This window comes from Amblyomma maculatum, chromosome 1, assembly GCF_055883805.1.
Source record: "Amblyomma maculatum isolate TAMU_Amacu chromosome 1, ASM5588380v1, whole genome shotgun sequence".
In the NCBI taxonomy this organism is placed as follows: domain Eukaryota; kingdom Metazoa; phylum Arthropoda; class Arachnida; order Ixodida; family Ixodidae; genus Amblyomma; species Amblyomma maculatum.
The window spans coordinates 351,625,957-351,770,135 of record NC_139344.1 but is presented as its reverse complement, the minus strand read 5'-3'; the positions used below and the strand labels follow the sequence as shown (position 1 = coordinate 351,770,135).

Below are 144,179 nucleotides of genomic sequence, written 5' to 3'. Positions count from 1 at the left end.
ATCTGTTTGTCTGGATAACAAGGGCTATATATACGCTAAAGCGACCTCATCGAAAACACTTGAGTCGGACTATTTTCGTAGTGCTGGACCATTTTATTTTTTGCAGTTGAGCGTTTTCAGCGATATTTAAAATGCTAATTACTTAGAGTCCACTAATTATTCTAGTGGACCGAAGGAAAAATAACGGGGTATTTTACATGACTCATAAGCATTCATGCATCTGTTTTCAGCTGGGAAGGGCTCATCGGGTTATTTTTTAACCTTGGTTCATCTTAGCTGAGAAGCCTGTCTGTGCACGGCCATATCCTTATAGATCTTCCCCCATCATAACAATAGGCTTACTCTACTCTACGGCCGGACTTTCACCTCCCAAAACTATATGCGAATACCGTGTGTGGAGGACTGCAGAATTTTCTATCACCTGGGATTTAGTCTCGGTTAAGGCAAGTATTTATATTCTAAAGTGGCCTCAGGTGATTCCTGAGCATTTAAAGAACCGCCCCTTCAGCAATGCCCATGATAGAGCTTGGCAATGCTGCTGGTTCCGGGATAAGCGCCTGGGGCTGCTTTTACTGCCGCTGCAGCAGCAACACGCTTCTCCATGTACAGCACAGATGGGACTAACCAGGCCGCACTTTATACCAAGCCACGAATGAGAGCAGTGCAATCACGAAGCATGCGGACGCACCTCGCGCTGTCACGTGGTACACTTAACGTTTATCAGGCATTCTACCCCTACAACTAGAATGTCGCTCTAACCCATTAAGGACCAATGTGACCATTTGTGGTCACGATCGATGGCAGGAAGCATTGCGGGTGATAGAGAACTCAGAAACCTAAGTCGTCATTTACTGGCTGCTTGAGAGCTTAATATTTTTTTCAATAAATCCAGGCGACAAAACCCGTCAATTGTTTTCTGGAACCTCATATAGGAAAGGCGGGAAATGGTATTAATATGAGAGGTGCGTCACCATGCAACGCTCGCGCGGCAATGTATGCCTTTTTGCCGATGTATTTTAACCCTTCGACTGTCGAATATTCCAGAAAAAAATCACCCCCCCCCCCCCCCCTGACAATTGTTTTGTTTAAACGCTATGCGTTTAGCGCAGTACTCGAACGTCAAAAAACGCCGCGGGACGGAATGCGGCCGCAGTACCCGTACGGCAAAAACGGTCAAAGGGTTACGCATTAAGAGGAGGAATTTAGTAAGGTGCACTTTTGTGAGTGATCAATATATATATATATATATATATATATATATATATATATATATATATATATATATATATATATATATATATATATATATAATTCTTTGAACGAGTGCAATATTTTCAGCGTTGCGATATGGTGACGTAGGGCTTCAGGGATCCTTTCTTTTTTTCATACCTGTTCGTTTGCCTCATTGCGCGGTTTGGATGTCCCCGCCGGGCGCATTGATTACTTTTGTTACTAAATGGGTTGACATTGGAAGAAATAGGGGGTGTAATTCATTGTGCCTAAATGTTAAGAATGAATACCCTGTAATCTTTGATGTTTATCAAGGCAAGCTGGGGAACAGGAATAGCTGCTGAATACTGAAAACGACTTTGGCAAGCTGCGACGGCCATTTAAAATAGAGGGCAAACTTCCAGCAAAAGTCGATACTCTTCCATTTTTATTGCATTTTGACCATTCATGCACAAGCATGCCACTACGCTGGCATGCTGGCGGGCCAATGTTTGCATGCTTTGGTGATGTGTCCATAAGCGACGTATAGGCGCTTTTTCGCTCCACAGTGAGCAGCATCACTCATCTTTATTTCGCAGGCAAAGTACACACAGCTATCGAACGCGTTGCGACAATAAACCATATATACCTTGTCGACGAACGACCCGGAAGATTAAAGTAAAATCATGAATGGTGCACGGTACGACGAGGCACCCAATAGGACAAAGCAAGAACAGAAGGTGCATTGGGGACAATTGGCGGCAGCATTGATGGCACACAATGAACAAAGTGTGACATCGTCATGCGCATGTCATGCTTTAGAGCTGACCACTCCAAATGAGCTCCTGACTCTTCATTAGATATGCATTTCATCGTGCTTCATTGCTTGCCATGTAAGTATGTCACCTCCTGTAGTTTGCAGTAGCCTAGGGGCCCAGCGTGACCATATGGTCACGGGATGTACTTCGAAACTAATAGTGTAACAGAAATTGTACTTTGCAAATAAATAATGTGTCTGGATGTAAGTTAAATTAAGTCATTTACATTAAGAGAAGCAGGCAAGAACAGAAATCGGTCCTTAATGGGCTAAGTCTACCACATCGAAAGCACCCTAGTAGGACATTTTTCATTACGCTCGGCATTTTTGCTACTCACGTAAATGTTTCGTCATATTTTCAAAGCAAAAACGTTTCGTCTGATTGTTCAAATAGGTGAAACAAAACATGCTAGTCCTTTGCCTGCTTTATACATGATCAAACATTACTCATTTTATTTCAAACAAAAAGAGAGCTAGTTTATTTTTATTTATTTTTTTAAGCGATAGCTTCACTCTGCTAAGTATCGCTGTGTGTGCAACAATCACAAGCATGGCGCTGGCAGGTGGTATAGCTGGCATTTGGCGTGGCCGAGCACTATAGCTGGACGTGTACGGTTGCCTGAAATAACATTTGGCAGGAGCTGCCAACTTGGGTCTTTCATTTCAGACGGGAGGATGATATCAGACTCAGCCTGCTAGGACCCTTGCATCCACGTTACTCCTAGGCCACGCACGCGCGTCCATACAGCTTGGTTAAAGTGGGGCTTTATATGATGGGTGGTGGCCTACGCTATCGCGTCATACTCTTAAAGGCAGAGTTTAAGTGTTCGCAATTTTTTAATCTTCGCCCGTTTGACGTGGTATAACGATCAGTGGTGAATAGCATCGGCTCTGCATTCTGCTAAAAAAAAGTAATTATACGCTGTAGTTAAGTTTAGTTAAGCGCTGGTGATGGTATCAATAAACAATCAACACTTAGAAATCGTTTAGCTAAACTGTTCTTCGATTTTTTTTTTTTCCAAGTCGATTCCAGAAATATTTAACTCAAAGAAGATCGCGAAATAGTTCGATATATCGATAATTCGATGTATAGAACATTCCTAGCCACTGTAATACCGTGCACCCAAGCTAGCGCCGCACATCCGGCGCCGACGTGTTGCCGGCAACAAAAAACCGCTTGCCGAGGATACGGAGATGCGCGGAGCGCGAAGTGCAGGCCGCAAATAAAGCCCCTGTAGCCACAGGTAGAGTTACTATATATAGGTAGGCTTTTCCAGAGTTACGCGTCTGTTTTCTTTCGCCGCCAAACGACTATGTACAACCGTGGAGCCAACCCGACGGGCACCCGGGCTGCATTGTATCATAGCCTCCTTTAAAGGAGGCTATGATGCACATCATAGCCCTCGTGGGGAGGGCGTGCCGTGCTGTGCGCGAGCATGCCGAAGGCCACTTTTAGGCGGTATAAAGTTAACCTGACCACAGCTTATCTCGAGGGAGAGCGAAGCTAACCTGACCACGGCTTATCTCGAGGGAGAGCGCGCGCTCTCCATCGAGACCGGCCGTGACCTTGCCAAGCAGCGCAGCTAGGTGCCAAGGGACGCGCAAAATGTGATCGTCAGCCTCCCATTAGGAAAAACGCTACTTGCAGGAACACAATGAGTAGTTCGATATATCGAATGTTCACTGAATTAGAGTTCAAGAAAAGCTTACAACATTGATTTGCTTTGGAATGGAAATATTCACGTATACACCGATGGATCTGTGTCAGCACAGGCATCCGCTGCAGCTGTGGTCATACCAGCTCAGAAAACGACTCTGCATTTCCTTTTGGGACATACCTCTACATCAACCGCTGCTGAACTTGTAGCCATTCGGGATTCTATTCGCTACATATGTGGGGAACCACCTCAAAAATGGTGTATATTCACGGACTCGAAGACTGCATTACAAATTTTGGAAAACTTCTTACGCCACACTGCCTATCAGTCCCTGGCACTAAACATTATGGAGCTCATCACATCTGCCAGCTGCAAGGCTCCATGATAATGTTTCAATGGATCCCTGCCCACTGCGGGTTCCATGGGGATGAGCAGGCCGATGTTGAATCGAAAAGCCCACTCATCAATGGCTTCCAAACAGATGTGCCTTTTTCAAGAGCGGATACGACGTGTCTTCTAAAGAGTTGTATGAATATTGCTACAGCAGCTTACTGGGCCCAGCCAGACGCCCGACACATTCGTCTAAGAAGGCTCGATCGAACATATAAATTTAATGTTCCGCGTGATATTCCGCATCAGGCATGCTTGATATATAGACTTCGTTTAAACGTGGCTTTCACGCGCAAGAACTTACATTTAATTGGACAGATGGACTCGCCGGAATGTTCAACTTGTGGCATCCCAGAGACTGTGGACCATGTATTATTGGTGTGCCCAGCGTATGCGAACGAAAGAAGTGTGCTAGCCGCTTCCTTGAAGCGTTTGGACAAGAGGCCTCTGTCGGAGGAACTTCTGCTGGGTGCTTGGCAGGACAAGGGGAAGGGTGTCCAGGCAGTGCGTGCTCTTTGCCGTTATTTGAGCGCCAGCGGACTTGATTCGCGCTTGTAAAGCAAGCTGCTGTGTCTGTATATATATATTTCATATGCCTTCTCCCCCATCGTCACCCATCATGACCTTCTTTCTTCTCTCCTTCCCCTTCCTAAGTGCAGAGTAGCAGGCCAGATTTGAATTATTCGGGCCAACCTCTCTGCCGTTTCCTTTCAATAAATCTATCTATCTATCTTAGAATGGAAATTTCAAGGGAAGGTTTAGTAGCTCGATGGAAGCATTAATTGCATATATACGAGCTTGATATATCTGAAATCGACTTCACTTTTCTAGCATCACCGCCGTCATAACAGCCACTAGTAGTGCCAGCGTCACAGCAAAGACGAGGTGACTGGCTAGGCGGGAATCAAAGCTCGTATTATGAGCACGATTGCACCAAAAACGCAGCATGAAGGCCTGGCAACTCAGCGAGGGAAATAACTAGTTATCGAGGTGGGATTCAAACCCAGAAAGAAGCAAAGAGATAGCCTTACTGGCCACTGCGTTAGACTGCTGCGCCATCTGGCTTTTTGTTTTGCTTCTTTTATCGAGAAAATAAACCAGAAATGGCGCAGCCGGAAAAAAAGAAAATAAGCCCAGACGATAAGTATAGTAGCCAGCGTAGCTGATGTCTTCGCCTGTGTCTGGGTTCTAAACCCACTGGCAACTTCACAGCCGCCTTGGTAAAATCCTAGAATGCGGGTAGTAATGCTTCTGCATTTAAAGCTATACACCGCATGGAAGCATATATTTCGCTATTTCACTGGCGAGCTCCTATATGGCGCCGGTGTCTGTTGGCATCTCTTGAGCCTTTCAAATTTTCGGGGCGTGTGCATCGTTCTTGAAGCTTTACTTCTTTATTTTTTAATTCTGTCTTCTCACAACGATTCAGTGAGTGCGCACAAAGCAAACCCGCATTTTTCTCGCTAGATTCTTATTTCTTTTTCAGTGATTTTGAGTGCTTGATTCTCCTTGAACGAAATTGGAGACTTTTTCTAGACTGCCATGACTGCCTTCTATTTTGTTTCAGCGTTCACCTCAGCCATTCAGTTTTTTTTTTCTTATTTTTTTTTCATCTACTGATACATTCGTTTTTCTTTTTTTCGTCCCTTTTCTTCCTTGACTGTTGTCATTCTTTCCGAGCGCAGATGCGTGTATTCGATTTCAATTATTGCTGCTGCTTGCAAAGCACAGTCATGGGGGCCGACGGGCAAGATCAAAAAGCTTTGTGAAGCTTTGTCGCTCCATGCCTGTGACTCTCGATATTTTGCCTTTCTCACAAGCCCTGACGACTCTTTTAAGGCTTCCTTTGATCATATATGCGAAAAGCCGCTCCTTAGTTGCATATACAAATTCTGCCTCTAAGTTGGTCAGACGCATCTGTGTGCACCGACGGGAAGCTCACTGGTGAGTCGGTCGCAAGAGAGGATGAAAGGGGGGAGGGGGGACGGCTTCATTTTCTCTGAGTGCCCGTATAATACTGCAAGGATGTGGGGTACATTATCAATCCTCTGTAGGACAGCGTGTTGTTCACATTCTGGGAAAGATTGACGCGCCCGGTCTGCACACAGGCGGGCACGAGTCGCGTACCGCCTAAATTAGGACGGCGCGCAGTCTGGTGATATAGATGCCCATATGGACATGTGCGGACGAGCATGAATCACTTTCGCTTCTATGCCGCGACGACACTGAATTGAAAACCGCGGTCAGGCGTGCTTTGATTGACCGATGTTCATCAGCAAACCTTCCCGTATAATCTTCGGCCGCGTATTGCAGACGTTTATCCAAACTCATGCGTCTAATAATGGGCCCTGATAGGGTAGGAAGTTTGATTCATTTCTCGGGCGAATAGTTTGCATTGAAGCAATGATACCGGTTCTGTAATTTGAAGATATATTACAGAACTATATCGCAAATGTGAAATTACCTTCGGTAACGGGGAGCACATGCCGCTGTCAGCTGAAAAAGACTGGAGGCTTTGAGCGTATAATTGAGCCTTGGTTATAACCGTTTACCGAATGCTCATCCGATAATAAGCTACAGAACCTATAGACATATCTGAGAGAGCTGCGCAGTAAACTACACATATCTTAATTGAGTTCTGTCTGTGTCGCTCTACTGGCCAGAATTTCATCACGTTCGTTGACATAATGAAGAATTTTTACTCCCAGTATAAATTGCTTCAATTATGGTGTCCTCGTTTCTTTGGCAAAATGACACCACGCGTATCATTACAATTGGCTACCCATACTATTCATACAAAAGGTTTACTTGTCTTAGGAATTGCAATAACAATTTTAAAGTATACATGTTACTTTCAACATCTTTTGAAAAGTTTTGCTTCCCGCCAGCTAAGTAGCCAAATATTATTTTCTGTGATTATCACCGAACCTTTCTTCCAATTGCCATGGCTCCTTGGCTGAAGTAGCGAGGAAAGTAAACGTAGAGCTTATTTGCACATAATGGCGCTCTTTACTGCTCATAGAGGGAAGGGATTATTTAATTTTATCCGGCTGCTCACTCCAAAATAAATAAAATCAGGAATGTGTTTAAAACCCCTATAGACACTTCTCAGGTATGCCTAAGTTCTGAGAGCTTTAGGTATCAAAGTTCTGATTAGCTTATTTAAAATGCACAATTTTTATTTGGGCGAAAGCTCTTAAACAAAGGCTATAGAGTCAAAACTCGATTTAATGAAACCCGATTTAACGAAAGTCCCGATTTAACGAAGATATTGTAATTCCCCCTCATACATCCATATGATCCAATGCTTCGACTAACTCGAAATTCAATTCTATTCAATTTATTTGTGCCCCGCCGGGGTGGTGCAGTGGTAAGACGCCCGAGTACTGTGCCGGAGTTCCCGGGTTCGAATCCGACCTCGGCGGCTGCGTATCGATGGAGGCGAAACGAAGTGGCGTCCGTGTGCTGTGCGATGTCAGCGCACGTTAAAGATCCCCAGGTGGTAGAAATTACTCCGTAGCCCTCCACTACGGCTCCCCTTTCTCTTTTTCCACTTTCACTCCTACCTTCGTCCCTTCACTTACGGCGCGGTTCAGGTGTACACATAGCAAGTGTGACAGATACTGCGCCTTTCCCTTCCTGTGAACTAATTATATATTATTATAATTATTATAATTTATTTGTCATCCTGGTACAAATGATGGCGGGAGCACTGCGTAAAAGCTGCCGTTTGACAGCTTGACAAAGCCACAAGCCTCCACTATGGCAGCACTGCAGTTGTCTGGCATATGGATAATAAAAAAAAAAAGTGCATGTCATGTGCATTCAAACGCAAGATAAGGAAACAGTGAGATAATAAAGCTCTTCTTAGTATATAGTTATTAACGTAAAGTACACAATGAAAATAAGCAGATATAGAAGCCCACACATACGGCGAGTTGCAAAAAAGCAGGTTAAAGCAGTCACGAACAAACAAAACCGTTATATTAAATGCAAAAAATAGTCAAATTCCGACGTGCAGCACTGTGAAGAAAAATGTTGGATTGTGCTAAGTTGTTAAGAAGTCGGGGTAGTCTATTTGCTAACGTCTGCTCAGTGCTCACCATACGAAGTTCTGTAAATTTTTACACTCCACTGCTCAATACTCCTTCAATGTGTGATGATTCTCGTTTTTCTAGCAGAACTAATTTAAAAAGGAAATGAGTGTTGCTTGAGACCTCGTATTTTATAATCTTGCTTAAGCGGTAATCATAAAACTTAGTTAATGGAAGTATACTTTGTTTTAAGAAAAGAGGTGTCGTGTGGTAAGTTATTAGAACAATACAGAAATCAATTCCGTGATCTGCCTCGATTTAACAAACCTTTTTTTTTTTTCGAAAAGTGAAGGTCGCAAGGGGCTTTTTTTTGTCCTTTTTGTAGAGAGCACCCCCAAAACTTATTGATTGCGAGCCCACGGTAACAGCGCAGGGCACCTCCGTTTCGCTTTTTTTATTTTATTTTTTTAGACTGCGCGGCGCAAAGCAAGGATTACAGTGTTCAGTTGAATTCACCAGATGGTGACAGCGGTAAAAAATAAGTCTCGTGTCGTATTTCAAGGGGCGGTGTTGCTGTTCGGTGTTTTTTTTTTTTTTTTTTTTTTGGGGGGGGGGGGGGGGACGTGCATCGTGAGGTTCGTTCGCCATTGTGCTTCTGCGGATATTTCCCCGTGCCTTTGAGTGCATGCTTCTCTCAAGCTCAGCTTGTTAGGCCTACATTGCTATATGTATCACTTCAGACCTACGATGAATTGTTGCGGTCATTGCTCACAAAGCACGCACACACAAATATCACCAACTTTATTGCTGGGAAATAGATTTGTAGTCCTCTCGGGCTCTTGATGAGCAACAAGTTTTGTTTTTGTGCTCTAACGATGCCATTCATTTTTTCCGGCTGCATTTCATTTTGTGACCATTAAAGATTCGCAAGTATGATGCCGCGGTAGCTTTTTGGGTGCCACCGCACCTTATATACGAATGTACCAAATTATAGGATCGAGAAATACCGCACTCAATTTAACGAAATTCCCGATTTAACGAAATAGTTCTCGGCTCCCTTCAACTTCGTTTCATCGAGTTTCAACTGTGTACCCCAAGCAAAATCTGATCCGGCTTGCTCGAGGGCAGCAACGCTATAAATGTTAGCCAAGCATAGTCATGACGCTGTGACGTGGTAATCATGACCGATCATGACTTGACATTTGACCTTGACCATGCCCCTTTGACCTCAGCCTTTGACCTCAACCTTGGAGCTTGTTCTTAACAGGGCGAGATCGCCTATAGTCTGGCTATAAGCATCGAGGCAAAGGCAAGTCCTGCAATAGTGTGCTGCAGTCGCATAGCCAATCAATAAAGCCAGATATTTAACTGGTGGCAAAGGTGTGTCTCATTTCACCTAACTACACAAAGCTAGCCGACAAAAGTTTAAAACCTGTTCACGTTTCAACGTAATTTACATGCTGTATTAGAATTTTACTGAACGTTCTTTTTTTTTTTTATTCAGCCTGCTTGTTGCAAATATATGTCTACAGAGTTAACATTACTGCCAAAAGAAGCAATGATTTCTTAATCCTTGTAAGGTGCGGAATGTATGTTTATAGATTTGACAGTCATTTGAGAGGTCGAATCCTCAAATAGAATTTAAGAAAATCAAAATATTGTGGAGCCTGTGGCATTCTTTCGTCAATAGTAAATTGTAAATATCTCATTAAAATTGTGTTGTGACGAATGGAGTTTACTCCTTTAAAGAGTATAAGTACTGGCGTTTCTTAAAAGGTCTATCGCGCCGTTCTTCTCAAACTGTATACAGACACATTGCAAATTTTACCTGACATTGAGAATTCGTATTTTTTGCAGGCTGTACAATTCCTTGGAATTCATAATGCTATAGAGAACTGCGACGTGTTTGAAACTCGAAGCATGAGAACTTCTCCCAAATATGCAAATTTTCTCAAACAACCTTACACACACACACAAAAAAAAGACATTTTCAGCCAAACAAGAGCGCTCAAATTACAATTTAAACATTTATTGACAATGAGGAGAGCGACCTATTTTCTCAATTAAACACACTGATATCCAGCTCTGTCAGCATATAAATACGACGTGCTATGTACAGTATATCTTAAGCAATTGTCCTTAAGTGTCAGCAGTGCTCTGGAAGGTTCAGTCGCTTTCGAACATATAAATTGAAATAAATAAATTGAGTGATGCAATTTAAGCTCAATTGAATTACCATAAACTCTTACGCAGTGCAAATCAAAGGAAATAGAATATTAGCTTAAATAACTATAACACTTCTTCGCGGTGCCCTTTCAATGCCGCTGCAGAAAGAGTCATGCGGCAGCTGTTTTTAGGTGAAAGCCTTGGTTGCCTTAACAGTGGCGTGACAACAATCTATCACCATAAAATGTACACCGAACTGATTATAAAATAAGAACAAAAACACGGAGTCTCTGGGAATTGAACTCGGACCAACAGCCTGCGGGACGGGAACGCTGCCACTCCGCTACGACGCTTCATGCCTTTTTAGCTTTTTTAACAGTCGTGTATACCTGAGTTTGTCAATGTACTTGAAAAAATAAATTTGAACTTTTTATGCTTATATGTATTACATTTAAATTGGCTGACGTTTTAAAAATCGGCCGACCTGTAGCTTTGTTGTTATGTTTTGTGAAAGGGGCGGGAGGGGGGGGGGGGGGGGGTTTATAAAGGCACTCCGCCACGGTGCTCCGACTTTTGAAGCTGGGTAAAGGCGGGTCTATAGTGAATGCGCAGTTGTCTTAAAAACGCCATTGGTGGTTAAAAACGCATGACGGAGTTGAATCAGAGGTGGCGCTAAGCCCCGCGTACAAACGTAAGCATGGAGAGTATTAAGCTACAGGCTATTGAACAACCAGACGTATAGGCACAAATGCTTTCTTTCGCATTATCGCACGTAAGTATACTTAAGTATCCTCGAGAATTTTAATTATTGATTTTGATACTTTAGTCAACTTTCGCATTTAAATAGATGTTCTGTACATAGCAAGACTGGTGCGATGCAAGACATTTTCGTTCTGATGGAGTGGCTTGAGCGAAATGCCTCATTCCGAAAACGATGTTTCTTCCTGAGTATGTGCATTTATCTGATATTCGCGCGAGCAGCGCATGTATATAAGCTGCTCTTGAGCAATTCCTGAGGATGTCCACGGCTGACGCCGCTCGGGGTGCACTCGTGCGCAGCACGCGTTCGGCTGGCCGTCACTGGTGCAGTGCCGTGCGTTCAGCTGGGACAAGCACGACATGAGTGCGGGAGACCGGCGGATGGAGCTTGGTGCAATCCGTGTTTTTAAGGCGTTGCCTCATCGTTGTCGTGGACAAAATGTGTCCCGCTTTTACGATGGTTCTGATTGGTCGAGACGGGATGAAGTAGGTCTCGACCAATCACAGAGCACCACCACAGTATGCGCGAATGCATGCCTTATATGGCCATATTCCAATCAATAGTCAATTACAAATTAATTAGTAATAATGAGCAATTATTGAGAGTAGGCAATGACTAATTAATACCTTAATTAATGATTTCAGCTTAGACGTTTCTAGACGTTGTGTAGACAATGCTTTCGCCTTTCACTAATTTAGTCGCTAAAGTTCCTCGTAATATATATATATATTTATATATATATATATATATATATATATATATATATATATATATATATATATATATATATATATATATATATATATATATATATATATATATATATATATACGGTGAACACGGTGGCTGAGGGTGGCGCTGGTGAACACTCTCAAGGTTCGTATACAGACAACATAAATACCCAAGAAAGTAGCAGGGGGGACAGCGGCCGATGTAGCTCAGTTGGAAGAGCACCGGACGCGTTATTCGGAGGTCGTGGGTTCGGTTCCCACCATCGGCACGTTGTTTTTTCTTCTACTTTGTGTTTAATTATCTTTCAACTAAACAGATCACATTACTAATCACTGTGATTATCCAATTAAACATTAAAAAAAAAAAAGACAAAGTACCATCCCCAACGCTTTCCTTGGCCTCGCCGATTGTTTGCTTCTTTCCTTCATGTATTATAACGAGCACCCTCATTTCCCCTTAATTGATCTGCTTGTAGCTTACGGGGGTCTCGGTTCTGGCAGTCTTCAAGCCATAGGTAGCGTAAGAGGGTTCTAGCACAGCTTTCGCCCTCGCTCTTGATCACGTTCTACGTGACGCTGGCGGTAACAAAGGACGTTCCACGTCCGCCGCCTTGGCTGAGGGTGGCGCTGGTGAACACTCTCAAGGTTCGTATACAGACAACATAAATACCCAAGAAAGTAGCAGGGGGGACAGCGGCCGATGTAGCTCAGTTGGAAGAGCACCGGACGCGTTATTCGGAGGTCGTGGGTTCGGTTCCCACCATCGGCACGTTGTTTTTTCTTCTACTTTGTATTTAATTATCTTTCAACTAAACTAAACAAATCACATTACTAATCTCTGTGATTATCCAATTAAACATTAAAAAAAAAAGACAAAGTACCATCCCCAACGCTTTCCTTGGCCTCGCCGACTGTTTGCTTCTTTCCTTCATATATATATATATATATATATATATATATTGTCGTGACGCTGGGGCTACGTCGACCCGGCCTTCACTTGGTAGCGTGCAGAGACTCGGGGTTGAAGTAGGATTGAATCTTCGAAGTTGGTGAAATATGTACAAGCAGGTTTAATGGCACTTTGAGAAACTTATTTACAAGATTATTTACACGAAAAAGAAGGGTACATCAGCAAAATGGCAAGCGTTAAGAGTTCATAGCGAGAAGCGTCTGGATGAGCCGTTTACCCAGGGCTCAGAGCGACATTTCGTGCTCTGCAGCGTCCTTAAAAACCCCCTATGTCCAGCCCCTCTCTGAAGATGCTGACCAACCAAATCCAGGGCACGCCCCTCAGGTATCGGCATCCAATCGAACACATCACTGCACTGATGGTCTGAAGCACTGACTGGTCCGGCATTCATTCGTTGGGCGTGATCACTTGTTGGCGGGAAAAGCTTGGGAACGGCGAGGAGAGGAGGTACATTTCTATTCTTCAGCAAAGAAACCACAGGCTGGTTCTGGGGGTTTTACTTCTCAGAAACCCGAGTGCACGTGGCGCCGCATAGGGCTCCCAACATGGTCCCTTTTCGACAATTGCAAATCTTTCCTGCATTCCCGGGAAATCACTTAATGGCCGTATGAGTCATGCTCTTCTCTTGTCCTGCACGTCAGCGGACATGTCACTCTGTCGTCTCCTTTGGATAGGAGGCATTCATCACTGGAGGATAGCACTTCTCGACTGGAAGGGTGAACAAAAGAAAGCACTTCCTGCTATTTCCCGCAGGGGGACGTTTCTTTGTGTTTTTCCAGACGTTCTCTTGACAGGGCCAATTTGGCATTTGCAGGTTGTCCACAAAGCAAAACATGCTTACAAAACAGGATTCCTGGAAACAGGCTCACTTAGAGCCAATGGACCATCACCACATATTCACAAAACTTATCCATGCCCACAGGCGAACAATAGAGCGCGCAAATGCGGATGCTTGGTCGTAACAGCCTCCTCCCCCGCCAGAAGAGACTCGGAGGGCAGCAGTCCCAGCTGCTGCATGAAGAGACGACTTAATGGCCTGCACGTGAACGCTTGAAGCTCGCTGTTGCTTGTCGCGTTGTCTTGATTGTTGTAGGCCAAATCGAGCTGTCTGAAACTCAACCACATGTCGAAGCAAGCACTCGGCTCCCGTCTGAAGAGACCAGGTTAAAAGAAAACTGCCATTGTTGTTCGAGAAAAGCCCACTCTCAAGACGTTCAGGACCCACGTATTCCTAGAAAACCAAACGTGCTGCTTTACATAGCCACACATATACAAGCGCACGAAAAAAAAAAAAAACCTGATTATCAATTTGGATACATGGTGAGGAACATCTCGGACCGCTTAGAAAGAGCGGCTAAGCGCGTCCGCATTCCCATTTTACTTCCCCTTTTTGTATCTTATTTCAAAATTGTACTGCTGTAAAATCAAGCTCCACCTAAGAAGGCGACTGTTCTTCGATGTCGCAGTTTGCAGCCAAGCCAGGGGACAATGGTCCGTCTCTACGGTGAATTTGGCCCCTCCAAGATAGCACTGCAATTTTTGAATGGCCCATACAATGCAAGCGCATTCTTTCTCTGACGCGCAATAAGCCCTCTCTCTAGAACTCAGTTTTCTGCTCAAGTAGAGCACGGGGTGCTCATTACCGTCGTCATCTCTCTGGCAGAGAACAGCACCTAACCCTCGATCACTGGCATCACACTGGACCGTGAATTCTCGGTCATAGTCTGGAGCTCGCAATACCGGACGGCTAATCAGCACAGCCTTCAGGTTTACGAAGGAGGCTTCCTTTTGTTCGTCCCAGACTACATTTGTCGGTTCTGTCTTGCGGAGAGCGTCGGTCAGAGGGCTAGCCAAAGCTGAATAGTTAGGGATGTAGTGATTGTAGTACCCAGTCAGACCTAGGAATGCTCGAATTTCCGTCTTCGTGCTCGGCCGCGGATAGTCTGCTACCGCAGAAATCTTAGTCTCGCTGGGTTTCCTGAAACCCTGACCTACATGGTGACCCAAGTAGTCCACGGTCGCCCTTGCCAGGCAACATTTCTCGGCCTTTACGGTTAGTCCAGCTTGACGCAAAAGGCTCAGTACAGCTCTTAGATGTACCATATGGTCCGCCCATGAGTCGGAAAAAACCGCAATGTCGTCTAAATAAGGCACCGCGAATGTTTCACACCCCTTTAAAACCCTATCCATGAGTCGGGAAAAACAAAATGGAGCATTTTTGAGCCCGAAACTCATCATTGTTGGCTGGTAGCTGCCCGTCGGAGTGACGAAAGCCGCGTATCTGCTGGCGCGTTCAGTGAGCGGTACTTGCCAGTATCCTCGAGTAAGGTCCAGCGTAGTCACATATGCCGCTCTACTGACCTGTTCTACTCTCTCCTCAATATTCGGAATAGGATACACTTGATCCCTGGTGAGAGAATTTAGCTTTCGGTAGTCTACCACAGGCCTAGGGTCTTTACCTGGAGCTTCTACTAAGATCATAGGCGAAGCATAATCGCTTTCCGAGGGTTTTATTACTCCCAATTCCAGCATGCGAGTTACTTCCCTATCCAGAATTTCTCTTTGCCTTGGAGAGAATCGGTAGCACCTTGATCGCACTGGCACGTCTGAAGTCAGCTCAATATCGTGCTCAGTCAAATCAGTTCTGCCTGGCCTGTCCACGAAGCAGGCCTCAAACTCTGTTATTATCTCGCCCAGATCGGACAGCTGGGATTTCTTTAGTTCTCCTCTCTGCTCCGTCTTTTTGAGAAGCTCCTGAGCGTTGCTTCCCTTTCCGCTGAGGCAAATCAAGTTGTCCCCCATCTCCTCGGGAAGGTTTATCGTTAGATTTACCACGGCTTCCCTCTGCACATAAGGCTTCATAAGATTGCAATGATAAATGCGCACTTCTTTACGCCTACCGGGAATTTTCACTGCGTAGTTAGTGTTAGAAAGTTTTGCAACGACTTCAGCCGGTCCTTCCCACTGTACTTCGAGCTTATTCTGCCTTGAACTTCTCAGCAACATCACCTGGTCCCCGATACCAAACGTCCTTTGACGGGCTGTCTTATCATAGTACACCTTGGAACGAGCCTGGGCTGACTTCATGCTGGCCTCAACGAGTTCCTTAGTGTTATGTAAGCGATTCAAGAGGTTCAGAATGAATTCTACTACTGTTGGGTCTTCTCCGCGCCCCTCCCAGGCTTCGCGCACCATTCGCAAAGGTGAGCGCAGTGACCTTCCGTACACCAACTCGGCTGGGCTAAATCCAGTGGATTCGTGCGGCACTGACCGCAAAGCGAAAAGCGCTGCAGGCAGGCAGGTATCCCATTCGCGCTTGTTTTCATAGCACAGTCCCCTCAGGACTCGTTTGAGAACAGAGTGCCATCTTTCTACGCTGTTGCTCTGCGGATGATGGATCGAGCTATGCACTACCTTAATGCCGCATCGCTCGAGAAATGAGGTGGTGAGGACACTCGTGAAAACGCTACCCTGATCACTTTGGACCTCGGAAGGGAATCCAACTCGTGCAAACACTGACAGCAGCGAATCCACTACACTCTCGGACGTCACCTCGCGCAGCGGAACAGCCTCTGGAAATTTCGTGGCTGGGCATAACATAGTGAGGATATAACGGTACCCTGACTCTGTCACAGGAAGTGGCCCAACTACATCTATTACTAACCGGTGAAACGGCTCGGTAATGATTGGTACTAACACCATCGGAGCTTTCCACTTATCTTGTGCCTTTCCAACCCGCTGGCACGTGTCGCATGATCGTACAAAATTTTCCGTGTCCTTAAAACATCCAGGCCAATAGTATTCTTGCAACAGCCTCTGCTTTGTTTTCCTTATTCCAAGGTGACGTGACCACGAGCTGCCATGGGAAAGTCGCAGTAAGTCTCCGCGGTACTTTTGGGGAACGACTAATTGGTCCCGCTCTACTCCGCGCTTATCCTTGAATAAGCGATACAGCACTCCCTTTCTCATCTCAAAAGAAATATTGTTTGCCGTCTTAGTGGCGCGGTGGCGCTCCCTTATCTCCTGTATCTTGGGATCATTGGCTTGCTCTATAGCTAAGTCCTCTCGGGTTCCACTTAAAAGTCTCGTGAGATTACTAGACACTGGCGGCAAGAGGTTACTCTCAAGAACGTCCTCATTCCGCGTCTCATCAAGCTCCCTTTCAAGTTGACATATCTGAGATGCCTCGCTCTCAAAGTTTTCTGACCTGCTATCTTCCGCATTTACCACTGTTTTAACTGCCGTTTCCTCCGCTGTGGATTTTTCTGGAATGAGCAGTGTAGCTAGTTCTCGCGCCTTTGAACGTGTTAAGGCTTGCACAACTCTGTCTCCGAAAAGGATGCCCCTCTTTCGCAGCAGCATGTCCGATTTGTTGGAGAACAAATACGGATAGCACTTAGGAAGCTTTCCTGAAACGGCAGCCTCGGTTGTTAATTCGCCGAAAGGGCCCTCGATGACCACGTTCGCGATCGGCAAGCACACACTCTGTTCCTCAACTACCTGTCGGATCCATGCACACTGTCCTGTATAGTCGGAAGGCGATACATACGCCGGATGGACAACATCCATCGTTGCGGCCGAATCGCGCAGTACCTTGCAAGGCTTCCCGTTGACTACTAGGTCATGCAGGTAGGGTTCTAAAAGCTGCATATTTTCATCGCAGTCCCTGACATACGAGAAAGCAATCTTTTCTTTCCGGCAGTTGACGGCAATGTGACCCTGCTCATTACACCTAAAGCATGTGAGCGGCTTCCTAGCCTCAAGCTTATTCTTTGTGTTCTGCACGTTGGTCACTTCCCCACTTTTCTCACTGCCGTCCTTTCTAGGGAATTTGCCTGAAGAAACCTTCATTTCTTCGTTTCCAACTCTAGCAAAGTGCCTTTCCTGACGGTTTTTCATACTGAACTTGGGATTGCGGGGCCTATCCACTGCTGGGTTGCTGAATTGTCGGCGCGAAGCATACTCCTCAATAAGTTCGGCAGCTTCAGTTGCCGACTTAATTTCGCCTCGGTCCTGTAACCAATTTCTTTCTTTTTCTGGGAGGCAGTTATAAAACTGCTCCAAAAGAATTTGCTCGACTACAGCGTCCCTATCACTGTAGGAATCTGTGCTCTTTAGCCACTCGCCCAAATTAACTCTTAAATTGTACAGGAATTCAGGGTAACTCTCGTCCCTGGACTTAGTAGCTTTCCGAAAACGTTGTCTGAACGCCTCGGCGCTAAGCCTATACTTTCTCAGAAGGCAAGCTTTGACCTTCTCGTAGTTGTCCGCGTCCTCCTTGCTTAGCCGCGCGACAACCTCCGCTGCCTCGCAGGGCAGAACCGTCAATAATCTCTGAGACCAAGTGTCTCGCTGGAAGGACAGTTTTTCGCAGGTTCGCTCAAAGTTAGCCAGATACAGACCGATATCCCCTGATATCACATATGGCTGCATGTACTTTGACATCTTGAAATCTGCCTCCTTGTTGAGAAGAGGTACCGCTAGCTGGGGACAATTGCCCGACCTCTTGCTCAACTCTAGTTCTAATTTCCGGAGCTCAATTTCTTGGTCCAGCTTTTTTTCTTCTCTTTCAAGCTTCTCTTCCTCTTTTTCCCACTCACGTTCGCGCTCACGCCTCTTTTCCTCTTTTTCCCGCTCTTTCTGCTGTCTGAGCTGCTCCTTTTTTTGACCGATGAGGTTCCATGCTTCACTGAGCTCCTCATCATCGGTTCCCAGATCAGTGATTGCCTTTATAATCAAGGGTTTTCGTGCCAAACCACTTGTATCAATTCCCAATTCCTCACACAATTGCAACAGTTCCGGTTTCTGCAGCTTTTGTAGGTCCATGATCGCTCCGAGTGTCGGCTACTTCCAAAACAACAGTGCAAACTACCAAACCTAAAGGCGTTTCAACACTTTTTACCAGTTCTAAAATCTAACCCTGTTCTAGAACCTGGTCCACATCAGAAGAAAAGCCAAGCACTCACCCACACATGCGATCGATGTTCCGAGCTGCCCTCTTGGCCGATTGTTGCTCCTGCTTGTTGCTTGAGATGCCACCTCCGATCACCAGATGTTGTGGCTTGCAGATTCTGATCCACCTCGAATCACCAGATGTTGTAGCTTGTAGATCCAGATCCCACCTCCAGTCATCAGATGTTGTGGCTTGTAGATTCAGATCCCACCGCTGCCACCAGTTGTCGTGACGCTGGGGCTACGTCGACCCGGCCTTCACTTGGTAGCGTGCAGAGACTCGGGGTTGAAGTAGGATTGAATCTTCGAAGTTGGTGAAATATGTACAAGCAGGTTTAATGGCACTTTGAGAAACTTATTTACAAGATTATTTACACGAAAAAGAAGGGTACATCAGCAAAATGGCAAGCGTTAAGAGTTCATAGCGAGAAGCGTCTGGATGAGCCGTTTACCCAGGGCTCAGAGCGACATTTCGTGCTCTGCAGCGTCCTTAAAAACCCCCTATGTCCAGCCCCTCTCTGAAGATGCTGACCAACCAAATCCAGGGCACGCCCCTCAGGTATCGGCATCCAATCGAACACATCACTGCACTGATGGTCTGAAGCACTGACTGGTCCGGCATTCATTCGTTGGGCGTGATCACTTGTTGGCGGGAAAAGCTTGGGAACGGCGAGGAGAGGAGGTACATTTCTATTCTTCAGCAAAGAAACCACAGGCTGGTTCTGGGGGTTTTACTTCTCAGAAACCCGAGTGCACGTGGCGCCGCATAGGGCTCCCAACATGGTCCCTTTTCGACAATTGCAAATCTTTCCTGCATTCCCGGGAAATCACTTAATGGCCGTATGAGTCATGCTCTTCTCTTGTCCTGCACGTCAGCGGACATGTCACTCTGTCGTCTCCTTTGGATAGGAGGCATTCATCACTGGAGGATAGCACTTCTCGACTGGAAGGGTGAACAAAAGAAAGCACTTCCTGCTATTTCCCGCAGGGGGACGTTTCTTTGTGTTTTTCCAGACGTTCTCTTGACAGGGCCAATTTGGCATTTGCAGGTTGTCCACAAAGCAAAACATGCTTACAAAACAGGATTCCTGGAAACAGGCTCACTTAGAGCCAATGGACCATCACCACATATTCACAAAACTTATCCATGCCCACAGGCGAACAATAGAGCGCGCAAATGCGGATGCTTGGTCGTAACAATATATATATATATATATATATATATATATATATATATATATATATATATATATATATATATATATATATATATATATATTATTTTTGATGCGCTAAGTATTTTGAGAAGAAACGTTTATATCTTACACGCGAACGTTGAAGTCAGGTGGCCTCGCATCGCATGCAAAGTATAAGCTTCATGGATTTATACACTAAATTAGCGCACCTTGCGCTTGTGAACATGGATATGACAGTCACTTGTCCTGTCGGAAACGTTTCCAATTTATGGTCCGGGCTGGATCAACAGCGCTGAGGGCCTGGTTGACAAATTGACAGGGCCCGGGCAACGCACTACAGCCATACTCTGACCCCTAATGCCATTTTTGAGACTTGATTATTACTCAAAAAATCTGCGGACTGTTTATGAGCGCATCGCATCGCCTGCTCATATATTTTGCCGCAGAGCACACCCAGAGGCTGGCATATTTAGATTCAGCTATTCTAGGAAATGACAGAACACACAACATCCTCCTTCAAAAATCCGAACGCGCATTTGTAAAAAAAAATAAATTTCTCGAGTCGTTATTTTCTAATTCGATAGCGCAGAACAACTGGCTGCGTGTGAGCACAGACGAAGTAAAGATGAGTCATGTTCGTAAGCAATTCGCAAATTCTTACCGTAAATACGCTATCACCTAACTGTTTTCTTAATTCATTCACAAAGACGAATTGAAGCTCACCTTAGGCAGTTTTCTATACAGATGATATATTATATGGAGCAATTAATGTTCATTACTCCAAAGGTTGTCATAATGCGGGGAGCAATCTCTTCACAATGGTGTCCTCTGTAGAAAAGAACATCGCTAGACATGCACAAATTTAAAGCTTTAACACGCTCAACCAATCAGTTATGCCACATTTATAGATATACTGTATACATTTACAAAGGCAGTATGTTTCTAAATTTTGTCCATAATTTCCACTTCTACAGAAGGAGGCACTTTTTCATCCATTACACACATTCTCGGCCATCAATTTACTTAACAAATAGGGTGGACACTGAAAATAGGGTGCAGTGTAGAACGAGAGAAAGAAGATGGCTCCACAGTATGAAAGAGCACTGAACACGGGTAGAGGAGGAGCCTCTGTTCGCATGCCGAGCCAAAGTTTCGACAAATGGACTTGCATTCGTCTGGGCGTTTCAACAAGTAGACTTGTTCAGTGCTCTTTCATATTGAAAATAGGGTGGACACTTAAGCTTCGCTTTTAGGATTATTATGGAACAACGCTAATGGCTACTTTTTGGCTATTCATGCGGCTACTCGTTCGCGTACATGCACTTTCCTTTAAAATAGGGCGAACACTTAAGCCTTGCTATCGCGTCTACGAGGTGAAGCTTAAGCGTCCTGTCGTGACGCTGGGGCTATGGCGACCCGGCTTTCACTTGGTAGCGTGCAGAGACTCCGGGTTGAAGAAGGACTGAATCTTCGAAGTTGGTAAAATATGTACAAGCAGGTTTACTGGCACTTTGAGAAAACGTATTTACAATATTTACACGAAAAAGAAGGGTACATCAGCAAAATGGCAAGCGTTAAGGGTTCATAGCGAGAAGCGACTGGATGAGCCGTTTACCCAGGGCTCAGAGCGACATTTCGTGCTCTGCAGCGTCCTTAAAAACCCCCTATGTCCAGCCCCTCTCTGAAGATGCTGACCAACCAAATCCAGGGCACGCCCCTCAGGTATCGGCATCCAATCGAACACATCACTGCACTGATGGTCTGAAGCACTGACTGGTCCGGCATTCATTCGTTGGGCGTGATCACTTGTTGGCGGGAAAAGCTTGGGAACGGCGAGGAGAGGAGGTACATTTCTATTCTTCAGCAAAGAAACCACAGGCTGGTTCTGGGGGTTTTACTTCTCAGAAACCCGAGTGCACGTGGCGCCGCATAGGGCTCCCAACATGGTCCCTTTTCGACAATTGCAAATCTTTCCTGCATTCCCGGGAAATCACTTAATGGCCGTATGAGTCATGCTCTTCTCTTGTCCTGCACGTCAGCGGACATGTCACTCTGTCGTCTCCTTTGGATAGGAGGCATTCATCACTGGAGGATAGCACTTCTCGACTGGAAGGGTGAACAAAAGAAAGCACTTCCTGCTATTTCCCGCAGGGGGACGTTTCTTTGTGTTTTTCCAGACGTTCTCTTGACAGGGCCAATTTGGCATTTGCAGGTTGTCCACAAAGCAAAACATGCTTACAAAACAGGATTCCTGGAAACAGGCTCACTTAGAGCCAATGGACCATCACCACATATTCACAAAACTTTTCCATGCCCACAGGCGAACAATAGAGCGCGCAAATGCGGATGCTTGGTCGTAACAGCCTCCTCCCCCGCCAGAAGAGACTCGGAGGGCAGCAGCCGCAGCTGCTGCATGAAGAGACGACTTAATGGTCTGCACGTGAACGCTTGAAGCTCGCTGTTGCTTGTCGCGTTGTCTTGATTGTTGTAGGCCAAATTGCTTGAGCTATCTGAAACTCAACCACATGTCGAAGCAAGCACTCGGCTCCCGTCTGAAGAGACCAGGTCAAAAGAAAACTGCCATTGTTGTTCGAGAAAAGCCCACTCTCAAGACGTTCAGGACCCACGTATGCCTCGAAAACCAAACGTGCTGCTTTACATAGTCATCTATATTCAAGCGCACGAAAAAAAAAAAACCTGATTATCAATTTGGATACATGGTGAGGAACATCTCGGACCGCTTAGAAAGAGCGGCTAAGCGCGTCCGCATTCCCATTTAACTTCCCCTTTTTGTATCTTATTTCAAAATTGTACTGCTGTAAAATCAAGCTCCACCTAAGAAGGCGACTGTTCTTCGATGTCGCAGTTTGCAGCCAAGCCAGGGGACAATGGTCCGTCTCTACGGTGAATTTGGCCCCTCCAAGATAGCACTGCAATTTTTGAATGGCCCATACAATGCAAGCGCATTCCTTCTCTGACGCGCAATAAGCCCTCTCTCTAGAACTCAGTTTTCTGCTCAAGTAGAGCACGGGGTGCTCATTACCGTCGTCATCTCTCTGGCAGAGAACAGCACCTAACCCTCGATCACTGGCATCACACTGGACCGTGAATTCTCGGCCATAGTCTGGAGCTCGCAATACCGGACGGCTAATCAGCACAGCCTTCAGGTTTACGAAGGAGGCTTCCTTTTGTTCGTCCCAGACTACATTTGTCGGTTCTGTCTTGCGGAGAGCGTCGGTCAGAGGGCTAGCCAAAGCTGAATAGTTAGGGATGTAGTGATTGTAGTACCCAGTCAGACCCAGGAATGCTCGAATTTCCGTCTTCGTGCTCGGCCGCGGGTAGTCTGCTACCGCAGAAATCTTAATCTCGCTGGGTTTCCTGAAACCTTGACCTACATTGTGACCCAAGTAGTCCACGGTCGCCCTTGCCAGGCAACATTTCTCGGCCTTTACGGTTAGTCCAGCTTGACGCAAAAGGCTCAGTACAGCTCTTAGATGTACCATATGGTCCGCCCATGAGTCGGAAAAAACCGCAATGTCGTCTAAATAAGGCACCGCGAATGTTTCACACCCCTTTAAAACCCTATCCATGAGTCGGGAAAAACAAAATGGAGCATTTTTGAGCCCGAAACTCATCATTGTTGGCTGGTAGCTGCCCGTCGGAGTGACGAAAGCCGCGTCTCTGCTGGCGCGTTCAGTGAGCGGTACTTGCCAGTATCCTCGAGTAAGGTCCAGCGTAGTCACATATGCCGCTCTACTGACCTGTTCTACTCTCTCCTCAATATTCGGAATAGGATACACTTGATCCCTGGTGAGAGAATTTAGCTTTCGGTAGTCTACCACAGGCCTAGGGTCTTTACCTGGAGCTTCTACTAAGATCATAGGCGAAGCATAATCGTTTTCCGAGGGTTTTATTACTCCCAATTCCAGCATGCGAGTTACTTCCCTATCCAGAATTTCTCTTTGCCTTGGAGAAAATCGGTAGCACCTTGATCGCACTGGCACGTCTGAAGTCAGCTCAATATCGTGCTCAGTCAAATCAGTTCTGCCTGGCCTGTCCACGAAGCAGGCCTCAAACTCTGTTATTATCTCGCCCAGATCGGACAGCTGGGATTTCTTTAGTTCTCCTCTCTGCTCCGTCTTTTTGAGAAGCTCCTGAGCGTTGCTTCCTTTTCCGCTGAGGCAAATCAAGTTGTCCCCCATCTCCTCGGGAAGGTTTAACGTTAGATTTACCACTGCTTGCTCCATAGCTAGGTCCCCTCGGGTTCCACTTAAAAGTCTCGTGAGATTACTAGACACTGGCGGCAAGAGGTTACTCCCAAGGACGTCCTCATTCCGCGTCTCATCAAGCTCACTTTCAAGTTGACTTATTTGAGATGCCTTGCTCTCAAAGTTTTCTGACCCACTGTCTTCCGCATCGACCACTGTTTTAGCTGTCGTTTCCTCCGCGGTGGATTTTTCTGGAATTAGCAGTGTAGCTAGTTCTCGCGCCTTTGAACGTGTTAAGGCTGGCACAACTCTGTCTCCGAAAAGGATGCCCCTCTTTCGCAGTAGCATATCCGATTTGTTGGAGAACAAATACGGATAGCACTTAGGAAGCTTTCCTGAAACGGCAGCCTCGGTTGTCAACTTGCCGAAAGGGCCCTCGATGACCACGTTCGCGATTGGCAAGCACACACTCTGTTCCTCCACTACCTGGCGGATCCACGCACACTGTCCTGTATAGTCGGAAGGCGACACATACACCGGATGGACAACATCCATCGTTGCGGCCGAATCGCGCAGTACCTTGCAAGGCTTCCCGTTGACTACTAGGTCATGCATGTAAGGTTCCAAAAGCTGCATATTTTCATCGCAGTCACTGACATACGAGAAAACAAACTTTTCTTTCCGGCAGTTGACGGCAATGTGACCCTGCTCATTACACCTAAAGCATGTGAGCGGCTTCCTAGCCCCAAGCTTGTTCTTTGTGTTCTGCGCGTTGGTCACTTCCCCACTTTTCTCACTGCCGTCCTTTCTAGGGCGTTTGCCTGAAGAAGCCTTCCTTTCTTCGTTTGCAAATCTAGCAAAGTGCCTTTTCTGACGGTTATTTACACTCAACTTGGGATTGCGGAGCCTATCCACTGCTGGGTTGCTGAATTGTCGGCGCGAAGCGTACTCCTCAATGACTTCGGCAGCTTCAGTTGCCGACTTAATGTCGCCTCGGTCCTGTAACCAATTTCTTTCTTTTTCTGGGAGGCAGCTATAAAACTGCTCCAAAAGAATTCGCTCGATTACAGCGTCCCTATCACTGTAGGAATCAGTGCTCTTTAGCCACTCGCCCAAATTTACTCTTAAATTGTACAGGAATTCAGGGTAACTCTCGTCCCTGGACTTAGTAGCTTTCCGAAAACGTTGTCTGAACGCCTCGGCGCTAAGCCTATACTTTCTCAGAAGGCAAGCTTTGACCTTCTCGTAGTTGTCCGCGTCCTCCTTGCTTAGCCGCGCGACAACCTCCGCTGCCTCGCAGGGCAGAACCGTCAATAATCTCTGAGACCAAGTGTCTCGCTGGAAGGACAGTTTTTCGCAGGTTCGCTCAAAGTTAGCCAGATACAGACCGATATCCCCTGATATCACATATGGCTGCATGTACTTTGACATCTTGAAATCTGCCTCCTTGTTGAGAAGAGGTACCGCTAGCTGGGGACAATTGCCCGACCTCTTGCTCAACTCTAGTTCTAATTTCCGGAGCTCAATTTCTTGGTCCAGCTTTTTTGCTTCTCTTTCACGCTTCTTTTCCTCTTTTTCCCACTCACGTTCGCGCTCCCTTTCCTCTTTTTCCCTCTCAAGTTCACGCTCACGCCTCTTTTCCTCTTTTTCCCGCTCTTTCTGCTCTTTTTCCCGCTCCTTTTCCTCTTTTTCCCGCTCTTTCTGCTGTCTGAGCTGTTCCTTTTTTTGACCGATGAGGTTCCATGCTTCACTGAGCTCCTCATCATCGGCTCCCAAATCTGTGATTGCCTTTATAATCAAAGGTTTTCGTGCCAAACCACTTGTATCAATTCCCAATTCCTCACACAATTGCAACAGTTCCGGTTTCTGCAGCTTTTGTAGGTCCATGATCGCTCCGAGTGTCGGCTACTTCCAAAACAACAGTGCAAACTACCAAACCTAAAGGCGTTTCCACACTCTCTTTACCAGTTCTAAAATCTAACCCTGTTCTAGAACCTGGTCCACATCAGAAGAAAAGCCAAGCACTCACCCACACATGCGATCGATGTTCCGAGCTGCCCTCTTGTTGGCCGATTGTTGCTCCTGCTTGTTGCTTGAGATGCCACCTCCGATCACAAGGTGTTGTGGCTTGTAGCTTCAGATCCACCTCCAATCACCAGATGTTGTGGCTTGTAGATTCAGATCCCAACGCTGGTCACCAGTCGTTGTGCTTGTAGATTCAGATCCTACCGCTGATCACCAGTTGTCGTGACGCTGGGGCTATGGCGACCCGGCTTTCACTTGGTAGCGTGCAGAGACTCCGGGTTGAAGAAGGACTGAATCTTCGAAGTTGGTAAAATATGTACAAGCAGGTTTACTGGCACTTTGAGAAAACGTATTTACAATATTTACACGAAAAAGAAGGGTACATCAGCAAAATGGCAAGCGTTAAGGGTTCATAGCGAGAAGCGACTGGATGAGCCGTTTACCCAGGGCTCAGAGCGACATTTCGTGCTCTGCAGCGTCCTTAAAAACCCCCTATGTCCAGCCCCTCTCTGAAGATGCTGACCAACCAAATCCAGGGCACGCCCCTCAGGTATCGGCATCCAATCGAACACATCACTGCACTGATGGTCTGAAGCACTGACTGGTCCGGCATTCATTCGTTGGGCGTGATCACTTGTTGGCGGGAAAAGCTTGGGAACGGCGAGGAGAGGAGGTACATTTCTATTCTTCAGCAAAGAAACCACAGGCTGGTTCTGGGGGTTTTACTTCTCAGAAACCCGAGTGCACGTGGCGCCGCATAGGGCTCCCAACATGGTCCCTTTTCGACAATTGCAAATCTTTCCTGCATTCCCGGGAAATCACTTAATGGCCGTATGAGTCATGCTCTTCTCTTGTCCTGCACGTCAGCGGACATGTCACTCTGTCGTCTCCTTTGGATAGGAGGCATTCATCACTGGAGGATAGCACTTCTCGACTGGAAGGGTGAACAAAAGAAAGCACTTCCTGCTATTTCCCGCAGGGGGACGTTTCTTTGTGTTTTTCCAGACGTTCTCTTGACAGGGCCAATTTGGCATTTGCAGGTTGTCCACAAAGCAAAACATGCTTACAAAACAGGATTCCTGGAAACAGGCTCACTTAGAGCCAATGGACCATCACCACATATTCACAAAACTTTTCCATGCCCACAGGCGAACAATAGAGCGCGCAAATGCGGATGCTTGGTCGTAACAGTCCTCGCAATTTTTTACAGAAACGTTACATATTTACACCGAGACCAAAATATGTTTCAATATTTCCGAGGTATTAAACTCCTAAATGGGGCGTGCATTTCTATAACATGTTTGCTTATTTAATTTCATTTTTGAGCAAGTGAAAAAAGGTATTACGTTTCTGTAGGAATTTTCAAGCCTTTTGCCGGGAGTTTCTTGATGAAATTTTCAACGTTTTCTGTAGAAATTTTCAAGTCTTTTGTCGGGCGTTTCTTGATGAAACTTTCAACGTTCACCCGCCTAAGAACCTTCGCATCCACTTTCAGTAGTAGCGAAAAATTGATGAGGTGGCTGTCAGATATGCGCAGTCATAGTCTCTAATAATTACTTTATTGCTTTTGTCACAGCTTTCACTGGTTACACTTGGTTTAATAAAATGCGTAGCTGATCTCAACCACAGTAATGACAGAGGTCAGCTGGTTTTCCAGCTGGTGCCGACTAAAAGCCAGCTAGACCCCGTTGAATCCACTTGGACACAAACTGGGACTCGCCGACTTCCAACGGCTAGGCATCGGAACCAGTAAAAAGGCTAGTTGAGTATCAGGGGGACGAGCTGAAACCAGTTAGAACCATCTAAAACATGTGGATTTTCAAAGTCTATTTGGGAAAGTACAAAATTTTGTACTTTGACTGGCGAACTATGAATATGAGGCTAGTTTAGAGATTAAGCGCCCGATGGGACAGTCAGCCTTTAAAGCATTCCACATTGCAATAGATTAACTCTATTTTTTTTTTTATATATGGGAAATCCGGAAGAAGGTATGACTGTGGGGGGGGGGGGGGGGGGGAGGCTTGGATTGGAGGACCCGGTTTATTTAAACCCTTTGAACCGTGGATAATCCGGCTCCCTTCATGGTTAATACTTTTGTTAGTAACATGAGTACGCGCTGCGCCAGGACGTGGTGAGAGCCGGCACTTTGCGAGCGCAGACCGTTTCATCGAGGCGCGAATAGCAGAGATGCTTTTTTTAACTTTATAACTGTTTGCAGGCATTTATTCTAAACCCTAGGAGAGATACGTTGGTGCGGTCTATGCAGGTGTTTTGTACTGCAAGGCGGACACTACATGTACAGCCTCGTCCACTTCTAGCTATAACACGGTCACTGTTTTCAAAGCGTCATTGCGTCCGACTCGGCCACGCAATTTAGCTTAGTGGCAGGCCATGTGAAGCAACACGTCCGGGTCGTTCTGTGCTTGCATCGCTTTGCATCGATATATGCCTACGTCGGGCGCAATGTTGCTTTGAAAGCAGTGACCGTGTTATAGCTAGAAGTGGACGACCCTGTACGTGATAGAGCACAGTGACTAAATTAATAAATAACTAAAATGAATTAATGAACTTTTCCACTTTTGATTTCAAAGGGAGATATTACATTAAGAATTTGAAGGCCGTGAATATAAAAGTTTAGTTTGGTTTGGTTTGTGGGGTTTAACGTCCCAAAGCGACCCAGGCTATGAGAGACGCCGTAGTGGAGGACTCCGGAAATTTCGACCACCTGGGGTTCTTTAACGTGCACTGACATCGCGCAGCACACTGGCACCTTGCTTTTCGCCTCCATCGAAAAGCGACCGCCGAGGCCGGGATTCGATCCCGCCTCCAGTTTTCAAAAATTTATTTATTTTCGGCGCAGTTCGAAATATTTAATGTCGAATATACGCATTTATTAGGTGGAAATATTGGTTTTCTGCAACGCACATTTTTTTATGTAGGATATAGTTGCTTGCATTTCTAATACAGCCAATACGCCAGTCGCTTGTTTATATTACGCTGTAGAAGCCATGTGTGAGTGTGTGTGTGTGGGGGGGGGGGGGGGGGGAGGGGGGGTTGGCCTACAGCTTAGGTGAGCAAGCTATCTGTAATTTTTGCCGAAATATTTTGCGTGTTTGCACCTTATGTGCTTTCCTCCGTGTTATCCGTGACCATTATAGCGTCTATGGTGGCTCAAGTTCTCTTTATGAGGATCCAATAAATGTGGCGCCGGCTTTCCTTCTATAAGTTCAGGCAGTAGGCCAAATAACAACTATACATGCTTCTCGAAAATTGGATCATTTTTATCGAAGCATTCATTGTGAACGCATGATCCCAAGAAAGTACAAATATCGTGTAATGTTTTTATTCCCTAAACCCTCACCAGAAGTACTTTGTGGCACACATAATCTTATACATGTGTACACTACAGCTGCCCCCCAGGACGGAAGAGATAATTAAAAACAAAGCAATTTAGGCTCCTTTTTCTTAGAGCGACCCTGTTCTCGGCCGCTTTCGGTATATCGAAAACAGTCTTCCCAGCTACGAAGTGCAGTTCAGAATAATAATTATCAAAATAAAAAGCCACCTTATAAACAACGTTCACTGTGGCAGGAAAGTTTTTCGGCAGTGGAACCGCACGGGCACGGCGACATCAAAAATAGTTGCGTGCTCAAACGTCTCATATATAGAGATGCGGCTATGTGAGGAAGCAATACTCCCCTAGACGTCACGGTTGAGGAGGGTGCCAGAAAAGTGTCACATACCCGTTCCCGGTGCACTTTTTCACGCCCACTTTCTTACTCGGCTCCAGTTCCTCTGTCGGTCTTTCTCCTGGCAAGGTCACGCTATCATTCTGACAGGGCCGGGACGCATGTATGCAATGGCAGAGTATCAAAAAAAAAAAAAAAAGAATCCGTTCTGGATAACTATATATTCCAGCGCCGAAGGCTGGACTGAAGACAGTAGAAACGCGAGAGCTTTCGCTCGGCGACGGGGAGTTCGATAAGCGCACACGTCTCCGCTATTTCCTTCACAGCAAACACAGTTCAATGTTACATGTGTGTTGGTTCGCTTTTTTTTCAACGTCGCTTAGAGTTCTTTCTTCGCTCTGCCATCAATCGGGCCCAGACAAAAGGAGCCAGTGTGTGTGCTTCCAGGGCGAAACGTGGCAGGCGGGCGCAGAAGCAGCGGACAAGATAACGTGAACCTGTCCAAATGTGCCGTTTGGCGCACGCCACGTCAGGAGACTAGACGGGTTCTCAGGAACGGCACCTTTGCCGAAAGAAGCGAGCGGTCGAACGCTCGGCACTGAGACACTGCCGATGCAACTCGCTTCCAGGAGAAGAGTCTGACACGAAGGGAAGGGAAGTGGGAGAAACGCTAAGGGGCGCGAGGCATCGGGTGGAGAAATCCATACTTACCGCCCCTCGCAACGAGTCGAGCCGAAGAGCCGACCCGAAGAAGAGCTCGCGTAACCCGTCACTTTCCCGCTCTCTTCAAACGCCAGTTCTCCCTCTGCCTCGCGCCAGGATACGCCATTTTCCTTCTCCTCTCCCTTCACTCGTCGAACCTTGCGACGCGACCACCGGCTGGCGCGAGGAGGACGTGGCATGGGTGGGATCGCTTTTCCGCACTGTCGAAGAACCTGCTCATTCGGTGGCGCCCAACGTGGGAGCCCGCTGTGCCTTGCGGCATTTTGCTTTTCGCGCGGAGCGCGCAAAGGCAAGGCCGAGCGCCGCCAGCGTCGGGAAGCGCCGCCAAAGGGCAGACGGGATGATCCCTCCTTCGCTGGCCTGCCGGCAGCCAATCAGGAGGCACTCACGGTGTGGCGCATGCGCGCAACCCCCATTGCTCCTCCAGGCTCTTGCGGAGGAGAAGGGACAGCGGTCGGCACACTGCTTTGAGTTTCTTTTTTTTTTTCCCGGGTTTTGAGAAGGGATGACGTCGAGCCAGGAGAGGAAGGTGATTCCTCGCGGCTGCTGGTCCGCCGGGCGAAGCAAAGGCTCGGTCGGCGGCGGCAGTCAGGAAACCGAAACCAGCGCAAACCTAAAAGCCTCGCCGCCATCGCCTCCCACCCACGTTCCCCCTTTCCGTCAACATACCACTTTCCAACCGCGTCGCAGGGAGCCCTTGCCCTCGTATTCCCGATCCGCAGGCAAAATGGCAGCGCCCGTTTGGGGAGAGGTAATGCTTAGCGCACTGAGGAGGTGGGGGCGCTGGCCAGCAGGCGAGGGTGGGAAGCCAGTTTTTCGGGAAGGCAGCGCGGTGGCTCGGCTTGGCTCGAGTCACTCGGGCGACCCAAGTCGGGAGCGTCGCCGGTCGACGAAAACACTGGCCCATGCTTCCCAATCAACTACGCTGGTGTCGTTCCTGTTGCTGCTGCCGGCGTGGATCGCACCACGAACGTGCACCGCGTCCGGCAACCAGTGTCATGCTCATCGCACTGACCCAAGCGTGACTGCGGAGCGTTGCTGGACCGACAACGAATGTGTCTGTGTACGTAGCCATTGCTGCGGAGGTCACTGCATTCGTTCCAGGAGCCGTCCGGCCCGATCGCCGTCACCACGGAGGATCTAAGGGTCACTTCGCCGCTGGAGAACGTAGGTCGATTGTTAATTTTCCTCACATTCTCCTTTTATTTCCTGTAATGTTCACCTTTATGTTTTATATCTGCACAAGGCACTGCAATGACAAAGTTCCGCCGCTCTCACCGAAATGCTATAGATGTTTTGTGATTTTGTGTCCTCCTCTGGCTATAGATGCTTACTTGCACAGGGAAGGATATACGTCACTCTAAGCCACGGCGGTTGATGGCTGGCACATGTGACTATGGAGAACACTAACTCAGACGTAGACTGCTGGTTCCATACGCCTTTTGTATAGTGTAATGCAACTTTAAAAGGTTACGGTAGTACGCAATGCTGATGGTATGAAGGGGGAATTTTTTCTGAGCCTCTTGCACATACCAAGTTATGTGAACCCATTCCTGCCTTCTCTCTGCTATATACACAACACTTTTTTATTCTGTCATGGCTTCAGTAATATGAATCTGTGCATTCAAAAGAGAAGTATATGGCTCCGCTGCATACACAGAGGAGGAGATCTAGTTCTGGTATGAATTGAGAACTTTGTATGATTTTAGTCAGTGTGTGCGCTGGCCTTTCTTCGCAGGCTACATGACAAAAGTCTTGCCGTATCTGCTGTCGTCATCGTTCCTTTGGTATAAAATAATTGTCGCAGTGCTGACCAGGCGCCCAGCAACAAAAAGTGTACATTAATAATACTTATAACCCTCATTGGCATTGGATTAGTAAGTTTAGTTATATAAACATAACAATATATGTGGCGAAGGGGTTGCTATGGCGCTGCATAATTTAATGCAAAATGCGCATAAAACTAGAAAAATGTATATTATTTTTATGTTCCTAATACATTGAACATAAGTTAGGACCACGGAGGCAACCCTAAATTAAGGTTTGTATATATGCAACATAAATAATCGCGCATTCCTAACAGTGCTTGCCAAGAAAAAGAGCGGAAGTTCCTCTGAAAATAAGCTTTGTGCCAATAACTGCCTGCAATTTTTCTAAATAGTTCGACAGTGTGCGCATACATACCCTCTGCACATTGACCACAAATTTGCTCTTTCACGTCTCCACGACTTGATGACTTGCCGGACATCCTAATAATGAGGTGTTTAAAGGATACAAGAAATACTGAAATTACTTCTCCTTCTTCACATCCAATTTCCCGTTTATTACATTTTGCCGCCAAGATTCTTACAGTTGTTAGGTGGATAATAAAAATTTGAAATTTGGCCTATTAGTACACGAACAGCGTAAGAGTAAAATGTCGGTAAAAATATCTTAAAAGTAGCGCGCGCATTCTTTTTTTTCTAATCTGTTCCGATATCTTACCGTCGCCCTCGACAAGCATCCACTGCACCTTGTTAAGCGCACGCATGTTAACAAATCTAAAACGGGACAGAACGCACACACGATCATCCTATATATGCTAATCACTCCGCGACAATTATACTGAGTCTCGTTCTATGAATATCCACACCTCAGTCGCCTCACGCTTTCTAGTTCTTGGTTCATCCGTGCTGCAATAGAGGGGGCTATAGTTGCCAAATTCCTAGGTTTCCTACTATGATGGTGCTATGCGCGCTCGCTGACCCTGAGCCTCTGCGTCGGTCTTGTTCCCTGCAGCTTTTCCGCTAAATGTACTACACAGATACAGGAATGTAAAATGTGCACTTATTGTAATATGCTTACGGAAGTTCTCATTAATTTCGTGCTGCCCCCCCCCCCCCCCCTAAAAAAAAAAAAAACATATAAAAAGTGACGTCCAAGCAGATATTTGTTTCAGATTCTTCCTATCTGCTCATTCTCGTAAGGATTTCACGTTTTCAGGATAGATCGTGGGAGCATAGGACCACAGAGAAGGAAGACATATGCAGCAAAGCGTTTGACGTAGGTTATTGTTACCCTTAATACATTAAAACAAAATAAGGTATGACACAGAAACATTTTGAAGATGTTTCTTCGACCAATCTTGAGTTTTGTTACACATGATTCCTAGATGGCAGCATATACAGCACTGCACCAAGTATAACGCATGCACGCAAGACATTCACCAAGCAGTGATAGAGCTGCGATTACGTGATGTACGGTGAGCGTAATAGACCATTTAGGTTGTTGGTGCATAACTTCTTTTAATCTATCATTTGTAAAAAAACAAAAACAAAAAAAAAGCAAAAAAACATTTGTGTACAGTTGTCATCAAGCACAAAACTGAATGAAAGAGAAGCAAGCTCTTAATTGGAGTCTCAAATTGTAGCCCTCTAAATTCCAGCGCTTTCTCTATAATAGATGAGAAGCAATGAAGAGAGCTTTCATTTTTCTTTTATAAGTATCATCATCATCAGCCTGACTGTACCCACTGCAGGGCCAAGGCCTCTCCCATATTTCTCCACTTAACCCGGTTCTGTGCTAGCTGCATCCACTTGACCCCTGCGAATTTCTTAACCTCATCCGCCCACCTAACTTTCTGCCGCCCCCTGCTACGCTTTCCTTCCCTTGGAATCCAGTTTGTTACCCTAAGCGAGCCCCGCCGGGGTGGTGCAGTGGTAAGACGCCCGACTACTGTGCCGGAGTTCCCGGGTTCGAACCCGACCGCGGCGGCTGCGTTTCGATGGAGGCGAAACGAAGTGGCGTCGTGTGCTGTGCGATGTCAGCGCACGTTAAAGATCCCCAGGTGGTCGAAATTACTCCGTAGCCCTCCACTACGGCTCCTCTTTCTCTCTTTCCACTTTCATTCCCACCTTCCTCCCTTCCCTTACGGCGCGGTTCGGGTGTCCACAGAGCAAGTGTGACAGTTACTGCGCCTTTCCCTTCCTGTGAACCAATTTATTTATTTATTATTTATTACCCTAAGCGACCATCGGTTATCCTCTCTTCGCCCTGCATGTCCTGCCCATGCCCATTTCTTCTTTTTCATTTCCACTAGAATGTCAGTAGCTTGAGTTATTTCTCTGACCCAATCTGCACGCTTCCTATCTCTTAATGTTACCCCTACAATTTATACAATTATAAGTATATCGATCAAGACGTTGTCAAAGCGTGAACTTCTCAGGGGTTCTTTTGGACGATAACAACATCTCAGGGACTCTCTTGGAAGATATTGTAACGTACTGGTGACAAGCCCGGTAGCCAGGAGTGAAGACGCTGGTGTTGAAACGCTGGTGGAAAGAAACTCTTTATTGGGCTGACTTGCGCCCGCAAAAGAACTAAGCGAATCGGCGTCGTCGATAAAATCAAATGCGCTCGTCGGTCGTCGAACCAAGAATGCCGGTTTTTCACGCGTCAGCGCTCGATTTAAAGGCTGCAAAGAAAGATCGAGATATAACCGCCAACGATGACTAGCACATAGAACATTGCAGAAATATACGCTAGTGGCCGGAATCTGCGAGAAACAACTCGAAGTATCTTGCGCGACAAAGAAACTGATAAAGCTACGTCTCGCGACAACGAGCATGTACAAAGAACACTGAATTGATGCGCGTGGAGGAATCAGAGTGATAAAGCCGCTTGCCGGAGGCTGTCGAAGAAAGAAAAAATACATATTTGAATGGTTTTTGGCAATATAGTATAGGCGCAAAATGTAACCTTAACGCCTGAATTGCCCAATTATTCCCGTTGCCCTATCTTAATGATTAACAGGTAATGGAAGAGGTGAATTTTATTATCGTTTCTATAGTAAAAAAATGCACTTCATTGTCATTTTCATTATATATACTCACAAAATATTTTAGCGCCGACTTTAATTAACGCAGAAAGGTTGTTATGATTTTATATAATGTAGGGGCCACTATAGCCAGGAGACAATAAATTTCAATCTATTTTATACAATGATGTGAGCTTCAGCGTTACGGTGCCGGCGATGAGAAAAAATATTCAAAATGCGCGCTATTGCCCCAATCGAACTCCAAAGTTTCCGTCAAATTTCACAAAAATCTATTAGGCAGCTAGATTGGCACACAGACAACGCGATATTATTATGCTTGGGATTTTGTTTCGAATTGAATAAACGAATGAGGGATCGCCAAGTACGTCGCTTTGCGTGGTTTGCATATAGATTTGCTTAAAGTATGGAGAAAATGCTTTCTACCAATTCTGCAACCTTATGGCGGTTGATAGCTGTTACTAACGGTGCACAGGTTTCAAGTGAACCGTACTTGTCTAAGGTTGAGCGTTTATAGAGCTGGTTCAGAAATTTAATAAGATAATTAAGTTAGCGAAGTACAACAAGCATATTGCATGAACACGTCATTGTTTCAAATGCTGAATTATGCGTCAGCTATACTCAAAGCGATGACTTGCGCAATGTATACAGTATCCGATAAATAAAGGTTTTCAGGGGTTTAGCACTCCTGTATGTTATCTCAGCATAGGTATACAAATACTTTAGGTTGTAGAAACACGGATGTGACCAGTGAGGATATTCTGCATTAATAACAAAAAACCATTTTCACCTGATTTTTAAGATAAGAATCTTCACAAATATACTCAAATCGTCTTATTTCTTCAGACATCCGTGAAATGCAGTTTGGAAGGAAACTGACTGTAAGCAGGATCGCTTTCGTTTCTTGTCCAGTTTTCACAAAACTTCGATATATTAAGACGATCCTTAAAACATTTAATCGATATTTCAGAAAAAAAAAAACATTCTTGCGATATATCTCGTTCATGCATGATTCTTGAGAAGTGCCTGCAGAGTTAACAAAATGCAGCAGAAGGCAGGGTATGTTGGTTGCATTTTTTTTTCTGAAAACGTAAACGTCAAACGTTTTTTTTTTTTTTTAAGAAAACTGGAGCGATATTAGAATTCTATGAGCTTCAAGAGGTAAAATGCTTCAAGCTTGTATTTAAGAATATAGAATACTTGGTACAAGCTTTTGAAACAGTGGCAGAACTGGCAATTAAAATCAAGGCGGCTTCTCTGCATCACAGCGCCGGGTGCGGAGCGCACGAGGATGTAATTAACAGCATTGGCTCAGTTCAAGCATAGAATCGCTTGCTTTGAACAAGCAAAAAACAATGCTACCAATAGCAAAGTTCTTAACGCGTTGTCGCCATCCGATGGTGCACCACAAGATGCTGTGAAATTAGTGGAAGTTAGAAATATTACCGTCCGTGACATCATTACCACACTTACTTTTTTTTTTTTTTCGAAGAGTTTGCCACAAGGCATAAGTTGAGAAAGGGGGAATGGGATGCTGGAGATAGAAAGTTAAAAGAAGGAGTGTAGTCCAGTTGTGCTTATGAATTCGAGAAGGTTGGCAGTATAGCGATTGTCCATTGTCCATTTGTCATAATCACTATCGCGATTCCACCGCAGGCCCACCTTCATGATTATCCGTTGCCTGATGTGCGTTGTTGATGGACACGTCCACAACAAGTGGCGCACATCGCAGACGTCAGGTGGAGTGTCACAGTGAGGGCACCTGTCAGTCACTGGTAGGTCTTTTTCCCGCCATCGATGTCGAACAGATGGGGTCAGAGCCGCCCCTGCCCGGATCCGGCGCACTGTCACCTCCTCCTGCCGAGTAAGACTACGGGGGAGAGGGTGCGAACACGGAGGAATGAGAGCGCGTGTTCGGTGGCGCAGAACTTGCGAATCGGAAACGTGGGACAGGAACGGATCTGGGGGAAGAGGGGAAGGTGGTGGATCGTCTGATGTGTTTATATGCGTCATAGCATCTGCTTGTATGTTATGGGGATCGCGAGCATGGCCGCGAATCCAGTGTATGCGAATAGGACATGGGTACTTTGAACATAGCAAATGTATGGACTGTGTTATTTGGAATGTGCGTCGAACGGCCTTAAGCTGTTTAAGGGCAGTGAGAGAGTCTGTGTAAAGATGAACTGCATTGAATGTAGGAACTGGTGGGAGGGAATGTATAGCATTGTAAATTGCTTGGAGTTCCAGTGCCAGAGGGGTGCACGTATCCGCGGTATATGTCACGTGAGTGTTGAGATGCGGATGAGAGGGACTATACACGGCAGTAACTCCTCGCTCTGCAGTATGTGATGCATCGGTATATAATATGCACCCTTCAGGCAGATGTGCGGATGATACCGACGGGGAAGCAGTGGGGCGATTGTCCGTGAGCTGGCAGTACGACCATGGAGGTAGTGTCTTTAAATTATGTAGTTGTAAAGACTGTTTGCGAGCTCTGTTTGCCGTCCGCTGATCAACGAGTTCAGTGAGCGTATTTAGCTGGGCATACTCCTGAAGTACTGGTATGGGTGTTAGGCGGGGGAGGTACGTTATTGCACGCATAGCCTCACGATTGATGGCCTCAAGGGAGTCCCACTGTCTGCGGGTGAGACGTTGAAACTGTGCCTGGTATATTATACGTGGCTGGAGGACAAAGCGAACAAGCTGGCGGGCCGTGTGAGCACGCGCGCCGCCAGAGCGCATAGCTATGCGACGAATGAGGCCTAAAGTAGCGTGAGCGGTCTTACGGATGGCTGTCAGCCACGGTGTGCCAGTCCCAGAGGAATGTAGAAGAAGACCAAGAATGCGAACGGTTTGTACCTGAGGAATTGGGGTATTATCTATCATAAAATTTATATTGGGAGCTTTCCGTAAGCCAGCTTTATTTCCAATTCGAATGAAACAGGATTTTGTATGCGAAAGAGTTAGGCCCAAAGGAGGGAGGCGAAATGTCAATATATCCAGCGCATGCTGGAGGGCCGCCTGATGGACAGACGTATCTGCGTGACAGCACCATAAGGTTATATCATCGGCATACGCAAGCACCCGTATAGAAGGGATGGCCTCTAGGGCTCGAATAAGTGGAATGAAGGCCACATTAAATAAAGTAGGGGCGAGAACGGAGCCCTGGGGCACTCCTCTGTTTGAGGGGAAGTGACCAAAGGGCTTTCCATGGACACGCACACTGAATGTTCTATTTGTTAGAAAGGCGTGAATGGCGAGGAGAAACCTGTGAGGAATACCAAGAGTTTCTAGGGAGGCAAGAATGGCTGAGTGAAGGATGTTATCATATGCCTTTGTTATATCTGTAGCGATCACAGTTCTAACAAGATGACTGTGCGGAGAGTGGTGAAGCACGTCAGCAGCCAAAGTAGCAAGACCGTCCTCCGTTCCTATTTGCAGGCGGAAGCCAATTTGGGATTCTGGATAACAATCATGGGATTCCAACCACCACGATAAGCGAGTGGCGAGAATGTTTTCGTAAAGCTTGCAGATTGTTGGCGTCAGGGAAATTGGACGAAGGGCCGAGAGAGAAACTGGAGGATGACCTGACTTCGGTATTGGAACAACAATAGAATGCTTCCACTCGTCCGGCATGACACCAGAATGCCACACGTCATTGAATGCATCAAGCAGGGCCTGCAAAGCAGTCCCTTCCAAGTTGCGGAATAAGGAGTTAGGTATGCCGTCGTGGCCGGGAGCAGAGTTAGATTTGAGGCGTTCAATGGAGGCCAGCAGCTCTGCCATGGTTAGGTCAGCATGAATAGATTTTTTTTTTTTTTGCGCCAGCGTTAAAATAAATGGCGTGATCAAAGAATGAAAGCCAGGCTAAGTTCTCACAACAACGAAGAAGTAAGTGTGAGATTACCACACTTACTTCTTCGTTGTTGTGAGAACTTAGCCTGGCTTTCATTCTTTGATCACGCCATTTATTTTAACGCTGGCGCAAAAAAAAAAATCTATTCATGCTTTGTTTCCAGCCTGTACAGATTTGAATTCTTGTATGTTGCACAATTCCAAATTTGTGATAAAGCTGCCCTTTAAAAACTTTTTCCTAAATAATACAATTTTAAGTTTGAATTTTTGTGACGTATATAGTTGTTGTAGAGATGTATAGCATTAGAAGAAAAATGAATACAAAAATTGAAAACTAAAAAAATTCAAACAAGGAATATCTTCAAGTGCATGTATGGCTTCTTGCGGGCAAACAAAAGAAAATTTGGCCTATTCCTTATATATACCTTGTACTTACGCTTTGAAGATTGCAAAGGAGTTCCAATTGTATGTATACGGAAACAGAGTTACTTTATAGTTGCTATATTGTTAAACGGCTATGTAGTAACTCTATATAGAGAGTCTATAAGGTAAAAAGTGGTTTTCACCTCATCACGCTGTGTGCAGTGGCAAAGCGTGCTTTCAAAAAAGAATAATTGCTATCGATTTCTGCACGAAGAGCGTCAGAGCTCACAGAGCACCGTTTTGAAAAGGCCGTGCGCCGCAATAACTCTTTTCAGTGTCACTGCTTTAGTTTCCAATGCACTGTAACTCGTGCTCATGACAGGTTATTGTGAGAGTCAGAGAAACATCGGCCAAAACCTTGCTTCTTTTCACTGCAGCCGCCACCGCGCAGAATTAACTTGCATTTTCCCTTTGAATATTTGCGTCAATATAGAGACATGGTCGTTTGAGTAGTATTATAGTACACATGGTCTGGCCGCAGTTGAATAAATACGCAATAAAAATATTAGGGTAACAAAATTAGTAAAAGCTTTGTACAACTGCAGTTTAAGGCACCGACAAGGGGTTTATAGGCCAGGTTCCCCTCCTATATGAGCTTATGCGTGAGTCACCTGAAAACAGGGCGCTTTAATTTTCTCCTTGGGAACTTTCAACCCCAGGTGTGCATTCAGCTAAGCTTCCTTCTTCTTGAGGTGAATAGATATCTAAGAGAACATGAAATATTTTTGGCCTCGAGGTAAAGCTGTCGAGTAATAGGAGCAATTTTCGCTGAGAATTCTTTATAGCGCGTGCGATACAGATGCTTGACCAAAAAACATTTAGCTGCTACATTTTTCATATAGTACGCACGAAAATATTAAGTCGGATATAATGGGGAATTCTCCGGTCCCTAAATATTTTGATATTAAATTTCCTTTCTGTGGTTGCATTTTTTTTATTCCAGTTTCCACGGTCGAAGGGCGGCTATACCATCTGTGCTCGTCACCGATTAATCAAGGCAATTTAAAATACTGCATAAAGTTTGCTGCTCCATTATTCGTGCGACAATCAATTACAAATGACTGCCAGCAAGTTCAGTTGATATACCGGATCTGCTGGATGCTGTATGAATGAAAAACAGTGCTACGCCCCCCCCCCCCCCTTCCCCCCCTCCCCCCATCGCTCCCTTCCCGCTCTGTTTTGTGTTCACGAATTAACCAAACTCCAAACTGCTGTCATGAGGAACGTGAACAAAATCAGCTACAAACAAGTGATTGGGAAGAAGGGTATTCCATGACGCGGTTATCTGTTTGGTAATGCATGTCCTAAACATCATTCGCAAAAGAGAACGAATTTTTGCTTTTTCTATATACTCATTTATGTACCGTAAAAACTACGCTCACCATAAGTAAGTTTCATTTTCTTACGATGTGTTGTCGATGTTCTCTACCACTGCGCAGAGAGTTCACTGGCCCTGGGCTCGGCTGGGCCCTCACCTGCCGACCAAATGTGACTCCACAATGGAAAAGCGTGAGCATCATTTCAACTTCGTTTTTCTGTCTATATAGAACGCACATTCACCCATGCTTTGTTCCATGCATGAGTTTCGGCTACATGAAAGGGAATGCTCAGCCCCTTGCCGGACGCCCGTATACGCCGCTCCATTAGCTGTATGCCAGCGCCCTTACCAGACCACACGTCTTATCATATCAAACATTTTAAGATTACTTCTGAAATTTGTTTGAATCACATTAGTAATTATTTGGCCACAAATCGCGTATTTGCAAATAAATTATGCTAGAACTGCTAGGCACGACAAGTAAAGATCTTGCATAATGATTATTAATTATGCATATAGGTCTCATCTTGCAAGCTTCTTTTTTCGTTTCCCTCCTAATTTTTTTGACTACCGGACGAGTGAGGAGTCATGCTGCAGGTGACGTCACTCGCCTATTCTATCTTAAAGGCTAGGACTGCATGACTAATGATAAAAGATCAAAGGACCGAAAAAGAAAGACGAAACTTACTGAATGCAGATCCTGAGAGCACTTCAGTTCAGATTTCTTTGCGCTAGTGGCAAAAATTTCCTTCAATGTGGGCGTCCTAAGCTGTGTCGCAAATTGTCGAAAGCATGTATTTCGCCCTACTGCACAGTTTTCCGCTGGTGTTGATGAGGGCAGCGCTGTAACGTATATGATAAAAACATTTTCAAATGCTCCATTTATTCACACCCTTGCATTAAAAAGGGCGTTCTTCCAAAAACCTTTTCTATGCCCTTTTCGTTATGAAAGTGTGTAGAAAAGGTGTTATTGTTGGTGCTAATAATTCGAGCACCCTTTTGACACCTATAAGGGTGTAAAAGGCTTCCAAATGTGGGTGTTAATATGAGGCACACCCTCTTTACACCTTTTAAGGCATAACAATTTTTAGAGCAAAATTCAGGTAACCTCGGAAATTAATTTGCAAATTTCAAAATCGCCCTGGCGAATAACTCTTCCCCGAGCAGCAGGATGTCCTTAAAGGGACCGCCGAATGGGCACATGCGCAAGACTGTCGGAGCCTAAAACTCACTCCTTGTTGCGTCGACCAAGGCACAGGGGTGCCTGGTTAGGCTCGTCACCGGAGAGCAGGGTTGGATAGAGCCTATATAGTAACTCTAGGCAAGCGGAATGGTTCATGACGTGAAAATTACTTGGCGCAAGGTGCTGAGGTCGATTCTTGAGACCACAGAAGAAATAAAGAACCTATAGCTTCTTCGGGGCCTTCAGACGGCAAAGACCGCTCCGGACCACCTATATCGTCGCTCAATTCACAAACATTCGAGCAAGCTTCTGCTTTTATCTTATTGCCTTTGTCTCAATGGCACGTGCTGTAGGAAAGGAGGGAATAGTTCTCCGGGACAGAATTTGACGGGAAGAAAGAATGCGTGAGTCGCGTCTGGGAAGTTGTTTTGTTTCCTAGCTTTACTTAATTTTTGCATGGATGAAAACTAGAAAGCAATTTAAAAATAATTGAATTATTCAACATAATTCTTTGTAAATAAATTTATTACCTTTATTAGGAGAAGTAATTAGTAATACTTTACTGCGTAGCAATGTAATTTACATTACTGCAAATTTCAGCAAAGTAATATGCAATGCAATTTAATTTCCTTTCAAAAGCAATTTTTTATGTAAGCCGCCGATTCGTTAATTTGTCTTAGACACGCCCCATCCCCTCCTCCACTATTTTGAACGCGTGACAGTCTCCCTCATTTCTCATAGCCGCGTTTGCTGTCCAATTTGAAAAGCAAGTCGTAAGGCACTCTTGCGATTACTCATTCCTTTAGGTTTTTGCGATAAAGACGCCGTTGTAAGAGAGAATATGATACTGCCAGAATTTATAAAAAGCATTTGTTTCGTTTGGAGGGATTTAACGTCCCAACTCCGGAAATTTCGACCGCTTGATTTGTTTTTCAATGCACGGCCTGAAATCGCACAGTGCATAGGCACTTGAAAGTGGGCACCATTACCCTGATAGAATCTACGTCTTCGAGATCGGTTAGATTCGGATAAAACTAGACTCGGACTTAAGACTGTACTTATAACGCGAGGGTACACTCTTAATCTGGTTCCACTTAGGTTCCAGTTATAATTAAAGCATTTTAAAAAGTTCCACTTATAACTGGAACATTTTTAAAAGTTCCACTTATTACAGGAGCGTATGTGGAAACGAGGTTCAGAGTCTATAAGCACCGCGGCGCTTACTAACCCGATTTGGTCGGCAATACGCGTTTTCCAGTTGTTTGAGCCATTTTTGCATTGCAAAAGAAATGCGATCCGTGTTACCACCCGCCCGCCAAAAATGACGGTATTTTTCTGCTTATACAGCTCTCTGCATTACTCACAAATATATCAAAGGGAAAGAAAAATGAGTCTACGCATAGGCGGCAGGAGTCGTACGGTGGGTTGGCCAGCCGCAGGCGTTGCCTACCGCTTGGACCTGCCCAAAGAATTCTTTGTTCACGGCGGGTCCCTGCCGCCTGCTTGCTGACTTCCCGCCCTCACCCCGACAGCAGCATCGGTCGCTGACGCGGCGGCCACTGGCGAAGGCGGGAAGTCAACGAGGGCGTGTCCTCGCGCGGCCAGCGGACACTCCCATTGAGGCGGCCGCTGCGGAGCCGTCAATTAGGGGAAGTGCTCAGTCTGGTTTGATGAAAGGAATGTTTCCCTCGCGGACGTCTTTTTTTGCATAATAGGGTAGCCTACGCGCCGAGAAATCAAATACGAAATTTGCAACAGCATTCATGTACAGTTTTTGCCAAAAGTTTGGAGCCACAGTAGTTTGCTTTTGGTCACACCGTGTGTCTGGTAATGCGTGCCCAGCATTACTAATCTTCTGAACGTAAAAAGAGCTTCAAAAATATATTCCCCGTTAAAAGATAAGAAATCGGAGTAAATTTCATTACGATTTTGCAAATGGTTATCTTGCAGAGGAAGGACTTTCATGTAATCGGGTGGAACTGTCATATTGCTGTTGAATACCGTAAACTCAAGTTAATTTGGCCTTCAAGGGACCAGATAAAAATGTCCGATTAACTGAAAGCTGGAAGTATCGAATGGGCCTGAGAGAACCTCTGCAAGTGTTTTCGTCACGCTAATTTGATCTGGGGAACCCTTGATGAACATCCGAGATGAAACCAATGTGAGAATGACCTCTTTTCACGGTTTTGTCAAATGCTTTAGTTTGCGCACTGTCGGGAGGTTCCCTTAATTCTCTTCACAAAAAGGCCCCGTCGAATTTTGAGGATGCTTCGCTGCAATGTCGTCGGGGTTGAGAATTGCGGTGAAGCGAGCATAGCGGTGAATTTGAAAATTTGTCGATGTATATTCGATAATTTTTGACCGAAAAATCTGGATATCAGTTAATTGAATATGAAATCAAACCAAATAGCACGCAGATTTGATTTGTATTTAAAATTTCGAATAGTCGCACGCCTCTTAGAAGTATCGAAAACTAGATGCGATCAGAATCGCAATTAAATCACAGTACTCATTAACTTTTCATACCTAGTAATCAATTCTGGCCAGTGATTTTGCAGCAAGCTTGATTACTTACGAAACTACGTCTATTAAACATGAACCGACGTTCTAGTCACAGGAAAAGGTTTAGCCTCCCTAAGTTTGATAGTTCGGGCGCCTTTTCAGTACGAGACGATGCGTGTGAGGCTGATTGCGCCAGAGCAGGTGACTGCAGTTAGTTCCGGTTTCAGTCTCTTCACCACACTTGATTACTCAGAACTTATGCTCAAAAATAAAAATCTTTGAGATCACTGCGGACACGGCATTAAGAGAATTCGAAAGCATTAGCCTTGGCGCAGCGTTGGTGGCTCTATACAATCGACGCCTTTCTACATCTACTTACCCACATGGCATCAGTCGGAACTTTTTGTCTCATTACTCACATGACTTGTGAACTAAATAACTCAAAAATTTCATGTCACATGACTAATGACACATGACTAGTTGATGACGCAGCACATTTTATACTATACTATATTATCATCCGGTCATCGACTGATGACGCCACTTGGTGACCACGTCAGGAGGGGACCAACTTACGGCGACGCAATTTGCAGACACTCCAGCGCCAAAGTAGCCTACTAATCCTTCCGCATTATAACCCCCAAGCACAGGGGTAGTGCGAGCGGAAGTAGCTGTATGTGGCCGCTGCTTGTCAAAGAGGTCTGAAGTAGATTACAGGTTGCAACTTATTCTGATGCAACCTCATCAAACCTTGACGTATACTTGTGAATACAATACATTCGATACAGCGGTGCTTACGATTTTGCAGTATTGCAGTGCCGCTCGGCAACCATTGCAGGAAATTGACTTTGCAAATGCCTATATTTACTCCATATACTTGGAGCCTTATAAGTGCTACAAAGATAAAAGCCATCACTGTCCTTCGTGTCATGCACAGCGAGACAAGTGGTTAGTGGAGACGTTTAGTCAGCGCTACCGCTACCGTCTACCGCTACCGCGCGAGCGTCATACACATGCGCAGCTCAACTCAAGGGCGCCAGATGGCGCCACGTTCCTGTCAAATTCCGGAGGACTGCGCACGAAGGGATCAACCAGTGCGTGCTGTGCTGACTGCGCGCGGTAGCGGTAGATGGCCGCGGTAAGCGGCAGAGGTAAACTAAAGGTCTCTATATATAGCTTATGTAGATGTCTCCACGTTTTTCTGCGCCGACAGGGTAAGAACCGATGATTTTATTGCTTAACGGAGGAGATTTGCGCAGTTTCAGGTGTTGGCGGGAATTGTTCTATGAGCGTTTGGTATTTAGAGATCGACAACAACTGAATACATTCGTGTGGCGTGTACATGTAGGCCACACACACGCCCCAGTTTCCACTTGAGTTGCTATAAACACAGCGCCGTCTTTGTCTCTTCTGTTCCTTGCCCTGCCGTCTGCGCTGTCTAGATTACTTCTCGTTATATAGTCCTCACTGCATGACAGGCAGGTGAAGTGCAGGCACCAATTACGCCATGCGTCCACTCGATGCATCCGCGCCTCTCCGCCACCCGTCGATGAGGTGAAGGCGGAGGGTCATGCACGGGGTTGTGTGTTGTCGCTGAAATGCGCAGAATCGTGTCCCCGTACGTTTTTTTTTTTCTTTTTTTTTTTACCTGTCTTTGCAGACGGAGACGTGCCAAGTGGGCTCCATTTCATCGCAAACTTCCCGATCCCAACGATGAACAAAGTGCAAAAACAATCTAAACTTGGCTCGCTGCGGGTGACATTCAGGGTTTCTAACCGAGAAACACGCAATTGAAAGGAAATAGTAAGAAATACCTAACAGAGTAGTGCTATAACGTTTCCCCTCCCGCCAGCATCGCAGGAAGAAAGCGGATTTTTTTTTTTTCGTATATATACAGGGTGTCCAAGCTAAATGTAACCAAGGTTGTAAAAAATATACGGTGGTCGCCAGCTCAGTGTAACCAATTCAGAGCTGTTCAGAGTCACATGCTAATCTGCAGTACTTTTGTTTTCGTCCACCAAGCTTAATCAATTACTAAAGAATCAGTAAATAATTAGTAAAGCTAATTCGTTCAATAATTGCCTTGAGAGAAAAAGTGTCAATGCAAAAGTTGTAGACTGCATCGAAAAACGACCAGCTATGTTGTTTCCATCACGCTACAACTTAAGCATCTCTATCTGTAGATCTTCAAAAAAATGCTGCCACGTGACCGGCTGTCATTTTGAATCATTCGCAAAGTGCGTACACCTAGCCTCATCGGAGAGAGCACTGCAGAAAAAAAATGAATTTTGTTATCTGGGATGCTTCTCTGGCTTTAGAGTGGCGCGCCGCTGTGACGAGGAAGTTCCGTTTTTTTTTTTATTCCTCGAGGTATTATTTTTGGCTAATAAAAAATACTCTACGTAATTTTTATCTTGATTAAAAGAATATAGCCTGGCATTTTTCCATCAGATCTACGACTTTTCTCTCATGACAATAATTAAAAACAGCTAATTATTCTTTGCTATAATTAACATTGGGAACCAAAATATACTGCAGATTAGCGTAGGTGGTACTGAAAAGCTCTGAAAGGGCAACTCCGAAGGTTTTTTGACATTTGAATATTCTGATAAAAATTTTACTACAGGTTATCCTCTCCACGACGCATTCTATCAAATTTGGGCGCGGTGCGATATTTCGTTCGCGCGCAGCACGATTTTAAAACGTGCAGTTTTCGCGGCTTCTTTTGAGGCGATTTCTGCTGGCAACCTGAGTTTGTGACGTCACAAACAGTACACACGCCGGAAAGAGGACGTCCATTTTCGATGGAATTAAAAGTTGTACAATCAACCAACCAACCCGCGTTACTGCCAATTCCCCGCATGATGATAAAATGTTGAGGCCTGTATCGGGCTACCTCAGACACCTAAGTACTCCCTCATGATTTCCATACTTTAATTCAGCCACCCAACGCGCTTGCGAGTGTTTTTCAAATACAGTATGTGACGTCACTGTTTCGTCAACTGAAACGCCGTCTCTGGCCATAAAAGCAGTTTCGGTTTCGGTTTGCTGTTTTTCCTTTTTAAGAATAGTTCTACTTGGAATTTCGAAAAACCGTTGCTTTTTGTGTAGGAGTCAGAACGCACTTAGGAAAGTAATGCAATCAAAAACTCAAAACGGCGAAAAAATCCCCGGAGTAGCCCTTTAATTGGTTTGACTGGGACAGTGAAAATCCTCGGACATACACGTAGGTAACGGCGAGGGAGCAGCCCAGTGAAATAAGTCGCGATCCAGGCGGTGCACCTTCATTCATTGCATTCTGAAATTTTTTTCCGGCCGCAGGTTCCGAAGACGAGGCCTCACAGTTACCTGGCTCGACAATGTTATCGAGTTCCATAGAATAGGGTTAACCTGTCGGTTTGGAAATATGGGAATAGCGAGGCACGAGAGCAGAATGAAAGCCGCACCCTTCGCCTTTTCTGCGCTGTATTCGGCGCAGAAATTCCCCTCCCCCTAACTATTGGGTCGCCTTATTCTAAGCCTCTCTGTTTTCGACCAAAGAGTGGTCAGCAGCCATTCAAAATTTATACGAAGAGGAAGGTCAAAGCCTTTTTTATTTTTAGTATTATTTAATTTTGTGTTTACATTCTATTTAAATTCCTTATCTTTTTGTTTTTTGAATGACTTTTGGCTATTGATTACCTAATGTTTAGATACTGTAGCCAATTTAGCCAACGTTGGCTTATTATGTGGCTATTTTTGGATTGGCTATGGATCTGTCTTGTCTGACACATTCTTGCGGACGCCACTCATAAGCGAAGAAAGGCTTTCGCCTTAAGAAGCTCTGCTTATGCATAGCCTGCTTTACTGTGATCGTTTTAACTCTAAGTATACCCTTTCGTACCCATTCTTTATTCACTTTCGCATCGCAGGGGATCGCCTTCTGGACATTCCTTGTAGAGTCTGTGGCGACAGGAGTTCAGGAAAGCACTACGGAATATACAGCTGCGACGGTAGGTATACTACTTCTTGTCTGTCGTTCGACGTAGCAGGCAATGTGTGTCGCCCGTTGGGAGGGTGTAGTTTTTAAAAGCGCAATATTCGTGACTTCAGAACCGCGCACCTAAAGGGCGTACCCGACAAATAAATAGACGGTTCCGCATTAGTAAAGCATATAAATCACTGCGGTGAGTGGTTCCATGAAAACATAGTCGAAATGAAGACTGATAAAACTAGTAGTTTGTAATTGCAATCAGAGCAGAGAACGTGCATTGATGTAAATTTTAACTCATCGCCAACAGTGACTCATTGGCTATGCTACTTGGGCCAGAACAAGCTCAATTTTGTTCGTGGCTACTGCACCTGGTTGGAGGTTAGATAAAAAAGTGGTCGTTTTTTCACCAGCCCCTTGAATTGTGTGGTAGAGGCTAACTCACGGCACACCTGCCTTAGAGCGCGTAGGACAACTAACCAGTTTAAGAGGTCCTTCGTATGCCATTAGGAATTTATTCCCTGCTGTAAATATAGCTAATCATTGCTATAATGTGCACCATGCGGATACGAGCGCGCTGTCTAAAATTATAAGAACTATAGATGTCTGGGACTGTAAACTGGCTGGATTATAAGCAAAACCGATAATTGATTTTGATAGGCACACAAATGTGGTGTTGAGGAGCCGTAACTCAAGCTAAACTAACCTTACAGCACAGAGAAACCTGTTCCTCTTTCCCATTCGAGCGGTCTGGTGTTTTTGGAGAGCGTGATTGGCAAAACGTTATACGTACCACTTAAATTGGCTTGTACGCAGAGCCGCACAATGATAGCAAATGGAATTTCGTCTAAGTTGGCTTCTCACGAGGAATACTGCGCGTAGAACGCGCATTCCAGATTGTAAGACATCGAGTCGCTACTTTTGCTGCTGGAGCAGTGGCGCGAAGTAAAAGGCACGAACCACGGCACCAACGCTTCTCTCATCAACACCGTGCTTTAGGGCAGTGCGGCAAAGCCTAATGTTGCCACAGTGGAGGAACAGTTTGAAGCGGTCGAGTTCCAACACAAACGTGTTATTTCGTGCACCAAATAATATTTGTGAGTCGTTGATAAACAGATGCTGCAAAATTTTAGTATGGGTAACGATTTGTAACATTAACGTCCAGTGTATTGTGGTTTGACTTTACACGATTCCGGTACTTGCGTGGCTTGTGGGAACCTTATTTTCTCAGTCAAAAGAGAGTGCAAATAAATGAGAATATCGACCTTCGCAATACCTGTGGGCGCAGGCTGCTCGGGCTTCTTCAAGCGCAGCATTCACCGCAACCGGGTGTACACGTGCAAGGCCCAGGGCGAGCTTAAGGGCAAGTGCCCCATCGACAAGACGCACCGGAACCAGTGCCGCGCCTGCCGCCTGCGGCGCTGCTTCGAGGCCAGCATGAACAAGGACGGTGAGCGGTTTGCACAGCTGTTTCGCTGCCCTTCTTGAGATAACCTCCTTTTCTGAAATGACTGCGGAGGGGCATTTCCACCCATTCCCGCTTGCTACCGTATTCTGTGTACCTTACAGCACTCCTTTCATCAAGCGGAGCTTCTTTTTATTGTCACGAAAAGACCATGTTAATCGAAGCTTGCACTTTTCCTTTCTTAAATTTCAATCGTGTACCTCCCCTTTGAAAAAGTCTGAAAGCACTGTAGAATCTACACTGCATAAATACGAAAGCCTAAGCGCTACTGGTGTGCATGGTGCATCCCGTTTGCTCTCATTATCATTATCAACTAAATGCACCGTCATTGCCATTGCTAATGTCATAATTGTCATTATCACTAACTGCTGCTTCAACGTTATCGTTACTATCATTCTCAAGGTAGACAGGAAGGATAATAACGTGGTTTCACGGTCGCGGGCATGGCGCAGTTGGTTAATGCGCTCGGCTGGGGTTACAAGGCATGGAGACTCGATTTCCGGTGAAGAGTTTTTTTTTTTAAATTAAACTATCCTCCTCACGGTAGACAAGGAGAATTATGATGTGCGTTTCACGATTCCGGGCCTGGCGCAGTTCGTTTAAGCGCTCAACTGGGAATTCACGTGATAGATGTTCGATTGCCGGGGGAGACAGGATTTATTTATTTTAACTATCTCTGTCAGGATAGACGAGGAGAATAATTATGATGTGTGTTTCGGTTGCTGAAGTCATTTGATTGACAGCTATAGTGGGACAGGGCGCCGGACGCCGTGAGTATGAGCCATTAAATGCTTTCGCCTTAAAACATGAAAATTCATGCCTGGCTATGTCAAACCCCGGTGCTGAAGCCCTAAAATGTAAATCTGGTCGGTGTTTATGTTGTCATAAGAAAAACCATCATCATTGTATGGCGATGCGTGTAGAGACACAACGCTAAAGCTTTCGGCACGCTACTAGCGCCTCTATAGTCGTCGCGCCACTCATTTAGTATATATATTTAGTAGCCGCAGTCGCCCTGCATATTATATATATATATATATATATATATATATATATATATATATATATATATATATATATATATATATATATATAATCAGGGCGACTGCGGCTGACACCTGACGGCATCGCGAAACCAAAGGCATGCTGCCGCGTTTGCAAGTGCTATAGGTTACTTTCACTATTCTAGTTCATTATCACCTGCGTTAAAATGTTGCCATGTGCGTACTACTCGTTTCTTTTTTGTTTTTTTTTTCATGGCCGTGCAAAGTAGAGCTGCGACAAAGCGGGATTCACGCGGTCGGACGAGTACGATATAGTTTGCTTAGCTTCTCATTTGTGGGCTGCTTTACATAATGCTGCTTTGCCCTTTTTACCGCACGTAAAATAATGTTTTATGTACATGCTGCTGCCATTTGCTCAAATTTAAGGTCAGAAAGCGGTGTTAAGGAGAGTGAGCTCTATACGCGCTCGACGATCGGGTTGTTGAGCTCAGAATATGCTGGAGCCACGCGAAATGAAAGCAAAGAAATCGTCGGAGGCAACAGCAGCCAGTATAGGTATACTCGATTTGCCATACACTTGTTCTGTACATAGGGCCTGACATTGCCAACATAGTACCATTATTAGGTCCATTATTTGTGCTGCCTGGGAGGAAAGTGACGTCGGATGTACTATACGCGGCATTCTGTGAGGATATGGCGACTTTCGATGCAGGTGCCAAACCGGGTCCTTCGATGGATGATGTAAGAAAACTCAATATTTTATCAGAAATGCAATAGGAAGCAGGTTAACCGGTTAGAATTTGGTAAGTTTTCCCGCAGTACGTTATCGCGAGTCGCCTCGTGACATATTAGGGCATCGGAGAGGCACAGTAAGTGAGCCTTGCCCGTAAGCAACTCCTTGGCCGTAGTAATTACGGCTGGTTCTCTTCGGAAATATATATAGGTTCATGAGTGCTAAAAGTGATATTTGCCCTTGTCACTTAGATATTGGTATACTCGGTTCTTTACGTGCACCTAAAACATTTGTGAAGTATTTGTTCCAGTGTACACACTACCGATCCTGCTGTGATTACGTAGGTTTTCCTCTTTTTGACTGAAGCAAGAACAACTTGCTTATCTTAAATGTAGCTCGTCGATTCGCTGACTTGGCTATTTTAAGGCACGTAGGGCTGCGGCGGTTGCATCGCTGCGTCTTATTCTTTATTTTACTGCAAAATTCAACGATTCATGGCCGCTGTGGGCGCACTATAAGAGGACTTGCGTCATAGAAGTACCCGCAGAACGTTACGCCATGAGGAGGAAGATAGCGGCAGGCTTCATCCCGTGCCATAAGGCAATCCACAGCAACTTTGTCAGGTGCGCATTGGTTTACTTTTGTTTTCAGCGACACTCAGTGGAACAGCCTCCATCGATGCTCATTTTTGGCTCTTGAAGATGAAAAGCCCGTGTTCAGGCTTAAGAGATCACAATATATTTTTTTGAACTGTTTAGCCTCCCAAAGTTACTCAGGCTCGGGACGCCGTATAATGCAGCGGACTGACACCGCGCTGTACTCCAGCACCTTCTGTTGCATCTGCATCGCTATACTATAGATCTAATAATAACAGTCACCTGGCTCATGCAGTATGGGTGGTTACAAATGGTGCAAGCTGTGTAGTCTCAACGCTATTACCGTGTAGGCCTCTGACGACGTGTACCCGTTATTTATGAGGACAATTTCGCCGGCATGCTTACAGTGGCCACGAAGGCGAGTCTTTTGAGGTTCGCTGTAGAACTCGCTGTTTTCCGCTTCGAAGAATAAACAGGATTGAATTAAATGGGCTGAACGCTTGTCATGAGGGTATAGTAAACATAGCAAGTGCTGAAACGCAAGGACAGGCACTTCTTTTTTTACAGAAATGTTCCGTTGATTCGCCCTCGCAAATAATGCCAGATGTATTGCGACATACAAAGTGTAACCTCATTGGGCAGACTAATGCCCCATGATAACAGTTACCTGTGGTCCTCAGTTTTACAGAAAATAAGTATTGCTTGCGTTCATCGCGCTTAACAGGTAGAGGACGCGGAAATCCATCTGAATGTTCACACCGCAGAAAGTCCGTTGCGCGGTCGTGTAATATTTAACCTCTAGCAGCGATTTTAAATCACAGCTGGGGATTATTGTTTCTTCCACACAACGTGCACACAGTTTTGTATGCACAGACATGACATTACATTGCGTAAGACATCAATATATATATATATATATATATATATATATATATATATATATATATATATATATATATATATATATATATATATATATATATATGACAATTCTATACCAATTTCTATCCTGCAGGATTACAATACCAAAGCTCACAGGTACAAGTGGCCAGTAGGCAAATATAGCGTGCAATTACCTTCGGAATAGCGAGACAATAAAAAGCGGCAAGAATACGAACACAAACACTCTTTTGGAAAAATTACAGTGCTGAGGGTTAGGTGGCTTTAATTTAGAACGTATAATAATCGGCAATTTCCATCATATGTAAACCACGAGAAACACGATGTTTCCCTTGTTTCTCATGGTGTTCACCAAATGCTTCAGTATATAGATGGTGAGAAAATGTAACAAGGACGCTTATTCTTTCCTATGCATATAATCCTGTTTTCTGAGCTAAACAGTTTTATGCCTGTCCGCTATACCACCCTACACCAACCAGCTAGATCAGCGTTGGACGGAGATGTGAATTAATTACAGTACATAAATAATATACAGAATATAAAAGTATAAGCAGCGAAATGTTGCAGCGGAATTCGACATCATGCATGATGCTTCCTTGTCACATTTGCACAGAGAGAGAAGCGATCACGTCAACTTGCGTGCGCTAATGCGGCATTCTATACAAAGGGGGGGGGGGGGGGGGGAGAGGGTGAAACAGCAGCAAAGGAGCAGCAACAAGAGAATAGGCCCATGCGGCAGGAAATTGGGTGTGCTGTTTAGTTATTCGGCTAATTCTCCGCGCCCGCGAATTCTACGCATCTTTGCGGAGGCGCCTATATATACCCGTGTTTACTCTTGAACTTGTCGCTTCGCTTGGTGGCGGTAAGAGTGAAAGCACAACTCGCACGCGAGCTCAAGCGCGTTCGTTGTTTGCTCAAAAGCGGTTCGTCCACCAGTGCTCAAATGCGGGCTCATCATATAGCGTAGTACAAGGGAAGTGACGCGTCGTGTTCTCGCTTTTCGATGAGCCACTGGTCTATATGCACGCCTCCTGCTTGTGCATGTTTTATTTTCAGTTGTATGAACTGAAGCCTGTAGTAAAAACTGCGATGTATACCTGCATGCATTTGCTTGGTTTGGCTCTTTTGAAGGGAAGCGTTATTTATTTTAGTACTATGGCAGACAGGTAATTTTCTCAAGACGGTCACTCACTGTGTTAACGATGTTATGTTTGGAATTGCAGATGCAGAAATAATGGATTCACTTATGTGTGGCGACTGGTTGCATAGTAGGTGAAACTTCCATTGTTATTAAACGTAGCAATTGTGCGGTCGCTATTTGTTGCTGAATAATTTAAAACATATCCGATATTTTATCCTGTCTGCGATTGTGTAGCAGCGTACAATCACAAAAATTGTAGAGTTGTCAGCTGCACTTCCTTGTAAGAGTTCGCCAGTTTCGTCCCTGCATTCTGTACGCATATATCAGGTCGAGGTAGGACCCCGAATTCTTCGTGTGGGTCATAGTGCAAATTTTGAATTTGAGTCCTGGGAATGTTGCTTCTTCGTAGGTTTATCGTCGTCACGTCACTTGTATGAAGGTATTAACGTGTCGACCAAAAAAGGAATTTCTTCTCCGACAGTGGCAGGTTTTTTTGTGTGTGAGAGTGCTACAGCGTTAAAGCCATTTATGTTTATCTGCAATATATATACGATAGGAACAACACTTGGTTACATGAATAACTCTCCGTACTTAATTCTGCACACTTACGTGATCGTATGTGGAAGAAACGCAACGAGCGGCTTCCCTGCTTACCGACCTCGTGCATTTTACATCCGCATCATCACGATTCTCCGCCCTCTGCGTCAAGGCAACCCATACTTATACCTCTCCCGACCTTTCGTAAGTTGTATTTTTTTGTTGTCCGCCACTTTACATTGATTTATTTCCAGAATATATTTCGCGATAGGTTGTATATATCTTCTCAGCAATTGCCACATCACGTAGGCAAGTATTCATTTCAAGCTTTCACAGTAGAAGAGACTCTAAACGGACATGCACCAAGTACACAAGATAAGCCAACGGCCGCGGGCAGGGCAACAAATGCCGACAATTTATGCTACTATACGTTAAGTTGTTTCACAAAGAAGAAATAAAAAGAAATCGGACAGAGGGTATCATATAGCACCGGTGCCTCTTGATTGATGATTTGCTCCAGCTTATATTTAGTGTGCAGCAGTATGAAGTCGATAATGATCTGCCTTTCCAATTTAAGGCCTTGAAAGCGTGTCTCCTGATGGAACCGCACGGTCGGTGTCAAATTGGGGCTTATAAAGCCCTATATCATTCTGGAAACAGTGGCCGATTCGTAGATTGGCGACAGCAAGTTCCAGCGTTGAAGTGCTCGCTATCGGTCGCATTGGCACGAGCAGCCAACCGGGCCAGACCTGCACATGTAAAAAAAGGTGTCGGACGTCATCGTATATAGTACCGCTTTAGCGCGCATATATTGATTGCTTCAAAGTATGTTTGCACTTCCTCTTACTTTACCATCGGAATGTGTAGTGTCAGGTCTACTGCATTCATTTGAGAGGTCATTGATTGATTGATTGATTGATTCATTCATTCATTCATTCATTCATTCATTCATTCATTCATTCATTCATTCATTCATTCATTCATTCATAAATTTTTATTCATAAGGATGACCTAAGGCCTAAAAAGAAAAAGAGAGGGGCGGGAGAGGGGGGAGGTAATCGTTATTCTGTTCTTTAGTACGCAATGATCTCCATAGATGGCGCCACGTACTTATGGACCGCATGTTTCATTTTGAGCTCCGCAGCAAAAATTATCTTCATATCGCGCTGTACTGCAAACGTGGTCGTCCTCAACGTCATGCTCACGAGAGCCCTGAGCACCCTATCGCCAGCAATGTTTTTATGTGTCTATTTAAAAGCATTGATCGCCGAAACCGACCACGCCTCATTTAAAAATTCAACGTTCGCAGTCTGAAGTGAACATCACCATCTCCCAAGTTCCAATTTCAAAATACTCTCGCGATGTGCATTAGGCATGAAGTTCGTTGGTTTGGTTTGGTTTTGGGGTTTAGAGTCCCAAAGCGACTCGGGCTACGAGTGATACTATAGTGGAGGGCTCCGGAAATTTCGACTACCTGAGGTTCTTTAACGTGCACTGATGTCACACAGCATACGGGCGCCTAGTTTTCCGCTGCCGCCGAGGCCGGAATTATGATTCCGCATCCTTGGGCACAGTAGTCGAGCGCCCTAACCACTGCGACACCTCGGCAGGGCTCGTCTGCGTCGCTTCTTCATTTAACCTAAACCGCCGCCATTCCAGATATGCTGTCGAAATCATTGAAGAACGAGAAGCCAGACTAGATCGTTATCGAAAAGCTTAGCAAACTCGAAAACAAGCCAAGATCGAAACGGCAACAGCAAGTGGATGTAGCCGATGACTGACGCTCTTGAAACTTGGTTGCATGATAGGTGAGCCTCTACATTTTTAAAAGTTCTCTGCACTACCGCCGTTATCATTATCGCCCATCAATGCGGCTTCCGTATATCTCTGTAAACTGCTTGCCTACTTCAACTATATGATCAATATTGGTAGTGCCATCTTTCTCCTTGTCTCTTAGCGGATATGTCATGTTTTTCGCTAGCCAATTCTGCTTCCCTATTCTAAAGGCTACCCTCTGTAGTATAGGATTTACCCTCTGCTTTATAGGATTTCAAAACGAGTGAGGAAAAACAAAGCAACATTTCATGGATTGACGCTGTATCTTCTCTTTTGTTGCAAATCGCGAACAAATAGTACAGAAGTTGAATTTGTCTCATTTTGCCCCAATTCCCGCGGGGTAAAAGGAGTAGGGAGGTGAGGCAGAACGAGACGTCCGGTCAAAACAAAAAAACTTTTAGTTTTGCACTAGGAGGACTGGAAGGGCATTCCATGGGCCTTGTGCGCTCTTCGTGAGCCACTCCTGCAGCACATCGAGCATTATCCGCACAGGGAGATATACGCTGTGTTGCTCCATAATTATAGGCACTCCCATGGTCACATGCGTTACATGGCGATGGTCTAGGGGAAGGTTTAGGGGAGGAAAAGGGCGGGCTCTACGTCGATGCGGAGGAATATTACTCCGGCCCTTACTATGCCCTTCCAGCCGTCGACTCGAACAGCCAGCCGCCTTCGAACGGCTGCCAGCATATACTCCTCCTCTTCAGAGGAGGCGGAAGAGGCATCCTTCGCTCTTGCTCTGACCACTCCCGATACTGTTACCACCATTGTTAGTGAATCTAAATCAGCCATCCACAATTTTGGCAAGAGTTAGATATCTTGTCCAGCCCTGTCTCTGCTCCTAAAATATCCTTTAACCCACTCTATCACCCTTCTCTAGAACCCCGCACATACGGGCCTAGATGGTTTCACCTGCACCCGAGGTTTCACTGTCCGGCCGTAGGCAATGGAGTCCACCTTCGGCCATGTATCCTTGCTTACTGCGTGGGCCGCCTCCTCTCCTTTCATGACATATGTCATCACCATTACTCCCTCAGTCGCCTTGTATAACCTCCGGCACACAGCAAAATCGCTCGTTATCGCGAGATTCCCTAGCGCCAGTTTCATACTGGTATCATTGCCCACTCCTGACTACCGCCACCTCATTCATCCAGCTATCTCTCCCCCCTCAGCTTGCCATTTCTGCCCAGCCAACGTTCACCATATCATCTTGGGCTGTGCTCGCCACCCCCCCCCCCCCCCCCACCCCCCAAAAAAGAAAAGTCATTCAATATTCATTCAAAGGAGAAGTGCGAGGCAGCCCTGCTCTACCCAGCGCCTGATATTTCGGATGAGATTCTGGATTGGGCTCAGAAGCTAGCGGAGGCCTATCCAGCGTAGAACCCCCCTCCTTCTCCCGCTTTCCCCTATTGGATAAATAAAGTCGTTATTCACTCACCCAAACTCGATGTATACAAAACCTAAATGTCTGCGGACAGAGCCACCGCAGCACGGCATGATTCAATCCGTAATAAGAAATCATTATTTAGAGTTACTTAGATCTCTCTTAGGTGCGGTAAGGCGCAAGCCTTTCCTGCGACTGTCTGCACTCATTAGCCGCTTTTTCACAGCTTTGTTATTTATTTATTTTTTTGTATCCTTTTCTCTTTTTCCCGCGCTTTTTGCACAATTTTGATGTATTTTGCACAATTTAGACTTCCGTGGCTGCTGGGAAGTCTGGACACTATATCGGCGTCCTCGGCTATCTTGACGGCTCAATCAAGTTATGGCTCTAATTAATCAGCTAATTACCCCCTGTTCAGAAAAGTTTGCACACATCTTTTCCCTAGCTTCACCTCATACAATTCTTCTTTTACTCATCAATCAATAAATTAATTTCTCGACAATCTGAGTGTGACACCCTCCGCAGACGCACAAATTCTGTCCACACTCATGAGCATACAAAGGCATACAAAGCATACACACTCATGAGCATACAGAGGCGTCAGGACTCAAACCACCATCTTTCCATGTCCCGGCCGAGCACGTTAACCACTACTCTACGCTATACTAGCGGCGAATCTGTCCTTATTTATTGTTTCTACCATAAGGACGCTGCAGAGCTTTGAGGGAAATCAAGAATAGAAGTAAACATGAAAAAAATAGAAAACATGTAAATAAAAATGATGACGCGTTTGGTGTCACAGTAGCAGCAGCGATGCTCAGGTTTTCGCATTACTCGATGTACTGCAGTACTCTATAATTTTTATACCCGCTAGCCTACAAAATACTCTGTCAAATCAAAAGCTATTGCGCATCGAAATCCACTTTTTTTTTTTTTTTTCAGCTGAATCCAAAACAATGGCGAGCAGCGCACTACAACCCACCTCTCCGCTTCGCAAGCACCAAATTCATGCCAGAGATATAACTCCCGAAAATCTGGTTAGGCGCTTCCGAGTTTCGACTCTCGAGTGGTTAGGCCAAGGACTAAGTGGTGGCGATCAGTCACTTAAAAATCATATCTTGAAATAATTTTCGATGCATCTATTTGATTTCCTACGGCTATCAGAAATAGTTGATGTGGACGCAGGAGGCATTTCAAAAGGTGAAATCTTTCTGCGAGGAGAAGGAGTCGGCCATATCAATGAGAATGATCGCACATTGTTTCTCAGGACTCTCTAGCCTTTAAATATTGTAAGTTCAAAATATCTTTATCGAGACACGCGCTGTTCACAGCTGGCGGCAAAGGCATGGCGCTGATTACTTAAATGTACAAGGAGACTCTCAGCTGGGAAGCCGAAATTGCAGCCGTGGAGCCTGATAAGGTTATAAGGGGGCATCGCAGATCCCACACTTTTTTCCTTTGCCCCAGACGTGCCTGGGCACGGGGGCTGAGAGAGCCAGTCGTTGATGGTAAATACAAGGCCGAGTTTAATCTCTAAGCCCTCCGACAGTGAGAGAGTATACTGTACACCCTGTATATTATTAACAGCTCTGTTGAAAATGAAGGTCAGAGTGTACAACCTGTGCGTATATTTCTCAGCATGAAGGCCAAGCAAAGTTAGGTTCCCCTAAATATTCGATCAACACCATTCCCACTTCGAGTTATTGATCAATTCGCTCTCGCTCTACAGTTTGATTTGCTGACCATCCTGGTTAGCTCACATGGTAGAGCGACTGCCCCGGAAAGGTGGTGGTCCCGGTTTCGATCCCCGGACCAGGACGAATTTTTCTTCAGCTACGGAGTTTCTTAGAAAGTTGCATAGTTTTCGTTTTTAGCCTTACGACTGCCCTCGGGTGGAGGTCAATTAGTAATTACTCCTTACTTAAACGTATACAGCGTAACCTGTACGCGATATCAGGCATATTGCATTTTGCAAACATATATAGATATAGTGCAGAAAAAATGAAAACCTGCAATTTATTAAGGGCTACATGACTAGAGCTTAGATATCTTCAAGCGCAGCATCGGACAAGGGTTGTATTTTAAAGTTTGCTACCAACATGTAAGTCTCAGAAGTTTAATTCAAACTGGCCAGTGAACGTTCAGCGAGTGAACTTAAGATGCATGTTATCGTTTGTAGGTGTGTACTGGCGTATTTTTCGCGTTTGAACTAAGAAATCTACCCTGTTTGCAACTCTTCTATAGTTTCGTATAGCACTCGCCTGATCTTGCTCGTTTTGAGTGCACGTCTATACCGTGCACAAGGACACTATTTTCTTACGGCCCTTTTACTCCCCCAAAGCAGGCTAGAACGCGCCACTGGCACACACTGCGCTCTTAGCATTCGAGTGCGACGCTCTCCTCTCATCTCGCCCGTCCAACCCCTGAATCTTCTCCCCACGGCCTTTTCGTGTCCCTTCTTGGCGTCACGATCGCGTGCTAAAGCCTTCCCAACTCCTCCCGGGTTTCCCTGTTGACACAAACCTCGTCGATGACGAGCGGCAAGGCATTCGCTCTCAGGGCCGCCGACGAAAGCGCGGCTTCGAGAGCTCTAAGTGCCGTTGCCATGGTTTCCTGGCCTCGCCGAGGCGAGAAGCCTTGTCACCGCCGGCGCTAGCGAGCGTCTCGCTTGAGTCCAAGTCAAACAACGTGCGGGCGGAAAGCTCGCTTTTTCACTCCGTCGTCATCACCGTCTTCACGCGCCCCGAATTCTGCCATCGCGTCCCGTCAGCTTGTCCTTATATATATGTATATATACTCTTCATCTCTGTATCCTTCGCTCTCTCACTCTTTCCCTTCCATACTCCACCTTCTTATCCATACCATCCGACACATGCGTTCCTATAGCGCATATCCCGCTCTCCCGCATCCCTATCCATGCCTTCACCTTCTTCCACGTTTTTCCGCAGCACTCTATCGACGCGGTTAGCTTCCCCCAGTATCCTTTCTTCCCGAATGGAAAATTGTTTTATATCTAGACACTTTGAGCGCAAGAGTATTGGCAGCTTTTTGCACATGTCGGGCTTTATCCATGCCATACTGCTCTTGAAAAGCGAAGAAGCAGCGTTTTACCGCTGACGCAGCTAGGGTCTGTTCCTCACTTTCGTGTTTCGTGAAATATTTTTCTCATTTTGAGCAGTTGATTTCTGCTCTGAAATAAAAGTTTTTTACTACTACTTCTAAGTATGCATGACTGTTTCCTTCAGTTCGCGCTGCACATGTGGCATCTCCTCATTCACCGGCGGTCTGCATAAAGACTCGCTTTTACCGCGTGTTTCTATTTATTTCAGGTTCGTCTTTCCGAAACCATGCAATATTCTCCAGTATAGTATTATCTGGTTGATTGCACATATAGGGCGGGCATTGGTTTTGTGACAGAATACAACAGAAACATAATTAAACTTGGTCTTAAACTTACCTAATCTATTATTTAATCAATATAATTTAATTACAATGTTAAGGCTGTAAAATCATTAGCGGGCCTAGTATTTACTATTTTGAAGAATCAGCATCATGGCTCGCGAAATCTGAAGCAATAAATACCAATTTGGAGGCTCATCATGTTGTCTTCACCAAGCTATAGAATAATAAAATGGTGCCGTTTAGACAGAACACACACACAAGTAGCTTATGTCATTTATCTCGCAGAAGACGCTTTTGTGATTCTAGTGACGATATCATGCTCATGACAGTCAGTTGACAATGTGCACTACGATGAAGCCCGTTTAGCGTGCTATCGAAAGAGCATTCCTTTAAAGTTCTATATTTCGAGCCACATTACCAACTCAAAATTCAATCAGACTGAACCTGCAGAGATGAAGGTCTTAAATTCCGCAGCAGGATGTTCAGCCTTGAATTAAAGATTGAAGTGTTTATTCGATATTTCTAAAAACTGATCGTCTATGGGACTCAACCACGCAAGTTAAACAAGCTTTCGCGTACAGTCTCCTTTAACAGACTGCACCTGCTTATCTTTCACGACTTCACAATTAAAAAAAAAAATGAATAATTTGCACATGCTGCATTTTAGGACGATTGGCTTTAAAGCCGAAAATTCTGCTTCCCTTCACCACTGCAATAGTGCATCATTTCTGAGTTCGTTGCAAGAGTAACATGCCCTGTTCGAGGTGTAAACATTTCCCCTTCAGTGCCAGGATACAAGTTAAACCTTTTGTCGATAGTTACTTGCTTACGCAAATTAAGCAGGAAGCCGGTCTCTAACCTAATGACATATACAAGCGACAACACCCGTACGTTCATTAGGAATCTTGAAACATGAACTAAGTAATTCAACTAATTCTTGAACGGTTGATACTAATTTAAACACTTGAAACACGTTGCGCCACTCGCCAGTGAATATTTACTAATAAATTTCACTCAGACAGTGGTTCCTACACGGTTGTGATTTAGTTTCCTAGCCATGTATATACGGCCCCATTTATTAAGTGAATAGGCCGCCGAAAGAAGGCTGATTTGCTTTTGTTAATATCAGAATGCCTAAGTCGCAACGCGAATATTAGTCGGCTTTGTGCTGTTTATTTGTAACTATTGCAGCTTTTGCAGTGTTCCTGCTAGGAGTGACGCATAAAGGTGGTGTGAGCACGCAGTACCTGTTCAAAGAAGAGTCTTCTGTGCATCGCTTGGGTTGAGTATCGGAGGATATATATATGCAATTAAGAAATATTATTTGGTTCTGCTTTAGGCCCACTTAATAAAATCGTATTACCCTAAAGGCGAGAGACTCCAGATTTTTTTTAGAAAGCACGGTTTGCAAATGTTCATGGACTGCATCAGCTTCATTGGTACATGTAGGAGGCGAAGACCAATTTAGGCGAGTGTAAATAAAAGAACAATTCGAAAGTGCTCGCAGTAATGTAGGGCACAATATAGAATGATGGTGATGATGACGAGGCAGTCATAATGGCACATACTGACTACAGGAGATTGGCCAGGGTGCATCGCCAAAAGACTAATGGAGAAGTGGAGTATTTGGATAATTTTGTGCCTTAGACTAAAATTTGAACAAAAATACAAAAAAGGAAACACGATGAAGTTTCATTCGAGGAACCTACCTGGTGTATAATTATACAGTCGTGAACAAAATCCCACGCTGGTTTCAAAGAATATTCATTGACGCTTACCCTGATGGATAGGATATAGGAGTATTTTGTTTCTCTTCGTTCTCTTCGTGGAGTGCTCTCAAGCGTTTTGTTTTTATTCACGTCGCTATATTAGAAGTCTAAATACAGTACAGGGTAATATACGCACTCCCGGTGCTTTGGCCTATCAAGGTGCAATAGGCCCACGCTCTAAGACTCCAGCGAGGATTTCTGAAGTGAAGACGTCCCAACTCCTCCAGAAAGCAGTGTTGCCATGGTTCCCATGTGCTCTCGTTGAGAGCTGAGTCAGCGCCGAGACCCGCGCGTCGCTCGATGGAGGACGGCGAGGACGCTTGTTAAGTCCAGGTCAAACAGACCGCGTTCGCTTCCCACCGTCGACCCGGGGCGCCTCGAGTGGAACGCGAGCCAAGAGCGTGCCCTGACATCACTCGCGCGGGCTTATGCGCTCGACGGCGAAAGGGCGGGATTCCGCGATCTTTCAAGTGGCGTGTACAGAAACGAACCTGCTTAGTCTGGGCTCTATTGCAAGAACTGAATGAAGGCTAACGCATGTTATCGCATCTTGCACTTGGTGAGTTTGGTTTTATAGAAGAAAAGAGCGAGAGATATGCTCTCCGTTTTAGCGGGACTGGAAACTATATATGCGCCAGCGAAAGCGACACACTTACCAAACGGACGTCAAATCTTGTCTTCGAGTCGGGGCCATCACAGCATATCAGCTCCCGACACTGAATGGGTGGTCAGTTAGGTGCATCTGAGACATAATTATTATTCTCGCTAATTTGATTCATAGAGGGCGCTAAGTAATAAAACATCTATGCTTGCATGTCTCGTAATTTACTCACTCTTCCCTAAGTCTTTATCCAATTTTGCCCGCTAGACTATTAGACTCCAGTCTAATCATTATGTACCTATGACGACGAAGAACAAGGAAATATACGTTAAACGGGCTCCTTGAAGAAATCTGAGCACGCCGCGGTGGCACAGTGGCTAAGTTGCCCAACTACTGTGCCTGAGTACCCTGGTTCGAAGCCGACCGCCTGTGGCTTAACTCTTATAAATGAAGGCGAAACGGAGATTCGTCCGTGTGCTGTGCAATGTCAGTGCAGGTTAAATGTCCCTAGGTGGTCGAGATTACTCCGGAGCCCTTCACTATGGCTCCAGTTTCTCTTTTCACTTTCATTCCCACCTTCTTCCTTTCCTTTACGGCGTGGGCCAGGAGTCCACAGAAAGTGTGAGTGACAGATCCAGCGCCTTTCCTTTCCTGTAAAGCGATAAAAAATTCCGAGAGGCCGTAATTGTCGATTTGTGTTTGACCCCGGAGCAGTAACACGAGGTTGAGATGATGAAGCGATTAAGAGGAAGCGAAGAAGGAGCGCTGTGCGAAAATGGGCTCTAAAATTATTTTTGCAACTGGATTTCTTCGCCGAAATTGCACATGGAGCCAGGTCTTTGTCTTTCGCCTTCTCCGAAACGCGACCGCCGAGGATAGGCTCCAACTCCGCTACTTCTATCTTAGTATACTTCACTCAGTAGCAATTCCGCCACCATGGCACGCATGCAAGCCTGACATAAGGCGACAAAACGTTCCATTATGTACAGGTAGCCTGGAACAAAATTATAGGGCAAAGCGAGAACGCAAGGATGAGCATTGTGCGAATTTAAGTGTCACAGTCTTGTTTCACAATGTTATACTATTAAAAGTTCTAGTGACTTTATACACAATGGGATGTCAGCGCCACCACGATGAGTGGAGGGCACTTGACTGTTTCTACCCAAGGAAGCGGGATCGAATCCTGGCTGCGGCGGTTGCTTTTTGATGGAGGCGAAAGTAAGGCCCCCGTGTGCTGTGCGATGTCAGTGGACGTTAAAGAACCCCGGGTGGTCGAAATTTCTGGAGCCCTCCACTACGGCGTCCCTCATAACCAGAGTCGCTTTGGGACGTTAAACCCGATAGACAAGTAAACCAAACAATGGAATACTAACAGCTTTTTTGCATTAATATATTTTTGAAGAGAGGTTACATTAAACCTCTTCAAAGTGAACAGTGGTATTCAGGCTGATGGACGAGGGTCGCAGTGAGGCCACCTGTCGGCTCACCGCTCGCGCGGCACCCTTCTCTCCAGCAGTGCAACACGAGCGTGGGCCCAGGAAGCCTAAGCTCAAGGAGGCGGGGGGCCCAGGCGACACGGGCGCGCACGGACCTAAGGCGCCGCACCCGGCAGCCGGGGGCCTCCTCCTGTCTGGACTGTCCTTCCCGCCGCCGGGCAAGCCGCCGCCGCAGCAGCAGCCCATGTCGGGTCACTTCGACCCCTCTGCGGCTGCCATGGCGGCCGCCCTGTCTTCTTCGCCTACCGACGGTGGGCCGCCTTCGTCGCCGCTCTTCCCCAAGGACGGACTCATTGGCTCTGCGGGCCTCCTGCAGATGTTGCTCAATGCGGAACGCTCTCAGGAGATAATATGGAACAGTGTGAGGTGGGTGCCTTCATTGATCTTTTTCTGTTGCTGTTGTGTGTCAGTGTATTCTCTTTGAAAGAAGCTTGTTATCCTTAAACAACGATGCTATCTAGACAGACCCATAGAGCTCTTTGCGTTTCTGGATAACCGGGAGTAGATGTCTTCGGTCTTTTTTTTTTTCAGTTTCAATGAAACGCCTTTATTTCTAAAGCAACGATAAGTTGAAGTTCTTGGTAGATTTTTGTCTCATATATTGGGCTGTGGTTCTTCGGTAACTCGAATGCCAGAGCAACAAAAGAAATACACCGGCACCAAGAAAGCTCATTCAAGACTGTCTCCAAAGTGAGAGGCTGTCATTATAGTCCCCCCCCCCCTCTCTCTTTCAATAAAATAAGTGTTTTGGCTGCATGGCTGAGATTGGATGTCGAACATGCAGCTTAGCTGTATGGTATACAATGCACGATAGGTCATACCTCTAATTACTTTGATCTTTTGGTTCAATCAAGCAGAGTTGGAGCCCGCAAGCAGTGCTAGAAATTCAATCTCCTCTTTACTGAGGTCTTCTTAGGACGGACCACTCCTGAAAACTGAAGTCTATATGTTAGCCTTGTACAGAATTTCGCGGAACTCTTGGTTTCATCAATTCGTCGCAGCGTCGTTGTCCGGCGTATGCTACCATGGATAAGAATGGCGAACGCGCCATGCTTATATATAGTTGTGTTTGTCTTCCCTTCAACACGGTTTCGATTGATATATATGTTTACGTACAGCCAGAGTCATAAAAGAGATTTTTGAAGGTGAAGTCAAGGTCACCGTGTGCTTCCGATGACCTTCAAACAGTGTCGAGGTCAAGTTGAAACTTAAGCCACAAACCACTTTGGGTATCGCAATGTTCCTACCAAAGGTAAAGGTCAAAGGTCAAAAATCAACTGACGTGGGAAGTAGCTTAGCGCATGAGCAGCTGCGTGGCGAGAGACATGATCGCTGACGTCGCCTCGAGTATATAAAGCGCGCCGCGCGCCTCGGCCGGAGACGGGCCATGAATTCAGAGGAAAAGTGACTGAGCAGCCGTGCTCATTACGATCGTCAGTTGGCTATATCGGATGATCCGGAGGACATTGCGTTGCGAGCGGAAGGTTTGTGCAGGGGAAGAGAAGGGGCTAAAGCCAAAAGAGCGGCAAAAAAGCAGGAAGAACGTAAACAGCGTGATGCAAAACGCCGCTGCGACGGTGCTGCAAAATGTGAGCGACTAGCAGCACAGATAGCCGTCGCCACCGATTCTGCGTCCCCATGCTTCAGCTATTCTTTCACAATATAGGTGTAACCGAAGCTAAACCAAAGCCAATTTTTTTTTTGTGATCTACTTTGAACTCATTTCTTGCACGCGTCACCGTAGCCACTAGCCGATATTAGCGCAGCTTTTGTCCTTATTTCTATACCCTTATTGTTGTATCAAAACACAGAAAAGTAACTATTACCGGAATAGGGAAAGGTTTTCATAGTGAATGTGGTTAAGAAGGATTGATGATGGAGCTGATATGTAAGCAGCATACATAACTCGCTGCCGGGGAGATGTAACTTTCATACTGAGCGAAAATAAGTCAGGAGGTAAGGGAAGCTTTAATGTTAACGTGTTGCGCGGGTGTAAATTGCGGAGCCTTAAGCTGCCAAAAAGAGACGCGCATCACTTTCAGGAAGCGGCGGAGAGTGCAATGACGGCATGCACAACAGATACGAAAACACTGGCGGTGAAGGAGCCACTTCTGTAAAGAGCGAAGGTCCATAGGTGCCTAGGTCCCTAAGTTCCCAGCCCCAAAAGATCGGGAGTATCCATCCCGTCTCCTCACTCTTTCTGCGGCGCTTTTGTATGTGCGTATATTTTCAAAGTTGTGCATTCCGCCATATTGCTCATCCGAGCATCTAGTCTCAAAGCAAAACATCGTTTGCATTCAGAAAATATGCTTAGTAAAGCTATTAAAGCAAATGCAAGCTCAATACGCTTATTTAGGGCTACCGAGTTTGCTTTACTCCAATCAAAAATACCGTTGCAGCGAATGGCCCCCTTTTTAGCAATGCATCGGCTACACCAACCCGCATCTCCAAGTGTTACTAACAAAATACACGCCGTATAGATGAGTGGCGCCACCTGTTATGTTTTGGCCTTAATAATAACACAAAATTTGTTTAAAAATTCCCATTAGAATAATCTTTTTCGATACAAATATATTTTCGCTAAGCAGTATTATATACTTAGTGAAAATAAAGGCAACAAAGGCGAGAAGTGTAGATGAAACCCTATACTTTTAATAACAGCTAAGCTCGAAATGACGTTGAGGCGTTAGATTCAGACCAGTGCACGGATGTTTTTGAGCCATGTAATGGAATTTGGCCATGGAGGCGGGAGAAGAGCTGAAGAGCGAAACGCGAAACTGCGAGAACCTATACAATAACTCTAAGCGGTGCGCCTATATTGTTCCACTCTGGCATCATGGGGTGTATCGGTGAATTTGTTACCTCACGCAAACAGCTGTCGCCATTGGGGTAGCCATAAATATTTTTCGGAGGGTGTTACACGCCGTCTGTCGAAAAACAGATAGCGAAAAAAAAAAAAAAAAGGCCAGAAGGAGGCGAGAAGAAAGATATGCGCAGCGCTCAGAAAATTTCGAGAAGTGTTCTACATCGAAACAAATCTCTGCTTACCACCTTGGCTGTCGCTATAGGAGTACGCTGAACCATGCACAACGGTGAATCTGCACAGGATGGGCTCTGGCAGTGGTGGAGGCGCCGGAGGAAACAACGCTTTCGGCCCACCGTCCGGCCTCTCGGCCAAGCTGGGAGCCGAGGGCGGTCTGTCGGCCTTCTCGCTGCTTTCGTCCAGCCCGCACCCGTTTGGGTCTCTGGAGGAGGCCACTCTCCGGCAGCGACTGCAGGCATCATCTGGGGGTGCGCAGTCGTGTCTCTGGGGAAGCAGTACCGGCGGAGGGTCCGTCCAGGAGGTGACGGCCAGGCTGCTCTTCATGGTCATCCGCTGGGTTAAGTGCTTGCCCACCTTCCAGACTCTTTCCAAGGGCGATCAGGTTGGTACCGTACTGAAATGCATGGCTCCCGCTCTGGTTTATCGATATGCTTTGCCTTGTATGATTCGATCATCTAGATATTCATGAATATTAAGCCTCGCTTCTCAGGTGTTGCGCAGGCTATATAATTGCGGGTGGGATAATAGAGTGCTGAAATCTAAATGACGACCAAAGTTTACGGGTTGGCTTACGAATCAAACTTGTTCTGAAGCGATAACACATACACTCGATATGGCTTCGTAAAAGTTCCTAATAAAAATTACCAGACTTCTCACTTCTTTTTTTTTTTTGGTACGAAGAAGCGATACTGAAGAAGAAATTTAAGAAATGGAATCAATCTGGGGGAATAAAGTTTATATTCTCTAAAACAGAATTAGGCAATTAACTGACGATTACATCTTGAAATGAAGAAATATTAAAGCACATGAGAGCATGTAGACATTTATTGCTCGAGGCCAATTCAAATATATCAGTGCCATGCATCAGGTCATGTAACCAATAGAGCATTTGCTTGCGTGCATGTGGCATGCTATACACTATGTCGACAATGCGCATTCATGGTTCTTACGATTGAAGCAGTGTCAACCTGAAGGAAAATAAAAGGCCATTCGAGAATATCTCTCGCTATTTTCAAATAGGATGTTAAAAACAGCAGGACAGCGACGCAGAAAAAGTGAACAGAACCCTACACTCGATCCAATTTCTATTCCTCTTGCTCTAAAAGCTATAGGTTATCTAGAGCGCGCAAGTGCCAGCTTTACATTTTTTGCTTACCAGCGCAGGTCGTGAAACACTTATAAATCCTGAGCTTATGCAACACGTTTTGGAAACGGCAGAAATATACCAAGCTTTCTTGGCGCAGCCAAACTAGAGCTGGAGGCTTTCGACAATTATATATACATTATACAGCTGGCGTATTTTTGTCTATGTGTATATGAAATAGCAGTTCTTTTTTCAGTGAATATTGTTTTCTAAAAGCAAATTAATTTTCTTCAGTGACCACAGCAATTACTGTGCTGCCAGTCGAAGACACCCATGGAACTCGCCACGGTGCTCACACACTTGCACTTGTGAAAAAGTTGCTATAGCGGCATAAAGAAAATTCAAGAAAATGAAACAGTGAACCGTGATATATTATCCTTTTGTTATTGCGTTGTGTAGCGCGAGAGTGCACGTGACCAGCGTACTATACCGATGCAATGGGTCTGCGTGTTAGCGGCACCGTTGTAAGCGAAGCCCAACCCTTTCAATAAACAGAATATGATCATTCTTCATGTTATTTATGCGTCATTTCATGTCAGTGTCCTTGCATACAGTGAACATTACTATCAAATAATTACCCTGAACGGCTAATAAGGGCGCGAGACACAAAACTCGATTTTCGCAATCTGCATGTCGCTGCTTTTTGTGCTTAGTACTTACGTTTATATCCTGCTGGTACTGTCAAATAAGTTACGAGCCAGCATTGTGGATATCCTCAGCTATGGCATATCTATCTTTTAATATGTGTCCAACCTCTAAGCCAGGTATTTATAGGCAGTTAGTTTTGTCATAATTCTTTTTATTAACAGCTTTTGTCGTTTTCCTTGCATCGGAAAGACCCGTGCACTTTTCCAACGCGTACCATTTCAAGCTAAATAAAATTTCCTGTTTTAAGCGGAAAACATTTAATGGCTCAGACTGTTGGCGTTTGTTCGTTCGGTCACACTATAGCTGTCAGTCAATGATGTCATCTCTGGAAACCGAAATTAACGTCATCAGAAAAAAAAAACAAAAAACACTGATCTCCAACGGAAAACGAACTACCGCCTCTCTCTCTTTTTTTTTCTTTATTGTCAACTTTAAAATCTGATTTCACACACAGAAAATATTACACGACAAACGCACATGGCTTAAAAACAACGTCAGCTCGGGCTGCGTGATTCATTAAAATTCGCGCATGTGTAGCAGCGCCTCCATTTTCGGAAGCCACTGAGGCCCTTGGTCTCGTATCTTGAAAGCATCAATGACGTTAGCAACGGATTCTCGAAGATACTGCCTTATTTTCCTCGCAACAATATCCGCGTGCCTGAAAGCCATTGGATCCCCAGCCGAGCACTTTAGTCATTTACGCCACGGCCACAGGGTCGTGAAATGCACATCATGATTCTCCTTGTCTACTATGAGGATAACAGTACCGATGACAGTGGCGCTGCAGTTAGTAATACTGATAGTGATGGCTTTAGCAATGATAATGACGGTGCATTTAGTTGATAATTACAAAGAGAGCAAACGTGATGCACCGTGTGCACCATCAACTGTCAGACTTTCGCATTTCTGTAGTGTATATAGATTCCACAGTGCTTTCGGAATATTTAGCTATTTAGTGCGCGAAATGCCGTCGTTATGGGCTACATTAATGCCTCACCAGGCACTTCTATTTAAAATATCTGGTCTCTTCTGACGATATTATCTCATTTTACTTCGAGAGCCATTATGTTTCGTTGCGTCATTTGTCGTTTTATAATCCTACTGTATAGCAGGCAGCTATTTTTCCAAAAATACGTAATCTAGTTTTTTTCTGAAAATACTCATGCAGATTTTTGTGTTATCTTCCATCCTATTTTGCAGAATGCACTATGCATGAAGTCATCAAAAGCTAATATTACAAAAATGATGGTTTAAACTCACCCATTGATCTCCACTCAGTCATTTCTCTCGCCAGCCATGTTAACCCTCTGCCATCCCCTCTCCAGAATCCGATTCCAGCACGTGGCTCTATTTATTGCTCTTCCTTATCTTGTGTTAGCATTATAAAACCCATTATAGCGAAGCAACTTATAGGGACGCTCAAGTAGCCTTCAGAATAGTATGCAGCAGCATTAGAAACAGCTTTGCTGCTGCAGGTTTCTGCCATTTAAACCAACGTTGTCGATCTTTCTTTTTTGTTGTTTTCTAATTTTTAGCATTTAGAGTTGGTTGTGGATCCTTCAGAGTGGTTTTATTTGTTCACTGCGATAGGCACAGGCGACGTAGGTTTCAGCTCTATTTTATCCTCCTGATACGTGGGGCTCTGCATACACTGCAGCTTGCAACCAAGCGGAGCCCGCCACTCATCTCGGTTATGTCACCTGATCAGATAATGTGCCAATAGTTCGCGAATATTCAGCCTCCTGAATTGCGCTCAACACATGTGAACTTTTCTTGAGATACACTTTTTAACTCAAACGAACCATCGTTGATGCTGATTATTAGGTACTCAAATAACACGACACAGCTTTTGGGAATTAACACCTTAGTAAATAAATGCAAGCGTAAAAAAAAAAAAAAAAAAAAAAACAATGGGTACCCTGTCACTTTTGCTTATTGATTCCCCTGTACACAACGGCGTATAGCGATCACGCTGGACGGGACATTCACTGAAAGACGAAGAATTCGGCATTGTATGTTCACTCGCTCTTTTCGTTTCATCAGTGTGCGTTCCTTGTCGCCTTGTACGCTTAGTGATGGCCCATAGCCAACCAGCCAAGCGGACCGCCCCTGCGCAGGTGACCCTCCTGGAGGAGTCTTGGAAGGACCTGTTCCTCCTCTACATGGCCCAATGGTCGGTGGCTGCGGACATTGTATCCTCTCTGCCAGGCCTCAAGGGCGCTCCGTCGCCCCCTACTGCGCTGCGCCTGCAGCAGCACCAGTCGCAGGCGGACGCTCTGGACGGAGGTCCATCTTCACAACACGCCGCCGAGATGCACTATATTCAAGACGTGATGCGCCGGTTGAGGCAGCTGTCTCCGGACGACACCGAATGCAGCTGCCTCAAGGCGGTCGTGCTTTTCAAACCAGGTGAATGTCACTGCTTCTTAATGTGACCTTCAAGGTTTTCACACTCTGTTTGATTGTGGTATAATGAAGATTTTGAAGTCAGTATAGGAAATCATGCCTAAGTAAAAAGAATGAAGGGGAACCGCATTGTACCACTGCACGTAAGTTGTAACCATTACAGATAGTAAGACTAAAGCATTACGTATATCTACCGAGACTAAGCACAGTCGAATAGCGACCCTGTACATAAGGCTATATACATACATAAGGCTACGATAAAGACAGCTATCAGTTGTTCATGCTCATGATGATGATGAAGTTGATAGTGAAAGGCGGTATTAGACTGGGCTTATACCTCATTTTTTGAGGTTTCAGAGCAGGTCCGCTGCTGCCTTCATTTTTAAGCACAGGATTTTCTTAGTGTGACTTTATTTATAGTAATAGAAAAAAAATGTAAGGAACGAACAAGCACAGTAAGTGAGGCGGAAGGAATTACATTTCCTGCCTATCAACACTTTAACTGTAAAATCTAAATGTTATCTTAGAGTCCTGAAATATGTAGGGTCTTCACAAGCGATTTGCCCCTGTCTGGCCCCATTTTTAAGGAGGCAGAATTCCTCATCAATATATTACCAAATTTTTAAAGATATCAATATTACACTAATATTTACTTATAAAGACGTATAAAATAAATGAATTAAATTATTAATTACTGCTTTCTGTCTATTTTATTTTTCTGTCTAGTTTTAATGCACAAAAATATCCTAAACACGGTACAGAAAACACCCAATTCTTGCTCCGCATAGTGCTAATTTAGTTGTTTTCAGATCGCTGCATTTATATGCATGATTTCAGTATAGGGCACGTCGCATGGTTTTAACATTAAGATCAGGCCGATTTAACAGATCCGTGGTGAAAGTTTACCGATGCGCTTAGAGCGTGTGAATGCGATAACAGCGTCCTCTTTGAAAGCCTTCGATTTGCGCTTAACTTGCACTGAAACGTTCTCTACAAGAGTAAACCTATTCAATTGTTTCTGTTTCGCCAGCCTCCCTGAATGTTAAGTTTTCCCTACTCTGCTGTACAGAGACCATCGGGCTGTGCGACGTCCACCCCGTGGAGATGCTACAGGACCAGGCCCAGTGCGTGCTTGGAGACTACATCCGCCACAAGCATCCACGCCAGCCGACCCGTTTCGGTCGCCTTTTGCTGCTGCTGCCCAGCCTCCGCGCCGTCTCCGCCGCCACTGTTGAGCGGCTGTTCTTCCGGGACACCATTGGCAACATCCCCATCGAGCGCATCCTAGGTGACATGTACAACATGGAGAAGGTTGACTGAAACCTGCCAAAAAAGGCGTGAAAGATGCCACAGACTGTGGCACTCACAGTATGGAGTATTCCTCCCTTCGGCGAAAATCAAAGGGCAAACGTGTTGCCACGTCCAACATATCTGCGCCTCGAGATCAAAAGTCTCGAACTCACAAGTCGTAGGCATCATGGCAAAGTGTTTTCTGCTGATAAGGAAACGCAGGTTATAAGGAGTGCCGAGAAGTCAGCTTGGAGAACCAATCTGCGGCCGTATGCTGTGCTCAAAGAGAACGGGAATGACTATAAAAGAACCGCATACGGCTGATGATATTAAACGCACGCAGAGTACAGAAGGCAGCGCTCACGTGGACGTAAGGGTGGCTTCTGCAGTGACGAAGATTCCATGTTTCATTATGTTCGCTTCACGTTTAGTGTTGTGCGTCCATCCTGACGGTGTGAAATTATAATGCAGGGCGAAGACGTGGAGCTGCCAGCGTTTGCGATCGGAAAAATGGCATGCGCGTTCAGATGTGCTGAAACAATCGCGCATGACCGGCGCCAGAATAAAGAATGATCGGTACGTGTCATGTCACTAATCTTGTTAGCGAAGACGTATTGAAAAAATTGTCATGCCTAATCTACGTGCTTCCAATGTATAACGGTACATCGAAAATTTCAAACCTTTCTGGTGTTTAAAATGAAGATGCTCATTGCTGATAAAGGTTGTTACAGGAACGACGCAACCAACGGGAATAGCAAATACATTCACGCGACAAGGCCGGGAAGCGTCTTCCCTGCTGTTGTTTCCCCTTCTTCCTATACCATGCATGGACAAAGTAGCCCAAAACAAGGGTACTAGTTCCTGACAAAATAACTAAGCAATTATACCCCAGTTCTTAATTTTGTACGCATATGCGAATAACTGACCTACGCTTTGTCGATGATGCACAAAGCTTCAAAAGCTCAACAGAAATGTGCTCGAATGCTAATGTAACCTACGTTAGGACTGCGCCTGACGGCGTAGGAGCCGTTATGAGAACTAGAGTTTTGTGCACAACTGATCTATGTGTCGTTGTGTTCCGTGTTAACCTGCAGTCTACAAACACTAGTCGTCCTATTAAGGAATACGTATCTCAAATAACATAAGAAGTATAAGAGAAGAGGGTTAAAGAAGGAAAGAAAATGGATCCAAGGGCAGCGCATGATTTTTCAGGAAGCATCTTACCTATTTAAAGGAAAAAATAGCAAAAGAAAAAAGAGCGCACCAGTATACTGGAGCACGACGAACGTATTCAAGTACGTAACAGCAAACTCAAAAGGTTATGGCTATTGCGTTTTCTTATTACCGCTTGTCGGCTGCGTCTTTCGAATTGTGAAATTTAGTTTTCAATGGAGTATAAACCAGTCGCTCTTTTTCAATACTCCAAAGTTACTCTATGTGCTCGGGCTGGAACAAAATTCAGTGCTCGAGCTGAAACAAAATGGAGTGCTCGAGAACCTGTAACCACACTGCCTCCAGCGCGTGAGTCGCTTGTTAGGTGTGAAAGATAGGCTACATCTATACACTGTCACATGTACCGCATGTGCGAGGTACTAAGGCGAAAGCCTTTAATGCCTCATCGTTTTCAGCAGAAGCTATCGGCAGAGGCTTTTGTCAGAAGGTGTCAAGTTTTCAAGGGAGATGGTTAAAAATAGATAAATAAACCTTGTCTCCACCGGGAATTGAACCTCCATGCCTTGCCCCAGCCGGGCGTTTAACCAGTTGCACCGCACCCCGGATCGTAAACCGCTCTTCACAATTCCCCTTGTCTACCGTGAGGATAGCGAGATTCCGCGAGTGGGAGATAGTGTGCCTGGATTATCCCGCAGGAAACTTTGCGCACGGAGCAGTGAATTGACACCTATAATATCTTCACTGAAATATATTTTAAGGCTGACACTTGCCGGGATCGTGCATAATAATTGAAAGAAAAATTAGCTTCAAGTACAGTAGGAGGAAGAAGCACCACGCCACCTCTGTATGTGGACGGTTACTTTGAAAGCAGCTGTCGCATTTTCATTGTACATTTTAGTAAGAGAAGCGAATACTATTTTTTATTTTTTAACTGCGAACGCAAACGGAACAGCATTTTCACAGAAATTGCTAAGGCTCACCCGACCAATAGTCTGCATGGGTCTTCGGTTGTAGCCTCATACGACGGCTGGCGCAGGTTACCAGATCAGCCATGATCGGCTTGGAAGAAATTGAACTAAAACCCTACAGCCGGCAGTATCTCATTAAATGGTGCATTGGCAAATTATGGTCCATTAGCATAGGTCTCAAAGAACGTATACAACAATTTGCTGCATTTGGTGCGATATTTGAACCCGAATATGACGGTAGCTTTCACGCAGTAATTTCTAATGTCCGGCTGGCAAATTGATGGGGCGATTGATGTCTTGGCTAGCGATAACAAATAAATAAATAAAGGTCATTATTATGTTTCACCCTAAACTGTGGTTTCCACGCACGCTCATTGGTCGCCGCCGCACCCATTTTAGATGTTTTACCTCACTTTGTTTTATCGTGGTAGCTTTGTAGGCAAATTGGCCTCAATAATGCTATCACGTCATACCCTTAGATGCGGAGCTTGAGTGCCTGTATGAGTGCCATAGAATAAGCGCATGCGGAGGAAATTGTAAAGGTGTCGGCAGAAGTACACAGCTTGCAGACTGTCGGAATGACTTCACGCTGGTGATAGCCTGCAGAGGTGGGCAACCCCATCAGGTCGACCTATAAACCTCAAAACAATCTCATCTTCACTGATCTAAGAGAGGTGAACGTGAGGTCGGTCATAGGTTAAAATCTTTTGAGTGAGGTCAGCAAATCGGACCTCAACCTTATGCGTGAGTTTGAGGTTGAGTGGGGTCGTCTTTAGGTGATGTCGGCCTTTGAGGTCGCGGCTTTTCGTAGTTGTCATAGCTTACGTGACAATTGTATGGTTACCCTCTCTGCCTTTCTATTCTATTTTCTCTCTCTCTCTTTCTCATGGCTTACTCTGAGGAGTACTCCTTTTGAACCAAAGCTGAAGTGCACCGTCTAGGACGGCTCTGCAGAGCTGCTTTTTGGGGATCGGCTGGCCACTTTAGGAAGACAGCGAATCCTGCAGCCCGCTCCAAACTTTTGCGATTCCAGCGCGTTCCGACAGCCAGAACTTACAGGACGGCATTCTTGGAAGGAGTGCTGTTACCCCTCTGCATTGTGTTCGTTGGCGATTATTCTTTTAGTCATATAATTAACGCGCATGACAGAAGTTAGACCAACGAGTTGCCTTGCGGACGACCAGCCATCTCTTTCTCCCTACGAGTGGGAAGTAGTGCTTTGCTTCTCTTTTCCCAAGCATGGCAGGTAGCGCGTGGCTTCTTCGTGCACCATGTCTTGACGGTGGTAAGTCTGTACACCATTAAGCTGTCTGACACCTTTTTGTAGACGATAGGGCGCAAAGTCATAATGCACTAAAAAAGAAATCAAAACGAAAATGCAATACTTTTTATTTTCCAGCAATATGTATACAGAAAGCTGTAATTCACGTTTTCTCGGGGAAGCTAATTAACATCATGAATGACAAAAATATATGCGGGACCCTCCAGAAACCACTGGCGTTGCAGGTTCTTCCACGTGCAAATCGTGCCAAGCCTACCAAATACCATGAAAAAGCAGTTCATCGCAGCTGAATGCAACAAACGACATATTGTTTATCGCAATATAGCGCTCTGAACACTATTTTTAATTCCGATTTATTAGATAATTGACTATAGAGCAGCTATGCATTTTTGCTATTCACATTGGGATCAAACATGTTGCGCTAACTAGTAAAGGGATTAAGAAAATGCAGACAGAATTTCTCCTAGAAACAAATCCCATGCGTGATATCAGATTTTCAGGAAAACCCGCGAACAAAGAACAACAAACATGACCGCTTTCTAGGCCTACTGTATACGGCAGCGCTGCTAAAGAGTGTTTTTAATCAACGAATTGCGCTCGGCCGCGTGCTATTTCTTTTGCATTTCACGATTTCTTTCAACTATTAGAAAAAAAGGTCACACAGATGGCGCGCTGATATAAAAAAATGATTGGATTGGCTCTTTCTTAACCATGTACAGCTAACTTTACAGAATGTATTGCGTCCTAGAGGGGATATTTAATGTGCGTGGTTATTCTTAGTTAATTATGTACATAAGTGGACTAATCAAAGACTCTAAGGAGCACCACATAATGACATTCAAAGTGCATTTAGCTTCACATATAAACTTTTCCTTGCTTTTGTAAACCCTTTGCTCAAGCTATTAGGATGAATACCGTTGTCATTTGTTTTTCGTAATTAGAAGTTATAATGGTATAGTCACCAGATTAGCATGGGAAAATTCTTGACAGATGGATCTTAGTTACGATTTTGAAGCCTAATTTACTGACCCCTTTTTTTCCTTGGATGCCTAGCATTCGACCTCAACCTCACATTGTGAGTTTGAGGGGAGGTTAAGTGAGATCGATAGTATACTGTTTTGAAAATTGAGGTGAGTTGGTGAGGTTTAGGGGAGGTCGAAGCTGTTGAGGTCAAATGCCATCCTCTGCCTATATATGCTACAAAACCGAGCACAAGACAACGTTTTCTTCGTGTATTTTTTCTTTCAATCTTGAAAACCAAAGACCCGCTGGGCGCTAATTCCGAAAGTGATCGATGTGTAGAGAGAGGCAGTCTGTGAGCTTCGTTTAGAAAAATTGTTTGGCCGGATATGTACGCAAACGGAGACCTTGGGGACCATACAACCGACTAGCTTGTGGACCTATACGTTAAGAACAGCTCATTTGTGACCTCAGATGCTCAGCACAAGCACGAGGACAGGTGTGCTGAGACACATGAAGGGTCCTGCTTCTTCCTCTGGCTCCAGGCTGGGTGATAACGGGTTCACATCCAAGGCCAGCGAGCAGGCAGTACCAAGTACGGCTGCCGCTCCGCTGAATACGGTGTATACCACTTCGGCCACGAGTGCCTTGAGCTCTTCTTCCTGGAATAAGAGCACAGCAGCACGACTGACATCCCCGAAGGTTTTTCGAACCCCGTCCAGGTGCTTCCACATCTGGGGCACCGTTGTCCATTCGGCGTATTTAGCGGCCGTAGCTAGTACGCTCTGCCCGAATGTCATTGCACCCCAATAAGCAGGCGTTGGGAAATAGAACTGGCCGGTGCCGCGTAGAATCTTGAGGCGTGATGTCCACAAAATGCAGTTGGTCACGTGGTATAGGTTAGGGGGCCTCTTAAACATCGCCCTGGAAAACGCGGTTGTAACGTAAAGGGCGAACCGAGCAGGAAACCCCGTGTATCTGTGTCTGCACTCGTCCTGGACAGAGAAAATAACAAGGTTAAATGCGGCAGCTTTGAGGTCAGCTCAGAAGTGCGCTTTGCAAATTGGTAGCACAAAGCAATGTTTTCCTGAAAGGCTGCGGTGACGCTAAAGCTATGTGAATGAAAACGCCCTCACAAGTGCTCTCAACAGCAACCACACGACCGAAGCAGGAGTGGACGAGCTGTTCGAACCATTGTAAAGATGCAACAAGTTAAATAGTTTTACTTTAACTGAACAAAACTGAACAAAATGGTAATGTAGAATGTAAGAGGCTTTAATAGCAAGATCGAGTGCTCATTACGAAGCCCTAAACATAGGATGTATATGGAAAGCAGCATTTGGTGCTGTTTCTGTATACTTAAGTTAATTGAGGAGTTAACTAGCATCATCAAGCTACTTCACTCTGAAAAGTGAGTTATGTGACAAATGCTGCTTCCATTCGTGTCCACGACGCCTGCACACAAGTTTCCGAATTTGTGGCTTTCACGCACAAAAACCAGCTCTCCTTAATAATGACCCCTTGGTGAATAGCCGAATCTTAACTTCGAGAAGGCAAATCTTAGGGGTGGGTTGGCAGCCGGAGCAAAGTGTTTTTAACTTTTACACAAGAACCACAAAACATTCTCTACGGATGTGTTGGAGTAAGCCCGAACGGCCAGATAGCACGTTCTGTATACCTGGGAGACGAGAACAATTCCAACTAAGATAACGGTGAATAATAGTAAATGGTGGCTGCTCTGGAGTCTTACCTCACCACCACAGTCCAGAAGCATGCGCTTCAGCTGGTCGTAGAGAGCGACAGGAGTGGCCGGCAGTCCGCAGGAAGCGTACGTTGACCATTCGCACTCGAACTGGGTATCGGGTGACTCGAAAAACACCAGGACGCAGAGGCAAGCCACCCTTCGTTGCTTGTGGCCGCGATGTTGGACAATGGTCTCATGCCGCACGTCGATCTGGACTACGCTGGTGTCTTCGGGAAAGCAGGAGGCGACATCGTGGGCTTCTGCAGAGTGAGGTTAGTAAGGAGGAAATGAATAACATGCATGGCATACGTTTCAAGAGTTCCAAATCTGCAGGGACCAAGTTTAGGTGTTGACAAACCTAGTAGACCAATCTTGACAGACCTTTACAGGCGAAGTTTAGGTGTCGCCCATATTTAGGAGCCTGAAAGTCATAGACAGCCGCGACATTACTGTGTGCCGGACAGAACAGAGGACGAATTGAAATTCGAAGCGAGTTAACTTAAATTGCAGTGTATACTCGATATTTAGGCGCATTCTAACCGGCGAGTCGCAGAGATCGCGCGTCCGATTACGTTCGAATTGATAGCGTTCATATACCCGAAGGCAAAGAACATGATCGAGGTTTGAACCAGCAAAGTGTACAGCATCTAACTTGCGAAACGCCATGCGACCTGAAGAGTTGGTGAAAACAGAGAACAATTAAGCTCGTCGCGTTTCGCTCTATAAACATTCGTGGCCAGCTCACCGGAAACCAGCCCAAGAATGTTAAGTGCGCATTTCGTTTTTTTTTTTTTTTAATCGTTAAATTGAACCATAAAAAGTAATTTTTAGTTCGAAAATGGAGCTGTATATTTTACACTCTCTTTGCAATGACTATTTGCGTCATTTGCCTGGAGGCGTATCTCATCAAACAGCACTTTCATAGAAGCACATGCACGCAGTTTTTTCAAGGGTTGCACAAAATTAATTTTTTAATTGTTCATTGTTCATTCCCCAATATTGTCATCACAGGATTTAGAGGACAAGGCGAGATGGAACGAGTATTAACACTAAAAGAGCTGACACCGGCACTGCATTAATACAGTTCTGTAATGAAGCAAGCCGGGATGCCGGAAGCAGACATGAAGTACACACACACACACACACACACACACACACACACACACACACACACACACACACACACACACACACACACACACACACACACACACACACACACACACACACACACACACACACACACACACACACACACACACACACACACACACACACACACACACACACACACACACACACACACACACACACACACACACACACACACACACACACACACACACACACACACATATATATATATATATATATATATATATATATATATATATATATATATATATATATATATATATATATATGTATATACAATTTCTTGATAGTTTACGTCTGTGTTGTGTCTCACCTTGTTCGCTTTGGTCCTGTTTTTCGCGCTGCAAAGTATGAATCCACACCAACTAGCCCTACTTTTCGGTTATTATTAAAGTCTTTATTCATCTTTTGTGCTGCGGTAAGCATTGAACAAATCACTTCCCACGGGCAAGGCGGATGCCAAAGCTATTACGTCACATGGCACCACCCATAATCAATGCCTCTTCTCAATTCTTTCTTTACCAATGAACTAGAGAGGCGAATTTCTTGTATTCTTCGCTTTGCTATCTTCCAAAAGAGGCTGGAGCGCTCCGAAAACGGACGCCGATGGCGCGAAACTATAGCTGCTAGCCATGAAGGAATAATGCCGTAATAGAATGACTCCTCGATTAGCGGCTTTCTAGGGCCTTTACCCTCATCCTCGATTACTTGCATCATGCAACTTTCTGGGAAACTGCAAACAAACAAATATTTTTACTTAATTATAAAACTATAACGAAGGACTGTTTGTAGCGCCATCTATTGAGGCTTGGTTTGTGGGGTTTAACGTCTCAAAACGACTCAGGCTATGAGAGACGCCGTAGTGGAGGACTCGTAGAAAACACTATCTACTCACATGAAGTCATAAAATTACCACTTGATGGCGCCATCATAATAAACCGCATTTTTGTTACCACTTTTCATCTTATTTAGCAAAACGTCTAATCTCCTTTAGTAGTGGACGTCGAATTTTCTGCAGTATAGCTGCCCCATCATATCTGTGTCGAAAGAAATTTGGTGGCTCTCATAAAAAGGCGGAAAAAATATAAATAAAACGTGCGTTTAAAATGTTCGCCTATTGCGTCATACTGCCTTCCACTTATTTAAGCGTCTTGTTCATGCGAATCCACCAGGAAAAAAAGAATAATGACGTTCAAAAGAGCCATATTCTTTCTGTAGCTGTGTTCTTGTATGAGCTGGAATTCACCGATATAAACTTTAATGGGGTGGAGCACACTAGAACATCTAACGAAGGAGGAAACAGCAGTTCTCAGCTCTGGAAGATCGATTAGGATATTACCTACAAGTCTGTGGGGTAAAAAACAATTAAGGGTGCAATAACAATAAAAATGTAGTCTTTATACGACGTTGAAGGAAGCAAACATTATTTCCCACAGGTGAGTTTGAACGGTATATATAGGGTAATGTTTTTTTTTTTTTTTTCATCCTTAAAGAATTTATACCCATACCTTACAGACCTTTTCAATCGTTACAGATCTTTGTCTTTACTATAGATAGATTTATTTATTTGAGTATGCCTCAAAAGCCAAATGGCCTAAGCGAGCTCACACCAGGTCAGATACATCACAAAAAACAAATGAAGAGACACCTAAAAAAGACATGAAAACAGCAGTTAGGCAAATATATCCATGTCAATAAATGTCACGCTATACAGGATATGTAAAGGAGTCATCAGACAGATGGCATGCAAATCTGGGTAAGAGCTGTAGAAACATTTTGAGGCTTTGTATGTGGCACACGAAATTTCAGCGACATCAGTAAGGTGCCACAATCAATAGAGCCGCGCACTGTGTGTCACGCACGAGTCGCCTGTCACTAAGAGTAGACATGTTGAGATCCGCAAGAGAGAATCATAGTCGTAAAAACGCCGGCGACAAATATATCTGTCGTAAAGGATGCGCATGAACTTACGCTGCGGATTTTCAGTTTTCGTGCAATAGGTGACAAATACGCTATTCCAGGCTACTGACGCGAACTCAAGAGGAGGTCTCACGAGATCACAGTTTATAGAGTGCGCAGACAGTCGTACCATGGAAATATTTTTGTTAGTCTATAGATAAGACCAATATGTATGAATGCTCGTACCACAGTTGCTACGCTGTGATGATGTAGAAGTGACTAAGTTTGGCAGCATTACAACGTGCTGCGACGTCACTTTATAAGATCGGAAAGTGGGAAAGCAACATCAAGAGATGTCAACTTATATTTTTAATGCCGGATTTATACGACAAATACAAAATGAAAAAAGAAACTTAGTACATTGGTTGGTGTTCGATATGGGATGGACAGGGCATGTAGTGCGTAGAGAGGACAATCGATGGTCGCTTAGGGTAACAAACTGGATTCCAAGGGAAGGAAAGCGTAGCAGGGGGCGGCAGAAAGTTAGGTGGGCGGATGAGGTTAAGAAGTTCGCAGGGGTCAAGTGGATGCAGCTAGCACAGGACTGGATTAAGTGCAGGAGATAGGAGAGGACTTCATCCTGCAGTGGCTATAGTCCCGCTGATGATGATTATGATAACAATTTATTTTGATTATTATTACTTATTTTTATTTTCGTTTTAGACAGCTGAGATTAGGACTGAACAGAGATTTATAACTTCTTTTGAATTTAAACACGTAAGAAGTCAGTGCCAATTTAAGAGATGCCAGTTCGCAGTTTCTGCAATAAGTTTCAGTCATCAGACAAGACGAATATTGTGGCGCTTATCCCACTACACAAATTATTTATATCAGACACAACAGAGCAATTTTCACTTACTGTGACCACAGACTGCGGCTAAACTAATTATCAATAAGTCAGAAAGAAAAACGTCAAGAGATTATAGTTCATTGTGCGGAATTTAGCGTTTTCAACGTTTTTTTTTTTTACTCTCGATTAATTTTGGTGTCTTAATCTTCGGATATAGACCCTATTTAATGCTTCAGCGAAGGGTGCTCGAATTCCGACCTCCAGGACATGGGTTTGATCCCGGCCATGACGGTTATCTCGAAATGCAAGACTCCCATATAAAGTGCGATGTCAGTGTAGATGAAGAAACCCAGGTGGCTTCAATTTTAGCAGCCCTCCCTCGTGCCTGAATCTTTTTGGAACGTACCACTCTGTCTACCAAACCAAACCAGTAGATTTTCGGATACGGCTATCCTGGCTTTCTTAACTGACACTTATCACAAATTTTCGCGTTTTTTTCCTCTACATTACATCAGATTCGTGCTTTATGTCGCCAAACTCTCTGTTCTGCCCTCACCCTCTCTACATGTAATCTAATATGATTACTACCCGGAGTGGTAAAGCGAATAAATGAATAAATATATTCGAGCAAGTTAACAGGATGCCCTCTCAGCAGTACGTGCCTTTGAATTAGCACTAGAAATAACACCCTAATTTTAAACTTTATAAAAACAGAAGTGGCAGGGCACACATCACATACTAAACACCTTTTCGCCTGAGGATGCAGAAATAGTTCTGACCACGTGATGTTGACTGCATAGCTTCTTCAGTTCGTAGCGCAGGTTTCGCTCATTACAGCTTTGCACGATTTCGTCAGAGCACCACTCAAGGGTTAGGACGGACTTAAAAAAAAAAAAAAAAAAAAAAGAATGAAAAGTACAAAATTTTTTTCTTTTTTTTGCTTTCATTGAAGACCTATCAACGTTGCACTGTTTGACGAAAAGAAACATAGCAAAATGTATGCATCACAGCACGATAAAAGGAGTCGTGAACACTCACCGTAATTTTTGTCCCCGCAGAAGATAATCGCAAAAGCTGGATGCTTATTCAACCTCTTCGCCACCCGCAGGCGTAAACATAGTTCTTCGACAAGCCTCCTGTTAGTTTCGAGGTCGCCAAGTTTGTCCTTTTGAACAAAATGAGAAAGAAGGTAGAAGAAAAAGAAATTCAGGAAGTTTACTAAAAGTCGTAGCACATTGTTCATTGTTTTTCCAAATTCATTCAAGTCATCCTCACTGAAGCTTTTCGAGACTAAAAACCTCTGAACAACAACATGACGCACCAATAGCCGTCCTTTTCGGCATGCGTGGATATATAATCACGCAATGAGTGGCACATAAAATTCGAAGAAATGTATTTCATACAGGCGATACATTTCAATTGCTTGACTTTTGATTAAAATCCTAACAGCCTTCCGCGGCGGTCCAAAATTTCAGTGTGCACGAGACTCATGCACAAGCCTTTTTGATCGGCGAGTGGCGTTTTTGTAGTGGTGGGTAGCCGCTTGCGTATATATAAGATCTTCAGACGCGTCCCTTGTCAAATTTCTTTTTCCGAAGGTTTTTATCAAACACCTTTAAGGAAAAACCCTCATGCATAAAATGTACCATCTCCACCTTAAAGATTTCTCTAGAAATACAAATAGAGTAACACAATTCTCGCCTCAAGCTCTTGATCAATTATACCTCCTCGTCAATTCGTTTAGAAAGCTGTGATGACGCTCGAAAGTGGATGTACTGTGCTTTTTGGCTCCAATCCTTCCTCTCCATAAATCTGACTCTGTATAGTTATGTTCTTTGCGCTGCTGACTGAATAACTGCTGCGAAGGAACCAACACTGAAAGAAAGGACAAAAAATTCCTTCAAACAGCAACACTAACTATAGCTGTCTTTCGAGCCTGATGTCCACATGCATACAGACGAATGTTATATGTAATCATTTCTTTGTAAACAGAGACTCCTTCTTGCGCGCCAGTTCAGTTGTTGTCGTCTTGAAAACTACATGGAGGGAGGCGTGTTCTCGACGTGCAACGAGATTCAGAAAGTTATGAAGCATATGAAATGTGCCTATAATTATCGTGACTCAATGAATGACTAAAACGTGCGGGTTTATAAAGAGATGGCAACATTACCTGCAGAAGCACAAAGAAGCGAAGCCCCTTGCTCTGCATTGGCAGCGTCGCCTCTTCCCCGCCCGCGCGCGCATAGTTGAAGAGGTCATCGGCGTGAGGTCCCTCGATGACGTCCCTTTCTGCCAGGCTGCGGTCCACGAGCCCATCTCTCAAGGTCCCCATCCCCGGTCGCTTCGCCCTCTTCTTCTTCTTCGTGCAAAGTGTCGGCTGATTAAGGCCTCGAAAGGTTGGGTAATTAATAAAGACTCGGTTCTTTATTAATTATTATTTATTAAGCAGCGCTGAAGAATTGCCTCGCATTAAAAAAATTAAATCGTAGCATTGTTTACAGTGAATTGAAATTCTTGTCGAAGAAAGCCGGACTCTTGAGAGAGCGGTGCGCCTAAGTACAATAGCATTCGCTCCTAAATATGATCGAATTATAAAGAATACCGTTCAATGAATGTTTATATATTTGCTAATAGGCTTTTTTTAGATTTTGTTTTTGTAGCGAGAGCTACATTGGCCACAGCCTCACCATTCAGCCGTGCCTGTCGATGCCTGTCCGGTGCCTGTCCGTGCCTGTCCGAAGAGCGAAGAAAAAAGAAGTCGTGGGAGGCGGTAGCTGGCAGCTGACTTGGCCGAACACTAGTTGGACGTAGGGCTTCCTGACATTACGTTTGGCAGGAGCTGCCAACTCATATGGGAGGGTGATGTCAGGATCAGCCTGCCAAGACCCTTGCATTCACGTTATCCCTAGGCCACGCAGGCACGTTCATACCGCTCGGTTAAAGCGGGGCTTTATATGTTGGATGATATAGCTTACGCTATCGCGTCATCGCGAAGGTGGGAGTGAAAACAGAGAGAAAGAGGTGCCATAGTGGAGGGCTCCGGACCATCTTGCGGTAGAGGCATCCGCCTTATCCCACTTTAGGGGTCAAAAGTGCCCCCTATGTTATAAATAAAGCTGAAACCATAGAGTAAACTACTATGTGCAAAAGCCATTTCTTTACTTTCAAGCCGAACCTAAGCGTAGCCATGGAGATAGCTCTAGCGTAACTCCAAATTTAACCACGAGCTAAACCCCAGCTGATTTTTTTTTTTTTTCGTTTTTAGAAACCCCGGTGTGCAGTTTGAAGCACCCGATTTTGGCGTCAAAAATAAAATGCTGCAGTGTGAAATTTGAGACAGTATCGAATAGCTATGTATAGACGTGTAGCTCATTTAAGCAACTAATGTAGGAATATTAATTCGTCAAATGAAAAACTATGCTTAAATTCAAGAAAAAGCACTCGTATACCGGGGAAGCTTGTATGACAATCGACTTCAGGACAAGAGGCTCAAATATGGCTGCATCACGTAACCTACATTTAGAGCTAAATAATAGCTATTCAAATATAACACTATCACAACACCCTGTAGGTTATAAAGTGATGTTGATCAATCGTGAGTCAACACTATCATTATTTTTACTGACTGCGTCAAGTCAGAATCAGCCATTAATGAGCCACTGATTTAACACTTGATGAAACAAGTTGAAAATTAGCGTCGACAAGAAAACAAAAATGATTAAGTTTCAGTATCATAGTATCGCACAGCAGCATGACAGCGGTTTCAGGTTTCTGTTAGGCTTTTCTTCTCGCTACACTAAAGCACAAGGTTTTTAGTAGCTTACGAGTTTGTCGAAATTCTCGCAATCAACCCTCCATTTTAAACAGCCCATGAGAAAGAGCGGAGCTATTTTCGAGTTATGAAAAAGACGTGCCGAATGGTTGTGCTTTAACGCCCAGATTGTCGGAAATTAGGAACGTATAACGCGGAAGCGAAGACAGCCTCACTAAAAGTTTAAAGCTGAGCCGCAGGATGCCCTAGCTCCTCCCGTCCTAAATTACAAGTACAAAACTACAATGCCAGAAGTACACATCCAAAATTACAAGCGGAATGTTCAAGCCTTGACAAGCCAGCGAAAACTTAGGGGACACTTAAGGTCAAGAGCATGCTGATTAAAATGGAGCTACAGAGACCCAAAGATCATTTGAGGAACCCCAGGTTAACCTTCATCGAAGCATCGAGCCAGTAGGGAGCATAAATTAGCAAGCGTATTAACTCTCGTAATTACTATGTCTAAATGCAAGTAGTAATACGATGCGACAGACTATCGCAAAAGGCCTTCCCTTAACTAAGTCGCATGAGCGTGCCTCAGTGACCCAGGGCCCGGGGCAGCCTGTCTGTGTCTGACTCGTGGCCCCCAGATAAGGGTTCAACTCCATAAATTTTGCGGTAAAGTTATTTTAATTGAAGCATAATTATTTACATGACATTATATTTGTTATGATGCTATTTAAAACGTATTTCTTACCTGGAGAATTCAAATAATGTATATTTTTATAGCTCGCTATGCTGTAGCTCCAGGGATGATGTCACGCCGACTCCAACAATAATGACTCACCCCCCCCCCCCCCCCCCCCCCCGTTAACAACTCCGACCTGCCGTTTTCCCACAGAGAGCTAGTTAACATATTGCGTCGATAAGCTTTGAGACTCAGTCAGGTCAAATTTCCAGGCAGTGTTTGGTGGTAAGGCGTTCCGATCAATTAATCTGCTCGACAAGGAGGAATATGTTTAATGGCATTGGCGGCAGCCAACGCTTTTCTTTCTGTGCTGAAGGTCACGATGTGGAAAGATGGCGTTTCAGAGATGCTTGGATGAACGAAGCACATAAAGATAGAAACAGTTAACTGTGTGCGGTAAATTCGCCGCACGCATGTAACGCCGCTCACGAAATTTCTCGTCAGCCTGCAAGTTTCTGCAGCTGCAGTTGTTAACCACGGGTTAGCTTGAGAAGGCACTGAATCGACGACGGAGAACAAACACAGCTCTGTGCACATTGGCCAATTTATGCTGAAAATTGTTTGCTCGTACAAAGTGTGAAGTAACAAGTGTAATGAAAGCAGTATATAAATAGATACGTAGATAAATAAACGATAGGTGCGCGAAGTGTTCTGGATGATGGCTTCTGTATAACGTCCCGCATAAGTACTGCGGCACGGTACTAAGGAAGGACGCGCCCTCTGGTGTATCTGGCGAAAACGAGGAGCGTGACACTGCGGAAGGCCTCAGTCCACAGGGGGCTTCCTTGGACAGGACGTAGCGTGGGCCCGATCAATTGCCCAAGCTTGCGACCGTCATTTCAGAGAGGTCTCCGCTGCGCCAGAAAATGGAAGATTTCAGAAAACAGGCGGGTAAAAGCGAGATTTCTCAACATCAGCATGTCTCTGGGTTCAGTGCTGTGTAAGACATTAAAAGGCGCACACATGCCGTTTTTTTATTGAAGTCTTTAGGACAATGTGAAGGTTACAGCGGGATACAACTGAAGGACAAAGTTGCATGCAAATGCCCCTAGGAGGCCCTCTTGTCAACGTCTTCGACTGATGGGCATGGGTATATATGTTATTGGCAGGCGAGATTCAATATCACGAAGTCACCTAATTAGGCTATCAAGCACTGAGCTGAGGCGGGCTCCGGATTTATTTAGACCACCTGGCAGTCTAACGTTCACTGGCATCGTGCAGCACGCGGATGCCTTTTGCACCCGTCTGCATGCCGTTAGTCATGACATCGCGGTTTATAGGTTATTCTCTGGCTAACAACCCTGCATATTTCCACCCTATGTGATGTCAGGTTTACATGTTCGCGGAATTTGTCTCTCACTTATCGAAACTTTCTCTAATCATCGAAAAAAAATTTAAAATCACACTTCACGCTTTATTCACTCCGATTACTCATATTATTCCAGTGTGCCTGCCTTAAAATCAGGAGATTCTTAGGTAATCTTGAGTCGTGACGTAAAGTGTTTCGATTATATCTTTTCCATAAGTTTTATCATTAATCCTTACGAGAATCGATCATGTCACCAGCCCCATCGCCTTTCCAACCAAATTGATCCCCAGAAGACCATCGACCCAACCCCCGTTAGAAAATCAGCTCATTTCCGATTATTTTTTGTCGAATTATCTAGAGACTCGAATGATCTTCCAGCAGAAGCTATACACCTTATCAACCCCATAAAAAAATATTTAAGCCATCATTTTGTAATTGTCACGTCTAACCCCATGTAATGCCCCACACTTGGGGCCTTTGAGGCTAAAAAAACAAATAAATTGGGGCATCAAGACAATCGGCCGACTCGCTGAAGCCTTCCTTTGAGGGCCATTTGTCCCTTCATAAATTTCATCCGACTAATGTGCGACCTAAAATAACCTTACACAACACAATTTATAAAGATACATTTTTACTTCCTCGACATAAATATAGTTTTGTACATTCTGGACATCATTTTATGACTTAGCTTCGGCTTAGATACTTTTTTTAGGGGGCATACATTAACTACCGTTACGCCCGCGAGACTTCATGTGAATGCCTTGAGTCGCCGGTTTCTAATGCATACATTAGTGTCAGCGTAGTTCCTGTCTAAATGTCATAATCTGCAACAACCAATCATAAGGATGAAAAATAGTGAAGCGGTGAAGAATCAAACGGGGAAATTTTAGAGGCCAGGACCACTAATATATTGCATTCTTTTTTTTCTACCTGCTTGCAATAGCGGGTTGTAGTCAATGTGACACCACTTCATCTAATCGGGAAAAGGAGGTTAACATATAAAAGAAAACAAAATGAAGGAAGAAGTGGAATTAACTGAGAAATAAATTATTGCATTATTTTGACATTTCATAACAGAGCTCTCCGTGTGAATTAGTCAATCTAGATGGCACACATGTTGGAACTCGCTAAAGCACCTGTGATGTCAAGTTTATTATTTCTGACGCTGTTGATAAAATTCAAAGGACGAAAATTCTCTGTCCGGTCAAGCAGCAGGCCAGATATGAGGTCAGATATATGAGGTCAGATGAGGTCAGACATATATGAGGTCAGATGATCAGCAGAAATCTATGCCGGCACTTAGATGGTTAGCTGAGAGGCGACCTGCTTAACGTATCTATTATCTTGCTTAGTGATAACTTCCATCGCAGTCTTAGATGATATAGTTTATCCAGCCACATTACAGCGCTGGCACAGCGGGTACTTACCGCTGATGGGCCGCAAGGCCCTGGAACTTTGTCTCCGGTAGGACGAGTAGAAGCCAGCCGCACGTAAGACTCATCACACCCAACACGAACAGAGGTCCGTACTCCCCACCAGCTTCGAGGGCCTGCGGCATCCCAGACGAGCGCACATGTTCGCAAGTATGCATGAAATGTCTCCCACACTGTGAGAGATGCTTCCTCTTAGGAAATATTTCGCGATATGTAAAATAAACCAAGAGAAGGCGAAATTGAACTATAAAGTGAACGATAGACTATAACATTCAAACTATACAGAGACCACATTCGCAATATTGAGGACCATAAAAAGAAATGCTGCTGCTGCTTTCACCGTCAGATATTGAAAATATACTCTATGCGCCGACAACGAATATGCGCGCGATTGTATGGACTCGTTCTTAAGCCCATAGCCGTGTCCTTCGGCACCGTTGTCTGAACGCACCTGTTTCCGCATGAAAGGTGCGGCGAGGGCGCCCAGCTGTCCCGCCAGGTGTCCGTAGCTGATGCTGGGAGCCCGTAGCGGCATCGGGTACTGCTCGAGGGTGAGAAGGGGAAGCTGCGCGGAGGATACGGTGATCGACGATAGGCCCACCAGGGACAACACCGTCATCAAGTCCGGGTGGTCTGCGCAGAGATTTACCTGTTACTTTTTCCCATATAATATACCACATCGGACACAGAGAACTGCGTCATATGGTGCAGGAGACTCGGTTAAGGAAAGGAACCACCCAGCTAGCACACAAGAACGAATTTTTTGTTACTTCTGCACTTTTATTTGTTTTATTTATTCATTTCTGCATACTGCGGCCTCAATGAGGCTAGTGTCAGGACAAAAGTTGTTTGTAATAGTCGAAAATGGCTTTTTTTCATTGTTTTCCGAGACGACTTTTCAAAAGACGTCTTGTCTGCTCGTATAACTATTAGGTAACCGTTAATTAAAGGCAGATAACAGGTGCCTTTATACATTGGAGCTACTTGCAGATTTCTTCATTTTTTAAAAACTTCGCAGGCACACAGGTTAACTGCTGACATGTGTGCACCTTGTAGTGCTGTCCAAGACTCCATCCCAATTCATGAAGAGCGGCGTTTACTTCCCTGCGCAGTGACAGCGCAAATAACTATAGGCGGGCTTCACGACTGTTGCACTAAAACAAGCCATTCTGCTCGGTTTTGAAATGAGCGGTACGTGTTGCACTTGATGGCCACTTGACCATGTTTGATGTTTTTCTACACACACATACACACACATGCACTTGATCCCGTAAAGTCTATTTGTGACGGTTTGGTGGTAGCTGGTAAACTCTATCGCTTGTCACGCTAGAATTTCCGGTAGGAGTAACAAAAAAATAGGGGCCTTAAATTCTGTTTTGGTGGTAGAAGATAGTTGCACAATTATATTTCCTTGTTGGAACACTGTTTCTGCAATATTGGTGTTAAATTCACAAGTTCAATTTAACAAGGTAATAAAATTACAATGTAACAAAACCGTGAATAATATATGTGGCATGTAGACAAGCGAAATGACGAGATTTAGTGCTGACTTTATGATGCATTTATTTTTGCACAGTAGACTTTGCTGCGGCAAGAACGATTGAAAGTGCAATAACGTCCTCAAACACTTTTCTATTAATTCGTACTCAGAATATCAATGCCAATGCTGCACACATAGGCAATATGAAATGCTCTTGCTTCATATTGCCACAAACCGTCTTGCCCTATATTCAGGATCCCTTAATGTGTGTTAATTTGCGAAGCCGCGATTACGAAGCCGCGGAACATTGAGAAACTTCACTAATTGTTTTGAAATAGAGCACATTGAACAGTTTAATTATATTAAGGAGTATATTTCAGGTTTGCCAACCGTTCCACTTCTCTGGAAAGGTAGGTTGCTAAAACCTGAGCTGATTTGTACTTTCCCTAGCTCATGTATATACATAAAAATTGATTACTTGACAAATCGAAAATATCCCGAAAATTTACAGACGCTTTCCGCGAAATAACCAAGCTCCGAGAACCGAAATGGTGGAATCGGAACAGGAAGAAATTGTGGAAGACGAGGTTGCGTTATGGTCATTCTATAAGAGCTGACGCTTGCGAATATCAAACGAAGCCGCAATAAACTATTAGCACGTAAAGGTGCGGACATAAGTAAACGGAGCAGGGTGTTATCTTCTAATTGCTCTCTTGCCTGCTCCATACCACATAACAAAACATTATCTTTCTACTAGAAAGCCCATTTCGCTATCATACATCTACCGGTTTCAACTATAGGCAATAGAGAAAGAGTTTGAAGCTCGTAGCTTGCTCCGTTTACTTTTGTTCGCCCCTGTACATGGTCGTCCATTTCTAGTCCCTGTTTTCACACAGTCACTGTTTTCAAAGCCCCATTTCGTCCGACCCGGCAGCGCAATAAAGGTAAGTAGCGAACCGTATGAAGCTCCACCTCAAGATCCCTTTGGGCGTGTATCGCTTTACTTCAATACGCACTGACACTGGTCGCAATGTTGCTTTGAAAGCCGTGACCGTATTATAGCTAGAAGTTGACGAACCTGTACATACTTATCAGCTGTCACTGAGCGTATAGCGCATTAATGAACTCTGCGAAATCATTGAAAGTTTTTCGACTCACCCGCCAGAAAGCTGACCATGATGGCCATGACTCCGGTCGCCGCCAGTGCCAGGGCCACTGAGCTGCGGCGGCCCAAGGTCTCGACAAGCAAGTAGGCCAGCACTAGCGTCGGCGGACCCAATGCGCCACGCACGTCGAAATTGAATAGGGTGTTGGTCACCTTGATGTAGGAAATCACCACCGAGTAGTAAACGAAGCCATTCGTGAACCTGCGGGTGGACACGAGAGCGTTAGAGGTCCCATTCTTTTGGTGTTGTAACCTTTGTGAGTGAAATATCTCCAGCCGCTTCTGGCAGTGGGTAGATGGCAGGTAGTAGAAGACAGGTGAGGGGAGGCACAGAATGCTCGGACGGCTTCCGGTGCGGACCTTCATTCACGTATGTACATGCTCCTTCCTACTCGCTTGATAACTAACCTCTTTATCTTTATTTTTATAATATCCTGCAGACTAAATAGCCTTCCGTAGGAAGCTACATTGTATACAATCAAGGCCGATTTGCAGCTCAAAGGAGCTGCCGCAGATCGTAGTACCGGCCTGCTCTACCATATTATGTGGCCTCGTGACGTCACACAACCCGGTGACCTATCAGTGCCCGGCAATACCACCGGCCAACTATTGAGGCATGATAGTTATTTTCGCGCTCGGATCGCCAACGCCAAGGCGATGACGCATCACAACACCACACAACATCGAAGCCGAATTTTTCGGAGGACAGAAGCGCAGTTGAGCCTCCTCAAAGCCAGTGGCACTTTTTGTACTTTTTCCTACTTTCTGTCGTTTTGTATTGAACACTTCTTAGTACCCGCTACATATCTGATAAGTTCAACAAGTTTAATCAATAACTTCCTTGACAGTCCACTTTAAGATCAGTTTGAAATTGTTTTATTGCCACATCATTGATCACTGTTCGCCAAGCTTCATACAAAATTTTCCAACACTATCAGCTTGCCTGCTTGAAAATTGTCTTCTGAGACTCCGTTGATCGAGCACCAAGCATGAATGTTTCTCTTCTACATGCATGCATGAATAGCTCTTACCAGGTGACGAGTAGAATCACCGTGGTCCAGCGCCATGTTGCCCAGAGAAGCCAGTACAATGGCCGTGACATGATTTTATTGTCCCCGTGGTCCTGAAAGCAAAACGAAAATTCGATATAAGAATTGGTCTTACTTCCCAAAAAAGACTAAAACGTTAGGGCATACATACGAAAGTAAGTCAATCTTTTTCTGCATTTTTTGTTCTCCAAGTTACTTACTCAAAGGTATACGTGTATTCCCACATACTCTGCTCACTCTTTCGGTGTGCGCTAGAAGCAATATGAGAGCGAACACGGGTGCGCATGGCATCCACGCTGCCACCGTCAGGTCAGAATAAGCGGTAAAGGCGCGTGAAAAGTAAGCTTGGTCAGCTGCCTTTACGAGCATGCCCCTGCTGCCACCCATTCTCTTCTGTTGGTGGCGGAGCTTTGCGAAATGCAGGCCACGCGCTCCCGTGTTCTTTGTTATATTGCTTCTAGGTGTACTTGATTTGAAAAGTAATGTTTTCTGTTCGTCGTGAACCCCATTTGGCATCCTATCCGCCGGTCTATAGATTCGATATGATCGACGGCTATGCAAAGCATATATTTGTGCGGCTCAAACAGATGAGCCGCACTCTCATCGTATAAGCTGTTTCGCGAGGTCACAACTATATGGCCTGCACAACTAAGCGAAACTGGGTCCGGTATAGCAGCTCAGTCGCACTCCATCACTCCCTCCCCATCGCGGATAGTGTGATGGAGTCTGTAACTGACAAATGACCAACCATGACATCTTGTAATGCTTTAATCACTTAAAAAAACAATCGCAGCGAATTCGCAGCGGTCACGCTCGAACCCGGGTATTCGGGTTAGGTAACTCAGCGTCTGAAGCCATTGCGGCGGATGCTTGCGATCGGTATAAGTTAAGGATAAGGATCCGCAAATTGACGGGGCGGCTCCAGATGGCGCCGCAAGTACTGCTAAATCTGTGGCCTCCGTGATCAAGTGGGCGTTCCACTGAAGGTGATCGAAGAGGCCGCGGTATTAAAACCTACGCCATTTGACGCGCCGGGTTCCAGATGGCGCCATATGTATAGCTGAAACTGCAGCGCACCACGCCCATAGCAAAGAAAGTTTGTATCAGAAGTATCGCGCAAAAAAAAAAAAAGCAATTTAACCGAGTTAAAACAAGAAAGACGAAAACAAAAAGCCTGCTCTTTCGTACTATAATCGGTTTAACAACTACAACCTCTGTTAATTTTATTTCAAGGACTCCCAAAAGAAAAATCCGATCGCAGCTCGTTGCTCCTCCTTGGTGCGAAAAACTACCGAGTGGGCATGTCTACGAGAAAATAGCTGCCCGACAAATTTCGTGATTGCGACAAATTGCGCATGCGTAAGAGCAGGTGTACGAACTACATGCACACTTGTTCAGACCACATTATGGGCGCCGTCCGCGCAAGCATGCGTTGCAGGCGAAATGTTGCAAAATGGAAGAGAGCAGTGCAAAACTGGCCTCCGGACCAATCGAAAGCTACCTTCCTTGAACGCATACATGCCTGCAGGTTTAGGTGTATTGAAAACGGGAAACTATGTAAAAAATGATGTTTACGTTGTACACGATGTCTGTCGGTGAGTACATTGCAGAACGAGAAATTCCGAAAACTTTTTATTGACCTCACACCTAAATTGAGGACAAGAGACTCACAGTAGAAAAAAAAAAAGTTACAGAAAAATTTTCGTTAGCGCAGCAGAATGTCTTCTGTGCGGTTTTTGACAGTGAACTTTTTGTGACTACAGAAATGTCTGTAACGCAAGTTCTACAAAAAAAAATTCAGAACAATGAAAATATCACACATTTGGTCAGATGTTTTTGCCTGGTAGCCGGCCAGACAAGGTGGTAATCCTGGATTCCGAGGCGTGTATTGCGTGTCGCACGAAGTCCTGGGCAAGTTTTAATAAATGATTTACCATCGCCTATGCAGTGGAAGTAGAGCAGAGGAGGTGTGTCAGAGGATGAGCCCGCGATGTCTAGGAGGCTTTGAGGGTTGTTTTTCACTGCGGAATTTTCACACAGCGGTTACATGACCTTTGATGTTGCTGCTACATGTTTTTATCACCACAGCGCGACATGCTCGCCTTCTATGCCAATTTCAGTGTCATGCGAGGTGCTCGTACAAGGCCTCCATTTACCTTCGCTTAACAAATGTTCCTAGTGGCGAAGAGGCAGCGTGCCTTGCGCACGACCGAAGGTCAGATGTTCGTGTTCAACCCTTCACTGTCGACCGTTTCACTCTAAGTGAAATCGTTTCCCTAGTTTCGAAGACACTTTAGAAATAGTGATGTTTGGCTGACGTTAGGGCTTGGTACTTAAGTCGAAACACTAGAAAAACCAGCAGAAACTTGTGAGAGCTCTGGCGCAATGGCTACATCATGACGTCTCTGACCACACCTTCGTGATTACGTGCCACTTGAGACGTCATCACCTCTTAGCCAATCAGGAATTTTGTTTGATGTGACGAAATATCATTCTACCGCATCCAAAGCTAAAATAGTGTATTGGGCGTACAAAGAAGTCTGGAACAGTCCCTATTCCCCAGATATTTCAAAAACACGCTAAGCGGAAAGGATTTCGCATCTGTTCATGATCACACAACGAGTCCTGCTAAAGATTGCAGGAGTTAGGAGCTTTCCAGAAAACAATAAATGATTTCCTAAACTAAGACTCTCCGCGAAACAAATGCAACGTCATATTGATCAGTCTTGACCGGTCACGAATTTATCCTTAAAATTATCGGTTTCAGAAACACCAAGGCCTTTCACGCGCACCTCTGGTAGAGCAGCGGCGAAAAGCTGTACGCAAGCATAGAATTTGATTGCCTATATACAAGTCCGCAACGGTGTCGGCAAACCTGTTTTCCAACAGAGTGGTCACAGACAGCGTGGTTACGGCTATCACAGCCTTAAAAATCTTATGCTTACTCTGCGCCACTGGAATTACTGTTATTTGTATCTGTAAACACCTTTAGCACTCAAAGAAATGCGCATTAGAAGCGATGGCCTCGATAAAAAGGTCGCAAGTTGCATGGTCCATGTAAAGCTTTCTCGCCCGAAGCCAATTTCAGCGTTTTGACAAACAATTTCGACGGAGGTACGGATTTAGATTAACACAGTGAACGTAAAAATTCACAAGGTGTTACTGGTGCGGCTTATCCATTGTCAGGTTCTTGGAAACTACTGCGCTAGATAGAAGTGGGGAATAATATTTACATCTTCCCGACGTACGACGTGTTCTGGTGTGGACCACCTTAACTCCTCATACCATGGTCACAGCAATCGTTGCTCTAAAAGCCTACAAGGAACTGCCCTTTTAACTCCGAGCGTCTACTTTGTGTGACACGGTAGATCCTTTTCTCTTTACGTTTCACTTCACTTGATACCTCTTCCTTAGTGCAGAGAGGCCAACCGGAGCAACGTTCGCGTGAAATTTACAGCATTCAATCACCCCCTCAACATCTCTCTCTCTCTCTCGCTCTCTCTCTCTGAATCGCTCCTTGATTTTCTAAAAATATCATTAGTCGGTGTCTTCTTTCTCTTAGAATTGTGTGAATGTTTGGGCTTGTTTAGTATTTCCTGAAACCTCTGTCGTTTCCTTTCAAATGCAGCAGGTTTATTAGATTCTTTCTTTCTTTCTAAAACAGCGCAAAAGAACAGGGACGAGAGAACGAAACGTACAACACGAGCCTGTTCTTTTGCGCTGTTTTAGAAAGTATACATATCACCTCGTCCAGGCTTCTATTTGGCAGGTTTATTAGGTTCAGCCAATGAAAGTTTACTTGTTCAAGGTGATTTCTATTGGCTCCTGCTGCTGACTCCTGGCTAGTCTACAACACTGCAGATCGGCAAGCGATTCTAAAAACGTCAGGGTGCGTTACTGAGCTGAAACTGGTTTCCGCTTTCCTCACCAGGCTCTCGAGCCTGTTTCGTGTCCTGGTCCAAACGTTCAGTGCCTTCATGGGATCGAGGCCGTTCTTGCGCGCAGCAGTCAGCAAGATCCTCTGAGCCCGATTGTACTCCCGTGCATGCACCAACCAGCGAGGTGACTCGGTTGTGAAGCTGCGGAAAGATTGTGGCATTAAGGCTCGTTTCACTGATTAAGACGGCAACGAAATACAGACGTGTATCAAAGCGAAAAAGCAACAAAACTGTTGCTGTAGAGTAAGTTTTGTTTTGAGTGGGTTTGCTGACGGGGGCCAAGGGACGTTCGAGGCTACCGTGATGCGGTACAGGCTTTTGTGATTACGCTCCTATCGCATCTTGTGCGGCAAGAATCCAATGGGGTAGCTGGTGGATATGTAACCAAATGTCAGCGGGATGTCCTTCAGCGAGTATTTACGCGGGAGAAAAGTAACAGCGAAGTAGGCTCCGCCATTTTTCTCCCCTAACATACCTGTACGTTCCCTTATAGTGGCGTCAGGGCCTCCGTTACGATGTTCGTATTCAACAGTTGGGAATGAGGCAAAAAGGTAGACGTTCTGTAGTACGCACCACATCAATGACACCACCAGTGCGAAGGTTGTACTGCCTCCCTTTTCGCGCTGCGTGGCTGTCTTAACGTCCCTGGTGCTGTTTTCTATTTGGCTATTTCACAAACAGTTTGGTGGATAGCGATACCCTTGCTTTTTTCCAATGCACTGTTCAAAACATACGATACAGTTACAAATGCCAATTGCGTCATGCGTCCCGCACTATTTCACAAACAATTTGGTGGACAGCGATACCCTTGCTTTTTTCCAATGCACTGTTCAAAACATACGATATATTTACAAATGCCAATTGCGTCATGCGTCCCGCACTTTGTGTGTTGCCAGTGGAAAATATCTTCTTTGTTAGTATTTGTAATCTATTCCCCAGTTTCGGTGGACGCTCATGAGAACATATCATAACGGAAATTGCATGTGTTTCAGTAGCTGCTATTCTATTCGAAACTCTCCTACATATTAAACCTGCAATGCTAGCGAGCGATGTTGTCAGCTTACTGTCTCGTGGCTAGTCTCCAATTGGTGTGCTTCGTATAGTTGAGGAGGCAGAAAACACGATTTTAGCATCGTTAAAGTTCGACTTCCCTCACTGAAACCTGGCAGAATTGCACATGAACCGCACGCGGAGAGCGGCTCAGTACTTGTATCTGTAGTCAGTACTGAACCGTTAAATCTTTACATTTGAAGTTAGTGCAAAAGCTACCTGGTTATGCGTAATCAAATATGAGTGCGCTAACTTTGGGACACGACAAACACCTCCAATGAACACCTTCTTCACATGGGCATCCATAACTCCCTAGCTGAGCTCACGGAAGCCCACCTCTCAGCCCAGTTGGAGCGATTATCATCTACCCTCACCGGCCGGAACATCCTTGCTCGCATCCATCTCTCACCTCCCGGTCACTGCTCTACACAACATACACTTCCCGCTGCGATACACCGCGTTCTTAAGGTGCATCCCCTGCCAAAGAATATGCACCCAGAGCACCATGTTGCTCGCCGCAAGGCACGCGCAGAAGCTCTTCACAAACACAATGGCTTCCAGCCAGAGACCGTTTACGTAGACGCTGCCTCATACCCCTCCTGCCCTGCGTTCGCCCTCAGCGCTGTTTCCAACTCTTTGCAACTGGTCGCGGCCGGTACAACTTTTGCCTCCACTTCCCTGGAGGCGGAGGAGGCGCCATAGCTACTACCCGAGCCACAACCATCTTTAGCGATTCTAAATCCGCCGTACGGAACTTCGCTCGCGGTCGGATCTCTACCCCAGCCTTCCAGTTCCTCGCCTCCCTCCTCTCACCCGAACACCCTATTCAATTAATATGGCTCGCTCACACGGGTCACCCAGGCAACGAAGCAGCTCACTCTTTTGCTCGAGGGTATACGTCAGCCGAGCAGGGACTGCCACTGCCTGGGGAGATGCTCGTGAGCGCATGGTATCCTATCACGAAATCTCTCGCCATTACCGTGATCAAGGAACCATCTACCCTCCTCCTCATAAATCTATGACTAAGCTACAACAGGTGACGTGGCGCCAGCTTCAGTCCCGTACATTCCCATCCCCTGCTTTCTTATCTTTGATCCATCCAGGACTGTTCTCGCCGCAGTGCACCCTGTGTGGGGCATCTAAAGCTGATTTTGAGCACATTATGATCAAATGCTCGGAATTCCACCCTCCAGCCACTTGGCAACTCTCCGACCTCGAGCAATGGGAGGCTGCGGTGTCCAGTTCTGACCCGGCCGTTCAAAAGCGGCTGACGGACTGGGATTTGGGTGTCGCTGGGAAGCACCAGCTTCCGGCCGCAACACGCAGCCAAGAGCCGACCCGTCATTAGCATGTAATCACTTAAGGCTCCCAAGTATGAAGTTTTTAGCCACCACCACAAGAGACTGGAAAAGCTTAGAAATGACATATGACTACACAGCTTGTAACCACAAGTAGATCAGAATGATTTTGCTTATACGCGTGCGGCAGCATATTAGCCAATGTGCATCAGCAGGTCATTTCTTCCTATGCGACTGTTAGTGAACCTCTAACAACCCCCCTCCCCTACACACACTCTATGCTGATTTCACCTCCACAGAGCGGAGTTTCTCGCTGGACTGGCTGGGCTGTCAACCTTGAGTCACTTCAATACAGCGCCACAGGAATTCTCAATGCGGGATTTATGCACGCATCCGTTAATTGGTAGCGCTTAGATTATTCAGTGAATAGGCTCGGCATTGACTCACTTACCCAAACTGGAGGATCAGCAGAGCCACGGGCACCATGGCAGTGAACGTGGTGACCCTCCAGCTGGCCTTCATCCGGTACAACCAGCCTAGCGCAAAGCTGCCCCCGCTGTAGCCCAGCTGCATAGCCATGCAGTAAACGGCTAGGTCGCGAGCGGTCACCATCTCGGACACTGCGAGCGCGGAGAATGCACAATATCACCAGGCAGTCTGAGTTGGCGAAACGTCAGCCAACGGATCACTGGAACGCAAGAAGGCCACTTAGCATCATAGTTACACGACCGGAAAAATTAGTCAGGGTATAATTTTTTTCACTTCACCCATCGGAGAAACAAAACAAGAAACAGGAAGTGTTTTCATGATTGCGCTTTAAAATAAACGCCTGAAATAAGTTATCACGTGCTAGTAAACAATATGTTCTTTCATACGAAAAAGTACTTAGAACCTTTAAGCCCTCAGCATAACAAAAACTGCACCACGTTGTACGCATTACTTAAAGTCCCTAATTCTTCTGTGCACTATTATTTCCTAATTCTGTATCACAAGAATTACGTCTGAGTCCTGGGGTCCCTGTATATGGTATGATATGTTGACATGAAGAAGGACGTTTGTGGACATAAGAAAACTATTTAAGCACATATTAACTCAATGCGTGTGCATATTTGCTGTCGCTTATTATCGGCTTTGCCCGAAATCATATATACCATAGACGGAAATATATAGACGGCGAAGAGAAGAAAGAGGGAAGGAGAAGGAAGGTACTCTTTGCGGGATTTAGGAGGAAAAAGTTCATTCCCTTTTAGGTGTCCGATCGTTGCTCGGATGAGAGAGGGGTGCGTGAGCTCTGCCATATCCTCTCGCGCACAAACACTATTGAGTACACCCATACACAGCAAATGGGTGAAAGAAGCAGACGAATTACCTGGTATGGCGAAAAAATTGAAATTGATTCTGCGAGTCAAATTGCCGAAACCACTATTCGAAGCTTTAAAGTAACTTTAAGCCCTGTCGTATACTAAAACTCTCGACAGCGCAACCGCCTCACATATCCGGATGTATACATTTTTTTTGCTTCCTTTGCAGGTTTCACGCCCCAGCACACAGCCACAAGCTCGAAGCGAAAAAAAAATTATTCAGGTTCTGGAGCTCAGATTACTATATCGTAAACGTTCAAACCAAAACAGGGGGCATAAATCACACTTCGGGTGCCCGGCTGACATGGTATGTACATTTTGCCAAGGTGCGCAAGCAAGGCGTATAATGCAATGCCCTTTTAACTTCGCAAAGCGAAATCAATATTTTTCTAGTGTTTCGAATGAGGGATGACGCACACATTCTTATAATGACAAAAAAGACCCCTCCAAGTGAACAGAAAACCGCGGTGTAACAACGCTGGGCCGTGGTCACCACAAAAAGTGAGCCACTGCATTTTCAGCCTTCCAGGCAGCAGTGGCACGGTTTCACTCACCGAGGACGTACGAGACGAGGGCGGCGGGCGTGACGCACAGGGCGACGGAGAAGCGCAGAGCGATGTAGGCGCCTGGCGACGACACGGTGGGCAGCACCACACCCACCCCGGTCAATGTAAGCAGAATTACCAGCAGTGAGGAGCGACGGCCAAACCTGCATGCGGACAAACACTACTGTTAAGCACTGTCGATCGGTAAAAGAATACTGTTGCCCTGGCTGCGTACTGGTGAAAGCATACTTGGGCCAGCCATTGGTCAACACGTACGCGGCCACCTTGTGGTCGGTGCGAGCGCGACACCACCCATCGCCAGAAGGTAAGAGCAGCCCAGGCATCCATGGCTTTGCGTGCTAACACCTTTGGTCATAGCCGGAAACAAAGAGGGTCATATAAGTGCAGCCAATGAAGAGTGTTATTGCAATTCTCAACAAGGAATTAAAACCAGACATTCCTGCTCAACCAGGGTGTGTAAACTCCCCAGGCCACCGTATGAACTCGCCCTCAGTTGTATCAAGAAAAAAGCGGGGGGGGGGGGGGGGGGGGGAATCTGAGGTGCTACCATGATCACACTGAGTAAACTAAACGGGGAGGAAAAAAGCTACACCATATGTGCCACCACCTGCATCTCATATCACAAGTTGTTTGCGGCGCTGTTGAATCTTCAGCTCTCTTGTCCAGTGAAGGCAGCAAAGACAGACAATACAGACAATACAATACAATACAATATTCCAAGAAGTCCTCGCTGAGGTAACAGTTAAATGAACTTTAGATGTTAATATAAGTAAAGGATAAAGGGGGCGGAGAAAACGGGGTAAAAGAGGAAGCGATTAGACTGCAATCATCACCGACTACAGCCAAGGGGCGACAGGGCCACAGCGTGCTTATGTTGGTTGTATCGTTCTTTTTTGTCATCTAGTGTTCGTCCTCTGCTCAATTCTTTACATACGCATTTCTCAGCAGAGGTTATCTTCTCCGGTTGAGAAAATCACCGCCTCCTCCATGTAGTTGAGCGGTAGGCTGAGGTCGGAACTTTTTTGACCGAATGTGATGTTAGTATTGGATTCGTGTTGTTAATGTGAGTTGGATGCTGTTTACAATTTTTTCCTCTAGAATTGTTTGCACCGCCTGCCTCTCGAATAGATTGTTTACTTCGAGGGTAAAGACTAGATTATTCATAGAATTCTTCGATTATTTCTTAGGCCATGTTTGCGAGTATTTGTAATGTTTCCTGTCATTTTATGATTTCTTACTCCAGATTTATTATGCTACTGCTAAGTTCCTTAATTTGCCCCTGAATGATTTTGTCTTATACACTCTGAAAGAGAATGGTCGATATCTATTCTACCTATAGCGCAACTGCACTATAGATTGATACGTATGCCAGATCTGTGGAGATAAAAAGGGAGCCGAGAAATGAAGTGGTATCAGTTTAACGTGTGTGGCCACTAAAATGCGTGAGTGTGTTCTCGGTTGTTCTGCGACAATTAGTTCCATTTATATGACATTTGTTTTCAGTTTTTTATTGAGTTGCTTAGTTACTGAAGGTGTAGTGCTTCTCCCTCATCCGCTGCTGTTATAGTTAATTCACTGGTTGCTTCATTTGCGAGCACGTAGTTCATCAGGTACTTGAGCGTAGTTGAATTATTTTAATGCTCAGCTATTAGCTGCTCGGCCATAGCTGGCGCGGTTTCGACACAGGCATCTGCGTATATAACTAGTGCACAAGCACAAGAAGCTCCAAGGAGTGGCCCTATCATAATTGGCACCAGCAAAACTTAGGGCTCAAGGTTTTGCTTGGCCTCCCGTATACCCCGCCATGGTAATTCGAAACACACACGTCTCGTAAAGTCTGGTAAAAGACATTGTTAGGATCCTAGAGGGAACCTTCAAGTTATAGCGATATCGTATTCTACCCTTAAGCCAGAAAGTGCACTCTCTGACTCTACTCACGCCAATTATTCTCTAAAATTGTTGGCTTCATAATAACGCGAAACCAAAACACGTAAGATGCTGTAGCTAAATTTCGCATTCACCAGTATAGTAATCGTCAATTTTGTTATTTCCAAACAATTATTGCAATAATGATTTGAAAAATAAAACGAAACTCGAGAGCTTCATTCCCTGTTTAAATTAGCAAAAAAGTCTCCACGAACACAGTAGTGCGGAAGCCTGGTGGGAAGTGGTGGACCTGTATTCGCTAGCATGGCATCCGCGCAGTCGGCTGGAGTCACCTATATACTTTCAGGAGCTGCGCACTGCACATTTTTTCTTCCCAGTATTGGAGCCACCTACCTCAGGATGACGAGTGGGAAAGAACGCATTCGGCAAAGCACGGTCTTTCTAATTGCACCAAACCGTCGTAGGTTCCGAAGTACTGCACTCCGCTTGTGAGAAGTACAATGTTGGAAAGAGCATTGCCTCCCCCTCCTCTGCCCTCCTTTTATTGTGTATTGTCTCAGGAGATGGGAGTGTGGAATCTCGGTAGTATGCGTTAAAGAGTTGCGCTGCTCGTAGGTCCTAATATATTCCATTCTACAGTGGAAAACAGATCAAATTCGAGTCTGGCTCTAAATGTGTATATATGTTCCAATCCTTAAAGCCGTCCTTGATAATAAGCCTATAGTTATAGACATATGAGGGTCGGCCCTCTCACCTGTCACAGAGTGGGGCTGCCACGATGATGCCTACAATAGAACCAACGGTGTAGGCGGAAGTCGCAGCCTCCCGGAACCAGCTCCGATGGCACACCAACTCCCACTGCACGCAGAGTAAGCAACCAACGTGCGCTGAGGCCAATCGATGAATCTATACCAGGAAGCACAAACCATGAGCCAAATTTGAGGTTGTGTTGGCAAGTCCGGCCCTATATAAGACTAATATATTGAGAACAAACTAGAATATGGGCTGGTGATTGTGGTGCTTGGAGAGAGGGCTGATAAACTGTGGGGAATGGGACACGCACACTAAACGACGGAACCGACGATGACACGAAATATAAGAGCTAAGTTAATAAAGCCAGCCCTGTAAGCAAAAAAAAAAAGCACTAAGTAGTAATGCACAAAATGACCCCTCTGTTTATGTTGGTAAAGAGAAGAATGTGAAGTGGATTCAAGTCTGCTGCCGCCTGTGTGTCCTTTTTTTTTTTAACGCGAGAGGTTTATTACTCTCATGCCTATAAAAATTATACGGCAACGTTTGTGTCCGAGACCGTGCGGCGTCGGCTGCGTTTACTGTTTGATGCCCTGCAGCCTTTAAAAATCGCGAGCATATGCCTCTTGAAGGTGGTACAGGGGGCAAGGTCTGCACTGATTTTTTGATAGGTTGTGTGACGTCATGAGACCAAGCGAAATGGTTGAGTTGGAATCAGCTTTGTCGGGTCAGCTTTGTGGGCGAGAAATAGGCGTAGTTTTGGCGGGGGGGGGGGGGGGGGGTGGCAGCTGGCACAACCCGGCACAGACAGGTCTTACGCTCGTTCGACGTTACACGACTGCGTCACATGGCCGATACGGCAGAAGCTAACATGAACGTTTAATGAGATGAGGTGGGGGGGGGGGGGGGGGGAAGCAGTCGAACCCTCCATGGCCCTTGCATCTGATTCAGACATTGCTGGACTTTAGCGCGGCTTTCTTAAACGAGGCTTTATATCTATGTCGGGTAGTGGTCCACATAATTTGGTAGCTTACCACTCTGTGCTAAATAGTAGCTCTTAAATCATGCTGAGAGAGCTTAATATTACTAGTTAAGCGAGTGGCAAAAGGTATGTCCACGAACGAGGACCTGCAAGGTGAGGGGCAGACGGAGAACGTCAACACTGTGACGTCATACAGTTGAAGGTAAGCTCAAGTCTCCCTCCTAATTTATTTTTCCTGCCGTATGTAGGCCATCTCGAAACAACTTTAAGGGTTCAGTGACTGACTGAAGTATTTAGATGCCATTCAATAAATCTGTCACTGAGCACAAAAAGCATGGCGGTTTAGGATCCCCACCTCGGTGACAATAGAGATGCTCCTGTCTGCCACGTCGAACTCGAAGGAGACACAGGTGGTATTGCCATCGGGTTCCAGGCACTGGTTTTCGTAGAGGGTCTCATTGATGCCGTTGCACCAGAACACGTAGTGCTTCTCGACCACCTCGGGGAGAAAGCTGTGCAGCTCCTGCGACGTGTTCGACGCTTAAACTGAACCTCAGCGCCAACAGAAAACTCACCGTGAGTATTACGGAGTTATTACCAATCGTAACCAGGCTAGTGTAGCCGTTAGGAATACCGTAAAGTTCCACAGGTTTTGAAAGGTGATGACAAGGTTCGTTCTCATCTTTCAGAGATACAGATTTTGAGATGAATGAGAAGCAAGCCATGCAGCCTGGCTGCTTTTAGAAAACGCACCACATTGACAAGGTAAGCTAACTGATGAGCCGGTCTATTAAGATTAGGCTCGATAGTTCGACTGCTCACGAGGGTCTTTTCATAAAAGCACGTTTTAGGCAGTAATGTTCGAAATAGGGCCGGGCCCACACATTTATAGACCACTCGAGCGGAGCGCTCTATTAGGATTTGTTGCTGTGTATCAGGTGCGATGCAGCTTTCAAAGACATGACAGATAAATACGCTTCATAGGAATTGGCATGCGCGATAACGCCAGATTTTGATGCCCTGTGGAATGACGTAAGTGTACAAGCCGAACAGACACGTTTTAATGAGTCGTCTGCACCGTGATGAGCCGTTCCAGCACTCTGGACAGGTACTTGGGCTACATACAATACATGACCAGTAAAAAGAAGAGATAAAGCTATGAAATGCATCTCTTATAGGAGCTATACAACGATTCCCATTCGGTTTCCTCCGCGATATCTTTGTTTAGTTAGATCGCTGAGAAAAGGACTTCCGGACTGGACACCTTAAGCTGCCTATACACCACACAGTGACAGCCGTTGTCACAGTAAACAAGAGCATGTTTTTTGAAGCTATCAGAATTCGCTGATGGTGTGCTAGGGATCTTATAAGCATTCTACCTGCCCTTCACGCGAATGCTGTCGTCGATGTATCCTCTCATTTCTTGATTTTAATTGAGAAAGCGAAAGCTCAGAGACGCATGCTCATTTGCACGCTGTCTCAAACAAGGCGATGTCAAATATTGCCCATGCAGCCAAGGACATGCGATGTAAACTGCACCCTTCTTGTTAAAAAGCATCCAGGAATGCATGATACGCCTTTTTCCTAGTATAGCGGCCTTCCCTAAAGTGGAAACAAGGTTCACTTTACCTTAAAGGGATACTGAACAAAAATGAGAACGGTTGATTGCTGCTAAACCGAATGTGGAGCAAAAGCATTAGCTGCGGATGACCTCCTCGGCCTCCTGTGAAAGCTCTGACAAAACCGGATATCAGGTCAATATAGCTGCTTCCCTTATGCCAACCTAGCCATCCCCATCGCGAGCGATCGCACTCGCTCATTTTCCCGTTCCTCCATGGCACTCACGAAGCTCGCAAATGGACGTGTTTTAGGCGCCCGTTCTTGCGTTTCGCGTCGTTGTCATCGTCGGCCTCAGCGTCGGCCTCGTGACCAGCTCCGCTCCCCTTTCAGCCCCCCCCCCCCCCGCTCAGCCACCCTCTTCCTCCGTGGCAGCGACCGCGATAGTTATCTGATTGCTGCGCGTGCTCCCGCTACCCCTTAGCCACTGCGTATACCCCCCCCAACCTTCATCCTGCGTGGCGGCGCCATAAGCCGGAAGCCGCGGCGCGACATGTAGGCTCCCTAGTTCTCCGGTTGCCGAGGCGCCGGATCGCTATCAGCGGATCACAGTGCGCACATCCCAAGCCGAAACGCAGAGCCACGTTGTCTTCACTCGCTAGCGGCGTCAGCGGCATTAGTCAGCTGCTGCAATCTCTTCGCCGCGCAACTTTCTTATGGGCCCACGCGCTGCCTCCCGCACCCTCCCACAATCTCCCGATAACTTAATTGCTCTCTTCATTTCTCCGACCACAAAGCTACCTTCATGATAGTCAAGAACTGTTAGTGGAGGGTTTCTTGAATGAATATGTGGGAAAAATTAAAAAACGTCTGTTATTGTACATACATGTCTCGTGCGAAATGTTTGCCTCAACCTGTCGAAAAGGTGAAACAGCTGATGAGCTGCGCTCAAATTTTGCATTAGGAAGTAACGTAATCGTCGGCAAATTTTTTTTTTCTTTTTATAAAGTGCTTCGTGCCCTAAAACTGCTGTTCGTGTTTCTACGGGACAGCGGACTCAGCGCGCAGCTTTACACCACGCTGCACACAACTCACCCTTCCCTCTAAGCGCGTGAAAAATTTCCCGCAACACGCGCCGTCCGTACGCGTCCTCGTCGACCTCACTCGTCTACAGTATTTCATTCTCCGCAGCAGAGGTGGTGTCCAATCTGAACGAGCCGCAAAGCACCCTGGGTAATTCCGACTTCCTGATATTTCTGCGAGACGCGCGTCTGCTGCGCTGCGCTTGAAACTGGGCATCGACAAGCTTACACTCGACTCAGCACGTGTCTTGAAGCGCGATGAATTCGTAGAAGAGGTCAAAATGATCTGCTCGCATGTTATGAACCCATTTAACGCTTCGTACTTGAAGAAAACGGGTAAAAAATTGTTGCAAAGGCAACTATTACTGTTCGCGCTGAAGTTTAGCATGCATCATTCATTCGGCCAAAGTTCGTGTTTCGTTGATGTTATCACGCATTCGCTACATATATTTCTAAAATGTTCTAGAGTAAGCACTGCGCTAGCAGAAGCCGGATAATTACACTGCCGGCAACCGTAATATAGCGATACGTAGGAAGGACTGTCGCGCAAGTTGTAGCTGCGACGGCTAAGAGCTGAAAGCATGCAAATACCATGCGGATTTTGTGCACTTTTTTTGCAGCCCTTATAAAGCTTTATCGGTTTATGCTGCACTGTCCGAGAGAGTCAGAGCAGCTAGGGTTTCTTGTCTTGCTGTGTACTGCAGCTGCCTGCAAGCACAGCTGGTACACCATATTTTATTTGTTCAGCTAAAATTGCGACATGCGATTATAACAGTGTGTCGTGCTATTCCTCCAGAAGATCTAGATTTACTTGCCAGTGCTTCGAAACCTTAAAAACGGGCACAATGCTAATTTAGGATACATGCTCTCAACTTATTTTGTTTACATATGCGCTATTTTTTGTTTTTCTGAAAAAAATCTCTGAAGCATTTGATTTTTACTTGAGTTGTATTGCGAAGTTGCTACTGCATGATGCATGAGTTCCATTTTTAGCACTGCTATATATTCAATCTGCATCCATATCATACCCCAACATCTATGTAGCCAAGACTATACGGCCGAAGACCTTTCAGTTCAGTTCAGTTCAGTTCAGTTCAGGCGTTCAGTCGTGTCCGACTCTTCGTGACCCTATGGACCATGTCACGCCACGCTTTCCGGTCTCTCACTATCTTCTTAACATCACATAGCTTCATCTGCAATGCCTCGAGAATGCCATCTAACCATCGCGTTCGCTGCCTACCCCTTCTCCGGCGACCCTCAACCTTTCGCAACATCAAATCTTTCTCCAGCGACTCCTCTCTTCTCATCAGATGACCAAAGTGGCTGAGCTTTAACTTTAGAATTTGACCCTCCAATGAGCAGTCAGGGTTTATGGTCGACAATATCGACTGATTTGATCTTCTGGCAGTCCAAGGAACTCTTAAGAGTCTTCGCCAGCACCACAATTCAAACGCGTCAATTCTTCGGCGGTCAGCCTTTTTCACAGTCCAACTCTCGCATCCGTACATCACAACTGGAAAGACCATAGCACGGGTTATACGAATCTTGGTTGGCAGACTAATGTCTCTGCTCTTTACTAGGCGGTCAAGGCTAACCATTGCTCTCTTTCCCAGAAGCAGGCGTCTCCTAATTTCATGGCTGCAGTCTCCTTCAGAGGTAATCTTGGCGCCCAAGAACAGAAAATCTGTCACAGCTTCCACTTCTTGTCCATTGATACTCCAGGACTTGATAGGGCAAGACGCCATGATCTTCGTCTTTTTAATGTTCAGTTTAAGCCCAAACTTCTCACTCTCTTCTTGTACGCGCATCAGAAGTCTCTTGAGTTCCACTTCACTTTCTGCTATTAACGTGGTATCATCCGCATATCTAAGGTTGTCGATACGTTTTCCAGCAATCTTCACTCCAGCTGAAGACTCGTCCAGACCGGCCTTCCTCATGATGCACTCTGCATATAGGTTAAATAGGCAGGGCGACAGTATGCAGCCTTGCCTCACCCCTTTCTCAATCGGAAACCAATCAGTAAGACCATGCCCAGTTCTGACTGTGGCCTCTTGCCCTTCATAAAGGTTCCTGAGGAGACAGATGAGGTGAATTGGAACTCCCATCTCTTGGAGAGCTTGCCACAATCTGCTGTGATCTACGCAGTCAAACGCTTTCGCATAATCAATAAAGCAGAAGTAAATGGATTTCTGGAACTCTCTTGCTTTTTCCATGATCTAGCGAAGGTTGGCACTTTGGTCTCTAGTTCCTCTGCCCTTGCGAAACCCAGCTTGCACGTCCGGAAGCTCCCGATCCACATACTGCTGCAGCCTACCTTGCAGGATTTTTAACATCACCTTGCTAGCATGCGAAATAAGCGCGATCGTGCGGTAGTTGGAACAATCTTTGGCACTGCCTTTTTTTGGAATGGGGATGTAAACCGACATCCTCCAATCCTGTGGCCACTGCAGGGTTGTCCAAATCTTCTGACATAATGTATGCAGAATGTTAACAGCGTCATGGTTGAGGTTTTGAAGCAACTCAGCTAGAATGCCATCAATTCCGCTAGCTTTGTTCTTAGCAATTCTGGCTAAGGCCCATTCAACTTCACTCTTCAGGATGCCCGGCTCGAGATCAGTAATCACAACCGTCCTATGTTGGGTTTGCACATCCGGGTCCTTCTTGTACAGTTCTTCTGTGTATTCCTGCCACCTCTTCTTTATCTCTGAGGCTTCAGTGAGGTCCTTGCCTCGTTTGTCCTTTATCACGCCCAGCTTAGCACAGAAGCTTCCTTTCATATCTTTGATTGTCTTATACAGAGCTCTTGTGTTCTTTAATTGGCTGTTGTCCTCAACTGCTTGACACTGTATGTTCAGGAAGGCATTCTTATCTCTCCTTGCTATTTTCTGAAAATCCGCATTGAGAACCTTGTATCTTTCTCTTTCCCCCATACCTTTTGCCATCCTCCTTTCCTCAGCTATTTGCAAAGCCTCATCAGATAACCAGTTTGCTTTTTTGCATTTCTTTTGCTTTGGAACTACCTTAGTAGCAACTTCTTGTATTATGTCACGAACATCAGTCCACATCTCTTCGGGCTCTTTGTCTTCTAGATCTAATTCTTGAAATCGATTCCTCACTTCCACAGCATATTCTAATGGAATCTGATCCAGATCATACCTGAAAGGCCTTCTAGTTTTCTGCGTTTTCCTCAATCGAAGCTTAATTTTGGCAACAAGAAGCTGATGATCCGTGCCACAATCGGCCCCAGGCCTTGTTTTTACTGCTTGTATAGCGCTTCTCCATCTCTGCCGGCAAATAATATAATCGATCTGATTCCTGTACAGACCGTCCGGTGAAATCCATGTGTACAGGCGCCTCTTGTGCTGTTGAAAATGAGTATTCGCTATGGTCAGGTTGTTTTCTTGACAGAACTCTACTAGCCTCTGCCCAGCTTCATTTGGCTCACCAAGACCGAACTTGCCTGTAATTCCGGATATTTCTTCACTCCCGACCTTAGCATTCCAGTCTCCTATGAGAAAAACGACGTCTGATGATGGGGTGCGGTCTAAAAGGCGTTGTAGGTCCGCATAAAATCTCTCAACGTCAGCTTCTTCAGCAGCAGCGGTCGGTGCATAGACTTGGATAACTGTTATGTTGAAATGGTGACCTTGGATCCGAAGTGAAATCATTCGGTCGTTTTTGGGGTTGTACCCTAGCACTGCTTTGCCCATTCTTCTGTTTACTATGAGAGCGACCCCATTCCTTCTCTTGGATTCGTGCCCACAATAAAAGACATAATGGTCGCCGGAGTTAAATTCTCCCATTCCGGTCCACTTGAGCTCGCTGATACCCAAGATATCAATGTTCAATCTGTCCATTTCTCGCTTGACGATATCCAGTTTACCTTGCGTCATAGATCTTACGAAGACCTTTACTAATGCTTATTGAGGGGCTGGGTCAGCTAGTAATGTAGCTATTCTGACGGTCAGAGAGACACATCCACTTGCCGAGGCTGCAGTGCATGAGAGAAAACCCCCCTCATGAACAAAATTAACCAAGCATAGTGTGTGGGACATTTTACACCATCCGCATACAACTTTGGAAGCTTTCCATGTTTGAAATTCCCATGCTTGATTGCCCAATACTGATTGCTGCATTTAGCGTTCAAAAAAGGGAAGTACTAAAACAAAAGCTTTGTTTTAATGGCATCTCTTGAAACCTCCAAAAACTTCAGAATGCGAAACCATCATTTCTTCTAATCAAAGCTCGGAAGAGCCTGTAACTATTTTGCTCTCGTGTGCTTGGGGTCTAGTTGGACAGAAAAACTAGATTGTGTACATTCAGATGTTTTCAGTAGGAACATAGGCTGTTACTGCATACATACTGAAATGTGGGAATGTATAACTTCTGCACTATATCCAACGGATTCAAGGTAAAGGAGTCAAGTACGAAAAGCCAGGCATAAAGTGAACTGTCTTGTGTTTCTTCATAATGAAAACATCAATTGAAAGCAAAGTATCAACGCTTAGCAGAGCTTCGCTACGGGCACCAGAGAATCAGCCAGGCACAAGAAAATAGTCAAAGATAGAAGTGACTATGGTCTTTATTATACAACCATGAAAGGGCAAAGATTCTTGGAAATAGGAAACCGTTCTCGTACTGTAATTACACCTCATATTAATTTCACCAGCAGAACTTTTGCAGCACATTTTTTACAGCATGTGATTAATGACCTCCAAGCAAGGCGGAGAGTGAGGAATAATATATTGTGGCAAAATGCCTAGAGTACAGGCTGTATAAATGAGCTTCAATAGACCTGTGGGCGACTAATAGCAAGCTGTAAGAAAATGCACAGAGAACAGAAATCTTGCCTCGGCAAGATTCATACTTCTTACCCTTAGAGACATAAAAGATGCTAGCTAGGCCAGCCTCTGCCTACCTTGCAGAATTTTGCAATTCTTGAGATAGCCAACGGCCACCAGTGCCTTGTTTTCTAGCTGAAACCCACGCAGTGATTGAAAATAATGCAAGCTTCATGCATGCAGCACCTTGAATTGGATCACAAGTAGCTTTAGACATTTACTTAATTTTCGCATGCATGTTGAGCAGCACCTAGGCCATTATAAAACTGCTTTGCTGAGCAGCAAAATTTGGTTTTATACCATGTATCTCAGCTATCTGTTTTCGTACGTGCCATACAATGAAAGATGAAAAATAGCTGGACAACATATTAGTGCTGTCCTGAAGTGAATATTTTAATGACTCTGACTCAGAGTATAGAAAAATGCTGGTAATTTTTATCCCCGCAACAATCTCTAACTGTATCTCTACACAGGACAAGAATAAACACCACAACACCATGTAGCAGGTCTTCACAAGCAGGAAACTATACATCTTGCTCGTATTTCTCTGCAATTTTGTGCGTGCTCACGCTATTGCCTGGCTAGTGAAATCATGTTTCGTTGTCTGGAGTTAAATAAGCAAATCATTGCTTACACAACAATGTATAAATCTTAAAACCGCTAACGGTGACATGCTGGCCTAGTCAGGTAACGAGACCAACCGTCGACAGCTGATTGGTAAGCACTGGCCGTGGCTCTAGAAACTTGGATTTCGCGGAAATGGCCGGGGAGAAAATTATTCAGCACTTATAATATCATATCACGCTTCACTGACGGAGGCCAAAAAACACGATTTGCGAACCTTTTGAAGACGCGGAACGACCGCTCGCTGCTACCGTCATCATGCGAAAACAGCTGTAAAGCATAGCCAAAGTCACCCGAGAGAGAACTTGGTGCTCCTGAACGAGAGCAAACAAACTACTTCACAAAATTCCCTATCTTTTACAGCGCTATCCAACACTTGCCATTGACAAAACACTCAAAATAAAGCCTCGTGTTCCACGTGCAACTCGCTGTCGACGGTCAGCCAGCGGATCGAAACGGCCGACTGTTTCCGCCGTTCACAACTCGACAGCACAACTCGACCCGCTCAAAACTAACCCGAATTATGTGTCTGTAATGGTGTAATTGGGCCTTTGTGGTGCTTTCTCAATATTCATACATATTTGTTTAGTATATCTTTAAGAGATATAGACGCCGAGGGCTGGCATCGATACGTCACTATAAGACTGGGACGCGAACAAAGCATGCAGAGATACTTTTGGTAAAGACGGCACATGAAGTTTCTCCGCGGCAGCTACTATGACTGTGCCGCCTTCTTCGTGCCTGTGATGGCGCTCAGGCTTCGGTTACCTGGGTGAACAGGGCGAGCACGCCGAACAGCAGGCAAGCGTTCTGGTAGGGTCCCACGCCCAAGGCACGCAAGTAGACATCCTCGGCTTCGTCTACCTGGGACATCAGGGGTGCGCACTCGACCACGGCCTTTACCCGGCTCGGCGAACGCAGCTTTTGCGAAGCATTCTGACAGAGCTTCGCGATCTTCTCAGGAGAGATTAGGCGACCAGCCTTTTTGTTCTCGGCGCCCGGGCTATCGCTGGCCGCCGCCATACCTCCTCGTAGCGAGACGCGAAGTCGAAGGCGCGAAAGGCTCGCTGGCTTAAGCAGGAGTGCTGTATGGAGCGAAACGAGAAACATTTACCCGCCAAGGCGACAGTAATCGCCCAACACGCCGCTGAAAACGCCCAAGACATCTGCACGAATTCCGATCGCAGGAGGAGTGCGGATATGTTCTTTGTTTTTTTTAACTTCACCATGCAAAATATATTAAAACCGGAGTAAAAAAACATGTTTAGCCATCAAGTTACGAAACCTACATAGGGGGGCGTTGTGGAACGTACCCGTATGTCCGCTGATCGAACAGCTAGCGGTCTGTTCTCACTGCGGGCGTATATAAAACTTTTTTTTTTCGTTTTGCATGCCACGACGAAGATCTCAGCCCGAAGCGTTGACTACCAGCGGACTAATGGTTAACTTCTTCACACTGAGACTTTTAGCCTATGGCAACACAATTGATCTCCGAAAAGAGCAACACCCAAGTTCAAAAAGACCGAACATTGTTCCGAGTGCATTTGCAGGTTGGAAAGGTTGTTGGGGAGCCCAAGTTGAGAATCGATATACTCACGAATTCAGTGCAACTAAGTCCTTTTTGCACAGCCAAGACGCAACGCGGACGCCGGAGAAGACCCTTCTTTTTCTTCTTTTGAGCTTCCACGCGAGGCACGGGGCAACAATGCGAACACTAGTTCCTCTCGAAGCCGCAGGGGGTGCTGATACGAAGGCATCAGATGACGGAAATTGAAAAAAAAAAAAATAAAAATAAAAAATTTGTTTTAATCGGAGGCTATTTTTATTGCATAAGCGCAGATATACACGCAGAAGCACTATTTAGAGCTCATTTAGCTAAGTTTCCTTTGTTTAATCTCGCTTTATGAAGTCTTGCTATATTCAGCTAAATATTTAACAGGTTTCTTAGGCTTTTGCTATAGGATATGATATCAACTTTGTAAGTTGTGATAGACTACGGCATCCGAAGCGCTGCGAGAGGTCCAAGAGCACAACAGCAACGAAAGACTGTCAGATTAGCTTAATTGTGAGCAATCGCGTTTGTTTTGGTACAATCCACGATTCGCGGTTGGCCAACAAAATTTAGAGGGCCAGCCAAGGTTGAATTAGAAAATTTTATGTAAACCCCCACATTTCGGTGGTCAATTCGGGCCGAAAGAATATTTTTGGGTTGGCATCTAAATTCAGATGTTTCGAGGTGCAATCGCAGATTTTCAAGTAGAAATTCCAAATTTGGGATATTGCCCTGGCCAACCAGAAATTTCTGTGATGAGTTTTGAAATTTTTTGTTATACCACCGACTGGTAAGGTAAGGCCCCATTTTTATCGAGAGACCCAAGGGGCCCTGTGGAAATTTAGTGTCTGCTCCTGATTGGTCCTGGTGTGATGATTCCAGTCCTTGGGTCATATTTCATCAACTTCTATTTTCCTCCAGTTGACGCTCCAGCTGGTGACACTAAAATTCAGATTAGGCGGGAAATGCACAAGGGCTTGCACATAAAACCTTTGCCCAAGAACATGCATCCAATACATCACGAGGACCGCAGGAAGGCAAGAGCCAAGGCTTTACATGTTAAGTGCGAGAACTACAACGGGGCAGTCTATGTAGATGTCGTCGGGTATAAGGACAAGGACGCATTTGCAATTGCGGTGGTGGACGGGCGGGGACGCTTGATCGCCTCCGGATCAGTCAAAACCCGCTCCCCAGAAACTGCAGAGGAAGCGGCGATAGCACTAGCTATTACTAGTAGTAATGCTGACTTGATCTTCAGCGATTCCAAAACAGCCATCCGAAATTTGGCGAGGGGCAGAATATCTGTCACAGCGGCGTGATTGCTGAATCGGGCCACGGGGTGAGGGACTACGGAGGCGGAAATTGTCTGGATACCAGCACACTCTGGGAATCCTGGGAACGAGACGGCTCACATGAATGCTCGAGGTTTCGTCAGCCGAGTAGGTGAGCCGGACGTTCCGGGAAGGTCCACGAGAGATGGGCTGGTATCCTTTCATGACATTAATAATCCTTTCAAACTTGAGCGGAGGATTTACCCACACCCGGACAAGCAATTGGTGAAGGCGCAGGAATGCGTCTGGCGAGGATTGCAGACTAGATGTTTCTTCAACCCATACGTGTTGAGCAAAATCTACCCGGACATTCAGCCGGAGTGCGAATGGTGTCAAGAATTGGCAACTTATGACCACATATTATGGAGCTGTAGCATAGCACCGCCACCGGCGGATGTTATGCGTGATCCTTCCCTCGAGCAGTGGGAGGCCGTGTTGGCCAGCTCAGACCCGGTCGTCCAGACCAGGGCCGTGGAGCGAGCCACCCAGGTCGCCGTCAGCCATGAGTTGATGGCCATCAAACACGGAATCATCCATACATGCTCTCTGACGAAAATAAAGTTTTTCCATCCATCCATCTATTTTCCTCTTCCTTTGGCCGCACGTCAGCATGACGGCAACAAGAGATGAAAGCAATGAACGATCAGTGACAGAATTCATGGTAGCGGTTCACGCCCGCTGTCAGAGAAAACATTGCTCACACGACTGACATGGTGAGTTGAGCAACATGGTTTTATCACCCCAATAAATTGACTTTCTTCCGTACGTTGGTACAGATGGCGGGTTGTGCGCCTGAGCATTCGCAGTTTCGTCACCTAACTACAGCCGCAAAGTGCGTGCATTTTTAGCAATGAAAGTTCAAAAGGCACACGACACATCAGTTATGCTGCCATTTTAAAACCCACTGAAATGATTGATCTCCATCTGAGGGAGCGCCCTCCCGCGTCTAGGTTTCAGCACACGGAACCTGCAACATCTGTAACATACTTTTATGCTGAGCTGGTCGAGATCGAAGAAACACTCTGCTCCGTGGCTGCCAAAACTATGTACCCTATGACCCACGTTGTCATCCGCACTAACGCTTTTCAAGCAGTGCTGTTGCTCCGACGTGTTAGTCACAGCCCAGCAGTGCATCAGGAGTCAGGACATCCGCCGCCTCGTGGCACGAATCCCGCCGCCAATACGTATTTAGTGTGTCCCACGGGACCTACTGAGTTCTCAACGCTGTGCATATTTAGCAACTCGCCTGGTGACGCCAGGCCCATCAATTCCCGATTTCTTTAGTTTAGACATCTCTCTCGGAATTTTATATAACAAAAGAAGCATTGGCGGCTCCGCACATGTCCTCTCATTCCTCTGTCTACGGTGACTATTTTCCGCGGTTTTACCGCGCAGAGGAGTTTGTACTTCGGAAAATACGGGTCGGGGCAGCCCTCCCTCATGCATGACTCAGCAGTGCCCTCAGTTTCGATATCTTTGTCGTCAACCAGAATGTACGATATGTAAACTCGAAAACATTGAAACAGGAATTCACCACTTGCTGCGGGCTGCCCTGCACTGATGCGTAATACAGGAGCCTATAGCGCGTAACGATACTGAACAATATCCTGCTTCATATATACTTGGACGCAGGATCGGCATCATCACTCACTCCTCTACTTCTTAAAATCAGGCAAACTGTTTGTCTTTATTTAACAATTGCTTCAACTTTAATAACATATGAAATTGACGCCCGAGGGCAAGAAATATCGCTTAAATAAAAAATATTATAGACCGAGTATAGGGGCGGGTGTGGAACAAGTATTACATCGTACTCATTCCATACTGTTCATGCAATTCCCCACAGCCGAAATTGGAACATAAGGTTGATACATCTGCGCTTATTACAGAAACCTGATTTTCAAATTTACTTGCGTTTGCGAAGCACTTCAGTGCTCCTGATTGCACACACTAAGGGCTCTAATCATGTTTCTACTTACTTCGCATAACCTTTTTGAGCTTTGTTTTCATAAACAAGATTCCAAAGAATTGAGCGGAAATAAAGTGTTTGGAACAAAACTGTACTATATGCAAGTTTCACAACGAAAAGAACTGAATCCATAGTTTACATCCCCATATTGACGAAAATATTTGCATAACTTTTCAGATTTAGTGATACCACACTTATTTTGCTATTGCCTGACGCGAAAGCAACGCAGCAGTAACTGCATCCATTGAGTTGCCCACACACAGTGTTCTGAGTATATAAGTATGGGAGCTAGCAGGTACTGTTTATTATGGATATCCAACCTGCCAGCAAGTCTCTGGTGTTGCAGGGCTTGGTCGCGCAAACCCTTTGTCTGGACTCTGGACCGCAAAATTCTTCCTCTTCTCTGTTGGTAATAAATGTCGCTATCTTCATTTATTCCCCCTCATCCCAAGTCAAACCCATGAGTACGTTTTCTACACGCGTGTTGAATAACAGTGGGAAGATATCGATTCCTGACCCGATTCTCTTTTTGATTAGCAGAGAGATTTAACTTGCCGGAGACTTATACTACCGTAGACACATACAGGTTTCTCGAACTCCGCAGGTGCAGTGCCGCGATTGCCACCAGCTTTGTGAATGCGCGTGCGCAGGAGGGGCCCGGTTAACCGCTATAGTACATCTACACTAATATGTCTCCGGCAAGATAAATATCTTCATTCTCACACTGTTCTTTTGAATTGCTGTGGTGGCTACGTAGAACCAGCAGATGTATGCAACCTTTACACATGTAATTTTCTTGTTTTGTTCTCGATATAATGCATATCTGCTCATGCTGGCATCCTAACAAATATCTAACCTGTCAAAGCGATGCCACCAATTATAGATATCAGCGAGAGGTTCTTCGTGTAGCGAACGAAACCAAGTAAACAAAATCCATGGCGTAATTGGCGCGGAACAGATGCGCCTGCCATTGCATGCTTTGCACTTTATTCGTTTTTTTATCCCCGTCTCTTTTCCTTACGAGAACGACTTGAATACTATGAGGCAGAGAAGCATGAATGCAACCGCCAGTTGTGTGCGAACACATACACAGAAGAAGAGAGGGGTGAAGTTCGTGAAGTACATTTGGCAGTCCACACTGAACCCTGGCCAATACAACGAGGGAGGAGAAGAAGAAGAAGGACCCTGGCCAATCCCCTTTCATGGGTATGTTACATAAAGGGAGAAGAAGAAGAACAAGAAGAAGGGGGGCGATGGGGGCCGCGGCCGAGATGGCCTTTCGCTGTACCCCAGTGGTATATCAAATTCTTCTTTGCCTCCCAGCGGAAGACCTCCTCAGCTGCGCGCGTTTCGACGCGCTCTGGGAGGAGGTCACCCTATCGCTGCTCGGCAAAAGGCTTCGGTTCTTCGCTCAGCTTGAGGTAAGATGGCCAAATGCTCTCAGGAGTCATGCGTGAGGTTTGTAGGCGCTACCTCCCGCCACCTAGTGGTGCTTATAATAGCCTACCCTGATTAAATCATTCGGGCTGCAGCTATTTTATGTTGACACACTTAAGATATCGGGAAGCTTGAACAAATGAAAAAGTCGCGATTGATCTAGAATGTCCAAGCTCATATTAACTGACGTAAAATGGAATACAAAAATGTTTCAGCGAGACAACGTTGTTGAGGAGCGTAAAGTAGGAGTCAGTGAATTAAGTTTCACTTTATTGCTATACGCATTACTTCCACCGCATTGGAAAAAAAGAAAACACAGCGGGTCTTTTGTAAAATACTGGAACCACGTGAAGTGGTTGCTCTGTACTGGAATCAGCATTAGCTTTACATCTGTCCACAATGTAAGGCATGGAAGGAAGTGATGCTCTGTCTAAATCTCTGGTGCCACAAAAGATGAAGATATGCTCGGCAACAACCAGTTGGGTCACTAATGATGTAAACATGTCGCATGTTTGAACGGTTCATAACTGGGCCAGTCCAGACACTATTCGTGGTGATAACGTCGCATAAGATTATGACCACGGCTGTAGTCAAGTGACGCACTGAAAAAAGAAAGTGGGGCAGTAGGCATGATAAATTTCATTCACTTGATTGGTCACTAACATGTTTATGAATTCGGCCCATATACTCACCTGGAGTTAGCATTGCTCCCACATGTTTTCCAAAAAATAATCATACTGGTAGAAGTCCTTCTATGTGCAGAAATTCTTAGTAAACCTTTTCTCTTGCTATAGTTTTCATACCTTATGCTTGTTTTATTTAGCCTGTATAAAATATTTGAACGTTTCTTCAAGATATGTGTTGCGATGTGATCGCAGAACGGTGCATGTTTTGCCTGAACAATTATGAAACTAATCTCATTGTTTGTAATATATATATTTGGATTTGGGGCAAACTGGTAGCTAATTTCATATTGAACAGAGCAAGAACGACAGGACTACAGAACAGAAAGAGAAGCGCTTGTGTTGTCGTTTAGCGCTTGTGATGTGTCCTCTTCTTGTGTCCCGAGGTCGTATAATTTTCTCGTGTTTTGTAACTACGGCCGTTAGTTAATATGTTCAAAAATTGTCACCCCGTATTAGCTTCCACCGAAGCACAGCACTATCCTGTTGCTGCCAGGGGCTGTATTTAATTAACGCTTTAACATAAATGTCTAGCGTTGGTGGCAGTGTGTGAAGCCCGGCACACTGAGACAGGCCAAAAAGAGAGATAGAAATATCGCTCTGCAGTCGGTGTAGAAGGAAGTAAAAAGAAAGAGAGAGGGGACAGATGCACTACCGTGATTTTGAGAATCGATGTATATTAGTCTTTCGAGTGTTCGATTAGTAGTTAGACGTCTTAGGGATTGAAAGAACTGAAGATAAGCACGACAACTGGATTGAAAAAAATAAGCTGTTTTTATATCTCGGCCCTCAGTCACCGTTTCAACATGTAAGTGTAAGAGGAATGATGGCTTGAGGAAACACGGAAAAACAGAGCCTCGAAATGCGCTGCTTACAACAGGCTTGTAACCACGGTCGATGCTCCGGTTTAAGTTAAGTACCGTGTTGCCTTATGGGAAGCCGTCTTTTTCACTAGTGAGTAAACAAAATAAAGCTTTCTCTTTAAGTGATGTACATAAAATGTTTCCAGGCCACAGGGTCTGCTTCTTGGAAGTATAGTCAGGCAAGTACGACGCCCCCAAATCTCTAAAAACGTGTGGAGGTGGGAATAATTATTATTCTTATATCTGAAATAATTGATTGCTTTAATTGGATCTCAGGTGTCAGAATTTGCCGAACGGAAGCAGAACCTGTGGCCTGGGAACGTTTGACTACTCCTGTACATCCCGATTATTTCTCAGAAGTTTGTGATGGAGCTGAAATGTTATTGATGATACCAATCACGCATGTCATTAACTAATAATAAACATAGATAAGCGCATTATACGAAACTCCTTAACATTTGTAGAATGTTTACCCCTTATTGTTGTGTTATAGGACAAAAGCGATCTTCCATGTGTGAGCGAAACGTTTGCTGCCGAACTGCGAAATCGGCTGCGTGTTTCCAGACGAGCGCTAAGGCACCCCGCAGTGGCCCTCGTCTTGTGTTCGGACAGACATTTTGGTGAGTAGGAATGCCCCTTATATATAGTGAATCCATCCATGAGAAATTTTTCCCATACAGATTCAAAGAATTAATATGCCATTGACACCATGCGATAAAAAAGGTTGTTAACGGCATGCTCTTATCCGCATAAAAGTGTGGCCTGGTGAAATTGCATAAAGTCGCATCCGCTGCTACTGAGCAAAAAATCTGAAAAAGATGTGCACCTAGGAGGAGTGGAAGTGTTGTGGGAGAAGAGAAATGAGCAAATACTAGAACTTTCGCTTGAAAAAGGTACTTTTCGAAGCACTCGCAAGTAGGTAACACCATAGGGAAGCCAGCGGACACCAAATATTTTAAGGCTCTCGCGCTGCCACTAGTGAACCGTTCCGCAATGTAGTTGTTTTATCAGCTTGAAATACTACTGGACTGTTTCCAGAGTATACAGTTGCGAATTGTCGCCACGAGCATCCGTTTTCGCAGTAAATTGCGGATTCTTGAGGCTAGGAAAACGTGTGAACGCAACTGTGGCATTTAGTGCACCTGTTCCTTTTGCAAGTATGTGCCAAATGCGATTTGCTTACACTAGAGAGGGAGAGCTTTGTCAGGATTCAGAAATTTCGGCCTCCTTACTGTACGTGAATGCACTTAGAACAAATAAAGTTCAAAGTTCAAAGGTTCAGCTCCAATTCCGTTCGAAGCGGAGGTTAAGGGGGTCTCGGTTGAACGTCACACCTGGTGATGAGAAGAAAAATAACAGTTGAATTTCTTATTAATTTTTTTAATTTGATAAGCAGTAAAAGTTTTTTAGGCAGAACAAACATCAAGATAGTCGGAAGCGGTCTTACAATTGTTGTTCACTAAAAACAATTGCATTGATTCATCCTTGTTTCCTCTGTAGATGACGACGTTATCAAACTTTCTGATGATGCCCCTGAGCCAAGATACACCCATAAGAAAGAAAGAACGCAGCAGAGCTGTTTCAAGCCATTATTGGCTACCAACCTGCAACAAATGCCCCCCCCCCCCCCCCCCCTCCCCTGCTCTATCCACCTACTCCCGAAATACCGCGCTGTGATTGCCTCGGCGCTATTTTTGCAGACACTGGCTGCCTAGCTTCGTGCTTCTCCGAAGACACCAGCGTGGTTCGGATTGACGTGAGCTGTCCCGCTTGGATACAGTACCGTGGGCTCGAAGAAACGAGGGCGTCTCGACTCTGCGTTTTGGTGTTGTTCGAGTCGCTCGGTGCCGAGTTCGAGACTGAGTGGTCGTTGTTTGAATCATGCCGCCGACCCGAAACCAGGGCTGTTCTTTTCAACAGGCTAGAACGAAGAGTAGACGCCAAAACTCAAAAGGTCAGTCAGATGATTAATTTCCTTTTCACCCCTTTTTATCCGTAAAATCACCCGCGGAAATTTCATCTTGAAGCCATCCAAAATTATGAGGCCAGTATCATCGGATCGCAATATGACAGACGATGTGACATAACTGATAACAAGAGATCCCTCGATCTTCAGCCCCTGGCGCTCCGTCGTGCAAATTCAAGGCTTTGTTTATTTACCAATTCTATTATAACTTTCCACTGCTAAGAAACTCCGTACTGCTCCCGCCATAGAAGTATTCACGTACTCGTTTAATAGATCTTTTCTACCCGCCACCAAAGCTTTATGGAATGAGCAATCTGAATGCATTGTCACGAAAGAGAGCCAAGTAAATTCAGGCATTTGCTAACAGCGTAATTCAAGTACTGATGACTAAGTTCTCCCCTGCGTCAAGTTTTTTTCTACATTTCTGAGAGAGAGAGAGAGAGAGAGAGTGAGTGTGTGTGTGTGTGTGTGTGTGTGTGTGTGTGTGTGTGTGTGTGTGTGTGTGTGTGTGTGTGTGTGTGTGTGTGTGTGTGTGTGTGTGTGTGTGTGTGTGTGTGTGTGTGTGTGTGTGTGTGTGTGCGTGTGTGCGTGTGTGTGTGTGTGTGTGTGTGTGTGCGTGTGTGTGTGTGTGTGCGTGCGTGTGCGTGTGTGCGCGTGTGTGTGCGTGTGCGTGTGCGTGTGCGCGCGTGTGTGTGTGTGTGTGTGTGTGTGTGTGTGTGTGTGTGTGTGTGTGTGTGTGTGTGTGTGTGTGTGTGTGTGTGTGTGTGTGTGTGTGTGTGTGTGTGTGTGTGTGTGTGTGTGTGTGTGTGTGTGTGTGTGTGTGTGTGTGTGTGTGTGTGTGTGTGTGTGTGGGTGTGTGTGTGTGTGTGTGTGTGTGTGTGTGTGTTTACTTGAGCCGCTGTTTCCTTTTATGTTGATAAATTGTTTTAAATTGTTGTGTTGATCTACCATACACAACCTGTACCTTATATATCTGCTGAAGATTATGGTACCAAATTTATTATGTTACGGCTACACCCACCTCCTCCCATTAGCCCTTTATCTAGTTCCTAATCTAAAGACTTTTAAGGGTGAATAAGTGATGAAATGATGATGAAATATGCGTCTTTCCTTCCTTGCTGCTTAGCTCCTATTACATAATACAATGATAAAGTAATTAGAGAGCTATCGGCGCATGTGTTAATTGTCAACAAGTTCGTCCAAGATATAGAAGACTGCCGGTAAGAAATAGAGGAACTCGGCTGGATCTTTTCAGATGGATCTCGGGTAGACACGCTACTCATCAGCCACGCAGAAACGTTTGCACTTGGCTTCGTTAAAACGGAGATTCGTTAAAACGGGGCGTTTTATGAATGTTCGGTGGTCTTCCTGATAATGTGAAAGATAGTATAGGCACAAATTAAGGAATTGGTGATTATGTGAAACGCAAACTAGCATGTGCGAGGGGAACGCACTGAGAAGTATGCTTGCGATTATTTCGAACGTTTGTGAATCTGCAGGTAATATTCCACCACCCAAGAACACATGAACCAGCGCGCTTCGCGTTATATGCTACCAGTGCCTTCACTGTGAGAGCATTCATAAACTCGCCGAGGATGGACTACATGGCAAGCTGTGTTCTGTGGACCCCGTGCTTGAGAGTACTGAATCCCCCTCCCAGGAGCCGCTGCCTCCCGCACGCCTTCTGGGGTGCGATCACATTCGGCGAGAACTTGCGGGCAACATCCTCCAAGTACAAAGGGTTCACCACGCTGCTCCAGATGAGTGACCACCTCGAAATTGTGCGGAGTGGGTTTGTCAATTTAGACAACGTTCTAGTGATGGTCTTTCAAGAAGATCGCTTGAACAAGCGGGTAATGAAAGCAGTATGTGACGTTTTCGCTGGTGCAGCGGCGATTTTGGGAGTAGCGTGTTCTGTCGCCCTTGACGAAAGTGGCTACGTATTTGTTTTCGAAGTGGGTGGCGACGTAGGGACATCAGATACCCTCGAGACGCCAGTGATCGTAACCGTTTTAGATCTTCCTTTGAAGTAGAACGATGCCTTCTACACATTTAAACCTTGCGCAGTTAAGTGGAACCGACAAACTGTACAGAAAAATATTAAAATTGCCTCATGCTGGCCCGGCCCCTACCGTATTTGCGGATATATTTATGGGAACAGGTGCATCTCCACCTTGCGGATGTACGAATTTCGGCATCGTTATTGCCAGGTCAGAACAATTCTTTGAAACTAAGTAGAACAATATTGCTAGGCTAAACTGTATATAATATTGCAATACTTCTGACGTTCACGCTGCTTTGCGAACGTTTGATAGAAACCGTGAATGCCATGCACAATATTTTGGAATGTGCTTTGCATTGTGCCCTGCAAGTATATATATAAGGAATCTGTCAATCCCCAATGATATATTGAAGACACGATGTTTCTTTTTTTTTTCCAAGCAGTTGATTGAAGATGCATTGTAATTTTGGATCAATATATATGCCTAATGCATGTCATATTTCCTTTTTTTTTTTGTTCGCAGGAACATAAGCCATAAGATATCGCTTTGAAAGCGATATCTTTTTTTTTTTTTTAAGTGGCGTAGACAATGCCTAGCAATCAGGTTGATCCACCAACGGTTTCAATGGAAACTTCCGAAAATATTTTGAAATATGTTTTATGAGTTTCCACTTTTGCTCTAATGTGTGAATTTAGTGAAATGGACAAGAACGGATGCGCCTGCAGCAGCACGCCGGGGAAAGAGGCTATAGGACTGCCACCTTCAATATTGCATATTCGTTCATAGTCTTTGCACTGCTTCCGTGCAACACGTACAAATCTTTAGTCTTCTTTGTGTACGATATCTAGCACAAAAGCGCTGCAGTGACTCATCAGCTTATATTGACTATACATAGGCACGTCTTTGCTTTCGTCTATCATTTATTGTTTGTTTGTGGGCAGCTGGTTTGAAGCATGTCGCTCTTAGTTGCGAACTTTCCAACTTGGTTCATAAACGTAGGGAAACCTTCGGGGCAGAAATAATTGTGCCATATATGTTCACATCGAAAACGTCGCTTGCCTTTCGGAAATGTATGTATAGTTCAACACCTTGCCATTTTACCATTGCTTAAATTTCTTGTGTAAACTGACATATTTTGTATTTTTATAAGCTGTATTTCGAACAATATATACAATCTGGGAAGGAAACAATAAAAGCCCTGGCGCTGCCACGCCAATGTGCTCATTTCCAGCTGTCCCCTAAACCCTCACATTCTTTTCAGCATAGGAGCCAGACAGCTGTGCTGTGGGTTGAACGCACTAACCGACAATAATTTGCTTCCTTGCAAATAATTTCAAGACGTAAATTTCATCGCGTATAATCCAACGGATTGCTGTTGTGAAAGATGCGCATTGCAAATAAAGTCGATTGGCGCTTCCCCTTTGATTGACCATTTCTGAACTTGTCAAGGGGCCTGTTTGAGGAGAGCTGAAACCGTAGCAAATGAAATCGTAGTGGTCGCTACAGTGGTCATACTGTGGAAATCTCACATGATTATTCGTATTTTCAAAGCGGTGAAGTGTATTTTATTTACGCATTCATACACCAAGCTTCCACGCCAGTATTTATTATGGGCATCGAAAGTTGGAGGTGAAAATAAAATAATAGGAAGGTTGGAGTTGAAAAGAAAATAATATAACTAAATTGCGCTGAACTTATCTGTAAGAAGCCGACAGCCACCGAAGTCAAGGCGAGGACCAGGATTTTTTTAGGTATAGAAGACTTCGACAGCAAATGGATGTGGTGCTATCTGCAAGGTGAGTGAGCACGAAACGCCCTTGCATGTGTGAGCAACATTCGAGCAGTACGATGCGAAACAACAGCTTCCGCTTTCGCTGCTTCTTTTAAAGACAAAATGAAAGCATTCGTTTTACCGCAGGCAACTAACCCCACCGAGCTCTTTACTGATGTATCGTTCGGCAACTTCTCGTGTAAAGGTTGCTTCAGACGAATCATCTCTTTCCGCGGTATTACAGCTCTTTCTACCTCTTTTCTTCAGCACGACAGCAGCGAAAAAATTTGTTCACGTGTTGAACTTCTCAGATGGCATGATCTATATACTTGGCTATATTGTACGATTGCTTGTGAGGCGAATTATTGATATGCACTCTTGCACTGAGACTTAGTGCGCATCAATTTTTTTTATGACACTCAGTGCAAGAGGACTGGAAATTTAAGCAAATTGTATTTGCTAATAGCGTTGGAGGAAGCAAAAGCTATAGCCTACGAACTCTAGATTTTCTATATTTGCAGACTAAGCTTAATAACAAACTCTTAAAATATTTACTTTCGTTGGTCTTCGCTTCATCTGTTACTTTTGCATTTTCATAACTCAAACATACATTAACTCCAAGTTCTTATCGAATCCTCTTATAGCAAGTTGTGTAACGCATTACAAACTGCCAGCAAGAGTTCAGGAAGAGCAACGAGGTGTAAAATATATTTGTCATAACATCTCTTGTCTTCTTAATTTATGGCAAAGGATCGCGAATAGTAAAACAGAACCCGCCGGTCGTGGTGAATCCCTTTCAAGCGCGCTCTATCAGAATTATCACATGAAGATAATTATGGTCTGCCGCAGCCATCTTGCAGTTTTATTATTTTCGACAGTACTTACTCGTCTTTCATTAGTGTTCTTAGGGACACGTTCACTGCAAGCATTTACCGCGGGTGCACTGTAATTCAGTGGTTGAAGTGTTGCAAAGTACGAACCATGGCTGCTATCGCGAGCACGCCCTCTTAAAGTGGTTGCATTGGTGACGAAACAGAACAAGATGTTCACCGGAGGCCAACTCTCTTGGAACGTGTTCTAATAGCAAATTATTCAATGAAGCATTAAAAACACCCATGACGAGCCTTGAAAGAGCACTGAACAAAGGTTGAGAGGAGCTCAGTTCGCAAGCCGAGCTAACGTTTTGACAAGTCACCTTGTCGAAACTTTCGCAATTGGCTTGCGAACTAAGGCTATACCCCTCAGCCCTTGTTCAGTGTCTATTCCATACTGTGTAGCCATCTTATTTCTCTCGTTCTACCCAAGAGGAGCCTTGAACGACGAAGTGCGGCTTAATCCCTGCCGGCGACAATGCTAGCTTCACAGATGTGGGGTGAGTCGTGAGCTTCCGCTGCAAAAGCGCGCTGGGAAGCTATACGTCCACCACTCACGCACTCCATTTAAATTTTGGGGACCGCGCAATTGCCAATTCCCAAAGTTCATGGCTTATGAAACGCTCGTATCAAATCCAAATCGGATGTGATGAAATTAGCACGTCATCGAATCATTTAAATGCGACGAAAATGTGTGATGTATGGCAGTAACAGTTTTGAGACAGCTGTTTGAAATGCGCGCATATATGTGATATTAAAGTATATATCTCGGTAAAAGGTTGAGACATTGTAAACGTTCTAAAGACGTTGTAAAGGTTGAGCCCGTACGAGCTCTAGTGCGTCGAAGTAAAAATAGCCAAAAAAGAAAAAATATCTAAACACGATAGGTGCAAAGTTAAAATTTGATTTGCAAGCAAAATCATTCGATATTAGTTGGGCAAAGGCTGTCCCTACAAAGGTGCTCAAAAGCTAACGCTACATCACATTGTGTGCACAGTGGCCGTGCTTCTAAAGGTAGATTAAGATGCAGTGTAGATGCTTAAGCGACCGCCGGAGTGCACGGCTATGACTGATAGCCGGACCGATTAACAGATGCGCCCCTAAGGCATCTGAAACTTCATTAAGGCGAAAGCCTCACTTGGCTCAGGAGTGGCATGAACAGGACGTGCTCACAGCAAGCGACTAAAGAGTCTAGAGGTGCATGCCTCTCCGCTAGCTCCATACCCATCGTGTTTCGCTTGCGTCACAGCTGGTCCGAGCAACTGTGCCGCCAGCCATTGTCGATTCCCCGAAGCGGCGAGTTGGACAACGGCATGCCCAAGAGATATTTCTGTGGCAAAAAACTTTCTCGCTTGCCACTGAAGTATTGTGACGGAATCGTTATTTGTTTCAGCGTTCCAGGGGATGTCATACCGTTTCGCTGCTTAACTGACACGCTCTGCTAGTGTTTGAAATAGAGACTGAAATCGACATATGTGGCTCCAATTGTATGTCCTAATCACCTTGCTACACCACGTAACATATATCACAACGTGCGCTTTGGGAGGAGAAGTGGCGGAATAGGCGCCTTTAGAAGAGGAGGAGTGGAGAGTGCGTTGTCACAGAAGCATAAGCAGTACCGAACTGACCCCACGCTACCCGTCACTTGATGGTTCGTGCCTTAGGAGGAAGCGCGGAATTCAGGAAAGTGAGCCTATGTCTTCGCGCACGTATGTTCTTGCCATATATGATCCTAAGTGTATGCTAGATTTCGTCTTTTTTTCTTGTGGGTACAGCAATAAGAGCCACCACCCGGAAACGAGATGGTGACTGTTATGTGTCTGAGGAGGTCGCAAGTCCTGTGTGCAAAGTAGACCGACATAAAGTCAGTGAAAAATCACGCAATTGCCAAGAAAGAGTCTAAAATGGTTAGATTGCAGTCACTTTAGGTCTTTGCCTTTGTTGTTCTGCTTTGCACTATACCTGGTATCGAGAAAATGGGGAATGACTGTTTTCTGCGCGCTTAGGAACACAGTTGAATTGAACGGCGCACTGTAATTGCGCTATGATAAGGACCTATGAGAGAGAAAACCAGGAATTCGATTGACCTATCCAAAAGGTTGACTGACCATTTCCTGGCCATACATTTAAAGTGATATTACTATACCTACTCAACATAGTCAAACCTAGCGACGATGATTGTGTTGCCTCTAAACCTCTGCTGGAATCCGGAAAAAAAAAAAAAAAAAAGAAACATCGGAGAGGCCTCGAACCCAGGCATGTCTTGCGAAAATCGAGTGTGGGAAGTTCTAGCAGTCGTCGCATTTTTTATTGCACTTGTAGGCCCAATGACCATAAGAGAACTTGGAATACCGTCCTCGTTTTCCATTTGCACCGTAGCCGATCACCCCGCGTGTTTTGTTGCAACTCTTCCGCGCTGCGCATTGCATGTCGTCGCTTGGCCAAGTTTCATCCGTGCACAATAGACCCAAGCACATCGCCATCGCATCGCCTTCTTAAGGAGCGTTAGGGGTGGGAGTCGGTTGGACTAATGGGCTGTGATCACCCCTGAAATCGACTTTTGCAATTCCAGGTTGTAATTCAAAAAAGGGATCCACGTTTAAAACCGACTTGGCCGACCCGAACGTTTGTGGTCCACCGTCGAATTTAGGTAAGAAAGTGCTTAAGTGTGGATGCGCTGTCATGATTTAGTCGTCTTCGCATGGTCGATACTACGTTGGTTGGAGAAGTTAAATCTTCTGTAGCTTTTTTTTCCCATAGACACTTGAATATTTTGCCTCTTATGCTGCAGTCTTTATTACCCGCTTTCACATGTGCTCAAAAGACACGAATTGTGTTGTTAGAAAGGTAATAGTAGTCTCTGTACAGCTATATCTTCCACAAGCAGAGCAGGTTTGCATCTACAAGTGGGCCTGTGCTGGCCGAAACATTGTTAGCAAGTAAAGCCCTTGACTCTTAGCAACAACATTAAATATTTCTCATCAAGGCTGAGGAGATTCATCAAGCAGTTGGGCGACGAAGACCAGAGTAACGGGTCGGATTTGCTGCAAAAGTATGGGAAAAGAAAGCATGTCACCAGCTACATATTCATTTGCTCCATATGCACTCAGGCTGCTTTCTTTCAGTTACACTTTATACTGAAATGCAGCTGCCAGATAAAACATAAGTGTAAAAAATTTGGAGCCGGTAACCTGCTGTCGGAAGCAAAGGTGGGGAACATCATGCACCACTCCGTCGCTCGCTGGTTTCGCGATGGCCTCCGATATTGGTACCAAGCAGAAGCACTACGTATTGAGTGTAATAAACTCACCAGCCTTGAAATAAAAACATTAGCTTTCTCGTCTGTCTGGTCAGTGAGATCTGGCAGATGATTTGGACATTGTTCAATCGAAGCTGAAGTAATCAGGAAACAGCTGCTTCGTTATGCGATACATAAGGAAGGAGACATCAGGGGCTGTTGGCTACTTTCATACGAAGCTGAAGTAGGTAAACAATTTCGGCTCCCCACAATATCGCGCGCTGCTTGTCTGAATGCTACTTAGCCCAGCAGTTACTGCGCCTCCTCTAGTCGCAGTGGAAACTTCCTCACAGGGCTGGCGTGGTTCAAGCGTTGGTCTATATTTGGCTTCTGATGCTGTTGGAAGACCTTCTTACCTTACATTGTAGGCATCCGCGGGTAGTTGCAGGGACAGACTAAAACACTGGACATTTCGCGCAGTGGTTCTCAATAGATAGGCCTTTTTTTCCCGGAATTTATTATATAAAAAATGAGGTAAATCACATTTGCTTATTACTCAATTTGGCAGCATGCTGTACTAAATCCACACGAGAGAGACGCTAAGTCTAAAACAAACAACGCGAATATCATCTACCAGACCTTTCGCGGTATAACCAATATAGTATAGAAACAATGCTGGAGAATCTAGAGTTGTAAAGTTCAACGTCTCCGTTCATATATAGGCACATGTGGCACAGCACACGATGCTGCATTCTTCGGGCGCTTCTCCTACAGGCGTCTCGCTTTGACGTAGGTAAGGCCGTCGATGACCAGATTAGCAGCCACTTCTGAGTAGGACGTCTTCTTCCGCGGCCGTCGGTAGACGTGCACTTTGCGGAAGCCTCGAGAACGAGAAAAATAAGATGCAACCCGATGATGGAATTATAGGCAAAGGTGGAGAGAACACACGGTGTGTGAAGGCGTCTGGAACGCTAAGAAGGTTGAATACACAAAACAGAGTTGTACTTGACATTTAAGTGGCGTCTAAATGACACGTGTGCTATTGATCATTGAAGTCACTGAATAAACAAGGTGCAAAATTCAATGAAAGGTGAAAATACTCATGGAAAACATTTTTATATCGACTGCTCCACTTGACTAAACTTGTGTTAGGCACAAATTTGTCGTAGCTATGACTGGTAAAACTTGAACTCGAACACTATAAAACACACATGTGGAATTCTTACCGTCCTCCTCCATGTCCCGAAGGTTGAATGGCGCTCGGCGTCCTGCGTATAAGGCGACCAGTTTTAATTGTTCAGGCTGTCATAACGACTATAAAATTAGGCTGGCATGCAGTTCGCAACTGTGCCGTTCCTACCAGGAACAGAACATTTATATACTACTTGCGTCGCTGACAGCATAATAAAAAAAAACTCCCTGTTGCTAATTTCGCAGAGGCAGCATTTCGTGCCAACATTTCACCTTTCAGTGAGGTACTTCCGCGTTGCAGTTAAAATCATCATTAAATCGTAATTGTCTGAAGGCCCAGCAGGCCAAAATCCGAATTTTCGCTGGCAATGGTACCGGTAGCGCCATCTTGCACTTCTCAGAGTAACGAATGAGGTATCGTGCGGGCCAACGTTTATAGATCCTTTTCAGTTCCGCATCTCTTCGGCGCGTCCGCAGGGAGCATGGCGGCCCGTGTGCTTCTGAACTATACTTCTGAACTGTGCTGAACATCACTCGCGCTTCGTGGCATCATTATCTGTGCTTTTTTAGTTTACGGACTTGTGTGCCGTCACAGTAAGGACGATTTCTGCTTCGAAAAGGTGGGCGTCGTCGATAATGTATCCTTTGGGCAGAACCGACACCAGCGAGATCTTGACAAGGCCTGCGCACCCCAGCAGCCTACATCACGACAGGCGGATGGCGATAAAGTACCAGCAAATGAAGGTGCGAGCGCGAATCTGAGTCTAGTCACATGATGTCATCTCGCCCCTTTACCCAAGCCTGTACGCGCAGATTCAGTGGCTGACACCTTATCGCTCATCCGCTTGTCGTGACGTTCGCTGATGGGAGAGAAGGTGATGCAAAGGCCTTGTTAGAATCTCGGTGGTGTCGGCAGAACAGTCACTTATGTGCACGTGCATTTCGTCATTTCATTTTAATGCCTGCGCGCATACGCTCATATACAAGCACGTATACGTGCAAGCAATGATGGGCCCTGCCACGTGTTGCAGCATACAAGGGTGATTTAATCTTACCAGTCGCGTTAGATTTTGAAGGATAGCGACTGCTCCATCGGTCCAAACGCCGTCGGCGTAATAGTCGCAGCGAGCACCGCGCGTCGGGAATAATGGGGGCTGCGTGGTAATTGGTGGGTCTAATCATTGATGTCTAACTCACTTGGGATAGGTTCTGAGTTAATTAAACCATTGTAGTCATTTGACTTCTTGAAGAAATGAAAAATTTACAAAAAGTGGACTCAAACGTGTCAACTTACTAGGAATGAAAAGCTAATGCTTGATGGTGCTAATGAAAAAAAAATTACAATGTGTAACTGATCAATTAAATAATTAAAATGGAAAACTGCGTTTAAAAGTGTCAACTGCTGAGAATCGCAAGCCAATGTTTGCTGATGTAAACGCGGCGTATAAAAATTACAAAAAAAGAAAAAACTGCAAAAAAATTTAAAATGCTCAGACACATGTGAAACGCTATAGCGTCACACCCTTAATGGCGGAGCTTAAGTTTTAGGTTTTCCGAAGGGCGTTGTCTTGGAAACGATTGCGTTCTCGCTATGGTCACTCTTACTTCATCGCGTTCTATCCAAATTAACGTTTCTTCATTATTATTACTTTAGCTGTAAGAAACACGCCACCACCCCGAAAAAAAAAGAATGTGCGAGGTGTGTGAAGCCCCTGGCCGTCGATGTCATAGTAACCCACGGCGTGCACGAGGCGATTCAAGGACTGCCGGCCTTACAAAAGGACGCCTTTAATTGCCATCAATCTTAATATGATAGGTCTTGTATGCTTTAATAAGAACATTTGGCATTTTCTTCCCTCTTCTCTGAGTTGGCTAATTTGTTTCTGTTTTTGCTTTGGGCTAATGCGTCACGAATCAGCCAGCCTCTTCAAATGACGGGCAGAAGGCACACGTTTTTTATTGGTTGAGAGTGCAGTTTTCCTTTTGAGGGCCTTCGCTATTCTCAAACGTTTACACCTGTTTCTTCCTATAAATTCTCAATTGCTGTGCCACTGCTCAGAGGTGCGAAAGGCCTTATATAGTTTGTAAAGCCTACACGATGGCCTCTACACATCTCCTAGCGAAGTGATTGCTAGATCTGTATGGGTATCGTCGACAGCGATTGGCCGTGAGCATATATACTTCGCAGTTAAAACTTCACGAACCGCGGCAGTCATGTTAATATTCCTGCGTTGAAAGAAAAAGGAATAATACTGTGATCGATGCCCACTTTCATCTTCGAGAGCATGCCGATCGGCAGCGCTCAACGTTCGGCAACGATAAAATGCTTTCTTTCCCACCAGCTGAATAGAATTTACTCAGCTGATTTGCACGGTATACCTTGATCATATTACTTTGTGTTGTGTCGCTGCGTAAATTTTTGCAGTTTCGTTTTATAGATTTTTGCCATTCGTGATTTAGAGAGAATTAAAACGAATATTCTGCATCACGCCTGAGGCCTCATATGCCACCCGCTAGATTATGACCACTTCTTCAATTGTTGATTCCATGTTTGTACTATTTAGCAATATGGCATTCCCGAAAGCATGTGTTGCACACTTGCAATTAATTCCTTCGTGGTGTTCGGAAAACTTTGTCTACGCGAGGTATCTTTCCCTCGCACTTGCCATAAGAGAAACGGCCATCGGGCGGCGGAGACTTGCGTGTCTTCTCCCTGTTACGGCGGTGCTTGCTGGAATATTCTGGCTCATAACGCATTGGAATATGGTTGCTCAGTCTTAAAACATTCTGAACAAAGATAAGGGAAAACACCGCCTACCCTCCTAGAGCAACTATTTTGAATATTTTACGACCGAGCAACAATGTCTGGCAGTGCATGCTGCTTGTAGGTCGTCGTATAATAACTCATGGACAATGCAAGCGCCCACACTGAACTGCAGGGTAACATGTGCAATACTGCTGAGAATTCGCACGCACTCACAAAAAAAGAGGTTATGTAATAAAAAAACACCAAGCTGATGCGCGCACTTTCTGCGGCTTTGGAAGCGCTGCCGTATCGGCGCGCAGCCAGCGTGGCGCAAACTTCGACCGAGGTGCCATCTCTGTGTCCAGGAACAAAGTGCGGCCGCTTTTGGAGGCGCAGTTCCAGAACTGAAAAGGATCTATAAACGATGGTGCGGGCTACAACGAAGCAAATCGTTTCTTCCACCACCACGAGATGGCGCGACCAGTACCAACGACTAGGGTGCACATCGTGCGCCCCCCCCCCCCCCCCCCAATGCAAAGGAATTGCCACATAATCATCATCATCATCATCATCATCATCATCATCTGAGGAGGACTAAAACTTATTTCGTCAATTTCGTCGAGCAAGAAGCCTTGGTTTGATTAGGCGGTGATCTTGTCACCCTGTGGACTAAATCACTTTGTGCTGGGCGACCGTCAAGGCTTTTGTCACTTCCTGGAGTTGATCCTCCGAGACTGCTGTGATAACTTGCAGTTTTCTTTTTCTGTTGCATCAGAAGATGACACTTTAATGATTAATTCTGCAAGGTTGACGACTGGGCAAGTTGCTAAGGGTTCATATTTAACCAGCCAAAGTACGAGACACAGGGAAGAAGAGGACAGTTGCTAGTTCAGCCTTGTCCTGTCCTCTTCTTCCCTGTGTCTCGTCCTTTGGCTGATTAATTCTAACCGCACCAGGCAAGTACCCAGCCCAAGTCCAATAAAAAAAAAAAAAATAGCACTAGATGCTACCCGTGTGCAAAATTTGAGTCCGGACAAGAGAGCTCTTAGTCCGAGATAATTCTTAATCGGTATATTTTAAACAGCGCACCTCTCAGTGAGTACATTTCGTGCAGTATTTTTATAGGGAGAAAGTTAAAAGGCAACGGCTTATTCAGAGTACAGTGTAAAGCTAACAAAGTGCCAAAAGTTAGAAGACAAAATAAAAGTTCAATAGCTAACAATAAAAAATCAAACGGGCATGTCCCTCAAAATCGGCTGGTTGCGGAGCGATCCTGGGAAGTGCGGGCTTGTAGGAATGTACTTCTGATAGCATATCTACTTGCTGGTAAAGTACAAACGTGTTAATTGCTGAGGAGGGCCGCTGCTCATCTAGTGACCTGTGGGCGTTTAGCTAACGACAAGGTACGACACTAGCGCTTTCACCTCGGTGAGAATGCCTCGCGCAACTATTGCTGAGCTTTAGCCTGGCCCGTGGTTGAGTGGTTAGGACGCTCGTCTCCAGAGCTCAAAGATGCGGATTAAACCTCGGCCGCACCGGGCACTTTATGGTGGAGCCGGAAAGCAAGACACAAGTGGACTCTGGTTGGCAGCGTGTGTTAGAGCACACGAAGAGGCCAAAATTTTGCAGAGCTCACCACTACTGCGTCTCTTGTAACCACGGTTTCTCTAGGACATTGCACTCCATAAGCCTAAACTAATGCTAAACCGCACCGAACATAGTAAATTCCAGCCATTTTGTGACCAACTATGGTCTATTTCCTGGCAGTAGGGAGCCTTTTATATGAAGCTACCTTGGGTGTGCCCCGAACAAACCCTTGTCCTCCTATGAGCAGAACCAATCGATCGAGCAGAGTTGCTGCTGTGGTGCCGAGTGTGCACAGTACCTCTTTCATGGTAGACCGAATTTGCGTCATCTGGCGTCCCCTCCACCGTGCGGACTCCCAACGCCGTAAGCAGCATCAAAGAAATGATCGTCAAAGCAAGCATGGTTTGCGCATCTATAAAAGTGGAGTGACAATTGCGATCCGGATGCTCTGATGAATTGGACGCCTCACAGGTCAGTTCTGAGAAGGGTGAAGCAGGATATGAAATTGACTATGTAAATATGCTAGATACGGTTACTGAATGTTGAGATTTTTTTTTCTTTTACAAATAAGCGGTCTATTGCTGTGCGGGTACTAGCGGAAAAAGACAAGAAAATACAAGCGGACTACTTTGGCTCACGCGTTGAACACTTGAGGTAGCGCAAAATGCGTCCAAGTTATAATCGACGACTGCGGGGGAAAAACTAAACGCCTGTATGACGCCAACAACAGTAATTCAAAACGTGTACTGTGGACTATCCTCTTTCTATTGCCTTGCTGGTAGCTCGTATTCTCCGCAGTGTTAGCACGAGCACAGCCACCACCCGCATTGCATAAATTCTGCTCCCTCCTTTCTGGAAAGCTGGAAAGAGAGAGAGAGAGAAACTCTAATAAGAGAATAGGTGTCGTTTTATCGTTGTGCCACGGCCCGCCTATGGTTCCTTCTGCGGTTCCTCCTGTGACAAACGCCAAGAGAGAGAGAGAGAGAGAGAGATAGAGAGAACTCTTTATTAAAATGCAGAGAATTTAGCCGGCGCTTAGGATTCGTTGACATGCTACTAAGTGTAGGAAAGAGAATTGGGGAGAGAAAAACGAGTGCCATAACGTCAGCAGTAGCACGATGCACTCTGTACTCTTTCTTGTTCTTGGTCAGCACCCTCTCTCCACTTCCCCTTCTCCTTTCTAAAACACCCGCTGTGCTTGGTTACGTGTTGCAGTGATTTGGTTAGGATATACAATTGGATGTACGTGTGACAGGGTTAAATCCTAATGGTGAACCAGACTAACAGATGGCTGGTACGGCACTACCCGGAACGTTGCACGAAGAATGGTCGCGTGAAACTTTTGATAGGAAAGAGGGGAAATATTGGACGGAATGTCGAAGCTTTGCTGATAGAAGGCGTGCGCTGACTAACAACCAAATACTTTATTTTGAAAAAGGGAGCAATATGAAGCTCTAAGGCAATCGAAAATGGAGAGACGATGATTAATCATAATCATGAGATACATACCCGAACCTTAGTGCAAACCTGATCATATTTGCTCGACGCCCATACAGCGTTATTACCCCACAAACTAAAAACTGAGGCTTTAATGGCGACCTCGTCGACTGAAAGAATTTTAGATCTTGCGCATGTTCCAAGCGCAGAGCCAGGTCATTTTGCTGCTTGCTCGCGTGTCAGCACGCGGTCACAAGAAGAAGAGAAAGGAGAAGAAGAATACAACCGAGTCCTTGTCTGTGACAAACAACAGGGAAACAATAACTGGGAGCTTTGTGAGTGCGGTTTAGCAGACATGCCCCGAAAAGGCATCAGCACTGCCGCCTACGATTCTGGGAACCTTCTCTCACAAACGGACAAGGCACCGTCACCCGATGGCAACCGAGGTGGGAAGCGGAGGACAAGGAAACGGCTTGACAAGCGTCTGGCGGTGAGACCAACTTGACATCAGTGGCAGAATTTTTTTTTTTTTTAAGACTGAGTGGTAGTGCCATTTGGCTCCTGATCGCATGGTCTAATGATCGAACCTTGTTAAGTATGGCGACTTTTGCGCAGTTAAACTACTTACGAGGCCCGTTTGCTGTGTGTTGAGGGCGCAGTGAAGAATATCAGGAAATTTATTCTCAGCTCTCCACTACAGCACCTCTCTTTCCCTTTTATTCTTTCATGTCTTCGATTATGGAGCTTTTCAGTTGTACACTGAAATTCCGACTAGTATTGTGTCTTCCTTTTCTTCGTGAGACATTACCAAAAAAGAAAAGAAAAGACTTCTTTGCCATTATCTGTTCCACGTCAATTGTTCAATAGATACCAACACCTTTATATACTTGCAACTCAAAATTGCAGTCTATACTGAGCTCTGATTTAGTTGTACCTTTTATTCGCTCGCCCCGGTTTACTCAGTCTAAAATGGGCATTGCCAAAATAATTAGCTGTGGGCTTTTTTGTCTGCACCTCTCCTCATTGCCACACTGGGACCTGTACCATCAGGTGCGTCCAAAGGCTGCCACTAGCCGTGAAGGGTCGCTGCTTGCAATCGATGAACTCTTGGACAAGCCGCGGCCCACTCGTCGGTCCCGCAGTCCCGTCTCAGGCACCAAGAGTAGTTCTCCCCGAATCACCAGCCCTCGTTTGACGTCTCCGCTTCCTGAGCCGCAAATCGTCTCCGGCCTTCCAATCTCAAGCGTGTCTCTCTCTCAAGAGGCAAAGTTACGCGAAGCCACCTCGAGTCCGCATTTGCACGACCACTGGAGTCTCCAGAAAGAACACGCTGATGGCAGTTCGCAATTTGGTGAGAACATTTTTGCTTAAGGCGAGTTCGATTTTGTGTTAGCAAAGAAAGTATCAGCAAAAGTACGCACTATGAAGTATTGCTCTGCTTTGAGAGGAGTGCATATTAGCTGTGTTATTCATATCGTATCCGGTTGACTTCAGTAATTAAATTAGAACTGTAGTGTGAAATATTTCAGCAATTCGTATATGTTTTGCTGCGCGTTAATAATGCTTTCTTACAGGCTGGTGTCGCGTAGGCAAACTGAAATAGATAATGATACTCGTGATCCGTAGAAGACTGAGGATACCTCACAGAAATACAACGTGAATATTGTGGGGTTGCACTCTAGGTAATTGTTATCGACAAATATATCTTGGTGAGAACATAATTACTTTTGTAATCTGCAATGAAAAGCTCGCTATGCATCGCTTGTGTTGACAGCGGTGCTTGGTAATATTCTGACGCTAAGAGAATGCAATATGTTTTGCTAGCGGTGTTCAACCTTATAGCGCGAGAAAAATTGCAGCTGTATGACGGGGGCTGCGCCGAAAAACAAAGAACTTTTGGCAAAGAAGCAAATTCGAACATTTACTTGACTGTCATCCTTTATTGTTTTACATTTTATTACTGCCTTATATCCCTGGAAACAAAAAAATTATCAACCAGGTCTCGCTATTTTCATGCAACCTTGGAAACTTCTAAATGGTGTCAGCGGCACTTACCATGTTAAACACAAAGGACGCTCCATGTAAACATAAGTTGTTTTGTGAGGAAGGCTTGCTAAGCTGGCTTAAAGGGACGCACTTGACCTAACCATCGCAAAATTCAGTGTCACAAGGGGTAACAGGCGGTGCGAATCTATTGCCTTTCTACGGCTACTGAAACTACCTTACAAATGCATGCGCAGGCACCTACGACGAAGAACTGGCGCTCGCTAAGAAGGTTGCACGTGTTGTTGGCACCGTCGCAGTCGTGTCAGCTGCCGTCGCTATGGCTATTTTCCTCCTCTGGAAAAGTGCCTTTATCTGGAGAGCGGAGGCACTGGAAGACGACCTCGTGAGACATTTTTGTGCATCGCAGGAATGCGAGAGGGCCATGTCAAGGATACGCACCTCGGAACTCAGGGTAACGTTTTGCGAATTTTAGCGTACATTTAGTGAAGAAGTAGAAACAAGGGAGCACTGGTATTCCCTGATCCTTCTTTCACAACTTAAAGCGGAGGACTGATAGGGCACAGAACGGAAAGTAGGCCGTTGACCACCCCTTCTTATGTTACAAAGTAGATGTGGTTTTATTTAGGTTTGCATGGTTTGGTTTATCAGATTTAAAGTTCCGTAAAGACTCAGTCTATGAGAGACGCCGTAGTGAAGGGCTATGAAGTAATTTAGACGACCTGGGGATCTTTAACGTGCACTGATATATCGCAGCATACGGGTGCCTTGCTTTTCTTCTTCGTCAAAAAGTGATTTCTTTTTTAAGCAGTGAACATCAAGTTTACTCTAAACTTACTACGTACCTTCAAGAAGAACGCGCTATAGCCAGACACACTGGGAATAAATTTGACCATTGCTGGAATGACCGAGGAAAATTAGATACCAAAATATCGAACAATAAGTAATGCTAACCAATAAGATTTACTAAGATTGATAATTGTTTGGCAAGCAAACGCAGTAGCGCTTGTCTTAACGATTATTTTTATATGTAGAACAAGGATTGCTGTACGTGTATGTGTGTATGTGGGAGGGAGGGGGAGGGTATATTTGACATTTGACACTGACGTTCCACACTACTAAGCATCACTTCAGCATCCTTTGGCAAATGCAAATCCAACTGGACCGTAATATATTCACGTGCGCTACGTATAGCTTGAATTTACCATTAACGCTATATTTAATTAGCGGAGTTGCAAAAGGGAGAAAATAAAGAGAACACACTCTGCTTGGTTGGTGCATCCCGCATGATAGAAAAAATTTTCCCCTTCGAAATTCGTATAGGCAGTTACGGCGTTAAGTCATTATAGGATTCTGATTGTTCGCGTGTTTTCGCTCCTAGAGCACAATTTTACGATCTTGCCAATTGCAGAAGACTATATTAAGCTCACCTTTCTCTTTTTTTTTTTTGACCTTGTGTAATCACTGCAGTCAGCTGACCCGTGCACTGACTTCTACCAATACGCGTGCGGTCGCTGGACACCGCTGGACTCGGAGGGACGAGCCAGGGACTACCTAGACGAGTCGTTCCGGAATTACACCAACAATCTAATTCGCCTGATCGAACGAGAAGAAAACGGCACGCTACGCTGGTCCAGTGGCAGCATTCGTAATTTCTACCACAGCTGCTTCGCCTTCATGGCTACCGCTAGGCCAGCGTTCTTCAATGACACCCTCGCAGAGCTGAATATAGTGCCGAGATTCTGGGCGCATGTTCAGACTATTGATGACCTAGTACGTTTATTTCGGAGCTTACGCACTCATTGCAACAGCTACGTAGCACTTATTGAACCTTCTTGATCATTGCGTTGACCTTTACATAACACGGCAGTAATTGAATTACCTTATTGAAGCTACTAACGTTGTTACTGTTCTGGTAATTGGTAATATAATGAATTACTATTCTGATTTAGTAATTTAGCAGTGTAATGAATTGCTTTATAGCAATAATTTCGTAGTAACGTAATTAATTATTTGCGAAAATACCTTTACTAAAATCTATATTTGCTCTTCGTTAGGCAGAACAGCGTACGTACGCTCGGTAGAGTGCCTCGAAAGCAAGGACAAAGCGCGGCAGGCTTGTGCCAGCGTACAGGATCTGCAGGGAAGTATAGAAATGAGCAGAAGTGTGCAGATGAGACCGTATAGAGAGCGACCGCCGAAGGGGCAGATGGCTCAGTACGGAGTTTGAAGCCAGTGAGGAGCGCTCAGTGGAACTCCCTATAGATTGCGTTGGCTAAGGGCAGACTGGAGACCGGTTACACCCGTCCCCAAGAGCAAACGGGAGAGGGAACGTGCAGAAATGTCTGGGATGGACATTACTGGGCGGGAGCTGCCGGAGATCAATTCCTGGGACCAACGAAACAGTAAATAATTTCTTTCGGTGACTTGAAACGTTGGAGACAGCTCTGGGCAGCAAATGCGCTGAGTTCGCCGCTGGTTTCTCTCTTGAGCTGAATGGAAGTGACGAACATTCGAATATGTTTTAATTTTCTTTGTTTTGTTTCCACGGCCTGATTCTTTAATAGTGCGTGCTATAGAAAAAAAGAGGTAATAATAGTTATCTGGGACTTGGACTTGAAAAATGTGCACGAGGCATCT

At 45.2% G+C, this 144,179-nt stretch overlaps 4 protein-coding genes across 5 annotated transcripts; 2 read left to right on the top strand and 2 right to left on the bottom strand.

Annotated features, from left to right (window-relative positions):
* The first annotated feature begins 41,062 nt into the window (after positions 1 to 41,062).
* dsf (nuclear receptor dissatisfaction) lies at positions 41,063 to 74,564 on the top strand. Of its 2 annotated transcripts, none has more exons than XM_084587161.1 (7): positions 41,063 to 41,128; positions 48,534 to 48,614; positions 49,881 to 50,042; positions 65,477 to 65,822; positions 68,563 to 68,881; positions 72,409 to 72,700; positions 73,767 to 74,564. In XM_084587161.1, exons 1-7 carry the CDS (start codon positions 41,119 to 41,121, stop codon positions 74,015 to 74,017), a joined length of 1,461 nt encoding a protein of 486 aa, XP_084443287.1. In that variant the 5' UTR covers positions 41,063 to 41,118; the 3' UTR covers positions 74,018 to 74,564. The 2 variants fall into 2 exon arrangements, with proteins under 2 accessions (XP_084443287.1, XP_084443286.1); XM_084587160.1 differs by having other exon boundaries at positions 65,474 to 65,822.
* Positions 74,565 to 78,840: 4,276 nt separating this feature from the next.
* LOC146207769 (uncharacterized) lies at positions 78,841 to 86,350 on the bottom strand. The gene is made up of 4 exons (XM_084577591.1): positions 86,189 to 86,350; positions 85,057 to 85,183; positions 80,121 to 80,374; positions 78,841 to 79,365 (listed from the first exon to the last, which is right to left on the bottom strand). The coding sequence occupies exons 1-4, from the start codon at positions 86,348 to 86,350 to the stop codon at positions 78,841 to 78,843; spliced, it is 1,068 nt and encodes a 355-aa protein (XP_084433717.1).
* Positions 86,351 to 89,328: 2,978 nt separating this feature from the next.
* Positions 89,329 to 115,912, bottom strand: LOC146207768 (solute carrier family 22 member 13-like). The gene is made up of 11 exons (XM_084577578.1): positions 115,658 to 115,912; positions 107,141 to 107,308; positions 105,808 to 105,911; positions 103,155 to 103,309; positions 101,691 to 101,859; positions 98,882 to 99,032; positions 94,936 to 95,027; positions 93,898 to 94,106; positions 91,711 to 91,892; positions 91,254 to 91,375; positions 89,329 to 89,371 (listed from the first exon to the last, which is right to left on the bottom strand). The coding sequence occupies exons 1-11, from the start codon at positions 115,910 to 115,912 to the stop codon at positions 89,329 to 89,331; spliced, it is 1,650 nt and encodes a 549-aa protein (XP_084433704.1).
* Positions 115,913 to 120,994: 5,082 nt separating this feature from the next.
* LOC146207767 (uncharacterized) lies at positions 120,995 to 127,230 on the top strand. Its single transcript, XM_084577565.1, has 5 exons — positions 120,995 to 121,162; positions 123,218 to 123,344; positions 124,425 to 124,678; positions 126,190 to 126,693; positions 127,216 to 127,230. The coding sequence occupies exons 1-5, from the start codon at positions 120,995 to 120,997 to the stop codon at positions 127,228 to 127,230; spliced, it is 1,068 nt and encodes a 355-aa protein (XP_084433691.1).
* Positions 127,231 to 144,179: the final 16,949 nt, after the last annotated feature.

Excerpts from the sequence above, each read along its gene's own strand:
- LOC146207769 (XM_084577591.1), bottom strand. The coding sequence starts at position 86,350 with ATGGGGACCTTGAGAGATGGGCTCGTGGACCGCAGCCTGGCAGAAAGG. Across the intron at positions 85,184-86,188 it reads GCTTCTTTGTGCTTCTGCAG|GACAAACTTGGCGACCTCGA; the intron begins GTAATGTTGCCA and ends TTTGTTCAAAAG. Across the intron at positions 79,366-80,120 it reads TTCTGGACTGTGGTGGTGAG|GACGAGTGCAGACACAGATA; the intron begins GTAAGACTCCAG and ends TTCTCTGTCCAG.
- dsf (XM_084587160.1), top strand. Across the intron at positions 48,615-49,880 it reads CGGAATATACAGCTGCGACG|GCTGCTCGGGCTTCTTCAAG; the intron begins GTAGGTATACTA and ends CTGTGGGCGCAG. Across the intron at positions 65,823-68,562 it reads ATAATATGGAACAGTGTGAG|GATGGGCTCTGGCAGTGGTG; the intron begins GTGGGTGCCTTC and ends GAATCTGCACAG.
- LOC146207767 (XM_084577565.1), top strand. The coding sequence starts at position 120,995 with ATGGGGGCCGCGGCCGAGATGGCCTTTCGCTGTACCCCAGTGGTATAT. Across the intron at positions 123,345-124,424 it reads GTGTTCGGACAGACATTTTG|ACACTGGCTGCCTAGCTTCG; the intron begins GTGAGTAGGAAT and ends CTATTTTTGCAG. Across the intron at positions 124,679-126,189 it reads TAGACGCCAAAACTCAAAAG|GTAATATTCCACCACCCAAG; the intron begins GTCAGTCAGATG and ends GTGAATCTGCAG.
- LOC146207768 (XM_084577578.1), bottom strand. The coding sequence starts at position 115,912 with ATGGCGGCGGCCAGCGATAGCCCGGGCGCCGAGAACAAAAAGGCTGGT. Across the intron at positions 105,912-107,140 it reads GCATCTCTATTGTCACCGAG|TGGGAGTTGGTGTGCCATCG; the intron begins GTGGGGATCCTA and ends CTCTGCGTGCAG. Across the intron at positions 95,028-98,881 it reads GAAACAGGCTCGAGAGCCTG|GACCACGGGGACAATAAAAT; the intron begins GTGAGGAAAGCG and ends TTTTGCTTTCAG.